The following is a 144,179-nucleotide window of genomic DNA, read 5'->3' on the forward strand; positions in this document are numbered from 1 at the left end:
GAAAAAAACCATGAATAAACAATATTCTGCTTTTATATGTATGTACAAATATCTCCAAATTTTTTGGTGACTTTTTGAATTTTATTTTTTCGGTTGTTTATCAGGAAGAAGCTAGGCCCTACAAATTTATTGTATAACTTTTATAAAATAAAGTATTGCGTGATTTGTAATTTTTATTTCCTGTATATATACTGAAATAATGGTTTTTATTTCAGACAAATAATACTCTGCCTTACAATTAAATTAGGGATACTGGTACCGGAGTATGAAGTTCAATTCAAAGACAAGCTTATTACAGATTTAAGTTTATCAAATTGTAAGCAAAAGTGTTCTTGTTTGAAAGGACTAAAATTATATATTTCCAAAACAGAGGTGACTCTTTATGTATCTCTTTATAAATATTCCAATTCGACGTGATACACAGATTTTAACTTGATTTTGTTGACCAATACATATTATTAAATTAACATCAGAAAATCCATAGCGTTTCGCGTAAATATGTAGCCAAAAACCATGAAGTAAAATAATTCGTTGGTATTTTAAAATTCAAATTTAAGTTCCAAATTCACAGTACTTTAACAAAGAGTTCAAATCATATATTATGCGGATAACGCATTCCGCAACAACATAGAAGAAGTCCAACTTTCTTATATTATTTTCCCGAAAACTTAGCTCACTATTCATTTCACCCTTTGCAATCGCAACAAATTTTTGAAACGTGACTCCTTAAGCACATGTGACAATATTTGATAAGGAAACCTTTTCGCTACCTTGAAGAAAAATGAACATGAAAGATCTCACGATCATAAAATTATACATCATGTTAACATATCAACAAAGAAGTCATTCTATCTTCAAAACATGCAATTGAAAACCTATCTGAAATATTATATAATCTCAAAGTACGGGAATATTTTATAGATATGACATCTCTACATTTATTAGACCTAGGAATTAATGAACTAGGTCAATTTTCGGATGGACAATTATTATATTATTATTACGCCCGACTATACTTTCTTACTTGTTTTTAGTTTAGTTAGGGTCGTTTGCATTTTAGGTAACGTTATACATTTGTAATTATGAAATTATTTGTAATTATTTATATTAATTTAAAGGGTAAATGTTTTATTATTTTATTTTTGTTTTCAAGTATTTAATTGTTTTGTTTGTACGGCAGGATTGAAGTAGAATTTACGTTTATGTAAATGAATGAATGATTTATTGTTTTTGCTACACTCGAAAACATAATTATAGTAGAAAATTTACTGTAAATAAGCATTCTACTCCCAAATGTTGACATGGATGTAAAAGTTTCCCATGTAAACTTTTATGGTTCTATGGTGTTATATATGTATTACCAGTTATACTAATTTTAGTATTTAATTTATATGAGAGGTGCTACGCCCACTATTATTAGTCCACTTATTCTTCAACCACATGTTAATTTTGATACTTAAAATACATGTATTGCAATTTAACCCATTTTTTTCCAAATGTTTATCGTGCAAAATTTTAGACTCATATATCTAATGGTTTCCCAGATATAAAAATTTTTGTATTCAATTCATATGGGAGGTGCCAATGTCCCTATTGGTTCTCCATCAATTTGTTAACCAAATTCTTACATCAATGTCAAAGTCGTTCCTACAACATTTGATGATTATAGGTCCAATAGTTCTCAGATGTAAATATTTTTGTATTTAATTCATGTAGAAAGGTACGATTGCTAGTCCGGTCATTTTTCAACAAATTGTTCACATGGATTATTATGTTTTCCGACCTAAATTTTAGGATTTTAGCTCTAATAGTTTCCCATGTATACATTTTTTGAATTTTGCATTTACTTTTATATGGGAGGGATCACGTCCCCATAATCCGCCAATTCATTAGACAAATGTTTACATAGATATCGAAGTTGTTCGTAATAAATTTGAATATTATAGCTCCAATAGTTTCCCCTATATTCGAATTTTTATATTTAATATGGGAGATACCACTTCTACTCCACTCATATTTGTCATAATTATCCAAATTGATACAAAAGTGGGCCCGACAAAAGTTTAGGACTCTAGCTATTATATCTTCTCACATATGCTAAATTTTAAAATATCGTACAAAATATGGGAACTGTAGCGGTTATAGTTTACATTTGGTATTGGCTAGCAATATTAAGCATGGGATGTGACACAACCACTACTGCAAGTTCGCCCATTTTATTCTCAAATGTTCATTTAGGTGTCAAAGTTGTCTGTGCAAAATTTGAGGACTCTACTTGTACCAGTTTGCGAGATATACTACTTTTAATATTTATTTAGTAAGTCGGCGTGGTATCCATTTATAAGACAAATATATTAAAAAAAGTAAGGAAATATAATCGGGCGTGGCCGACCATATGGTACCCTACACCCGTTATGAATATTAAATGTGATTTATTTTTCGTAATGAAGCATTTATTTTCAATATTACCTTGTTTCCTTGATACATTTTAGCAATTTATGGGCGAAAAACTGAAAGAGGCTTTATATGAGGTCTAGGGGCAAATGTGGACCGATCCCGATAAAATGTTGTGAATACATTTATATAATATTTATTTGTACTGAATTTCATAGCGATATTAGTGTTTATACGTGACTTTTGGACATTCAAGTCATTTTCTGAAGGGGACTTTGTATGAGAGCTAGGGTGATATGAGGCCCGATCTTTATGAAATTTGGCAAGGCTTGTATAGACTTAGTTGTGCCACTTTTTATTGATTTACAGGTATATTTAACAAATTATGACCTCAAAGGCCTTTTTCAGGGGGTTCTGTTGTATGGGGACTAGGTGAAATAATGGGCCGATTTTAACCATTTTCATGGGTTTCGTCCTTTGGCCAAAAAAATCGTACGTACCAAATTTCATCCAATTACCTTGAAAATTGCGACTTGTATCACTAAAGTGGTGTAGGGTATAAAATCATAAAGCATTTGTAATTTCTCATTATCAATTTTTATGCCCTACACCACTTTAGTGGGGAGGGTATATTGGGATTGTGCTGATGCTTGTAACGCACAATAATATTGGTCCTATACCCACCTTAAAGTATTCCAATCGGCTTAGAATCATTTTCTGAGTCGATTTAGCTATGTCCGTCCGTCTGTCCGTCCGTCCGTCCATGTAAACCTTGTAATCAAACTACAGGTCGCAATTTTGAAGATAATTCAATGAAATTTGGATATGATCTTCTATTATCCCATGCAGCCTATTGAAAATGGTTACGATCGGTCCATTATTTCACCTAGCCCCCATACAACTGAACCCCTGAATAGGGCTTGTAAACCTTGTAATCAAACTACAGATCGCAATTTTGAAGATAACTCAATGAAATTTGGCACACGATCTTCTATGGTACCAGAAACGAAGTCTATTGAAAATGTTTAACATCGGTCCATTATCTCACCTAGCCCCCATACAACTGAACCCCCGAATAGGGCTTGTAAACCTTGTAATCAAACTAGAGGTCGCAATTTTGAAGATAGTTCAATGAAATTTGGCACACGATCTTCTATGGTACCGGAGACGAAGCCTATTGAAAATGGTTAACATCGGTCCATTATTTCACCTAGCCCCCATGCAACTGAACCGGACTAATAGGGCTTTTAAGTTCATAATTATGTTTAACTAGCTGGCCCGACAGACATTGTCCTGTCCAAATTAGAGAAAATGTTTATGTTCGATTTGTGATTTTAGATAAATCGAAAAAAGTGAGCGTAAAAGTGGGCGTGGTCAATTATTCTTTCAGTAAAACTTTAAATTTGATTACTACGAACATGTTTTAAAAAATTTAGCCAAATCGGTGCAGCCGTTTTCCGATTTTAGATAAATCGAAAAAAGTGGGCGTGGTAAATTTTTCTTTCAGTAAAAACTTAAATTAGATTACTACGACCATTTAAATAAAAAATTTAGCCAAATCGGTGCAGCCGTTTTCCGATTTTAGATAAATCGAATAAAGTGTGCGTAAAAGTGGGCGTTGTCAATTTTTCTTTCCGTAAAAACCTAAGTTGGACTATGACGAACATTTCAGTAAAAAAATTGTCCAAATCGGTCTAGCCGTTCTCAACTGATGCAATTACCAAAGAACGACAATTGATTTTTATTTATATAGATAGAAGAAGAAGATAAGAATAAGAAGATAAGAATAAGAAGAATAAATTATATACCAAAACAAATGGCAACTATAATGCAATAAAAAGATATATAAACGACTGCTATAACATGAAAACTATAAAGGATATTTGCAACCATATCGGAGCCTTAAATTACCGCATTTATAAACCTGTACCAATAAATATACCGATCTATCCAATTTTTGTAAAAATTAATTATGCCACAAATTATACACCAAAACAAAGTGCAACTGTAATGCTTTGAAATGATGCATAAACGATTGTCCTGGCATGAAAACTGTCAAAGTTATTTGCAACCATATCGGAACCTCAAATCACAGCGTTTTTAAACATAAAACAACAATTCTACCGATCCATGAAATTTACAATTTTTTAGAAGAACACATTTTGCCACAAATGATATACCAAGTTAAAGTACAATCGCAATGCATTAAAATGATGCATAAATGATTGTCATAGCATGAAAACTGTCAAAGTTATTCGCAACCATATCGGAACCTCAAATTACCGTCTTTTTAAACCTGGGAAAATAATTCTACCGATCTATCCAATTGTCCATGTACCAAAACAAATAGCAATTTTAATGCTTTAAAATGGTGCATAAATGACTGTCCTAGCATAAAAAACTGCCAAAGTTAATTGCAACCATATCGGAACCTCAGATTACAGCGTTTATTAAACATAGAACAATAATTCTACCGATCTATCAAATTGACCAATTTGTAAAAAACACACATTATGCAACAAATTATATACCATATTAAAGTGCAATCATAATGCTTTAAAATGATGCATAAATTACTGTCATAGCATGAAAACTGTCAATGTTATTTGCAACCATATCGGAACCTCAAACTACCGCGTTTTTAAAGCTGTGAAAATAATTCTATCGATCTATCCAATTGGCCATTTTCTAAAAATATATTATGGAATAAATTATATACCAAAGCAAATGGCAACTATAATGCAATAAAAAGATATATAAACGACTGTTATAACATGAAAACTATAAAAGTTATTTGCAACCATATCGGAGCCTTAAATTACCGCATTTTTGAACCTGTACCAATAAATATACTCTATCCAATTTTTGTAAAAATTCATTATGCCACAAATTATACACCAAAATAAAGTGCAACTGTAATGCTTTAAAAAAAGTGGGCGTGGTCAATTATTCTTTCAGTAAAACTTTAAATTTGATTACTACGAACATGTTTTCCGATTTTAGATAAATCGAAAAAAGTGTGCGTAAAAGTGGGCGTTGTCAATTTTTCTTTCCGTAAAAACCTAAGTTGGACTATGACGAACATTTCAGTAAAAAAATTGTCCAAATCGGTCTAGCCGTTCTCAACTGATGCAATTACCAACGAACGACAATTGATTTTTATTTATATAGATATATTCGTATCTCGACAAAAAGCTGCAAAACCAAGTTCTATACTAGCCTTGATGACCCTCATGAATTTTTTAATTATAGGCTCTCATTTGACCATAGCCCCTATTCAAAGCCCCCTTCAAAATTCGATTAAATGTCCACAATTTTATTCAACAATAAATGACTTAAGTATATCTGAGGCAAGGCACAATTCAACTTAAATGATTTATTATGAAAACTAAAAAACATTTTATTTGTAACAGGTGTAGGGTATTATATGGTCGGCCTCGCCCGACTATAATTTCTTACTTGTTATTTCTCAATTTCAATTTGTATATTCTTAACATAAAGTTGGAATTCTGAATTGCAACTTGTTTTTTCACGACATTAATTTCCATTGCAGCATAAATAACTTTCATATAAATCTAAATCCTTCCACCAAATTGTATGAGGATCGGCCAATATTTAACCCTTTCCCCCATGCTTAACCCTATCAAGCATCTTGTAGAAAATCAGTTTTTGTTTCAATAGTTTCAATAGTTAACAGATTTTTAAAAACAAAACTGCGTTTTACTCATGAGAGACATAATTTTCTACTACGTTTATAAATCTTGGACAACGGTGCAAAACTAAAATCAAAAATATGATTACTGCTGAAAGTCATACATATCTCTCCAGGTTACATAAACATCATATATGTCATTATAAAGGCCTCTGCTTCTGCTAAATCCGTAGAGAAACTTAAAATCGGTTGAAATTCAACTAAGTTACTGACTTATAAGTATGAAAAAACAGTTTTTTATCCGTAACTCAAGATTTTGGAGGTGTTTGTTAAATTTCAAAAAAATACTCTTGTTCAACTCGGATCCACCTTTCAGAAAAATAGTATCACTTCACAGGTATTTAAATTTTCACTTATTTTGTCTCACTGTGTTATCTTAGACGAAATTGTTAATAACTAGCGAATTTTAAACCAAATTTTGATTAAAGTATAGATTACGATTCCGTCATAACAAAAACTGAAAACTGTTTATTTTTACCCATGTTAACCTTTATTTTAAAAATAAATTAATAATATTTTAACAACTTTTAATTCAGATAATAAAAAAACAAAATTTCCCATTAGACTTGAATAAAGTGACTTGAATAAAAACCGATTGTCGATCAAATATGTATGTTTTGGTGAAACTTAATACGGTTACAATGGCAGTCAATATTTATATGACTTTGGTTACGGTTATGTATACTACATCAAATTCGAAGAAATACTCCCAGTCCACTATCGGTCCTGTTGCGCGTCCCTTTTCATGAAAAATGTTGGTTGGTAAAAACAAAAAATGGGCGAATGTATTATCTTCCGATGTTCAGAAACTCAGTGTCCTAGACGTATTTCCTAAGAATTTTCCAGTTAGTGTTCGTGAGGGATGTTGTACCCGAAATAATATCACTCCCAATATATTTGGATCTAAATTTTACACGACCCTGACAATGGCAAAGAAAGCGCTCCAGAGTTTTATTGTCCTCTCTACATACTCCACATTCATTTGAATCGTTATGTCCAATTTTGTATAGCTGTGTCCATATTCCTGTGTGTACACTCAGAATACATACCATCATACTAACCTCAGACTTGATAAGGCTTCTCGTCCTGCTCTCGTTAGGGTCACCTCATAGGATCTTTGTGGTTCTACCCACCATCTCGTTATGCCAAAAGGGCTTATGGAATTCTTTTACACAGAGGGGAAAATAAATATACACGCCTGGTACCAAATTAACACCAAAATTTTCAATAACATCCATTGTCAAGTATATACATATATACAACAACAACATGTAATGTAGAACAAGCAATTTTGTGAACATTGCAACAATTCGTTGTCGCAATCTAAACTTTATGCACATCCGATGTCTAAAAGTGAACGAACGTGGTAGGCTCAAAATGCGTTGCCAATAGTGAGCTTACCACGTTTGTTAACATTTAGACAACGGATGTACATAAAGTTTGGATTGTGACAACGAATTGTTGCAATGATGAAAAAGTTGCGTGGTCTACATTACATGTTGTTGTTGTATGTATGTATATACAAACTTGAAAATGGATGTTATTGAAAAATTTGGTGTTAATTTGGTACCAGGCGTGTATATTTATCCCTCTGTGTACGCATATTTTTAATTCAGTTGTGTCGAATGATCTTGTGTTCGTCAGGTTAACTACCTCAAGTAGCCTTCCCTTTATAGCTAGTAAATTTGGTATTTCGTTGCCGACTACTCCAGAGTGGCCTTAACTCTGGAAGAGTATTCGATTAAAGCTGTCTTACAATCCAATACAGTCCTAGATTTAACTTTAACATCTGATTTCGCCCTAATTGCCTTCTGGCTGTCGGTAAATAAGTTAAGCCTTGGGTGAGCCATATTTATTATAATCCAATTTACGCATTCCGTTATTGCTCGGACTTCTGCCTGGAAACTAGTGTTGTGATTCCTATGGGTATTTGCTCTAATATTCCGCTTGATCATGACATTCTATCAGGGATCTGTGCGTCAAAGTTCCCGACATATTCTATATATCCTTCCAGTATACATTCATGATGTGTCCTATAACTTTTTTTGTCAGCTCGCCTAAAGTTATCAGCCGTTCAGCTGTTAGTATATTTTTTAATGGGAGGAGCAACGTTTCCAGGGACTTGATTGACATGGTACTTATGATGCACTTGTACCCAAGAAGCATTTACGCTGAACACCCAGCTGTAGTTTAATATTATACTTTTTGTCCAAAGAAGTGCAATTATTGATGCATACGTTAGAATTCGTCTAATTAAACTATTATAAAACCAATGTGTCATAGTAGCTAGGACTAATGCCCCATTTCATACCTATATGCCTTGTTGATTCTCTATGCGGTGCCTATTTTTTTAATTTCCGGTCAAGGATAACAACTAAGTACTTAACAGTGTCGGTCACCGGTATCTTTTTTTTCCTAGGAAACAGGGTTCAATATACTTAGAAATTTTTTTGTAAGAAGGCACACGCCAGTGTATACAATTAGCTATTGAAGGATTCACCTATATAGTAGACAACGATTTACCGATCGTCCTTTTACATAAGCATGTTATTTATATTTGAAGCCTTTACCTGGTATACTGCTATACTTTTAACTAAGCTATCGACTATCCGTTCCATGATTTTAAGTAGTGAAGGCCATGTCAGGCAGATTCCTCGGATCAGAGTAATTAGTAAAAATTTTGTAAATAAAAAAACTACATCTTTTGTAATTTTATATAGTTTTTTGTTTTTTATTAAAGATTTTGTTTGTTGTTGTATGTATATACTATAATATATGTATATATAATTTAATTAACTACATTTAAGTTTTTTTTTGTATTTCGTTTTTTAATAATTAAATTAGATTAAATTAAAAAAATAATTTTTCAATGTTTATTCTAACATTTTTTTTTCTCTTGATGTTTGTTTCTCTTTTTGTTGTTGTTGTTAATAACAGTATAAAGTATACATTTTATTAATTAAAGTTTAAATAAATGAAAAAATTATTATAAAAAATTATTTAAAAAAAACTAAACTAATTAGTTTTTCGCAGTTTTTATTTTAAATTTATTTTGTTTACATTTACATTACATTATTTACATTTAAGTAACGCGGTTTTGTTGTTTTTGTTTATTTCTGTGTTTGCTTTTTGTTAATTTTTCTCTATTTGTTTTAAGATTTGGACTTTTATGATTTTTTTTTTCTCTTACTTATTTGATAATTCAACTTAATAACTAAATTCTTTTATAGCTTAACTAATTGATTTTTTTTTTCGTTTTTATTTTTTTGTTTTTTTTTTTACTTATAATATAATTTTGTTTATTTTTAACTTAAATATAGATTTTTTTATTTTGTTTTAATCAAATAACTTATTACTAGTTTTGTTGTATTTGTTTTAAATTTAGTTTTTAGCTTATTTAGTGTTTTTAACAATTTTTGTGGGAGATTTCTTGTTGTTGTTTCATTTATTTATTTTTTGTTGTTGTTTTATCAAGTATAGTTTTAATTTAATTTAATTCGTTGAACAAGTGCTAATGGAAGTTTAAGAGTTAAAGTTAAATGAAAAAAAAAACATAATAGATTAACATAAATGGTAAACAAAATATACAGATTAGGATTTTTAAAAGCTTTTTAATTAAAAATTATTTGAAATAATTTTAGTTCCTTTTTTTGCACAAATTTTAAAGCAATTTTGTATAATAAAGTAAATACAACATATCAGTTGCTTTATACTGGGAGATTCTACAATTTGGAAGCATTTTGAATGAACAGTTAAGAAAAATCAACCTCGTAGACCAATTCACCTGCGTGTACATTCTTTGAGTTAATAAAGTATTAAAAAAAATTCGTTTGAAACCAAAATATACAAATTTCAACATTAAACTTAACAAACCGGAAATGGAACAGGAAGCTGCTTGACATTAACTAATAACAAAAACAAATGCAAAATAATATTTTCTATTTAAAAATATAAAAACTTATTAAAGAGACACAAAATATAATAATAAAACAACATACAAACGACTTGACAAAATAAATATTTAAAATACAGAACTAAATAAATAAATACAAATGCTAAGAAATTTCAGAAATTATGTTTTGTTTTACTATTAAGTACTTAAATGAAAATTGAGCAAATATTAACAGTGGTGTAATGACTTAAGTAATTAACTAACAATCCATTTTTTATTTGATTCCAGCAGTTAAAACTATTGTTTTTAATTAAAAAACTTAATTGCAGTTAAGCACTTTTGCATATCAACCACTAGCAATTTCCTTGCATATGTATTTAATTATGTTCCTTTAGGCAAATTTATAATAATAATGTTAAAAAAGAAAAAAATATTTAATTAAACTAAACCATAACGGCACCTTATTTCAATTTGTAAAATATTTGAAAAATAAACATATAATTTAATTAATATTAATAATAAAAAAATTTAACTGGGCAATATGATTTTAAACAAAAAAGCAAATAAAAAAACCTTAAAGTAAATAAAACGGTTTTCTATTATTTTTGCTCTAATGTTTTCATATATTTGTTGTGTAAATTAATTTAATTGTGGACACAAAAAAATTCAACTTAATAATATTATAAAACTATAATTAACAAAAAAATATTAATTATTAATTTAATAAAAAAAATATTAAGTAAATGTATGTATATTTATAAAAAAATGGCAACTTTCAAAAAATTAAAAAAAAGTAAATTTATTACAAAAATAAAATTTTTTCATAATTCGTTGATAATTTTTCGTTACGAACTTATACAATAATTTTATGTAAAATATAAAGACAATGTATAAAGAAATGGACAGACTTATAACGAAAAAAAAAAAATGCAGAGAAATTTTTAACATGAAGTTGCATGAATGAGAGTTATCTATTACAAATGCACAAATGCATTATTCTGTGGGTAATTTTAGTTTTAAGTATATTATTAATTTAAAATTTGTTTTATTAACAAATTTCTTTTAAAATATAATTTAAACATGTTCTTTTTTTTTAATTTTTGAGAGGGAATAGGGGAAGTGGTAGGATTTAAGTAAGGACATTTAAATTTGATAATTTTTTTTTTCACTTACAATTCACTTTAGCTAAATTCATAACAATTAAGTGCACAATGTTTTTTTTTTCATCCTTTTTTTAAATATTTATATAAAAAAATTAAAAAAAACAATGATGATTTCATTTAAAACTATTTTCAATTATCATCAAAGTGCCTTTAAGTAGTTGGGTTTTCATTTTTTGTAAAACAAAACAAAAAAAAAACATTTACAATATTTTTCATTTTTGAAAAAAATTATATCAAAACTTAATAGTAAGTGAATGTATGTATGGTATGAATTAATGAATGAACGAATGATTTAATGTTTAATTGTTTTATAAATGTTTGTTGGGTGTATGGGGTGATAAGTGTATTATAAAATGAGTGATGTTTGTATGAATTTATACAATAATTTCACGTATAACACGACGATTCCGTGAATTTGGTGTTGATGAGTATTCACCCTCGAAACTATCATCGTAACTAAGAGACATGTGCTGTTGTGGTGATATAACTTCATCTTGATCCATATGTTCCATATTGTATGGATTTGGCAGGCCACTTACGTCATGATATGGTGAATCTAAAATGAAATAGAAGTTGAAAAAATACAAATTAATTAAGAAAATATTTATCTTTAATAATTATGATTTAAATTAAATAAAAAACAAAAAAAAAAAACTTAAAATTTATCACTCACAAACAATGAAATTTAAGATATGTCTTGTTGATTCAAAGACAGTCTTAACCAGTTATTGCACTAAGCTTTTAAATTCATGTTTAGTGAGGAAACAAAGGGGATAAATAATTACTTTTGAATAACCTTTTTGAGGCAAAAACTTACTACTGAGGTAAATATATGATTCTTTTTTTGGCATTTCTTACAAACACCTACAAATCATAAAACAAATTTCTCTAGGGAACAACACAAAAGAATAAAACATAAACAACAAACTGAAAAATATATATATTTTTATATCAATCTTTCATTTAAAGGGTTTATAGCTCATTTTTTTTTGTAAATGTTTTCGTTATATTAGCACTACTTACATTAGCAGCGCTCCGTTAGAGCGTAACATCCTGTATTATATCCGCTATAGAATATGTAAGCATTTCAAGATAAATTATAATAGAATTTTTTTTAACGAAATAAGAAATAAAAACAAATGGAAGAAGAAGAAGAGAAGAATAAAATATTATAAGCAAACGAATTACACAAAAAATATTTCTTGGTTTTCTTACAATTTTTGAAATAAATTCTTTAAAGCAAAAGTTTAATTTTGCTTTAAATACTTAAAATGTTACTGTAAAAGCTTTAATTAAATTCAATTCTAAAATAGGTGAATGAGTGTAATTTTATGTTGTATTTTGGCTATTTAAATGTGAAACAAAAATACATTTAAACAAACGGAAATAAAAGCTTTGAAAAATCTTACAAAAACGGAAACAAGTGATGTGTTGGCAATGCTACACTTTCTATTAATATGTAGTGGTGTGTGTTTGTGTCTATGCATATGTGTGAGAGAGAGAGAGGTGTTTTTGGTATATAACAGGGTTGGAAATTTACTTTTGTACTTGATTTTTTAGTTTTAAAGTATGTACTTGTTATTTTAATTAATTTTCAAAGCTGAAATTGTTCATGGTTTCTTTTACCAATTTTCAACATCAACTTGTAACTGAAAAACTGTTTTTCCATCCTTGGTGCACATGTCTAGATGGTTTGTTATGAAAACGGAAATGCAACGGATTGTCGCACTTGCAGTCAAACGAAATGAAAATCCCTGTCCACGTTTTGTTTAAATACAATACACATATACAACGTACATATGTATATTCCTTTAATATGTATTACAAAACAACCAAATGTTTAACAGAGTTAATTACAATGGATACGATAACTACTTTCGACAATGAGTTTACATACACACTAATAAACAAATTGTCGTATTATTGTTGTCTTGTTCAGGCCTTTAATACACACAGATTTTATATGAAATTAAAAAATCTAAAATATATATCGCTTTTACTTTTCGTGGGGTTCCTGCCGATCATGGCGCTTTATGAATAACAAAAACTAGAGTTAACTTCCAAAAACTAGATTTGTTTTGTTGACTATCGCTTGCGGCTTCAATTGTAATCAAGTTGTTACTATTACAAAAGCTGTTTGTTGCATTTTTTTTGTATTGGTTTTATGTACATGTCAATTACCTAAGGGGTGGTCCAAATACAGATTTTATTAAAAACTTAGTGTTCGACTATTCGTATATCTCTTGAAATCTATTTTATAAAGGTAATAGTTGTTATCAAAGTAATTATTATTTTCTATCATCTAAAGAATTCAGAATAAAGACCATTGTATGTACTCCGTCTGTTTTATCAGATATTGGACGTTTCTAGGAACAGAAATATGAAAATATATTATATAATCCGATCCGTTGTTTAAGATTTGATCAGGGATCTTTAAAAGTGTAACAATGTTAAAAAAATATATATATATATATATATATATATATATATATATATATATATATATATATATATATATATATATATATATATATATATATATATCAATTTTGTTCAGATGGGTCTTATTTTGATTGTTAGTGTCTAAACTTACTGCTGTATAATTTTAGTCAAAACGGGAACCTGTACCAGAAATCGATTCGAAAGTGTAAAATGGGTTAAAAAATATAATTTTGTTAAAATTTCTTCAGTAATAATGGCAATAATTTGTTTTAAATATGGAAAAATCTTATCTTCTAGAGAAAATTGCCTTTCATCAATATAACTACAAGATGTTTATATAAAATGTTCCAATTTAATGTGGTGACAAAAGGGTTAAATGTCTGTACGTATGGGTAAATATTTTGTAATATTCACAAACAAATATTTTCATATTTCTGTTATAGCTGTTACAGTTGATGTTGTTAGTACCGTCAATATTACTTTTAACGAAAATTGACTTTGCTGGTCTACAACAACAGCTACAAATAGGAAAGAAAAAGTTTTAAGCAAAATTTTTATACTACTAAGCACCTGTTACCAGGATCTTCAATGACAACATTCACCTGAATACTTGATATTCATATACATACAACAAAAAAATATGTTTGTTTGGTATTTGGTGTCGGTGTGGGTGTCGATGTGTACATGTGTACGTGTACTGCTGCAATACAAATATTTAAAGCTATAGGCGTCAACACACTCACATGTGTTGAATTTTGCTTCTTGTTTTTGTACTCTTCAATATTGGATTTTTTAATTTTTCACTTTTTTTGTTGTTTTGTTTTCCCATTTCATATTCATTTCCGGCGGTAAAAAATAAAGAGTCACAGTCACAGATACCTAGTATACATCCACAGAGACTCATTGAAGTGGACATTTTAGGATACATGTTTTTATTTTAAAGCAACTTATTTCAAAATATTTTCAGACTGCATTTTAATTAAGGCTTCAAAAATCTTTTGTACTTTAAGGATACTATTTGATTTAAGAGTTGAAAAAATGTAAATACAATTGTCCTTTTTAAGATTTCTGTTGTCTTTATATAAATTTATTATAAAAATTAATTCTTTTTCATTTTAAATCAAATAATTTTAAAATATTTTCAGGCTGCATTCTAATTAAGGTTTCAAAAATCTTTTGACCTGTGTATGTATCCTTTGCTTTAAGAGTTGCAAATATGTAAAAAATTGTTTTCAGTCCTTGTTTTAATTTTTGTTGTCTATATATCCACTTATTTTAAAATGGTTATTACTGTCATCAAGCTGTCCGAAAACCTATCCATATTCATAATGTTAATTTGAAAGAGTAAATTTAAATGTTGATAATAAATATTAAATGAGATATGTATAAAAAATGTATTAAATGTAAGAATTTAGAATTCAGATATCTAGCACACTTATATTCGCTAAATACTTCTCTGGTGACTTCATTTATTTTCGTCTAACATTTCTATATTTTCCTAAGAAGTTTTTAGTAACAATTTCTAAATGTTTGGTTATTAATATTGCCTCTAAGTTCTTGTATTTGGATTTGTGTTGCTGAACTTATTGACTAATTTATATCATTTGAAAAAGGAAAATGTTCTTTTAAAGTTCGTTCTTTGCATGTTTACAACACATTTTCATTTATAAATTATTTAAAAGGTAGACTAAAACTAAATATACATACATATGGGCAATTTCATACGATTGTATGTGACATTCGCACGCCTTCAGAGTGGTATAGATTTTGTAAAATTAGGAGTACTTGGAAAACAATTTTGTCATTCTGTTCCATTTAAAGAATACTATATTTGCAAAAGGAATCATCCCATTCGGAACCTTGTTTTCCAAAATATGGATTAAAATATGACGATATCATACGTGACAAAAAACGGAAGTGTTTTTAAAGTACATGTAAATATTTACAAAAATCTGCGAATTCTGTAGGTGTATCATTTTTGCTTTAATTTCTTACACTATGGGACATATTTTTCATTAGTAATCCATAATTTTTAAATAAAAAAATAAATTAATATAATTTTATAATAAACATATTTAAATATCGTACGCGACACATCGTATGTGACAGATTTTTCTCCTGATTTTTTTTTTAGGTTATAAAATATATATTTTGGAAATATATGCATACACACACTTCAACAAATCAAAAGAAGTAGGAAAGTGCAGTCGGACATGGCCGACTTATGTACTGTTTAAGCAATTTATAGATAAAAATAAAAAACTGGAGTTATATGGTGACTAGGGTCAAATATGGACCGATCCTCATAAAATTCTAGGGTGTGATTTTAATTCATATAAAACTTATTTGTGCCAAATTTCATCATAATACTAGTCATTAGAGGTGAGTTACGGACGTTTAAGTGTTTTTCTGAAATTAAACTTTGAATGGAACTAGGGTCAAATGAGGTCCAATCGTTATGAAAATCGGCATAAAGGTTTAGGCTTATAAACATTTTAGATCTGCCGATTTTTGAAGGGATAGTATTATAATTAACAGAATTATGAGCTAAAAAGTGATATTTTCGGTTCCGTTTGTATGGCGGCGAGGTGTAAAAATAGACCGATTTCAAAAAAAGTCTTCGTCTTTGGTGCTACAAAAGGTCATATACCAAATTTTGTTGAACTATCTTCAAAAATGCAGAAGTTATAAGGGTTTTATTTTTTCAGTCGTGGTTTACCTTTTCATGGAATTGCCTATATGTATTATATACATATATATGTATAAAATATTCCCAAAAACATACATACAATCATTAAAGTTCAGACCAATATCGTTTAAATATTAAGTTTTCCCAATATCCTATTGATTTTCATCATGTACATATGTATGAATTAGCATGAGTATATTAAACATACCTGCAGTACCGTGCGACTATAACGAATTAGTGAATTTACCCTACACTTAGGATTAACTTTGAATACAAAATTAGCTATGAGCCAAGTGATTGTCCCTACACATGGTCATTGACTCTGCTATATATTACTTTTGGTGTGTAAAATATCTACTATGTAAATTTCAATAAAGAAAGAAGTTATAAAAGAGTGCTTTCTTGATAACTTGAGCACATTTAATCACCAATAATGTATAAAATAAACAATAGAATACTTTCTGCAGCTCAAAGAGTGATAAAATACTATCTAAAACTGCTGGCATGCGTTTACCTACTAGTATGAAAGAGAATTGAAATTGATGCTTTACAATTCATGAATATTTTACATAACATACATATACAATTTCATACAACATCCATACAAGCACTTAAAAAAACTCTTATACATCCTGGTAATGTTCTAAACCACAATCGTCTAGTCATCAGTTTTAGTGTCTGCCTATATGTCTGCTATTGAAAATTACGACAAAACAACTAAAACAAAAAGAAACCATTCCCCATTCATTTACTTTATGTGTTTTAAAAATATACATATTTACAAACTAACATTCACTATCATTTCTCTTTACATATTGCATGTACATAATTTACTCATTCTACATCCATTGACGCATAAATACTTTTTTTTCTCTCTCTTTTGTAAAGAGTATCATCAATATCCTTTTAGTAGCCATACATCTTCCATTTATCAAATAAATGTAACATTCTGGGTATAAATTTTAGACATTAAAACACATATCGAACACGAGTTTGAAAGTTAAGTAGGGCTTGTTCGACCATATAGAACTCTTCACCACATATGAGTTACATATGTATATGTAAAATCATTGACCCAAAAGGAGTAAATTTTTTCTAATTACCTGCAATATTGCGACACAAAGTTTGCATGGATACACAAAAAGCTAGTTAGTCATCGCTTCAGAAACTGATACTAAAAAGCCTTTATAGGACTATTAATTTTAGTTGTTCGTAGTCTGAAAGCCTGATACTCTTTAAAACAATAGTGTAGGGTATTGAAATTTCTAAACACAACAGTAAAATCTTTTATAATATAAAAACCTTTCGAAAGAAATTTAGTCCTTGCAACTAATAATAAATGATCATGTATAGATAGATGTTACTGTGTCCATTACATTGTGCAAAAAATCTATGGTCAAGTTTCTAAAAAAGGATATTTTTTGGAATTATGTTTATCGAAACTGACCCAAGCAATTATAGGTAGATATACTGTCATTACTCAACACATTTTGTGTAAATTATTATGCTCACATTTATGAGTGACTGTGCGTATATAAATATATTATGAAAACGATAGGATTTATCAACATTATCAATAGATGTTTATACCCAGCAGTTTTATAAGGAGACAATGTGTCTCTTCCGAATTCCGAATACTGAATTTTTTACAAATATCTAAATACTTGCTCGTAATGTGCCTTAGAAAGTAGTTATTTAAACCATCATAAGTAATCTATAGCAGGGTCAGTTGCCCATTTGTAATCGATGTGGACTGTATATTGATATTTGACTAAATCTCACGATAAGCTTATTTCTAAACATATTTAATAGGTAAAGTCATTAGATCAGGGTTTATACAATCTCGATCTGCAGGGTTTATACAATTTTTATATAATATGTATGTATGTACTATATATGTATGTAAGTTGGTAATTGCAGTATTTTTTATTATTTTTAAAACATAATATAAATTCTATAGAAAATTATAAAATGTTATACAGTTTTATTTTATTGCATAAATTGCTTACACAAACAAAACAAAAATAAAATAATAATATTGAAAAAAAATAAGTTTCTAATTTAAATGAAATGTTAAAAATATTATTGATTATTTATTAATAAAATTACTATTCCGAAAAATGATAATTCATTATGGTAATCGAAAATTGTTGAAAAACCAATGATAAAGTTACAGCACCCAACATTTATGGTCCTGGTTATAAAATTAAATTTAAAAACTCAATGGGTATAAATATTTTTGTTGCAACTAAAACTGTTTTCTCTGCATGAAAGATGAACGGAAAACAGTGTGGGAAACAAAAAATATGTATGTATATGTACGTTCAGATTTACACCTGTTTAAAAAGCATAATGAAAATCTCAAGTTTGATAGTTGTCAATAAAGTGATAAATAAAAAAACATTTACACACTGTTTTACATTGTACGTGGAAAAAAATGGAAGCCACAAACCTACAATGTATACAAGTACTTAAATTCATATATCATACACAAAATTACATGTAATACAATGTATTTTTGAATTAATTTATTTTTTTATTGTACTTTTTTTTTTGATAAATCATTAAAAAAATCATTTATGTTAAATAAACGCACAGATACATGCATATGTATGTATAAATATATGTATGTACATATACAAGCTTCAGTGCTTCATTGTATTTCATTACACACACATACTCAATGGAAATTGACAATTTCCGTATCCGTCATTTGATTGCAAATATACAACAGAGCCTAGTAAAAAGAAACAACAATATTATTCCCACCGACACATACACACATTCATGTACATACATATGTACATTAGGGTATAACTTTTAATATTTTTGCCAATATCAAAATAGCCCTAGCATTTCCGAGTAGACCTAGAAAAACAATCAACTTTATATTTTCTGACCGATTTAAGAGACTTTATTTTGGACGTAAAATTTTTGATTCGAAACACGCGAAAAAGTGTGTTTTCGTAATTAATACAGTATTGTCTACAGTATGGTGATAGGGCCAAAATGTGGTTATCACCCTAATGTACATATAATATGTAAATTGACACATCTTTACATATACACGATCGTCATCATCATACAGTTTGTTGAACATTTACACTACCATACAAATGTATGTATGTACGTCCTTAAAATGAGAGTAGAAAAGAGAGTTTGTAATTCATTCTTTACTACTGAAATTGTTACATCCATCATTCAGCTGCAACAGCAATGGTTTATTTATGCTGTTCATGTTGCTACTATTGTAATTTTTGTGCTGCTGTGTTTTTTGTGCTATTAACCTGATGGCATGTGTTTTCAATTAGCAGCATGTGTAAAATTTATTTATTTTTCATTTACTACCCACTACTATTACAAAAATACATACATATATTGTTCATAAATATGTATGTGTTTATATACCAACTTGTAAAAATATCAATATAATAAAGCTACAGTAACATTGAATTTTATTAAATTTTAAAACAGAAAAATACTTTAAAAATTACTTAAAATGTTTATTTTTAAAGTTATTATTTTAAATTGTTTAAGTTTTACATAATACATAATTCTTATAAAAAAATTTATTTTAATAACAATTACATTTGTATAAAGTATAAATGAAAATCTTTCAAGTTGAATTGTATTTTAATTAGAAATATTTAATCTCTTCATAAAAGATAATAAATATAAATTGAACAAGAATTTCATATTCTTATTTTCAATTAGGATTAAAAAATATTGAATTTTTAAACAAATTTGTACATTTTTGTAGCGACTTGGTTTTATTATGTAACATTTTTAATGTAACGAGCTTTAATTTAAAAATGGTCCAGAGTCTGTGGTGGAAATCGCACCCACAACACCTAGACTAATTGTCTAGCTCGCTAGTTACTTAAAAAATGTGATTGTTTTAGAGACAATTTGTATAAGATAAAAAAGGCTTTTTATTTCAATTGAAAGTGTGTGTATTTACGAATGACAATTGCCACTTCATAGATTACAGAGTCTGTGGGAATCGCAACCTCTAGACTGATAGACTAGCTCACTAGTAACTACAAAAAATTATCCGTCATAAAGCTAGTCTAAAGAAGTCAATGTATGGTAAAGAACATTTTTGCTCAAGTTTATTAAGTGTCCACTCTCTAGATTACTTGAGGAGTGTAAAGTAATGACCATCTCTACTCTCGCTTAAAAAGAGGACACACTTAAATAACGACTGTTTTCTCTCTCGTTAACATTCATGACGAAAGACGAATTGGAGCCAAATAGGTGATTAGACGTTAGTGAAATGTACTGTCTTTTTCGAATGCATAAAATCGTAAGTTATTGAAAAAACAAGTAGAATTTATAGTCGGGCATGGCCGACCATGTGATACCCTACATCAGTAATTATGTTACAAATGTTTAGTATTTTTTTAAAATAATAAAGCATTTAATTTAATTTTTACCTTAATTCAGAAAATTTTTAACAATTTTTAACAAGGAAAAATATTTTTAAAATAAGGGTTATATGGGGGCAAGGACCTATCTTTATAAATGGTAGAGGGATTTACGTCTAGATTACAGTTATTTATGGCGAATATTATCGTGATATTAGTGTTTATAAGTGAATTTAGACCATCAAGTCATTACGAAAAACAGCAGTATCATTAAGTTTTGCCGATTTTTGGAGTGATACAAGAACATTTAACATATTTATGAGCTCTAAAGCCCTATTCGGGGAGTACGTTTGTATGGAGGCTATGCGAAATAATGGACCGATTTTAACCATTTTCAATATACCTTGCTCAAAAAAAGTATGTGTTTCTTCAAATTATCTTGAAAATTGCGACCTGTAGCGTGCGCACAAGATATACATGGACACACAGACAGACGGGCAGAAAGACGGACATAGCTAAATAACGCAGAAAGTGATTCTGAGCCGTATATACTAGTTCAGGTGGGTGTAGGACCAATATCTTTGGGTATTACAATCGTCATATAGTGGTGTAGGGTATAATTATTATTTAGTTTTATAAAAGTAGGCTATTATATAGTTTAGCCTGACCGACTATATTTTCTAATTTATTTTTTCTGATGTTTTGTCTCTCTCTCAACTACATATTAATAAATGAATGTAGTATGTATGTGTATATCCATGGCGTCGTTATCTTTTGTATACTTTATGATTCTCTAGCCACATGATTTGGCTTTTATGTATTAGGGTGTCCCATATTATACTAATATATATACTAAATATGAGAAAAATAAAACATATTTTTGTTAAAAAAGAGGGTCAATTCCCTACCTGCGATTTAAAATCTTGAAGGGGCATATGAACTCAAAAATAAACCAAAAAAATTCTGAAATTGAAAAATAAATTTGTGAACCAAAATAATTTTAAAATTATTTTTCACGTAATCAGCTCAAAATAGGTAAAATTGGAGAATTTTTCAGGACAGGATTAGGATTTTCAATCGCTGTAAAGAACTGAGGACCGTTACAAAAACGTATTTTTTATTAGCCTCGTGTTCTATACATTAAGGAGCATCGATTAAGAGGTATTGTTATATGAGATTCTTTAAAAGGCTGTTCCTCGGGAAACTCTAATGTACATACATATATTGTAGTTAAGTTTTTTTTTTGGTTTGGTGTGGTTTTATTTCATTTCAAAGTTATAGTGTTTTTCTATGAAATAAACAGAAGAAATATTTGAAATATAAATATCACTAGGTATAAGCTGTATTTTCCGAAACTTTTAACAGTAAAATAAACAAATTTAAGTTGGTTTTTATAAAAAATGTTTGTATAAATACATTCTTTACTAACTGTATTTGGAAAAGTTTATGAAAATTAAAATAAATATTATTTTTCTAACGCCTTTATAAATAAAACAAGTAAGTATAGAGGAGCTTGGACGATTATACGATACCTTACACCAGTTGTTATAAGTACTCGAGATATTTGTATAAATACTACAAAATTCAACATGAGCTCCAAGGCCTTATTCATATGATCCGTTGAATTATTTTCAATACGCTACCATAACTTGTTGAATTATCTTAAAAAAAGATTACAGGACGGACATTATAAATCGAAAATGATTTTAAATCGTTTGATGCCGGGATAAACTTTTGGCCAGTTACAAACATCAGCAACCATAATATCCTGCTCACAATAGTGGTGTAGGGTATATACAACATAAACTCTTGGGGACTTAAAAATGTTGGTTGACCGCTTGTATTTTTATAAATTTAAATTTTTATTCTGATTGGAGAAAACTAACAATTAAAACTGATTTGCATTTCTAATTGTTCAATGTATAAAAAAATATTTGGGTTTTTATGTTTAAATTACAGTTGTTTTGTTTAAAAATATTTTTGAAACATTTTTTAAAACCAAAAATAATTTAACTTACAGAAACTATGATCATTTTAAATTTCAATTATAACTTTAAAACTTTCTTCTGGAAAATATACAAAACGATATATAAACACTTTGCCTTATTGCTATATTAATAAAAAACATACGTATATATTGTAATTTTTTATATTTTATCTAGATAACTCTATAAAATTGCATTAAAAAAAGGTAAAAATAATTACCATAAATTAAGTTTAAAAAGATACTTTTAGCGTAACAAAAAATCTAAAATGAATTGAAGTCATAAAAAATCCTAAAAATGAAATGCCAACATAAATTACATTTCAAAAGCTTGGTTGTTTAAAAAATAAAGGGTTATTTGGTAACTGTTTTTAGCAAATAAACTGTCTACAAAAAAAAAAACGTGTGCATAACTTTAGGCGTCCAAATTGATAACACCTAAAGAAAAAAATTTTAAAAAACACACACATGTTTTTTAATGGCAAAAAATCAAATGCATGCCGATTTTTACAGCTTAATAAACTGGAATGTTTAAAAAATTGTAAAGCTGCCCTTTATTATTAATAAATCGGCTTAAAAGGTCTTTAAATTTAAAAAAATTGAAAATATAAGATTTACAAAATTAATTAAACTTATTATGCAGTTTAAATAACTGCAACCAAAAAATCTCAACACATGTTTGTGTATAAATAATTATGAGAAAATACTTATAAAAATATTTGTTATATAAATCCTTGCCATTTAATTAAATACAAATTAAATTCTAAAGGATTATATAGGTGTTTGTTAAATGGCAGACGCATCCGGTTTTGTTTACGAAAAGTATCTGTTAAGCCGGAAATGAAATTTTTGTTTACATGTTAATATGTATGTACTTGGGTATTTGTAATATGAACAATTTGCAATGTAGCTTGTTGACCAATGTTTGTATGTATATGTATATGGGCTTTGTCAACAACAGTTTACTCGTTTTACTTGTACAATATCAAATATAGTACTTTATTAATGTCTTTATTTTAAGTATTTTAAATTCATAACTAAACACATACAGACAATATACAAATTATTTTAACATTATAAACACCACTCTGGCAAAAATACAAGCATACCCTGTAGTTTGGGGTGGCTGTCTCGAAGTTTGTAGAAGGAAATGAATTAATAAACCTTTACATATTACTTTTTTCTTCGATTACAAATAGACAACTGACTCTGCAATAAATCACTTCTGGTGCGTTTAATACTAAGTTTCTTAATGACTTCATGCTACTTGGGGACACAAAAGTGACAACTGATTTTCCTTTAAACAGGACATTTGAGCAAAAATATTATTTAAACCAGCTGGACAAAGTAACCCAGCAAAAAATAATTGATGTCATACTTTACAAACTTCATCTTAATCACATCTTAAAATGCGATTACATATTTTTCACTTTTATAAACCAAATATTTCCTTACAAATGAAACCCCAGTTAAAAGTGAGGAAAGAGATGTGGAAAAGTCATTACAAATAACATATTTGAAGTACATCAAGATTTGGTGAAAGAGTAGTGAAATTTACATAAGCGTGTCATTAAGAGAATGTGTTTTATTTTTGACATCCAAATTTCGGATTTTTACTGCTTCTAAAAATAAGATTAGATGTAGTTCAAAGTTGCCAAAAATGAACAACATCCCTCCAATGACACGCAAATGTAAAATTCATAGGTTTTACACCCGAATTTGAAGCACTTCGGGTTACTAGTTGTGATGAAAATTCTACATCTTTTTCCACACTTTTTTTGCTGGGAATATATTATTTTGTTGTGTTTGTGCATGTATGGGTATGCATAGTGTTTGCATATTTCCTACATCTTGTTTATGAATAAAATACAAAATGGAGTAAATATGTGTTGTTGGTATTAAAACTACAAATATTTGTTTAAATGTTGAATTAAAAATAAGACAACAAAGAAACCAAAAAAGAAACACGAAAGCCAAAAATATAATAAATAAAATGTGTATAGATGTACTATGTAAGTATGTAGGTATTTGTATGAGTTTGTGTGTGATAGTGGTATAGGAGTTAAAAGAGTTAAAATATGCAAGTTATTTTGTAAAATACGCTGTGTTAACAATACAAAAGAACAGTATGTATTTTACTTGCTAAAATGTAAAAATCTGCAAAAATACTCATATACACACAAAAAATAGAGATATAAAACCACACTCACACACACATTTAAATACTTGAGAAAAACTGTATTTTATTATCCTTATTGTTATTTTTGTTTTTGTTACTACAGTTGTCTGAGTTGTGTGTTATTTTTTGGTTTGAAAAGGGTACAAAATACAGACAAAATTCATGGACTAAAAGGATTTTGTTCTCTATGTTAAAAATATCCACTTAAAAAAAGATTTATGCATTTTTATTTGTTTCTTTTTATTTTTGTGAGTTTTGTTTTATACAAAAAGACCCCAACAACGAGAAATAACAAAAACTAAATAAATAAATGAAAATATTTATACAAAAATAAAACTTGACTTTAATTCTAAAAAGAAATACTTTTATGAAAGAATATGGGTTACAATTTTTGATAAATTTATTTTTGCATTTTCCTTTGTTGGGTTACTATTTCTTTTTTTTTTCTAATTAAAGCCCATATTGTATCAAAAGGCAGATTAAATCTAAGCCAGTAAAAAAAGTTTGTTTAATTACAATGAAAATATAGGTATTGTAAATTTTTGTTTAAAAAAAAAATAAATATTTCTGTTTTCTTTTTGTAAGCTTTATCAAGGTTTTCTTAATTATTTTTTTAGTTGTTGTGAGGTATGGTATAATACACGTACATTACATTGGCATCTAAAGGACAAACTAAACAATAAATGAAAAGTTTAAACTCTATCAGAACTCCCACAAAACTCTTAATAAATTATGGAAGATATGGAAATACATATTACATTTAGTTCAATTTGCTCCAACATTTTCACATTTTTATCAATTCTATTTTTGATTGATTAAAACTAAGACTATTTCAAATATTGTGCTTTTATTGTTTTAATAATTAAATATTTAATTCAAATTTTTCTGTAGATCTTTTAAAATATACATATTTCAATAAAAAAATGTCTTAAATTTTCTTTAGTTTTAAACATATACAAATATACTTTTGCAAACTATTGTTCTTACTGATGCATTTTTTGTTCTTTTTTTAGGAAAATGCTTTTTTTTAAGATAAAATTTACATAAATAGATTTTAAAATCATTTAAAAAAAACTAACACTTCTACTACTAATAGGATGTATTTATGTATGTAAATGTGTCTGCCCTAAAAATACACACTAGGGCACTTCTTATAAAACTGACTTAAATAAATTCTTCAAAACTATATATTTGTATTAAAAGTAAAGCCTAAAAGTATGCTAAATATTAACGGCAAATGCAGTAGTGAGTTTTACAAATCCATAAAGCTTTTTGTATAAGAGTTTTATACTAAATATATGTATAAGTACTACTCTAATGCTCGCAAATACACATACAAACATGTTTCAATATTTATGCAACACATAACTACATACTAATGTATGTATGTCCATAAATGTTGCACATATAATTTGGCATATATGTATTTGTAATACTATTACAAGAGATTTACTACTTTATGGATTCCAGCACATTTTTCATATTATTTTATTTTTTTTCTACAGATTCCTAAGAAAATGTATATATTTTATATACAGCAACACATTTTATGTAAAATAATATATTAAGCAAAGAAAACAAAAATCCAAAAGTAGCTGAGTATAACCCTCGAAATGTACTTGTATAAGCAAACGAGTATGTGTTTTTTTAATATAGAAAAAAAATTCAAATACTATATAGAAGACTAGTAGCTACTTAATACCCAATAGAGTTGTTGCATTCTTTTCTATATTCCGTTTTCTCTATCAACGCCCCCAATATTGACATTTCAATGTATAGCTGGTTTCCTTTAGTAAAAGGTCTATTTGAATTTTGAGAAGAAAAAAGTTGTAGAATAAAAAAATTTATAGAATTGATTTGCTATTGAGTTTTCTTATTCCTTTTACCCTTTCACTTAAGCACAGTGGTGATAAACCAATAAAATGATGTAAAATTTGTTTAAATTTCTATGACAATTATTTTTGTTTTTAACTGGCTCTGAATACGGTGTTGAGCTGGGCTCAACCGAGAGGCCTCCATGTTAACCCAGCAAAAGTTAAGTACGTTGCTAGTTATTCCACCCATTGACACATATTTAAGATATGAGGCGACGCTTACAGCCGAACGGCTCTTTACTTTAGGCGATCTAGCCCCAATCACCAGACGTGCCTGATCGTATACCAGATACAGAATATGTCGGAAACTTTGAAACGCTGATCCCAGATAGAATGTCTTGGTCAAGCGGAACATTAGAGAAAATACCAGTAGGAATCCGTTGTTACACGGATGGCTCTAAATTGGGGGACAAAGTGAGGCTGGGGTTCTATATAGAAGACCCAGAAACAGAAATATACCACTGTTTACCAAATCCTAACACAAGCTTCCAGGCAGAAGTACGAGCAATAACGGAATGCGTAAATTGGATTAGAATTAATATGGCGCCCACAGCGCTTACATCATATGGGTACCAGGCCACTCGGGAGTAGTCGGCAACGAAAGGGCGAATGTAATAGATTTAAAGGGAAGGGAGCTCGAGGCAGTTAACCTGACAAACGCAAAACAATTCGACGCAACAAAAGCTGAACTAAAAATATGGATGAGAGAATCCCATAAGGCTTCTTGGAATAATGAAACAGTGGGTAGAACCACAAAAATCCTATGGGGTGACACTGACGAGAGCAAGACGGAAAATGTCGTCAAAATGAGCAAATTTGAAGTTAGTATGATGGTACGTGAGAGGACACACAAGATTACGAGCACATCTATGCAAAATTGGACGTGTGGATTCAGACGAATGTAGGGCATGTGGAGAGGACAGTGAAACTCTGGAGCACTTTCTTTGCATTCATCGAAGTAAGATCCAAGTATCTTGGAAGTGATGTCACTCCCGAAAAAACATTCCTGACTAACCCTGATTGGAAGATTCTTAAGAATTATGTTCAGGAAACTGATTTTCTGAACACTGAAAAAAAATTCATTCAGTGAACTGTTTTTTTTTTTATGATAAGGAGCGCACAACAGACCCGATAGAGTACTAGGTGTATTTCTACGTATTTAATGTAGTATACATCCTCCTATCATTCTAACCTACAATTAGTACTATTTATTTGATTGTTTTTATGGCAACTTTTATTGATTATTAATCTTAATCAGAAATCCTTTGAAAATTTTCATATTTCAAAATATTCCTAACCACAGTGCCACTTGACCATACTTAAGTATATTTTTTCGACAACCACCTTCATAACATATAAAAAATAAACACAAAAAAACATACGCAGAGTAGATAGATAAAATAACATTAGTTGAAAACATTAGAAATACTTAGAATTTTTACAACACTAACAATATTTCCGTTGAAGAGTAAAAATATGCTAAAAAGTGTTAAATGGGGATTAAGTTATACCACTCGCATACACACACACACAAAGCACTTAAAGTTACACATATCCCTGAAGTTTGGGACGTACATACATACATACATATGTATGTGTGACCTTCAATATACAAATAGAATAATAAAGTATAGATTAACTTCCTGCTAGACTACCTAGGATATATAAAATAACTAATTGATCTTCTACGCATTACCAAGAATACAAACGTACCAAATAAGCCAAAAATATAACAACCAAATGTTTAGCTATTGGAAAAATTCTTTAGAAAAGGATACTTTATAACTCCTTACAAAACTGCTGGAATGTTATTTTGTCAAATAGTACGTGTGTGTTCATGGTAGAGATTTGTTAGTTTTCTTTTTATTTCATTCAAGCATTTTCAAACATTTTTTTATGATTATTTTCTCTAAGCATAATTTATGCCTTGTTTGCATATGTGGCTTAAATATGCATATAGATGGATGTGTTGTTAAAATAATAAAACGTAAAAATTTATTCAAATTTACTTTGTTTTTCTAGTTTTGGTTTTTGGCCATGAACTCGACTCGGTGGCACGTTAGAATGTTGTATCACTGGGAAATTGTTTATTTATTTTTTTGCAATTTTAATTAATTCAATATTTGATTAATTATTAAAGATTTATTTAAAAGCAAACGATTATATGGAATTTATTACTACCATATTTAAAAGGTAAAATATTTTGGTTGAATTTAACCGGCCAGCAGACATGAATTTATTATTTATAGATAAACTTATTCAACAGAATAATTTAATTCATATGAACAAAACTAACAGCAAAGAGATTTTATGAACAAATTTTTCAATTTTAAAAAATCTTAATTAATGATGCATAACACAACTAATTAAAATTATATTTAACCACAATTAATCAAAACATTTATAAAATACAAACTTTAATTAAAGTTTAAGTTTTATCGAAATTTTCAATTTGTAAAAAAAAATCCCCATAAAAACTTAATATGTGTGTAAACTTATACCCTGTATAACCCCAACTACTTGAAATTAGCTTTTAGCTTCTAAATTAGTTGCCATCCTTTGACCACAGTCATCCTATTATGTTCTCATCAATTTATCATATATCACATCAGATTTTAAGTAAAATAACTTTACAAATTATACACTGAACTCAAACTATCTTTCCTATTTCTTTCCATCTGCCCATGTCATAATAAATGATTGATTAAAATAAACTTTCTGACATTTTATGACAAATAGATAAACCCTATGTTTTGGATATTAACAGAACATACAAACACTGTTGAGAAAAGTTGAAACTAATCTACAATCAAAAAGGAAATCTATTCACAAAAATATTGAAAAGTTAATTGTGAAAACAAGACAAAAAATAATAAAGACAAGAAATGATTAATTAAAACTAAAAGTCACTAAACGAGAAAAATATAAAAAAGATTTTTTAGATTTTTTGCACAATAATATGCCTAAAAGTATGCTAATAAAATATAATAATAAAATTGCTAAAAATATGTTAAGAAAAAAGTAATAGGCACTCATTCTGGAAAAATTATACAAGACCTAGATTTTAAAAAATTTGTTTGATTTTTATGAGCAGATGCTTTCAGTCTCTGATAAATATGACAGGCGGTCACTTTTAGACCGACTTAATTTCATTCCTGTTTCTTACTTGTTTAGCCTTCGTTTAATTTTTTGAAGTTTTGCAAGATATATTGAGAGCTTTCCGGTTAGACATTTTTGTAGAGAATGCGATGTCCTGACTACCGTAAATTCGAGGAAATATACTCTGGTCACTCTGTTATATTTTTTTATTCAAAAGATAAAGTGTATAAATACATTTAAAACACCCCCCTCATCTAGTCATAATTTTGGTAACTTTTCTTTGCAATAAAAATAATTTTCTGATTATGGTTATTAAAACCATAAAAATATTGTTAATCAAGCTTTACTTACACTCATACAAAAAGGAGAAAGTGATTCTGTGTGTCAGAAGTTCAATGTGTTATAATATTGGTGTAGTAGATTTCAAATGTATCATTGACTTGTACAAGTCTAAAAACCACAAGGACAATCAGCAATTGTAATACAAGGATAATCAGGATAAACACAAATTGTAGTCGGTTGCTATTACTGTCACCATTGTTGCTGTTGCTCATAATGTTGTTGTTGGCTACATAGACACAACAACCACATTATTATCCATTTTATTCATATATGTTTGTATGTAAATGTGAATACATACACAGAGACATACATTTTTAATTCATACATATACGCAAAGTAGTAAAAAAAAAGTCTAATAAATTTTTATCTAATATTTCACACCGGAGAACAAATATAACTGAACATGGATATAATTGTTACTTAATATGATCATATTATGATCCCTCTAATTATATATTTAGTTGTTGCAACCTTCAGAAAATATAAACTTTTTAATGCCATGATTATTATACATGATAATCATACAAATTTTGATTGAGACAAATATATAATCGTTTGTGGCAGTCATTTGATTGATAGATTTAACATCATATACTTACGACAAGTATGGAATTGATTACAGTGACCATAATATTGTTAAATTTCGTGTTATCCAGTTTGCAGAATAATTACTATAGTCATATTTAACAATATTTTTTCTCCATGTGCGTGTATTGTTACCACTTACTTGCTCGTACTACAATGGGCTGCCAATGACGCTTCATACAATTATTATCACTACTTTAGCTGTTGAAAGGCTAAAGGCTATACGTATGTATGTATGTATGTGCACTCTAATATCTTGTCTTTTTAGTTAAGGTCTTTTTTTGATAATAGGCATTATTACTTTTTCTTCTCCTTATGCTTGTTATTAAGGGCTTTAGGTGATTTATTTAAAAGCACTTGAGTTGAAACGTATTAAAACACATTTATACATACAAATGTACATTTATTAACAGCTATTTACCAGCAGTTAGTTGTTGTTGTTGTAAGTAAGTGGTAGCAAGGGCAACAGCAACCGAATCATCATCATCATCATTGTCCGTATTAAATGTCAATTTAATTTATCTAATGCTGACTTTGTAAAATTCTTATAAAATACCATGTTAATAATGTTGTCCTGGGTTCTTTAACGCAAAAAAGGACAAGAGACGTAAGAAATACTACCAACGAGAAACAGCACAATAAATTTACGTAAAGCATTATATCTGCATCATCCTAAACAACACAGCAATGGCAACAAAAAGTTGCTATTGGTTACCAAATACTTTTACTGTGCTACAAACTACCTACTTATTATGTCAATATGAATTTATAGACGTACTTTGTTATTATTATATAAATGACTAACTAATATTATGTATATTATATAGAAACAATTATCTAATATTTAATTATTTGTTATTTAATTTGAAACTTACCTAAATGTTGGTCAACACGTTTTTTGGGCTTTTGCACTGATGCATAGGGATCACTGCAGTAATCTTGTCTAGATGGATTTTGGCTATTGCGTAAATTATGATATTCATCACCGTGTTGGCTGGGTGTTGCTGTCAGCTGTGGATAGGGTGCATAATCGTCGACGCCACCATAACCACCATGTGTCAATGGATCATAGCCATAGGTGGGCTGTTGTTCAACATAATTGTTGTGCGATACTGGCATCATATTCTGTTGATTACCTGCGGCGCCTGACATTTTCACCTGCCACAAAGAGTCCTGTGAATTGACACTGCCACCATTGTTCGAGTTCGAATAGTTGTTTTCGATATAACCCATATTTACCCCTGTAGAAAAAAATATATGTAACAAAATAAATTAATTTTGGTTATTATTTATTTTGTTTTTATTGAAAAAATAAATGTTGAAATAATTTTTACAATATTGTTGTAACAAATTAGTTCATTTTTCGAATTAACATTATTATTTAAATTTATTTATTCAAACGTTAATAATTTGTTCACTGATTTAACTTTTTTCGTTGTTTTCAGTTTTTTTTTTGCTAAAAAGCAAATTTCTATAATTTTTAGTTTGAAATAATTAAAATAAAAAGTAAAAACTTTTTCTTTTTGCCTTTTGTCTTCCAAAGCAAACGAAAGTTTTCTACAATTATCACAAATACTTTTGAATTAATAAGAGAGTTTAACAAGGATTAAGTAAAAAGGAAGCGCATTTATAGATTTTTCTTAAGTTTTAATTTAAAAAAAAACAGTCATAAAGTACAAAACGTGCCAGTTTGCAAAATAAAATTTAATTTGTACTATTCAGCAGAACGTGGAAAAAGTCATATAAAAACTATAAAAAAGTTAAAGAAATGAATATAAAATCTGAAGGGATATAGTCATTGTTATTTAACTTTACTTAAATGCAGTAATGGGTACAAAGTTAACATACGTATGTATATTTTCTAAAAATTTAGTTACAACATAAGAGCTAATTCCAGAGTTAATTCTAAAGATTACTTATATTAGATTGAAGGAGCACAAAACACTGCGCCCTATGTGTGGATCTTTTGTGCAGCCCATTGGTTCACCATACATGTTTTAGTTCACGCACGAAGGTAACTCGTTTAGTGGTGAGAGGTTGAAGTTGTCTTTTTTGGTTAGCAAGGCAGCACCCAAGATCTTAGCTCTGCGAGACCCTAATGTTGGGCAGTTACATAAGATATGTTGTGAGGTTTTGTCTTGTAGGCCACAGAATCTGCATAGAAGAGTTGCCTAGAATGAATTTATGGCATCTGAGACCACAATGTCCAATAAGTAATCCCGTTAGTACTCTAACATCGCTTTTATTGAGCTCCAGTAGCTTTTGGGATTTTCCCTTTGACAGTGTAATGAAACGTTTTGTCTGTCTGAGCCCTGGTATTGTTTTCCAATGGAGAATAAATTCAGATTTCACTCAAGAGTCACATTTAGTTTTGGCATATCCTCGGAGAATGCTCGGCTCAGGGCCGATTAGTTGGTGATGAGTGCCCCTATTTGCTAGGCAGTCTGCTCTTTCATTGCCAGAGTGACTTGAGTGATGCTTGGCTATCCGACATTATAAAAATTCATAATCCCTTGGTTCATCTTCTAACGCACTCCCTAGCACAAATAAAGATGGCGTATGTATATTTCTGCTTAAAAGATTGAAGGATATTGTCCAAGGGGGATGCCATTTTGGAAATTGGGCCCATAAATGCCCGTTCCTGTTTCGCCTTTTATTTGTTTGGACCCATCTGTGAACCAAACTTGATCAGCTTTTTCTTGCCACCAAGATTGATCTGTCCATATGTCCCTATTCGGTGTACTAATGATCTATCGAAAACCATAGTTGGTGACCCACAGTCGGGAATTCTAATGTATGTATGTGCAACCAAGTCCCCAGTTTTCAAGTAGGCAATACCTGGTAGGCGATCTGCAAGTTTCTTCCTTGATAAGGATGTGGCATATGTGGGACAAGTTTACTTGGTATGGCTTTGTTTTTAAAAATTTCCCTAATTGCTTTTGGCCCATTTTGACCAGGTCTGTATAAAGTAGTCTTTGTTACACCCTGCAAGTTGTATACATTGAGTGTAGGAATAGTTTCCATTTATTTCAAAAGTAATTGATAATAAATTGTCATATTAATTTGTTTTATGTCAGTTTTTGCAATTATTTTAATAACTACTTAATTAAAATTTATTTTTGCAATAAAAAAAACTAGTAAAGGTGAGAGACAGTATAATTTATAATTATTTGCGAAAATAATTTTTTTATGTTCATAAATATACTGACACGAGATAAAACGTGGGTGTTATTTAAATGTACATAGTTTTTGTTACAGTTTTATAAGCAAGGTATCATTCCAGCATAAATTGAGAGACTTCAAATGTTTGCAACATTTTTTATTACAAAAAACTGCTATAGCAATCTCCAAATGAATTTGGTTTAATATGTATGTATAATGAACAGCAGAATATATAAAACATATATGTACAATAAAAGTGGAGTTTGCTAACTTCTTAACATTTCCTAAAAGATATTTGTATAAGTCTATATCTCATATCTCTCTTGATAAGAAGATTTTAATTTTCTTAACCCAAAAAATTCTTTATGGCGTCACCTAAAAGTAGGCAATACCAAACAAACGCATAATTTTATTGCATTCAACAATCATAAAAAAACGTTGTTTTCCAATTAGTTAAGTAGATTTTTTTATTTATATTTTAAACTACTAAAAAACTTTTATTTTAGTAATAAACTTATTTTAATATTTTCTTCCTGTTATTTGTTTTTCTCTCTTTATTTTTAACATTTTATTGTTGTATTTTTAATATTTTGCCGGTAATCATTTTATTATTTGCCTTAACAAATATAAAAAAATTAAAGAAAAATATAAACAATGTTATATTGTGGTTACGGCTTTTGTTTTTTTATAATTTTACATTTGTAGCAAAAAAAAAAAAAAAACAAAGAATATATAAAATGTCATAAGGTTTTGTTGATGTACTTTACTATGACTACTTGCCACTTGCCATCTACCCATTTCATATGCATGATTGCTGGTTGGTAGGTACTTTGTGAATGCCACTCTATTATGGCTCAGACATCAGACTGCTACTACTACTACTACTATTTTGTACTACTGGAGCTGTCACAATAACTGCTACCCTGGAGTTCGTAATGCCTGTTCTAAACTATTGAAATTTCTATCATTAAGGATTACGTACAATATTAGCAATTTGATTAATTATTTAAACATTTACAAATAATTCATTATGTATTAGATTACTTGTGGTTGGGCAAATAAGCAAGAAACAGTACCAAAATGGCTAAAGTTACTACTCTTTAGATTTACATATGTATAGGCACACTTAAGTAATGACTGCTTCACTCAGAGACGCTAAAGTGGCAATTAAATTCTTCTCTCCATTACTACAATTACATAGATGATAAATAGAATACATTGACATCTTACAAAACTGCGGGGCAGTACTACTTGCAACATTACTTGGAAATATAGTAAAGTTGGTATGTATGTGCATTTTTTGCCTTTCATATTAATATTACAGCTGTATGTGTGTATGTAAAAGTGTTTTTGTATTTAGCTGTTGGCATTGTAATTTAATTAAAAAAGGTTTTTTTTTGCATACACATTTTTAACCAAAAAATATGTACATATGTATAATAAAGTTGTAGTATTACATGTAAAAATGTACATAAACATTTACACCAGGTCTTTAAAGTCAACAATCATTTGCCAAGTGAATGGCGAAAAAGAGTGGTTTTACCATGATTTTAAGAAATTTCATTAAACATGTTAAAAATCTCAATTTAAATTACATAAAGTAATATTTTCTTTTAGAAATACTCGAAAACAATTTCTCTAAGATGCTATTCTTTAGATACTCTGTGGTAAAAATTCTGACAAAAAGTTAAGTAGAAGTATAAAATAAAAAAATTAAATAAATGTTTTTTTACGCTTTTCAAGAGTGAAAATAAAAATGGTTCATAACCGTTTATTATGCTAAACAGGTAGTATAAAAGCATATACACATTTTTTGTTGTTATTCTTACGATTTTTTATTTTCTTTAAAGACAATTTCATTTCATTCTTAACAAGAGTTTTTTTTTCTGTTTCGTTGTAAAAATGTTTTCATAATTTATTACGAAGAAAATAAAATTCAAAAGTAACAAAAATAAAATCATAAAAAATATACTTCAAAAGGTGTTTATAACAAGTTGTATGGATGTTTACTAATCTAAATGTTTTTTATACCCTACACCACTTTAATGGAGAGGGTACATTGGGTTTGTGCTGATGTTTGTAACGCACAATAATATTGGTCTTATACCCATCTTAAAGTATACAAGTCGGCTTAGAATCATTTTCTAAGTCGATTTAGCTATGTCCGTCCGTCTTATAATAAAACTGCAGGTCGCATTTTTGAAGATAATTCATTGAAATTTGGTACATGATCTTCTATTGTCTCAGTGACGAATGATCGGTTCATTATTTGACCTAGCCCCCATACAACTGAACATCAGGTAGGGGCTTGTAAACCTTGTAATCAAACTACAGGTCGCAATTTTGAAGATAATCCAATGAAATTTTGCACATGATCTTCTTTTGTACTAGAGACTCCTATTGAAAATGGGTAACATCGGTCCAACATTTGACCTAGCCCCCATACAACTGTACACCCCAACCCCCCCCCCCCCCTATACGGCTTTTAAGTTCATAATTATGTTCAATATACTCGTATCTCGACAAAAAGCTGTAAAACCAAGTTCTATACTAGCCTTTCTGACCCTGGCGGATTTTTTAATAATAGGGCCTCATTTGACCCTAGCCCCTACACAAAGTCACCTTCGAAATATGATTTAAATGTACACAATTTTATTCAACAAAAAATGGGTAAAGTATATCTGAGGTACAATTCAACTTAAATACTATATTACGAACAGTAAATCACATTTTATTTTTATAACTGGTGTAGGGTATTATATGGTGTTACAGTGCGTTGTATGGACCCAGAGGTATATGATGGAATTATTTCCAAATAGTAAAACAAAATCATGCTTTGTAAAAAACAAGAACGATTCTTTCCAAATTAATGCCGAAACCTGAAGCAGCATTGATGGCATCAAAGCTTATAGCAGAGACCTGTTGTAACCAAAAACAGTTCCTAGATCCAAAAAAAAAAAAAAAAAAACAACGTACCTTCTATTTAATGGTTTTTGAACGTCTTGAAAGTAATGGGTTCAATTGTAGTCTTTAAAACTGAAGGGTATTCATGAATGTATGTACATATAAGCAAAAATACATAAATTTATTAGAGTATTAGTTAAATTTTACATGGCGTGTTGACATTCACAATTATTTGTAACACCTTGTAAAAGCATGAAAATGCAGCCTAAACAATTTTATTTACTTATTCAAATTTTAAAGATTGGAATACTTTGACACTGGATATAAAAATGCAATACTGAAAATTTGAGTCAAAGAGGATTTCAGTAAAAATCTAAAAATCTATCTAATTGAAATTCTTAATAAACATGATATATGTGCATATGTATGTATGTATGTATGTATGTATGTATGTATGTATGTATGTATGTATGTATGTATGTATGTATGTATGTATGTATGTATGTATGTATGTATGTATGTATGTATGTATGTATGTATGTATGTATGTATGTATGTATGTATGTATGTATGTATGTATGTATGTATGTATGTATGTATGTATGTATGTATGTATGTATGTATGTATGTATGTATGTATGTATGTATGTATGTATGTATGTATGTATGTATGTATGTATGTATGTATGTATGTATGTATGTATGTATGTATTTGAGAGTAATGATATGAATTAGATGACATATTTGCATCAATAAAGATAAATTCTTAAATTTTCATAAAAAGTAGACTTAGCACATTTTACCGCTAAGCTTACAATATACTATGTAGGTATGTAGATGTTTTAATAACTTCAGTGTTTATTTTCTTTATGAAATATTTTGTTATTACCACAAAAAAATAAAAAACATGTTGGTGTTTTTATGTTTATGTGTATTTTTGTAATTGTATAAGTATTGCTGTAGGTGAGCGTGTGTGGTAAATTAACATTGCAGGTTTTATATTTCTATAAAATATTCATAAAAATTGCGACAAACTGTGCATGTAATAAAATGATTTTTTATATGATGTTTTTTTTTTCTTTGAAAGAGAAAAAATTGTACAAAATAAATAAACCTGAAATCAACATTATTGTTATTAAGATTGTACCTTGGTTTTTGTGGATTGCAAAAGCAAAGAAACGAAATGATATAATAATGAAATAAACACACCAGGAGTATGACTTGTAAGTGAGTTGTAATCACTTTATTACGTTTAACACAGGAACTTAGGGAAATATTAGATGTTTTCTCAAGGCTAAATTTAAAGTATTCAAAAAGGTAGTTACATTTGTTTAACATATGTATTTCCTAATCTTTTTGACAATAATTAACGTAAAAATGTCAAAAAGGTTAATTTCATTTTTAAATCTTTCTTTTTGAACTGTAATTTTAAACCATAACCTATTGAAATTTGTATTAATAGTAGTTTCTATTATTTTTTAAGTTCAGCAAATTGGCAAATTAGCGTATAAATGTAATTTGATATAAAACAAAATTTATAACATTAATTTTGAATAAAAATATTAAAATTTCGTTTCAATATTTTGCAATTTTCTCTTTGTTGTCAACAACAATAAACAAATTACACAAAATTTTTCAATTTCTTTTTTTTCCAATTTCTTTACTTGTTTTCATTGTCTTTAAAGTTAAAAATGAAAAATAAAGAAACAAGAAACTATCAAATATGTATAGTCAAATGAATTTATTACCCTAATTGTCCAATGCCATTTGGTCATAAATTAATTTTGACCACAATCAAAAAGCTAAATGAAAAACACTACAATAAAAACGACCAGAAAAAAAACTAAAGAACAATTTCTTAAACAGACTAAAGAACTACAAAAAATTGTATGCGTTCAACAAATGCAAGTAAAAAATTGAATAAATAAAATAAAGTTTCAAAAAAGTTACAAAACATTAAACAGAAAATGGTAAATAACGCCTTCAGTAACAATATAAAAAAATCTAAAGAAATAAATACAAACTTTGCACAAAAAAAACCTGAAAAATAGACAATAATGAATTGACAAATTTTATAACTGCAACAACTACTAATACTAGAATTTCTACTACTACTATTACTGCTACTAAATCAAGCAGCTACTAACAACCAGTATGTATAGTCTGTCGACTTGATTTCTCAAACAAATCAAATCTACAATAAACGTAAAAAACAAAAAAAAACTTTAATTCAGCGATTTAACAAGGAGTAACACAACGAATGAATGACAAATATACAACAAAAAAAATGTCCTTGCAACCAAATAAATACAATATAACAATAAAAAATAAAAAAAACTAACAAAAAGATACCGAATCTACGTACAATGAAAATATCATGAACAAGAACAGCAACAAATCAGAAAAAAAGACTGTTAAAAACGCCGCCATATTGTAAACGGAAGTTGGATAACAAAACGGAAAAGAGTCATACATATAAAAGAAGGACGATTTTAGAGTTTATGTTGTACAGTTTCGTTTTGTTGTTTACAGCTATAATTGTTGCTGTGGTTTTTATATTGTTGTTGGGTGGTTCTTTCATATGCCAACTCTATGTGACAAAAAGTGTTAAGTGCAGATTTTATTCGGAAAATAAACGTGCTAAAGTAAATAAAATATTATTTTAAAACAATTTTATTAATTATGGAATTTAAATGAAATTTCCGAAGGAAGCTATAAATATCTCAGTACAATCAGTTTACAGCCAAGATAGTTTCGAGGGGCTTTAAATGCGGTGGATTCAGAGTTAAAGTTACAGCGATGTTGGTGATGGGATACAAATTAATTTCAAATACACTAAACCTATTTTTCTTAAATTTGTATAGTTTAAGTGACTTGTTCCTTTTTCACACAGGGTTCATATGAATGGTTTAAAAACTACATTCCAGTTGTATGTGTTATTAAGTCATTTAAGGCTTTTTAGAAAAATTCCAAAGAAAAACATACAAAAAATTAGTTGTCTTATAAAATATTCTTAAATTTTGTTTATAAAAAACTTAGATTTTTCTTGCACTTCGTACAAAATGAACAACAACAACAGCAACAACCAAAAAAGATAAACTTCGTTAAAAACCATTATAATCAGCTAAAACAAACAATATGACTTAACAACATGATGATGGTGCCACCAGCAACATTGACAGGAACACAAACAACATACAACAGCAACACCTCACAATTACATCACCACCAACAGCAGTAACAACAACAACACCAATATTCTAACTACAACATTTTGGAAAGTGAACAATACACACAAAACACTTATGGTGGCTGTACAACACGTAGCAGAAACCAAACCCAAACCAAACTAAACCATTTTTACAGCAAAAACAACAAAACATCCTTGTTGTACTTACTTCAATGTATTATCTATCTGAAAAGCCTGGTTAGGATATGTTTGGTTGTATGTATGTATGTAGGTGTTTATATGTATGTATGAATACATTTCAAGTGCTAAACAAGCAAACCACTACAGAATTGCAATCTCGTTGTAAAAAAAAAAAAAAAAAATACGAAGAAAACTTTAAATAGTTTTTCGTCTTAAAAAACAAATTTTAAAAATACACACTGAGTTTGAGAATAGTTTGAACTTTAAAAGAAATAAAGTTTTTAAATGAAACTGAAACTTGAAAGAAATGAAAATGAAATATTGTACTTAATACCCTTAAAAATTGTTTATACACGTACAAAATTTCAACCTTTCTTTAGACATTTTCCACTTAACTCGTTTATACATATTTTTATTTTCTTCTCCAATTTTGGTTGGCTGACTACAAACTTAAGGGAAATATTGCTTTTATTTCAAAACCACAGACGTTCCAAGAGTTAAAGTGCTGGTTTTAGAAATAAATTAAAAATAATAACTAAAAGAAAATAAAATCTAAACTGTATAAGTCAGTTTAATACAAAATTAAGTGTGGTCTTCTAGTTAATACTTTAACTAAATTGTATATATACTACAGTGCAATAATGTTTCCTTCTGTTAAAGTACTTTTTGCAGAGAGTTGTTAACTATAATAATTATTATTGAAAGTTTAATTTCATTGTATAATTGAACAATTTGCTTTTAAATAAATATGTAAAAAATTTGTAATCGAAAATTCTTAAATCTAAAATCTAAATTTAAATTTTCCTTATTTTGAGAGCTACAACTATAAGTACAAATTTCTTTCAGCAAACTAAAGAAAAAGAAAACTGAAAAAAACTGCTGGTTAAGGTAAATGCTTGTCATCTAATTAAAAGTATTAAGAAAAGTAGTCAAGTTTTAGAAAACCAAAAAACAAAAACTCAAAAGTATATAAAACATTGAGTATTTCGTGCTTTACTTCTAAGCAAAAGTCAAACATGTTGAAATTTGCTGAAGTATCTGTTTTCCCCACTTAACGGTATTACTATAGCAATTACTTAAAGACAACTGCAAGTTGCAACTAACACACATACACACTTATACACTTCACCTCTATTTACCTTTAAAACATTAGCAAATAAAGAAAATTACCAAAAATTGTAAGAGAATTTGTAAGGCCACCAAAGGTCTACAATGTTTGCTAGGGAATTGTGTAAAAGTTTTCTACTATCTCTTAGCAATTTAACAATTTACATAATGCCTGTCATGATGAAAGCTGATAATCCTTCTGGCTTATAATTGTTATCAAATGTACATTTACTAATTGCAATCAAATTAATGTCATTTCAATAATAAATATGTATAAGTAATATAATTTCCAAAAATTTAATTTCTTATTGTTTCGCAAGTACAACATTGACAATAACATTTTATACATATTTAGTTGATAACCAGTATAGAATTTAATTTACATATGTTTTAATTGTTTTCATTGTTTAAGGTAAAATTACAATTTCTTTTAAACTCTATTCACTTATTGTGACCATATTCTTATTGTTGCTATAAACTTTTGTTGGGTAAATATTTATTTTCAGCATAGAAACTAATCTTTTGGAATTAATTTGTTATTGTTGAAATGTACTTATAAAATGTATTTATTAAAGACATCAACAATGTGATCATGTATTGTATATATTTTCAATAAATTATTTAAAACTCATTAATACTTATTGTTTGTTGTTAAAGACAACAAATATAATAATTGTTAACACAATTGAAAATAATAAACAAACATTTGTATGGTAAATAAATCCGAAAGGAAATATTTTCAAAGGCCCTCTCAAGGAGGCCTATTTAGACCATCTAGTAGATTAAATACTTCATTTCTAGATACATTTCTAATTTCCGCTAAAAACTAGTCAGAGAGCTTATTTAACTTTTGCCTATGCCAGTTCTAAACTCATTTAACTCTTTCACTTATACGGCACATCGGTGTCCCAAGATTTTTTTGAGCGTAATTTTGATTTCACAGCTACAGTAAATGGTAATTTCCAAAGAAACTACATCAGGCGAGGATCCAGCTCAAACGGTTTGAAATTTCCCTTTTTTCCCCAGTGGATCCGCGCCTGCACTACATGCTAAAAAGAATAATATCCTGCGATAACCTTCGGAAACACTAATTCCATTTTTCATCAAAAATGATTAATATACGTCAAAATAATGTGTGGTGAAGTCATATCCATAAAAAGTCCAGGAAGGGTTAATGCTTCTCACTCAAACTCCCACTGTTTATCTGTCGCCTAATGATAATGTAAAATGTTTGTTCATGTCAGAGTAAAACTAAGGAAGAATAAAATGTTATCTTTATAATCAGATAAAGATTGATTCTAGTTATCTCTATTCACTAAGGCCTTTTGAACGGCAACCTTATAACCATTTTCTACTGGGAAAGTATTTCCATCGACATACATACTTTTAAAAATAGTTTAATATGTATTTCATACTAAATATTAAGAAATAAAACTTTAAAATTGCTTAAGCTTATGTTTCAAATTTAAATAAAAGTAAATTTAATTAAAAAATTAATTCTTAATTGTGGCACCCATCTATGGTTGTATGATAATGTTTTCAGCAGAAGATTTTAAACCACAACTTTCATATAAAAACAATTCTTTGGTTATTGTAAAAAAAAAAAATAACAAAAACATAAACTTTGGAAAATGTTTGTAAAACTTTAAAAAATATAATTCAAAACCCCATAAAGATAAAAAAACCATGGAAACTAATAAACTCAGAAAAGGTACTTTTAAGCGTTTGTTTAAATGTATAAGAGTAAGAGAACAAATAAATGTCCCATGTAAAACAACTAGCATATTGTTATAGCATAAGCTTAGGCTTAATAGCTAATACAAAAAAAACAGAAAAAACTTTCACACACATACTCAATGGCTTAATTGTTGGAAAATGAACCAAGAAACACTTCTACTCTCCAGATACTAAAAACGATTTAACCAAAAAGTTGTCTATTAAATGAAGTTATAATCAAGTGTTCTGGCCACAAAAGTCATTAAACAGTTTGTTTTACTTAAACTTTATTTTCATGTGGCAAGTTGTACAATATCAAAAATCACACTTTAATGTTTTTCTTACTTCATCATATGACACAATAAAATAAAATACAAAATAAAATGAAATGAAATGAAAAGGAAAGAAAAGATAATAATGAATGAATAAAATGACACAAATTTCCTCGGGGACTTTAAAGTCTTTAAGACAGGAAGACAAAACAAAGATGTATAGTAAGAACCGTATAGAACTATATTAAATACAACAACAACAACGATAACAACATACATAAATGTACTAAAGAAGTTGTGTTTGTGTATTTTAAGTTTTACTATTTGATGTTTTCATGTTGTGTATGTTTGTTGTTCCTGTAATGCTTCAAGGAAACACCCACATTTTCTCTTAAGAAATATGTATAACATTCCAGCTCAAGTATTCATCTCAACATACGGATATATACTACTTATGACAGGGATATAAAAGAATTAAAGTTATAAAAATTTAGTACAGGAAACTGCATTAATAATATTATATCCTCCGAAAGATATGCGTTGTTTTAAGAATCTCTTAAAATAAATGTCTAAAATAAAATAAATATTTAGTAGTCCAGACGTTCTGAAATATTAATAAATTTCAAAACTCCAATACAATAGCCTTTCCAGAAAGTGTAGGGTATTGCAAGATCAGACTTAACCTATAATTAAATTTTTTACAAGATTTAAATACGGAATTACTAGTCATTGCATTACAACTTCTTAAGGGAATATCCCATGAATGTTAACATATAACACAAATAGCAAAGATATTTTATCTTCTTTTTTTAATATTTATTCCATTTTGCTAACTATTTATAGGAAACATATAGAAAGCTTAAATTTTTTATATAAAAAATAAAAAGTTCTAGCTAAAAATCCACAAAATAATAAAAGATAAAGAGAAAAAATAACAAACTCTGTTAACTTTGTTATATTACAACACGCCTTGAGGATTTTTCTTGTTTACTGGTGTCATTTCGGAAAGTAGTTGCAACTTCATAAAAAAGAGAACCAACAACAAACTAAAAACATGTTTTAAAAGATAATAAAAGATAATTTAAAAATGGAATTTACAAAAATTAGCTCTTTTTCAAAATTTAAACAATCTTTGTTTAGATTTTTAAACAAATTTAATTTTGTCATTTTTTGGTCATTTACAAAATCATGTAAATCCAAATGCAACACTGTCTTTTGACAGTTAACAAAACTAAAATAAAATCTCTGTCTTATCGAATACAAACATTAACAATTGTGTTTAGTTAAACCAATATTTCGTTTTGTTAAAATAGAGTTGCTATTTGCTATTGTGGTTTTGTTGCAGTTTTTGCATAAATTTGCTTTGCGCGGATTTTGTGGCTGACTTAACAACTGGTCAATGTGGTTGTCCTATTCCTCGAAAACTAATTTATTCTATAAAATGCTGCTGTTTACTTTCAATGCAGCAGATAATGTTGTCAGACTTGTGTGTATTCGCAGAGATACAATAAATAGATGAATGAGTGTTCGAAATGACAAATATTTAGTTTGAATGAATTTGTAAGTTTGCAGAAGAGCTAAATCAAATTAAGCGAAAAAAGAAACATTTATAATGATAAATTAAATCCAATAGATTTATTTTCTTTATAGATTGTTATAGATGATAATAAATTGTCATTGTAATGAGAATTTTATTTGCTATAGCATACTTTTAGGGTATACTTTAAATCCAGCTGCAACTTTCAAAATCTTGCAAATTTAATAAATTTACAGTAGGATTTTGATATTTGTATACGATTATAAGACAAGCATGGATGACAATTTAAAAATTACAGTGTGACTAGTGTGCTAATATTTATACCCTACACCATTTTAGTGGGAAGGGTACATTGGGTTTGTGTTGATGTTTGTGACGCACAAAATTTTCTTCTCCTATACCCAACTTAAATTATACCAATCGGCTCAGAATCATTTTTTGACTCGATTTAGCTGCGTCCATCCATGTAAACCTAAACTATTGGTCGCAATTTTCAAGATAATTTGAAGAAATTTGTCACGTTTTTTTTCTTTCGACACAGGGACAAAGGGACAAAAATGGTTAAAATCGGTTTATTATTTATTGCACCTAGCTCCCATACAACCGTAGCCCCAAATAGGGCTTTTGATCCCATAATTATGTTAAATGTTCTAGTATCTCTACAAAAATCATAAAGACTTTGTTTTATATAAGTCTAAACTATATTGCCGATTTTCGTAATGATAGGACCTCATTTAACCCTAGGCCCCATACATAGTTCCCTTAAGAAAATAACTTGGAGATGAATAATTCACTTATAAACACTAGTATTACGACGAAATTCTGCGTAATTAACCTTAATGGTAACATAAATCTCTCTATGAAAATTTTTAAGAATAGGCCCATATTTACTCTTGTCCCCATATGTCTTCTCTATTTCAGAATTAAGGTAAAAACTACTTAAATACTTTATTGTTAAAAATAATCCCAATTTTTAACACACACACTGGTTTAGGGTATCATATGGTCGGTCATGACCGACTATATATTCTCACCGGTTTTATAATCTATTATTTGTGTAGCTAATTTGCGAATTCGTCTACAAAATTTGAGATTATTTTTCGCTTACACTTGAGCATTTTGAAGTCATTGTAACCATTTTTTGTTGATTTTCTTTCGTTTGCAGCACTAATGTGATTGTTGCTTTTGTTAATTGGCTTAATGTATTTGTTGGGTGAATGTTTTACATTTCCCTTCGTGATGCAACCTTAAAAAAGCACAACATTCATTCACTCACTCACCCACATTTACATGTTGCACATGTTGTATGAATTTTATGTACTTTAAAAAAATGTACACCCTGCAATTCTGGCTGGGTATTCTTAACAGATTAGTTTACCCAACATTAAATGTTAATATGGCTTTCATGCCCTAATAATTAAAAAAAAATTGTACGAATTTTGATGAAATGGACAATTGACGCTATAATAAGTTATTTCTGGAAGACTAAGGGACACTGATATGTTCTTCCTCTTTGTACTACAAAAAGTACAAAACTCAAGTCAGCCAACCATTAAATAGTTTGTAAAACTTCTGGGCAGTTGTTTGCTCCATTTTTTGATGTTGTTGTAGTTTGTTTATGAATGAAATGAACTCATGTTGAAAACAACATGCATGACGTTAATCATTTTATGTTGTTTATATGTGACTACTGTTCACCACACACTTCAGTTTTCAAATGTCTGCTGGTGTAATATAAAATAGGGATTCTAGCTAAGATTGCATTGCTAAAGATTTTGCAAAAGCTGTTAACAGAAAATTAATTTTGCAAATGTGGTTATAATATGTAAACCTATGTACATATGTCTGAATGTTAGAGTAAGTAAAAATGTGTTTATGGAAACCCTAAAACTGTGCTCCACATATTTAACATGCCCTAATAATTAATGTTGTGTTAAGAAGGTTAACAATTTGAACTTAAAATCCATACATGAATTAGTTTCAAATTAGAATTAAGTCAAATACTTAAAGAAGACGTTGAAAACAAGGGAAAATAAATATATTTACAAAAAAACTTTTAAACTTCAGATACTGAAAACAGCAAATGCAATTACAATTATGCAATTAAATATCCATAAGAAGAAATAAAATAAGCATGTTTTTAACAGCATTAAAGTTATTATTATTTTTTGTTATTTAAGTTTTAAAATTGTCAAAGAAACTAAAATATTGACAATGAAAGCTTGCCGCAAAAATTTCTATTTTAAGCTAATGATGTTTAAAATTATGTGAACAAATCGATGTACACAAATCGAATTTAATATTTGTATAAAATTAGTCCTTTTCACAAAATCTCTCAATAAGCACGCCATAATTCATGGAAAATTATTATAAATATTTTTCCTTTTTAAGTATGTATGTATGTATTCCCAATTGGTTAAGGATTACTTTATTTCATGTTTTTAGTACTTTTTTACTTTAATTCATAAGTGGCCAATATAACTTCCTCGAAATTATCATTAACCGTAACAAACATTTCAGTTTATTTTTAATTACTGACCAAAAACCAATAATAATTATTAATGTTATACGACCAGCAAAAAAAAAAAAAACGCTTGGATAATATAGAAAGAAAATTAGATTTGTTTATTGGCAATTATAATTGTATTTATATTTATAATTATAATCAACATTATTATCAACAACACAACCGCAGACAAATACGTACAAATACAATTTAAGCCCCGGAGAATTGGTTGAAATTGAGATTATTTTTTTACCCTACATTGTAGGGGTATTAAGGCTTAGTTGGAAAGTGTTTTGTAACACTTTCCAAAAGAATAGAATTGTCGGGAAATTTGTTAAAAACATCTCACTTGATTGATAAGCAAATAATTATTTTCTGTTTTCCAGCAAGAGATCTATTCTGTTGCCACTCTCCCACCCTCAAAAGAGAGTTTTGCAGTAGGCCATCCATTCTGATAACACGCTCTTTTCGATATCTGTGTTCGAAACCTAAACTATTAAGTATAGTTATAAGAATTATGATATATTCCCGATATATTGCCTATATCTTAGTAAGATTTTCGTATCTTGACTAATAAATCCACTAATATTTTCAGATATGGCAAGAAATTATAATATTAGTTTTTTTTTGGGGGGGATTTTGTGGACTAAAATAATAATGCATAAAATTTTAAGTAAAAGAGAAATGTGAAGAAATAAAAAAAGTTATAATACATTATGACCTCCTATGACAGATTACAAGAAGGAAACGTACGAATTCAGGCAATATAAAACAGGAACAACAAGAATAAATAATAAAAAGCTATTGCGTCCACAAAAAAATGCTGTATATCAGATCCATAAACAATAGCAACAATTAATAATGAATCGTTCTGGTGTTTTTGTTTTCCTTCTTTTTTCGTTTTGTTGTTGAACATTGTTGTAAATGCGTAAAACCACAAAATCTACCCAATCATTTACTAAGGTGCCAATGGTTTCGAAAGTCTGTTTGCGTAAAGGGCAGATGAAGAAGGAGTATTTGCTTTAAGTATTACGCTACAGAGTTTGTTTGTATTGTAATCATCAGTTGTATACCTGAGACAGCTTAATTTTTACGTGTGTGTACTTGGTAGTGCGTGCGTGAATGACTGAATAAATGAGTGAGTAGATGTGGCATAAAGCTTTTATTTTAAATATGGTCGTCTGGTTGGCGGGTAAGGTGGGCAAGACCGATGGTATCCAAATGACATAAAGCGAGAACGAAGGACATTGAATGAATGATTTTGTACGATTTGTTGTTTTCGCTTACACCTTGATTCTTAACAATTAAAAGCCAAACTGCTGTTTCAGCATAAAATTTAAACAACAACATGGACATGCAATAATTTCACCAAAGGACCAAATTAAAACAAAACAAAAAAGTGCAGAAAAGAAGAAAAAAAAAACGAACAATACAAACAAAAAGTGGCAACATCACCACTGTAATATTAAAGGTATTACACGGATACTGTGATAAATGATTTCCATTGACTGACCATTAAAAATGTTAAGCACACTCGGAGAAATGCATTCACCAATAAACAAGTAATTCCAAAAAAAAAAAAATAAAAAACTAATTTTTCTGATAAATTTCAAGTTTTTTCAACTTGTTTTTAGTTTAGTATAATCCTTTGATTGATCAATATATTTATACCAAATAATAATTTTTGTACGTTTAATTTTTTTGAGTGTAAATATTTGAAATATTACCAAATTGTAACAAATATTTCGCAACATTTATTTATTTGTTGTTTTTTTATTCTCACTTTACCACAAAATGAAAAATCACCCGCAACCGTAAACAAAAATTGAAAAAAAAATATTTCACTAATTTTTTGTTGTTGTTTTGCAAAGAACCGCAAGTTGAAAAAATAATAAATTTTTATAATAAATAAACGAACAACAATTGTGAAAAATTACTTAAATACATATATATGTATGTATGTGCGTATGTGGTACTTACATTCATTGCCAGGTATCGTATGTCCGGGTATACCGATACCACCACCAACCACACCTGTGCTGGGATGATAACTGTAACCATTTTGTGTGGCATACAAGGCACTCTTTTGCTCCTCCATACTCAATGCCAAATCCATAGAGTGTTCAAGAGCCTTGTTGTCCAAACCACTTGCTGGGTAGTAAGGTGGTGGCGCTTGACTCTGTTGAGCAGCAACAATGGACGGCCGGACAGAATCCATTTCGTAATCCTTGGCAGCAGCACTCTTTTTCGATTGATTGCGTTTGCAACGACAGAACATCAACAGTAAGCCAACAAATAAGGCAAAAACTATGCATGAAACAATGATGGCGATTAAGGTGGGGGTGGCCAAGGCGGATGCTTCGGCAATATAAGAGCGACCAACTGAAACAGACACAAGCACAGAGAGTAGAAATAGTAAATTAAAGTAAATAAATAAAACATTTTAAATTAGTTTTTTCTCCTTAACCTATAAAATCTAAGTAAGGAGTAAAACTTACTTTCAGCATCGGTGTAATCACCACAGTGTTCATGATTGGAACGCAGACATAATTTGACGCGTACGGTAGGACTGTTCTCATCTTCCAAAGCCAAAGAATTCATGCCATCATCATCATCGTCGTTAACGGAATGTCCCAAAGCTCTGCCAGCTGTGCTGCGACGAGGAGCAATCAAACGATCCAGTACGGTTTCTTTAAAGGTGGGACCATTACCGGACAATTGCAAATTTACTTGATCTATAACTTCCCAAGCCGCCATGGGTGTATCACTATTTACCATTGACTCCACCACAGCAATTAATGATAAACAGGTGGCACCAACATTTATGCCCAAGGTACGGGAATTGGGATCATATGTCACATGTAGAGGAGGTGGTATTTTGCTTACTTTTGTGGTGGTCGAAATATCATTAGAGTAAGGTGAGTTGCCCTTGGTGTTCAAAGCATTCACTTTAAAGGCATAACTTTGATGTTGATCTAAAGGCGTCACTTTGCAAGGATTATCACGGTGGCAATCGAATTCCATCCATTCTGTATTACTGGTAGCTAGAGTAGCACAATCCGGTATTAGCTGTTCCTCTCTGGGCATGGGAACTCTTCTATAGCTGACAAAGAATTTAGTGTTGCTAATGCCACCATCGAAACCTGGATCCCAAGCTAGAGTAACATAATTTGATCCTACATCTGTGGCACGTGTATTGGTGGGCTTTTCTGGCGCACCCTTCTGCTGCAGACGTATGGGTGCTCTGATAGTATTCAATGAGTTGACAACACGACAAGTATATTCACCATAATCAGCGTGAGTCAATGAATTAATGCGTAAAACGGAGGTATATATATCATTGTTATCGGTAGTGGTACTGATTTCATAGTGACCATCCGAAGACATGGTTAAAGGTGAAGGGTTATTACCAAACTGCCATTGGAACTCTGGTTTGGGATAGGCCTGTACTTTACAAACCACTTCAGCGGTTTCGCGTATATCGAAAGCCACTTTGTTGTATTGATGCAAAACAATTGGTTCATGTTCAATGCGCAATTGCATGCTCGAGTTGGCTGAGTTTACTTCGTTCTCATATAAACAAGTGTAAAGACCTCTGTCGCTGGGCACCAATTGATTGCTGTTGGGTCTGGCTTTACCGCGGAATTTCAACATGCTCTGAACAGTTACCATGCCGTTGGGACCTTGATCGGGATTTGTTACCACTTCATACAAATTTAATTCGGGTAGAATCTCCACGCCATCTTTTAACCATCTCACGGTGGGTGCTGGCTTACCTTTAGCACTACATGTTACTGCATAATCGGTATCAGCAACACGACGGGTCATATGTTGTTGCAGTTTGGCTAAAAACTGAGGAGGTTGATGAATTTCCAAGACTATGGTGGCCATTTTACCAATACCCAATTCGTTAACAGCATGGCAATGATATTTGCCCTCGTTGCCCAAATGTGCCTTGGGTATGGAATACTGGGGACCTTGAGCCAAGATTTTCTGTGTGGCCGAAAATTCACCTTCCATATCACGGAACCAACGATATTGGGGAACGGGCCAGCCGGGAGGATTTGCCGAACATGTCAAGGTGACACCATTTCCAACATGCACAATCGGCTTATTGGGTGTAATATAAGCTTGACCGGGACGATGGCGTACCAACAAGGCTACAGTAGAATTTCCAATGCGTTCACTTCTCTCTTGACCATGTGAATGTATAATATTTACGGCTCTGCAAATGTAATTTCCAGCGTTTTCAGCTCTCACCGAAGATAACGTTAAAACATCGCCGGAATAACGGAATTCAGGAGAACCTTCCTTAAGCCATTCCACTGTTATGGGTGCTGGATTAGAGGTGACATTGCAACGTATATTAACTGTATCGCCTTCTTCCGCTTCACGTGTTTTCGACTCAATGACCACAGTGGGTGGATACAGTATGTCCAATATCAGTTCCTGCTCTCCCGTTTTACCCAAATTGTTGTCGGCCGAGCATGTATATTTGCCAGCATCTTGTATGCTTACACGATGTATTGTGTGAGTAAGACTGGAGCTAATGAACCGACCATTGCGTGTCCAACGCACATTAGGTACTTTAGGTTTAGCATCAACATTACACTCCAATTTGGCAGTACGATCACGTTCCACACGCAGTGGATTCTCTGGACCAACTTCAACGCGTGGATAATCTGAAAATAAGTACAAAGAAAGGAAATCAAATAACATAAACAAACAATAGAAAATGAATTCATGCTTAACAGCAGGATTATTAAGATTGTAGGATGGAGTGTGGACAAAAATACAAAAATTAATAAACATAAAACTGTTTGGCATGTGCCAAATTGATAAAGAAAAACGACAATAGATTATGACCGACCCCATCTACCTTACATTCTTATTCTTTACTACACTAAAAGGTAAGTTTATCAAAAATGTTGTATTAATTGAATACTCCTCCATATTTCCTGGTTACTCTGTTAAATAACTTAAGGTTGCCATGGAATGCATACATACACTTACATTATTACAAATAATAATTGGCTCAATAGATGAAGAATTATTAATAATAATCTTAATGTTTCCATTTACTTTGAACCTCGAAACAAACTCCTCTTTCATCATACCTATTGCAAAATGATTGCTAGAATTTTCTTTTGTGAACTTATTAAAATTCAGACACGCACGCACATTGCTTTCTTGTAATCTAAGCTTAATTACCAAAAAATGTTTGGAAACAGAAAGCAGCACAAAAAGAAAAACCAAATCTCAGCGAAATCAGCTACTTAGGAACATTAAACGAGATGATAAACCAGCAAAAATAGGAAAATTAATACAATTGCGATAGCGTCGTACACACGCATAAATCAAATAAAAGTGGAATTCTTCTTGTTTTTTCGCTTGTTATTATTGTCAGGGCGACAAAAACACACATACATAGTTATAGTTGCCCGCGTTCAAGTAGTTCATAATCAATAGATTATGTTGCAAGTTGGCAAATATTTCCGTGATGATACAGCATACTCATACAAACGTACCTTAATTAATGTCACGGTATAGAGAAAAAAAAAAACATAAACGAAAATTGAACCTATGGTCGGCATAAGACCCAAACTTCATAAACTCATGTTCAACTAGAATTTAAGAACAAGTAGAAGTCGTTAAGTTGTTTCTTTTTTTTCAAATTTCCTTTATTTTTGAAATTTATGGAAAGAGTAATTAAAGCATTTTCCTTTATTGCTGCTGGTCGCTATTGCCAATTGCCAACAAACCGGCAACTTGCTCTATAAAAACCACCATAGTTTAATAAATTTTGTCAACAATAGACAAGTCCATCGTTCTTCGTTCTTCTCTATCTTCATGTTTTCATTCAAATTGCATACTCAGCGCACCATGTGACCGGTTTCAAATTACTACTTATTTACAATACAGAGTCTGTACGTACGTATGTCCGTCCATCACACCATCCTTTGGACAGTGTGTACTGCACCTGGTGTAGCTTATGTAGAAACCACTCACATTCCAATTACAAATACGTATAGTCACATTTTACCCTAATTCCACTATCTATCTAACTATCTATTTGTCGCTGGAGTCTGAGTGTTTTTGTACGTTTCCGCCTTGGTCGCTATGGGATTGCAATGAATATAATGGAATGGACTAGAATAGAATAGAACTGAAATAATGTGGCAAGGAATGAAAGCAAACACAACTGGAAGACGAAAAAAAGCAAATGAAGCACATTTCTTAATGACACTAATAAAGTCACTAACCAAGAGAAATTATTCAAGTGTTTGTGTGTGTGTGTGTGTTTTATTATTATTTGCATGTGTTTGCCATACGCAATTCACCTTTTCAATTACTGTGAAAGGCACAATTTTTAAGTGAGCAATTCGAGTTACCATATGAGTTTACTCTTCCAGAAATGTGTACCAAATAATTTAATTTAATGAAAAGAAAACCAGCAAATGCAATGATCCGTATTTAAATATCCAAAATCGGTTCAAGTACGTTTATGTTACAAAATAAAAGATGTGTTTATCCTTTCCTAGGATATCGGCCTGTGACTCTAGGAACTAGTCATAACATTTGTTTTCGCTTAAAATTTTATGCTAAGTTGGTCACCTTTTTATATTTTCACATCAAATTAACATAAACTTTTTAAGTAATCAAAAAACTAAAATTCATATAAATACACATTTAGTTCTATTCTCTAGCCTTAAAAAATTATACATAAATTGCAAAAGAAGCAAAAATAATATTTATTTACAAGCGAATATTGTAAAATTACACAAACTCTAAGTAAACGTAATTTTCTGTCCCTTTTTTTACAAAAAGCTTAATAAATCATAGAATTTAATTATCAACCTCTCACATTTATTTAGGGGTTCTTTTACGTTTTTCGGATAATAGGCAAACAAAACAAGTTTTATGGAATTCCGCACCTATTATCAGGCCAAATATATATAAACGAAATGATACTTTTAGCCTGTAAATCTAGCAAACGTTTACAGTAGAGGAAGAGTGTAAGTAATAAAAATTTAAATTTTTGCGTGTGTATATGACATGATTTTTTTTTTTTGGGTTTATATTTTCCTTTTTCGCATGTATGTTTATTTTTTAGTTCGGTCTAGGATTTATAATGGGTCTGTCGTTAAAATGTCGATTTTATGAGTTTCGTCTTTTTTGCTATTTATTTAACAATTTTTGTTGTAATTTTAGCGGCAACAGTGGCACTTGTTTTTTACGTTTATTAAAGCGGATTTTATGTGGAAAATTGTTGTTGTTGCTGCTGCTGCTTGTATTTACTACTTCATGATAAATAAACATTAATGACATGAAATGGTTTTTTGAAATGTGTGTCGAACATTAAATATATTAATAACCCCTTGAGTCAAGTGTGAGAAAAATCTGTATTAACAAGGATATTATATCATAATATAGTAAGTTTTTCAAATTTCATTTCCAAAACAAGTTCTTAACCGATTTTAATATAAAAATTAATGCAAATGTAAAAAAATTGTATTAAAGTATTGAAGGATAGGTTTAATACACAAATAAATACATCGCAGAAAAAACTTACATTGAAAAGTGGTTAAAATCAGAGTAAGGAGAGCGTTCAAATTGATTTCTCTCTAAAAAGATATTAATTCGAGCGAAATAAATTATTTACTTTATTGTGAATATATCTTTTTTCTCCTGAGTTTAAATATAAATCTCACGAGAAATTTATAGAGCGGAAAATACATTTCTCTTATGAAACGAGTACAAATGAATTTATCGGGAGTTTTATAATATTGTATATAAAGTCAAAAACATATTTCTACACACATGCACATTTTTTTCATAAATTTTTTGTTTTTTACACCGCCATAAAACCGGTTTTGCCGTGAGTGAGTTTTACTCAAATTCTATTCATTTTGATAACTCTCGTGAGATGAATTAAAAAATCAAAATACATAGATATCTCTCATGAAGTGAACATAAAAAATTAAAAGTTGAAATAAAAATACTTCTCGCGAGTTTAAAAATAATTCTCGTGAAAATAATCTGTATAACAAGAGAAATAAATAAGATAATATTCACGAGTGCAAAAATTACTTACTCTGGTTAAAATGCTAAAATTTACTTACACAATAGCATTTTAGTTCATTATTTTAACAAGGGTTTGACATGGGATATAAGTACTTATAACGCTTGCTTACTGATACGAAGTTAAGTAGGTAGTATTGTTTCTGAGATATTATTTGTATGTCATTACTAAACTCCTTCTAAGTAATGCAAACGGTACGAAAAGTAAGTTGTTGAATAAGTACAAGTCATTATCAGGATTTTGGTGGCATAGTATTAGATATGAGTTATCAAATATCCGGTTCTTAAAAGATTAACCATTTCCTGGAATCCTATATTATTTAAGTACTTTAAAGACCCTTTTATACTCCAAAAAAATGCTATTTTGTTAGTTATTTAGTAGTCAATCATTAAATTTTGTATACTACGCGTTGTAGTGCTGATAAATATGCTGATACTTAATGTTCGTAACTTGTCGACGAAAAAAATAAAACAATGTTTTATTTAATAATTGGTTTAGTTTCTATACTTTCCTAATTGTGTTGAAACAAGAACATACAATTTGAAATTTAAACAGCTACATTGAATGTGTATAGAACAGCATGTAATTATTTAACATTTTCCTATAAATTGTTTAATAGAATTTACATTTTATGCTCGCGTAATAAATAAGTATTGTTTTAGATGTTGTACAACATTTTCTATGGTGATTTCTTTTTTTTTTTTTTGGTTACAAGTAAAAATTTATAAGCGTGTTTTGCATTAAAAATGTTATAATTTTTCTATTGTTGAAAATAGCTGGCCATTGGACGACAACGACAGAAATTGTTGTTGTTTTAAAAATGAAGTGGTGGGTATAAAATTACTGGTAATTGAATTAGTTTGAGAAGTTTTTTTTTTCGCAATCATTGTGAAAAATGAGACACATAAACCCATATGCATGCAGATAGACAAACGTACAGGCTTGGTCCATATGAAAAACATATTTAAACTTGTATAAATATTTTAACAATATTCATAGGTTGTTGTCCAATTTTGGTTTGTACGAGTTTGGCCTAACAATGAATTTATTTATATTTTGTTCGTTGTCCGTTATTCTAGTTAAATTTTCAAATATCTATGTCTATGTATTGATAATGTCTGTATGTGTGTTAAAGTGGCTGAATGTTTGTTTGTATTGCAGTGGTGGGCAATATCATATTTATACATAGATTGGAAGTAACAGTATTTGGTCTTAAGAGAATTTTATTTTATAAAAAACAAAATTTCCATACAAAAATTTGGTTTATAAACCGTTTATAAAATAAAAATTTGTTTATAAAAAAGGCCTTAAAAGGTTATTATTTTTGTTAAATACTAAACAGAAAACGATTTGGTTCACATTGCTACAATTTCAGTGGTTAGTGTTCTAGTTTGTCAGACCGGCAGTCGTGGGTTCGATCACCATTGGAGACACTGGCACTGGAGGCCTAAGTGTATTTCTTCGAACTAACTAACTACATGAACTTGTTAATAGAATTTTTTTAAAAAATTCCCATTGCTGCTGCTGTTACATTGACTATGTTTGCGTTTGTATGGCTACGTCTTCAAAACAAGGATAAAATACAAACATGTACAAATTTTCTGTGGTGTTCTAGTTAGAATTGTGTTGTTATTGTTAGTTTTTTTCCCCATTTGCCAATCAATTTTAAATTAAAGCAGATTCTGTAGTTTTTATTCTCTCTATATTTTTTTCTTCAATGTTTTTTATTTAATCATTATTTTTTGTACATGCTATAAATATAGAAATCGAACTAAATACATAAAAATTCAACAAAATCGCGTTATATTTAAATATTGTTTATACTATGCCGCCTGCATGGGAATATTGAAAAAAAATATATATGTATGTATAGCAAAAACATACATTTTTATACTATTGTTATATACACACACACATACCGATATTTATATCCTGCAGTACGACGAACTAGTTCGGCAACGGCGATATCAACAGCCACTAAGAACTACCACTAGTGAAGTTTCAACCCACTAGCAATGTTATTAACTGTTGAATTTAACATGGGGATGTCATTGCGAGTGGCCGATTGACAACATGTTTCCGTTAATATCATTAGTTCAAATTCTCCAACAAAAAAGAAAAAAAAAATAATTCTGAACTTGGGTTGAACTTGGTGTCTATTGATTTGTAGTTAGAAGCTCGCACCACTGAGCTACTGATCTCTTGTTCATACAAAGATCGAATTGTTGTTGTGAATAGCATGTAATTTTTGACTATTGATTACAACGGTGAAATGTAGTGAACGTTTAACCATACTATGGACTACTTCATTCACCAGTTAGTGCGATAATGTAACTAGTTAAAAGTGCAAATTGACACTTTTCGTACTATAGGGTACATACACTTGTCCTACTTATACATATGTGTTTTTTAATATAAAGGTGACCAGGAGGAACGATTCTCGTTAACATAAGTTTAGGCTATTAATTTTTTTAAACCAGATTTAAGCTGTCCTTGACAGAAGAGATTTAGTTTGACCGTATTTTATTTCACACAAATACAACATGAAGAAGAAAATAGGAATAATTTATTTTCTGTCTGTATACATTTCAGTTACTTCCCTATGAAATTTAGAAGATTATACACGTTTAATCTACGCTTTACAGGATATTGTGTACGTTTAAGTTTCCGCTGAATGACAGTTGCAAGATCGTGCACTTTAAAAATTGCTTAAAGTCCTTCTCTTGATGGACCCATTCACTAGAAGCAATACTCTCGCCGGAAGATCATAATAATGTAATTTCAGCAATATATTGAGTAAGAAATTTGATCACATGGAAGATACTTTTGAGTGTCTTTCGATATTGAAAATGTTTGCGCTTATAGATTTTTTAGGTATTATTTATTATTTGTTAGATTCTAATCTTAAACTGATCAAATTTTCAAATTGCAATTTTTGCAAAATATTAAATTATTGAAATTAAAAATTATGGTCATCTTAGTAGAGAAGTCAAAAAAACAATTATTTGTTGGCCTTTGAATTTTATACTATTACAACATAACAATACTGAACTAACCTTCCGTTTTCATAATGACAATTGTACCCACTTGAACTGAACTTTGACTCAATATCATATATTGTAGTTATTTGGTAGAGTTTAGTTTAAAAGTATGTATTAATCAATTGGTACCTAGAAGCAAATTTACAACAAACTCAATAGTTAAAGTTAGTTAAAATTAACCAAAACAATGTTATAGCTGGAAAGTTTTGTTCTTTTAGGCCTTCTATGACAGACCAAAGAGATCATCCAAAACGGAAGATTTTAATAAAATTTTAAGTTCGAGAATAGTCACCAAAACCAACTGGGTCATACTACAAACTAATACACACATAAACTGCTATACAAAAATGTATATTAACACACATATATAAATGAAAAAAAAAAAATATTTATATATACAAGGAAAATATTCAATTTATTTCTAATCTTGCTATAAAAAGTTGTAGGATTAAAAATCCATTAAAAATCCTGGTGCGTATACAAAATCAAGTACAAACAAACAACTGAAAAAAAAAACGTATTTCAGAAAGAAGTATTTTTTATTTCCAATTTTTTTCTGTTTGTTTGTTTTCCATTGATTTTTGTTTTATTTTTACAAGAAAAAATAACTGAACAAAATTCATAAAAATAAACTCTCAGCGAACATTTCTAAAGCATAAAAAATATATATACATTTTGGCATTGATTCCTTCTTTCTGCCAAATACTGATGATGATTATGATGTTGCTACTGATGACTAAAACATTCATTTATACATACATACATACATACATACATACTTCATTTCCAATACCAAGGGGGAAAATTTGATTTTGGCACTGGCTTTTTATGCTTAGAGTACTTTTCAGCTTATTCCCACTCTGATATTTTATATATGATCATAATGATTTTTTTTCTTTTTTTTCTTACTTTTTTCTTGTTATTGCTGCTCCTTAAAAATGGCATTAAATTTAGTGAAAATAGAAACGAAAGAAAAGTATTTCATTCCCATTCAATTTACTTCTTAACACTTGTTACGAAAAGTACTATTTGTTCAGAGGTCAACATACAAATCAACTTAAATGGAATATTTGAAACAGTAGCTGGTTGTTTGGACTAGTAGGGGTTTGGCTTTTATACTTCCTTAATTCTATTACTTGTATTATATTTTGTTAAACATTAATTTCATTTTACAATTTTACAAATTTATTTTTTAAGAAAACAACAGCTTCAGAAAGAAAGCAAAAAAAAAAAATAAATATTGTATTAAGTAAATATTTGTTTAAATTGTATTATGATTGTCATGTTTTAACATGCAACCCGGGGGCATTTAGAGGAAAACAGAAAACACACGCACTGTAATGTAAAAAAAAAATGTAGGAAAATTATATTTAATTTCCGTTTTAAGACTACAAGAAAATAAGAAAATTATTCTTTTCATGCCTTTACAAATTATTCCAATCAACACGATTTTTTTTTTTTTGTATTTTTGCTGCTGTTGTCGTTTTTTTCGGTTTCTTTCAGAGTCTATTCAATAATATGAAATAACAACTCCCTCCCTCCCTGTCGTGTCATTTAAGCTGTGAAATACGTTTTTTTTTTTAATTTACCTCTATGCTCACATTTTTAAATACACAAGGAATCTTAACGGAAATACTGGTATTAGTATAAGAAATATGTGGATGGTTTTTCTACGTCTTTCTGTTTAAGTTCTGCTAATGATGTTTGTCAAAAGTCAGCGGGTGTTAACGTGTCTAATAGAGTAGAGTAGTGGTAGTAGTAGTGCCAACAAATAAATGCTAGTGAGTGTACGTACGCGCCTTTTTATTGCGCTTCAAACAAACATACGAACAAAGCTTAACATTTCATTCCTGTAGTTTTCGCGATGGGTGCAAAAATTCAGCAAACATTAATTTATTTAATAAGAAATTGCAAAGGTTTGACTTTTATTTTCTAGCTTTTCATGTTGAATTCATACTCAGACTCATTTAAGGCCAAATATAAAGAACTTGATTGAATGAACTGGTTTGAAGAGAAAAAATAAACTAGAAATAACAAAAGTTCTTGTTTTGTGTGTTATGATGTAATAAAAAATAGAACATTTATTTTAATTATATTTTTGTGGTTTAAGTCAAAGCGTTTGGAAAAAATTAAACTAAAAACCAATTATTTTTTGTGATTTTTTTAATTTTTCCAATTTCCCCATGAACATATGTATGAAGAGATTTGTCTAATATGTTTTGTTTAGAAATTTTAAGACTTTTGGCTTGGGAATTGTTTAGATATCCTTATGACCACTTGTCTAAGGCTGCTTTGTATTTATTCAATGAAAATACTTTTAACAAATAATAAATATTGCACTCTTATACACAGAGGAAAAAACCGGTAGAAAAGTACCGAAATTGATGCAATCCGTTGTCAAAACTGAGTTTACCACGTTTTTTAACATTTTGACAACGGCTGTTTATAAAATTTTAATAACACCCAGTTATCATTTTGATAACAACCTTTGTAATTTTGACAGCGCATCGTTGTCATTACAACAACGCATTTGTTGTCATTTCGGCAATGCATCGTTGTGATTTCGACAACGAATTGTTGTCAATTCGACAACGCATCTTTCTATTTGACAACATATCATTGTGACTTTGGTAACACATATTATTTTTATGTTGATTTAATAACTTCGTATATTTTTTATACTTTTGTTGTTGATTTGACATACTTTGACAACGGATGTTATTGAAAAATTATAAACACTTTGGTGTCAATTTGGTACCAGGCGTGTATAATTTTAGAACGTATTTTTTCCCTCTGTTTAAGGTATTCTTGGTTTATACATATATATGTATTTACAGCAAAACTAGATAACTAATCAAAAAATCAATTACAAATGACCCTTAGGTAATATTAACAAAGTTCGTATGTTTAATATACATATTCCTACTTTTTTGTTAAACATATTCAAAATTTTTTACTCCTCATATTTGATTTTACAAGTTACCAATTTTGCAATTCACAATATTATCATAAAAAAACTTTACATTTTGTTTATTGGGCTGTGGATTTTATACTGAAAAAAATTTCTTTGTATACAACAAAAACCGACCTAATTGTAGCAGAAGATTGAACCAAAAAATGGGAAAAAAATTATAATATACTACACACACATATTCATACATTATGGACCCACATTGGAGATAGAATTAAATCTAACCACAACACGTAAACATGATAAATGAAATGAAAACATTATTTTGAAGTTTTTTTATATGTTGCAAAACCAAAAAAGAGATGGTAGTTTTTATTATTTACTATCACAGCTATTGCTACTGTTACTACTCCTTTTATTTAGGTTTTTTCTTCTTGCAATATTGTGGAGAGAAAATTAAAATATTTATGCTGAAAACAGGAAAAAAAAACATTTTTTTACATTCTCCAAACATATTGAAACATGTTGTGTACAGATTATTGTGGTAATATCAATACAGAGCAGCAAAAAAAACAATTAAATTTATGTCTTCCTGTCGAGTTGGAAATTTATTGTACCCTACTTTTGTAATAATAAGTATAAACGAAAGTGTTTGAATTTTAAACTGATTCGATTTTTTTTTTTCATTCAAGTAGGTCGAGGCAAGTTTGTCGCCAATAAACTTGAATGTTGAAATTAATTAATTTTAAAGTTTAAAAAAAGTTTTATAATGTGTTTTAATAAAATATGTAATAAAGTTTTAAAAAAAGTTCTTAAATTTTACTTAAAATTAAGCAAGACAATATTTTTTTATATGTTGCCTTAACATATGCAATAAAATATTGCGAGATTTTTTTAAACTTATGCTGCAGACGCTGCATTTCAAAATATTGCCTAAAAGTATGCAAACAATCAAAGATAAATGTAAAATATGTATATAGAACTAAGGTGTAGGGTATTTATAGTTCGTTTAGTCTACATTTCACCCCTGCTACTATGCAATTTGTATTTCTCCTATAAACATAAGCCCATGAGTTGCTCTTTCTTTCTAGGCAATTTCAATGTTTTTAGTTTTTCTTTATAATTTTTTAATTTACTTTTACTGTGGCTATAAAAAGAACTAAACAATAGATACATAAATTTCTTTCTATGAAAGTCGTAATAAACAAAATTATTGTGAGACTTTAAATTTGCCTAAGGCTCATAAAAAAAAAAGAAAATATGCGAGATGAAAATGTAAAAAAAAAGAAAAACTGAAATGAATAAAAATTCCTGATAACAAAATCAACACTACAAATACAAACACACACACATAAAACACGAGCAAATTATTTGAAAAACAAATTCGCTTAAGAGGATTCAATGGAATCTAGACAGACGTGGGTAATACGTGATGCAGAAAGGAATACAAAAATCGAAAAGATACAACAGTCAACAAGAGTAGAATAATGATACATCTTGAGGGCAAAGTTAAAGTTAATTTTGTTCATATAAAAAACTAACCTCTACAACCTCAAAACATTTGAAATACAAAATAAACACACGTATATTTTACACATACTTTAATATCAAAATTCTACACATACGTACTTACATTTTAACACAAATACAAATGTATATTGAGTATGTGTTTGTAGTTGTAGTAAAACAACCATAATTAATGTCATTTATATAAAATTTCACTGGTATATGGTTACAATCATCATTATCCTCATAATCTTCATCATCTTTCAAGATGTTTAAACACGTATGGAGTGTATCTATCAGCAATGGCCATTATTTCTAATATTAGGTACTCGTGCAAAGACAAAATACTAGTTTTAAAACAATTGCTATTTCGCACTTGTTACAGTCAAGTTTAGAATATGCAGCCAATAATAACACTCTTAAATAAGATGGTGTAGTTGCCCATCACTGACGAAATTCATATGTTGGAGTGTAATTGTGAGAGTGTTTACATAAAGTACCATGTACTTGATATATTGTTTATTGCGAAATGCGTGTAAGAATGTGTGTAATTTTGTGCTCGTATGCGTATAATTTGATTTCTTATTTAAACTAAAACCCACCATCATCATCATAAACAACATCATCTATTTTATACTGCAGAGATAAACTTATTGCTCTTGTTCCTCACAATGTTATTTGTACTTTTGCTGTCGTTGTCAATGATAATAATTAAGATCCACAACAGAAGATGATAGTGAGATGCCATTTATAATTAAGTGTATTTCCTATCCATCTGTCTAGTTTCCATCTAAATGTATCATATTTTGCAATGAAAATCTTTAAATTGATTATTCAAACTACAACTGCAAATATATTTGCAGTAATAAGAACCTTAAAATATTGCATTGAAAAAACATGAATATTAAAGAAAGCCTTGCGAGTTATTGAAAAATATATTGCTAATTTTAAAATGCTTAAGGAGATATCATTGGATCTGATATCTCTATATAAATATTCCGAATTATACTAGTAAACTAAAGCAAGTGACTGACTTGCAACATGCATATCAGCTAAAAATTTGTATACTCTTTAATCTTCTGAATTTAATTTAAAATGTATCTTTTTCTACATACTTCTCACTTCTCTTGCCTTCTTCTATTTAAACATTAAAACTGTTGTTGCCACATTGGGCTAATGTCATTGACTCTGGTGTTACAACTTTAACAAACAAACCAATGTTGAAAAGAAAAATTGTATCTTTTAAAGAGAACTTAAAAATTAAGATGTGTATCTTTAACTTCTTTTATTTTTTTTATTGCATGCTGATGTTTTAATAATAAAACATTTTTCCAAGAAAAAAATCAACAACAACAAGAAAAGAAACATATAAATATGTTGCTACTAGTTTTTATTGTGTTGCTACATCAAGTTTAAATGTTGTTGGTTGGTTACAGTCTAATGTTTGTTATTATTGTTGTTGTTCTTCGAAGTGGTACTAGTAGCAAGTACAACAGCAAAAAAGCAGTTTAACAACATCATCATAATTTCTTGTCTGTATCTTCATAATTCATTAGAAGAAGTGTATATAGTAATTTGTTGTTTTTGTTAGAACATCATCATATGGCCTGTCCGCCTGTCTTGGATACGGTCACTATTTCATGGTAACTTACAAGAGTAAGGAAATATGTACATAAAGACGGACTTGTAGAACTACCGACAACATATATTAACTGCGTGCAAAACTGCAAATATATTTTGTTCTTTTTAAGTTACAGGAATTACATACATACATACATACATATAAATACATTTGTTGGTAAGTACTAGAATATTCATGTAAATATACTTGTAGTTCCACATTCAGGGACTGACAACATTTAATTGTAAAAAACAAAGATTTCTACCTTTAAAGATTTCTATAGTTTAACATTTTATTCTTAAGCCTTTTATATTTCGCCAATCGAGAGAACTTTGAAGTGACGATATACATATACATATGAAGGTCGTAGACTCATTGCTCAATACATTTCCCGATGTTTTGTTGTCGTTAGAATTTTAAGCAAATCGTAATATGTGTTGAATATTACGATGCTCTATCCTTAAAGCTCCTGCAAACGTTTAAGAACTTCTGAGTTTTATCAACTTCAAAAAACACTGACATTCACGCATTCATAGTAAAAGTTAACACACAGATGCGAATAAACAACATTTATTTAGTTAAAATGTTGTTGTGTAGCCAACAATAAACTTGTACATCTGGTTTTCAATATATATTTTCTTTCATTCGTATGTTTTGCTCTTTTCATCTTGAAATCTTGGTCTTGTAGAGTCGTAGGAGATAAAGGCCAGGAAAAGAGAATAGAACACGAAAAAGTTAATGTTGTTTTAAATAAAAACATTTGTTGTATATATGTATGTGTGTGTAAGAGTTTTAGCTTCTTCTTGCAACTTTTTTGCTTTTTTTCTGTACAATTTATTTATGTGGTAGTAATAGTTTTTATCATGCTTCAACAATAACAACAACAACAACTTCTTCATTTAATATTAAACATTATGTTTCGGTGCCCTACACCATAGTGTTGCATCCTGTTAATGGTTTAAGTAAGTTTATTACAAGGTTTCTTTATGTTTAAGAATTATTAAAACTGATGAAGATTGGTCCATTTCTGGCGGACTTTGAACTCGTTAAAATCATGTCAAAATTTTCATAAATAATAATATTACAAGATTTTTATGAAAATCTGTTCAAATTGTCCCATGTGTCCTAGGTCTAATTACGAAAAGGTACTTACATATGTCAATATAGAGTATCATATATTCGGACTTGACTTATTACACCTACTTTTGTGTTAATGTCTGTATATTATCACATAGATGTAACATTTTACACAGACATACATATATGTATATGTATATAAAAACTTATTTATGCATTTCCTTTATTTTTGCAATAATTTTTCACTGTCCTGTATAAATGTGTATATTTCACCGCCTACACGCACAGTGTAACGCTCAACATTTTTACTATTACAAAATGTGTGTTTTTCTTTGATTTGTCTGTTTGTAAGTCTAGCCAACTATACTTATAAGAAAAATTTATCTATTTTTCATGGTCTCTACATTGCTGTTTAGTAAATAACAATGTTCTACTTGTATTCTAAATTGTAAAAATTATAAATGTTTTTGTAATTTATTAAAAAAAAAAACGAACAAGAAATAAAGATTGTTTACAGAATGAACTTACACACAATACATTTTCCATTTTTATAGAATTTCATAATGATTTTCGGAAAATAGAGATTAATTTCTAAAGATTTATTTATTTAGATATTTCTTCTTTCTCCTTTTAAGAATAACTATCTACTTATTTTTCTAATGAGCAAATTATTATAAAGATGTTGAAATGTTTGTATTTGATATTAGGGTTTAAGTAAGCAAATTTAAAGGATTTTCTTAAATATATTAAATCTTTATTCAAGTTATAAGAAGGTTTAGAATTGGGTTAAAACTTGTGATATGATTGTTGTAATAAAAACTGTTTGAGTATCTGTAGAAATCAAAAATGATCCTACTAAGTAGTTGCGCTTAGTTGTGGGTTAAAGCAATTCTATGTTAGACTACCCAAATACCTGATGAATCCATTGCCATAGCGACTTTCTTTGTATATCGTTTGAGCAGAAAAAATGTATAAAGTAATTAAAATTCTTATATAACTGTACCACCAAACGCATTTTATTGCCAAATTCATAAACATTAATTTGATTTAATTTAACTAATTTAATGCCTGAACTATTTACTAATAAATTTTATGACTATTTATTTCATAAGTTTGTTTTGTTTTTTTCTTCTTGTTTTGTTAATAGATTGAAGTTTTAATTGGCGAAATAAACATATAAAAATAGTTTTCTAACATTCATTTGTTAATAGAAAATACTACGAAATGAAATAAACATAAAAAAGAAACTTTTATTACTAAAAATTTCATATTAATTGCTACAAAAGGAGAAAAGAGGAGGCGGAGAAAAAAACTTTATTAGCATCCTGTGCTTGATAAAATGTAAAAAAGTGAACATAAAGATATTTAGTTAAGTTAAAAAATATTTAATTTTAATATATATTTCCCGTTACAGTTGTTTTTCAGAAATTAAATTAGAACAAAAAAAGGGAAATAGTTTGTTTGAAAATGAACAATTTTTATATTAATTTCAAAAAAACTTTTTGCGCAGGTGTTGGGTATAGAGATATTGTGTTGGTCATACAACAGCATCCATTAAAAATATAAATATATTTTGTTGCTAAATTATACAATGTAAAGAAGAACGGACAGTTGTAAAGCAACAGAATTGAACAAATAAACATGTGTTGCATACTTTGCTGCAAATGCTTCCACTACTGCTATACTATCAACAGAGTTTACATACATTACATACATATGTACATATGTATGTATGTAGTTTGTGAATATTTCAACAACATAATAGAAATATCTAGATTTTGTATTTATTTATTTATTCTTTTTATTCTTTTGTCTATTTACATATGTACATTCGCTTAAATACATATACATATTTGAATTTATGCAAAAATATGCAATGCATAAGTTGTATTTTCTAAATATAACTTATGAGTTTATTTTTCGAGCAAAAAAAAAAAAAAAAAAAACAATAAAATGAAATGAAATGTTATTTTTATAAACAGTAGAGTAAAAACTTTCAATAGTTTATGATAAGAAGACTTGTGTCTCTTGTTAGTATCCTTTCAAATATGTACATACGAATGCATGTGTTTTCTCCATGGAAGCCCTTCAAACATTTAGAAGACAAAACGATTGCGCATCACCCCTGACGCCACGTCAGAAACACTTCTGGACGATTGTCAGACGAGAACGCACATTTTACAAAAACAAAATACATTGATTTCGAATTTTCGTCTTCTAGAAATATACTTTTAAGTTGCTTCCGGATGATAGTTAGAAGAGTGCATCCATTTTGCTTAAACAAAAAACCATGACTGTTGAATTTTTTCATCTGGAAGTATACGTTTTAGTGACTTCTGAATGAGAGTTGGGTGAGTACACGCATTTTACAATAACAAAATACATTGTTTCCTAATTTGTATCTTCTTGATTTGTATGTTTATGTCACTTCTGGAAGACAGTTTGAAGAGTGTTCACATTAATGTTATATTTTATTCATCTTGAAGTGTGGATTGTAGCCACTTCTGTACGATTGTCAGACGAGAGCACACATTCTACAAAAACAAAATACATTGATTTATAGTTTTCGCCGTCTGGAAGAATACTTTTAGGTTACTTCCGGATGAGAGTAAGAAGTGTACAAAAACAAAAAAAATATAAATACTCCATTTTTAGCGTGAACGCGAAAAAAATAAATAATGCAGAAATTTTGCTAAGTTCAGTGATGTTTTGTGTTTTGTCCAGTCATGTTCAGTTTTAATTATTCATTGTAAAACTTAAATGAGTTATTGAATAATATTCATTATATTCATTGAAAAATTGTGTAATTAATATATTCTGAATCTTAAGTAATAAAAAACAATATGACAGTGTTGTGTTAAAAGTCAACTGCTAATAAACATTTAAGAAGGTTTTGTTAATTGGTGAAGTTTATTAAATATATACCAAAAAGTAATTATCTTCAAGGATTATATAAATAAAATTAAAAAGTAAGTTGTCATATTTTACATTAAAATACTATTTTAGAAATAAGTTAACAACTCTAAACGGCTTCCATTTCCATAATTTTTAAACGAAGTCTAATATGTTTAATTAAAAATGATTTTATATTAAATTTCGTCTCTCTCTTAATTGGTTTAGGAGTTATAAGCATTTAAAGACTTTCTCAAGTTGTACCTTTCGGATTTCATTTGATGAATATTGCATTTTAACCTATTTAGATTTATTTGAGTTAAATCTTAACTTTCAGCATTTTCTAAACTATTTGCGCGTTTAGGTCCTGTTTCTAGATTACGTATGATCACTTTGTGCTAAAATTTTATTATACCCTCCACCACCATCAGTGGTGATAGAGGGTATATATAACTTTGTCATTCCGTGTGTAACACCAAGAAATATTCATCTGAGACCCAACAAAGTATATATATTTTGGGTCCTTATGAAATTCTGAGTCGATTTAGCTATGTCCGTCTGTCCGTCCGTCCGTCCGTCCGTCTGTCTGTCTGTCTGTCTGTGTAAAACACGCTCACGTTAAAACGAAGCAATATAATTTAACCAAATTCACCCAAAACATTCATTATTATCCGGTACAGTTTGGTATTGAAAATGAGCAAAATCGGTTCACATCGGGAAAGGTTATGAATCAAAATTTAAAACAACCTCGAAAAAAATAAGCATTTTTTACACATTCTGATGTAATTTTCTTGAAAACTATGCAAGATAATTCCATGAAAATCACCATACATTCGTTTCTACACAAGATCTTGATCCTTGCTGAAAATTGCTAGAATCGGTCCACAATTTCATATACCTCCCATACAAAAGTACATATTCCCGGAAAATGGGTTTTTTGCTAATAACTACCGTCACAATGAAGATATCTTCACAAAATTTTACAGATTAAAATGTTTTGTCAATAGAATTCATTCGGAGAAAAATTTTCTGGATCGGTTCATAATTGGACATAGCTCCCATAAAAGGTCCCCTCCCGAAAATCACTTAAATGCGCATAACTCATTACTAAATTAAGATATCCATATAAAATTTGGTATAAGTATTGCCCATATGCATAGAAATATTACAGTGAAAATTTTTTCCGATCGGTCCAAAATTGGTCATAGCTCCCATACAAGGTCCCCTCCCGAAAATCACTTAAACGCGCATAACTCATTACTAAATTAAGATATCCATATAAAATTTGGTACAAGTATTACTCATATGCATAAAAATATTACTGTGGAAGTTTTTTCCGATTGGTTCATAATTGGTCATAGCTCCCATACAAGGTCCACTCCCGAAAATCACTTAAACGCGTATAACTCATTATTAAATGAAGATATCCATATAAAATTTGGTATAAGTATTGCCCGTATGTATAAAAATATTACTGTGAAAGTTTTTTCCGATTGGTCCATAATTGGTCATAGCTCCCATACAAGGTCCCCTCCCGAAAATCACTTAAATGCGCATAACTCATTACTAAATTAAGATATCCATATAAACTTTGGTACAAGTATTGCCCGTATGCCTAGAAATATTGCTGTGAAAGTTTTCTCCGATCGGTCCAAAATTGGTCATAGCTCCCATACAAGGTCCCCTCCCGAAAATCACTTAAACGCGCATAACTCATTACTAAATAAAGATATAAATATAAAATTTGGTACAAGTATTACTCATATGCATAGAAATATTACTGTGAAAGTTTTTTCCGATCGGTCCTTAATTGGTCATAGCTCCCATACAAGGTACCCTCCCGAAAATCACTTAAATGCGCATAACTCATTACTAAATTAAGATATCCACATAAAATTTGGTACAAGTATAGCTCACATATACAGAAATATTACTACGAAAGTTTTTTGCGATCGGACCATAACTGGTCATAGCTCCCATACAAAGTCCCCTCCCGAAAATCACTTAAACGCACATAACTCATTACTAAATTAAGATATCCATATAAAGTTTGGCAGAAGTATTGCTTATATACAGAGAAATATTACTGGGAAATTGTCACAGCTGCTACAGAAAAACACTTAAAGGCACATAACTCATTACCAAATAGTGATATAAATAAATACTATTTTTATACATAAATACGATTTTTGACACATAAATGTTAAATTTTTTAAAATTTTGTCTTTATATACATAATTGGTCATAGCTCCCATACAAGGTCCTTTTACGAAAATCTCTTAAACGCACATTACTCATTGATACAAAATTTGGCACAAATATTAGTTTTGTATACAAAAGTTCTATTTCAAGATTTTTTCGCGATCGATTCATAACATGGGTGCGGTCGGTCCCATACAAGGTTCCCTTCAGAAAATCACTTAAACACACATTACTTATTACTAAATTACGATATAGATACAAAATTTGACTGAAATATAGCTTTTATGTACAGAAATTTAGCTTACAGATTTTTTTACGATCGGTCTATATTTGGTCATATCTCACATAGTAGGTCCTGCCCCTAAAAGCGCTTTAGCCGTGTTTAACTAGTTGCATTATCAATTTGTGTAGAACAAAATTATATATATGTATTTTGAAAATCCTTAAATCTTTCACACACACATGGATACATACAAATTACTAAATATTGCTAAGCGCTATAAAAATATAAAAGAAAATGGCGTTTGTAATGTTCAATAAATCTTGGAATCGTAATAGATTTAAGTTGTTTAAATCTTGGTATTTTTCTATTTAAGACATGAGAAAACTTATTTCTACAAATATTTGATCAATTAGAAAAGTATTAATATAAAAGTAGCTGGTGGAGGGTATTTAAGATTCGGCTCAGCCGAATATAGCACTCTAACTTGTTTGTATTTCATTTTCGTAACAAAAAATATATATAATATATAATACATTAAAATTTTACTTAAGTATTTAATCGCTTGCTGGAATCATTATATTCAAATTAATACTACTATTTTATACATACATAAATTATTTTTTGACTTGGGTCACTTGACACGAAATTGCCCATATAAGATATTTAATATTACAATCAAATATTTTTAAAACCACCTTTTTTAAATACAATTTTATTAATTTTCATATAGCTTTGTATTTAATTATTCTAATTATAGGCCTTTACTAATATTCTTAAGTTTTTGAAAGTATATAACTCCTTAATTAGAAGAGAGCAAACAAAAACAAGTAAGAAATTATAGTCGGGCGAGGCCGACCATATAATACCCTACACCTTTGGCAAAAAAATCACACAATGTGATTTAGTTGCCATAATAAAGCATTTAAATTGATTTGTACCTTGCCTTAGATATACATACTTAAGCCGTTTATTGTTGAATAAAATTGTGGACATTTAAGTGAAATTTTGATGGCGGCTTTTCATAGGGGCTAGGGTCATATAGAACCTATTATTCTGGAATTCGTGAGGGTCATCAAGTCTTGTATACAACTTGGTTTTTGCAGCTTTTTGTCGAGATATGAGTATATTAAACATAATTATGAACTTAAAAGCCCTATTCGGCGGGTTCAGTTGTATGGGGGCTAGGTGAAATAATGGACCGATGTAAACCATTTTCAACAGGCTTCATCTACGGTACCATAAACTATCATGTGCCAAATTTTATTGAATTATCTCCAAAATTGCGATCTGTAGTTTGATTACAAGGTTTAAAAGCCCTATTCGGGGGTTTAGTTGTATGGGTGCTAGGTGAAATAATGGACCGATGTTAAACATTTTCAATAGGCTTCGTCTACGATACCATAAAAGATCATGTGCCAAATGTCATTGAATTATCTCCAAAATTGCGACCTGTAGTTTGATTACAAGGATTACAAGCCCTATTGGGAGTTCAGTTGTATGGGGGCTAGGTGAAATAATGGACCGATCTTAACCAAGTTATTTAAAAATTGTTCATGAAAGGTAATGATTCAAAACAATAAAATGTATTGATTCAAAACAATAAATAAATAAGTAATTAATTTTTAATTATATTATTTTTTTTAGAAAGCAGTAGCTAATATTGTACCTCCTATTAAAATACTTCTAACCGAATTAAAATATAAAAAAGGGATCTGATAAGTTATATATGTCTTATTTCATCACGCGGTTCCATTAAAAATATCGATTATTTGCAGAAAATGTAAAAAATGGATCTGAACGTTTAAATTTCGGTGGGAAATGTATTGATCATAAGACAATCCTATTTGCTTCCTAAAGTATAACAGGTAATTTCAATAATTACAAAAGTATGTATATTCAATATTAATTATAACATTATTTTTGTTTATTTCGTTGAAGGATTAATGTGTTCCAAAATATAACTCTTACAATTTGATGGATTGATCATAAAATCTATGAAGAACTACAAAAATATTTTAGAGTCCAACGTTTTACAATTTTTGGAAGTATACCAGTCAACAGTTGGAATATTAATACAGATTTCCTGAAAATTATCTTATTATAAGGTAATAATTCTAAATTTTTGATATATTTGTACATTATACCCACTCAGTCTGTATGGAAAGCAAAAACGTGTTTTTGTTACCCCTCTCAAAATTTACATTGCTTTGTTTTATGATGATTCCCAAAATATTTTAAGTCTAGCGATGACCGTTCGTGAGCTGGACCAAATAAAAAAAGGTATTTTGGAATTATTTTTTTAAATTTTTGTTTGTTTTGAAACAAAATATCCAATACGGGGTATCGTTTAAAAGGTATTTTAAAGCAGCGTCCAATGATTGTTAGGTTTTGTCATATTCCAAAATATTTAAAATTGTTAGGTTTTTCACTAAGAAAAATAAAATGTATGCACAATTTTGCAAATTAGACTTGGCTTTAAAAAACCCTTCAAATGATACCACATACTGTATATATTGTTTAAGAAATGCCGTATAATTAAAAAAAAAAAAATAACTAAAAAGGGACTTTTTTGTAACCGGTTCAGCTCACGAACGGCCATCGATAGACTAGAAATATTTTGGGAACCATTATAAAACATTTTTTTTGAAGCTGGGTAAAATATTGAGTTTTTTCTTTAAAACTGTCCAGCTCATGAATGGACAACACTTAACCGAAAATATTTTGGGTAACATCATATTACATAACAGCGAATATTTTGACGTGGGTAACTCAAGCACCATTTTTTGTGAGTCGGTCTAATGTACATATGTATATTACCTTTTTTAGATTAGTTGTTAAATCTATTATTTTTTCTACTATTTTAATTTCAATTATTTCAATAAAAACTATAAAATTTCATTTTATTTAGATTTATTTTTATAGATTTTATTTTGGTGAGTATACAAAAAGAAGAAGAGAAAACTCATCTTCTAGAAGACGAGAATACTCACCTTCTAGAAGAAGAGAATACTCATCTTCTAGAAGAAGAGAATACTCTTCTTCTAGAAGAAGAGAAAACTCATCCTCTAGAAGATAAGATAGGAACTCTTCTAGATGATACTAAGTAGTCACTTCAAAAAGTGACTTCCTAGTTACATCTAGAAGAGTCTTTGGCAATACTTTACTTCCAAGAGTCATCTAGAAGTTTCTTCTGCGGGTCTTCTAGAAGTATCTTCCACGTTACTTTTAGACGTTCCCCAGCTCGGCATCAGTTCTTCCCGACTGGTGACAAGAATTCTTATACTTCCGCAACATCGCTGGCGAGCTTTTAGCACGTTTGGAAGTTTCATACGGGTAACTTCCGCAATAGAAAATGTTTGTAGGGAGTGTATGCATAGGAGTAAGTGCGTGTGTGATTGTATTGGTGTATGCACTCCAACTTTCCATAAATGTTTAAGCATACTTATAGATATGGAGTATCAAATACTAAATGTAAAAAGAGTTTAAATACAAACATATAGAAAGTACATTTAATACTACTACAACTGCTGTTGCTGCTGATGTAACTCCTATTTCTACAAATGCAACAACTTCTATAACCCAGCAAACATAATTTCAGAATTATAGTCTGCCATAGCTTTTTTAAATTTGGAAAATATCATTATCCTGCTGTAGAAACATTAAAACTTATTTTCAAATGATATTATTTTCTTCAAAGTTTGTTGGGTTGATTTTAACTGAGGTACGAGTACTTGTGTTAGCGGCAGTAGGTAACAAGTAACTACAGCTCATAGTACTTGCAATAATAGCTTCTAGATGATGGCAACAATTTTCATTTTTATTTTGTTTATATTTATCATTGTTTATTTGGCACGTGCTGCAAATCTAAACATGTATTGATGTGAATCTGTGTATTACTTATACAAATACATATAAACATATGCAAACATACATATACACTTGCATGTACGGATGTTAAAAACACTACTATTATTTTGTTTGTCTGTATAGAAAGTACTCGTAACTACCACTTGTATTTATTGTAATACACCTTACAAAACAATACAAAAAAGGATTCCATTGCATTTGGAAAAAAAAACTGAAGAGAAATAAAAAGAAAAAAATAAACGAATTCTGAAGAAGACTAAAAATTAAATACTACATGTGTAACTGCAATAACTACCACTATTTCTACAGCTACTTGTATATAAGTTTAGATTACACGTATGTTTTCGTTTACGTACAAATATTTCCGTTTCCGTTTTTGCTGCAAGTAACTGTATATGGTTTTAATTTTTCCAGCTAGGACATACAGCAAACACCACATTGCATTTTTAAATAAGTTCCTGTTTATATTAGAAATACCTTAATTTATCTCAAAATACGTTTTTTTTTAAGTTCAAAAAAGATATTTTCAAAAAAAAAATATTATAAATTCTTAAATTAAGCAAGTATTGTTTTCTTAAAGTAAACCATACACTTAAAAAGGGAATTAGTTTTAAATAGTTCAAATGACCCTTGTCTTCGACTTACTAAACCAAAAAGAATAATATAAAAAATGAAAACTCGCTGCTATGACCCAATTTTATTAAGTGGCATTTAAATTTCTGTATTTACTAGTACAATATTTTCGCACATTTTGTTTTAAACTTTAGCTTTAAATATTTGAGAATGAAAATCTGTACAACAAAGCCAAAGTACTTGTAAGTAAAACAGGATTACAATTTTATTTTTTACATTACAGTTTGTAGTTTTACTTTTATTTAAATCCCCAAAAGAAGAACGAAAACTGTTCAACTAATCATCTCTAGAACTTGTTAAATATAAGAGTGCAATTTTTGGACAAAAACACTTCAATAAGTTGGTAAAGTTTAAGTAAACTTTTCAACTTTAACATATTGAGCGGAAAATTTATATTTTTTTTAATTTTGCTTTATTTTAAATAAATTTTAAAAATTTCACAAATAGTTTTTAAAAACAAATAAAATATTAATATCAATTTCAACTATATTTGATTTTTTGGCTTAAAGCCAATTACTTAGTTTTGTGATGGAGTAATTTGAAATAAATCCATATCTAAATACACAAACGTTTCGAAAACACTCAATTTGAAAAGACCATTTAAAGGCATTATTAGTCATAACAATCGTAAACCATAATCATCAATATCAATACACTCCAGCATGGTCTCTATATTATTTTGTCCAGAATCAAAACTGTTCAATTAATTTTCAATTTCATTTAAACAAAAATCAATTGTATTCAAATTAGAAATATGGAAAGAGTAACTAGTATATGTATGTTTGTTTAACTTTAAATGACTTCATTCAAGTATCATTATGTAAAAAAAGACCTAAAATAGTTATATGCACATACATATCAACAATTTTACCAGAACCTCTGCCACTTGTCCTCCTTCAATTCATTCAGAAATGTGCTACACACTCCTTTACTAAAATTGTTATCAGAAAAATATTTGAAAAGAAACAAGTAAAAGTGTTATATTCGGCTATGCCGAATTTTATATACCCACCATCAAAACGTATGTAATATATTTTAAGTGAATTTCGAAAAGTGGTCCTATATGATACGAATCGATCGTTTTGTTATTTATTACCACAATTTACTCATTTATTTTAAATTTTAATTTGACAGAGAGATTTTAATTCCGATAAAACTTGTTTATATCCAATTTCGTCGCTGTACCGGCATTTTGAAGCGAGTTATGAGCGTTAAAGTCATTTTCTGAAGGGGACTTTATATGGGGGGTAGGGTCAATTATTGAACGCTCCTCATAAAATTTGACAGACTGATTTTAATTCTAATAAAACTTGTTTATGTCCAATTTCGTCGCTGTACTGGTATTTTGAAGCGAGTTAGGAGCGTTAAAGTTATTTTTTCAAGGGGACCTTATATGAGGGGTATGGTCAATCAAAACATTTGACAGAGAGATTTCAGTTCCGATAAAACTTGTTTGTGTCGAATTTCGTTGCTGTAGTGGCATTTTGATCGAGTTATAAGCGTTATAGTCATTTTCTGAAGGGGACCTTATATGGGGGCTGGGTGAAATCGTTGACCGATATTGCCCACAATACCAAACAAACTGCATGAACTAAAAGTATTTGTGCAAAATTTCAACTCTCTAGCTCACCCCGTTTGGACTCTATCGTGTTTTCAACAGACAGACAGACTGACGGACATGGCTAGATCGTTTTAGAATCTTATAAGGACCCAGAGTATATATACTTTTATGGTTCTTAGAACAAAATTTCGATGTGTTACAAACGGAATGACAAAAAACAATATACCCCCATCTTTTTTGATGGTGGGTATAAAAACAATCATGTTGCAAAATAAACCCATTTAAGTTTATTGGATAATTTTAGAGCAAAAACTATAAATATGCATTTGAATATGTGTAATTACCCAACAAACTTAGAAATTTTAATTTTCAAATAGTTTTAAGTTTATTAGAAGTCATGAACAGAAATTATGCTAAGGGTAATAACTACTTGGACAAATGCTTTGCCTCATTCTTTATCTTATAATTTCAAATTTAATTTTGATTATTAATGTTTGTTGGGTTAATTAAACATACAATTACATTATCAACATACGCAATTCTATACTACGAGTAGTATTCATTAAGTATTTCAATATGTATGGAGATATGCAAACATGTTTGTAGTTTTCGGTATTCCTTTTGTATTTTTAATAAATTTTGGAGTGTCCCGATGAGCAGTTTTTTTGGGAGTAAGCTAAATTGATTAGAGATATCTAAATAAAAAATTTTATTGGTATTAATAAGAATATTCTGTCCCAAAAGCGTTTTTATAAAAAGTCTTTAAAATCTCTTTATGTTGGGAAATATAGATGATTTTAATTTATTTCAAAGGACTTATAACATTTTTTAAACAGGACCACTATATCAAGTTTGTAAGAGAACGTTTGTTGCTGCCACTACCCCACTGTGCCAATAAAATCGTTTGAATACTTTTAGAAGTCGAGCAAAATTGTACACAATAACAACTTTGGCCTTTTTAATTAAAAACTAATTGAATGTTATTTAACTAAAATTCACAGCTAAAAAAGAGATTTGTCTGTTTACTTTGAAACACATTTGATATTAATGACAAACGAATATGATTATCGAGTAACTATGACTACAATTCTGGCGAAATTACATACCAAATACAGTCTAACAAATAACAAAGTTATGGGTGGGGGGAAACTTTAAACAGTAATGACAACAACATTCACTTAAGGCAACTGTAATGAGTTATTTAAACAAAATTGCAGCAAAACATTAACATTTAATTACAATGAAATGATTCAAATTAAACAAATGTAATTCCAATATATCTGAAATGATTTTAATGTAATAAACTTTGAAAAATGAAATGATAGTATAAAACACATATCAAATATTTTAGATTTCTGTAACATTTAATATAAATGAAAATGTAATGATTTATTGTCAGCATAAAGCCAAACATGCCAATGTATTAACACCAACTGATGACCAATCAGCCTCAAATGTAATACAAATAAACGGAAATAGGAAGAAAAAATCCAACAACAGCAACAATAAACCATGTGGGAATTACACTTTAATATGTGTATATGTACATTTACGTAATTTGAGTTTAAAAAAAAAAACATAAACTAAATAAATTCAATCAAAAAGTGTCAGCAAACCAAATATCCCATGAACAAAGTTTGAAAAATTAAATTATTTTTCAGTGACCTTTAATTTTAAAGTGACTAATGAGTTTATCACTTATCATATTGTCACTGGTTTCAGCTAAAATATTTCCAATTGGTATTTCAGTAGCCTTTATTGGCTTGTGTTTATAAAAATTACAAATTTTGGTTGGTAAAATGTTAGTTTGTGCAGGATTTAGTGGTGAAGTAAAATGTAAATGAAACTAAAATATATGTTATGACAAAAACAGAAATAAGTGAAGAATTATAGTATCGTATGATACCCTATGTCTTTACGAATATATAGCAATAAATTTACGTTCGTTAGAGTGATTTATCCGAGTGATACTCCTGACAAACTACAGAAGGGGATTTTTTTCTTAATAAATATTTATAGCGCTAAACTGTTTTTAGTTGGAACTACTTTATTGATGGTATCATGGATAAATGTTAACAAAAATCACTAAGCTTTGTCCTTGTCCGCTATCATAATATAGGGTATAAAAAGGACTCTATTAACAACGTTATTTGCCACAAAGTAAATATGACTGTAATTTTTGAACTCTTTAATCAACTAACAAACCAATTAAGTGACACAATTTCAAAAACGAACGAATCAAGGTTCAATAAATGAATAATAAAAGATTAATTTTGATCTCTATAAAACAAAAACAAAGTTTACTTTTAGGCTCCAGAAACGAAAATGAAAATTATACAAATTTTAAATCATGAAAGAAAGAGATATTACTCCCTATAGATATAAAATCCAAGTCTACTTTAAGGCTGCCATCAAAAATTAATTAAAGTCTACTTAAAATTCGTTTTGCTGTCATTTTAACTGAAAATTATAAAACAAAAGGAATTTATTTTAATCTATTCACTGAACTAATCACCATATTCATTTGTTTAATGAACCGTTTTATAGTCCAAAAAAAAAAACACACACACACATACAGACAAAAAATAATTCAAAAATCTATTGAGCAAATATTAGATTGCTGTCATTTCGAAAAATTAAAAGCCAACCATTTGTGTGAGCTCTTTTGTTTTAATACATAATAAAAATAAAAATTCAAACATTTCCATTTAAATTTTTATCGACGTTGATTTTCTACCCCGCTAACAACAAAAACTTTATTATGTTGGTTGCAACAAATTTCCACGCTGTGTTAGGGTTTTTTCCAATTGAATATTTTGTATTTTTTTTTTCGTCTTCAACAAATTGAATTGTAATGAAACATGTCAAACAGCAACATCCACAACATACTACAACAATAATACTTTTTTTACATTTTTTCTTTTAATATTTATGTTGTAATAAAATATTAGCAATGCAAATTGCAATAATGTAATAATATTGTTTATCATCATCATCATCGTCATCATTGGGAAAAACATTTAATTAACTTGTTATGACATTTGCAATTGACATGTTTGTTCATATTTATTTCGTTATGTATGTATGAATGTGTCTATGTTTATGTACGTATAAGGACTAAAAAATTTTAAAATCCTTCTATGTATGAACTTATAGGGAATGTATGTATGTGACTAAAAGGAAATGAACGAGATCAAAAACAAAATAGAAAGAAAAGTTTTAGAGAAAAACAAACATGACAAATCTTTAATAACCACAATTTTGAATTGATTTTGACAGCTTATGACATGTCACATAAAATAATTTTTCATCTATAAACTCTAACAAACGCGTTCACGCACACAAACATACATATAAACATGTGTACTGTACAGATACAGTGATAACAACAACTGTTGCCAATTTCTAAAGACATTAGTGGTCGGTTACTCTAGTCACCCCAGGACCAATTGATTCATTTTGATAACAAATACATACACAACTAGAATGTCAATGAAATTTTTAAATAAGAAAATATTACTTTCACGTTTTCTCTGTTTTGCCGACCTCAGATCTAAAGCAATTTTGTATGTATAAAATTTAGCCAGATATGTACAATATAATATTTATTATTTTGTTATATAAATTCGTTGAAAGTATCAATTTAATTATAAAATATTGTTGTCATATGTTTATGGATGATTTCATTTCAGGGCTTGAAGTGCGCAAGGTTTTGCAGTCTTTACAGGAAACACCGAAATTGATTCAAAATGATTTATAGACAAAATATGAGCAAAAATAAACATACATTAAGCAAATGTTCCTAAGAAGAAACTGATTTTTTTAATAAGAACGTTAATTTGTTCCTGTTTTTAATGAAAGATTTTAATATCAACATTATTTATTAAAGTTTACCAATTTCAAACTTAATCGTAGTAGCTTTATATAACTAAATCTACTAGTAAAGTTATCTAACCCAGTGAAATTTATCTTAATTAATTTCATATAATGTTTACTACTAAAACATAATGCATGGAAAAAAGTCCTTAACCACTGACAGGGCAAAAAAAATCTCATCGTTATATTATACCACCTTTACTATATGTTATGCTTATAGTAAAGAAAAATAGTTTAACCCCTCAAAGTATGCCCCATGAACTCATTAGTCTTAAATAAAGCAGACAAGAAATCCTAGATAAAAGTGTCATTCATTGTAATACTGTGGCCAAACATAAAAATAAAAACAAGCAGTAAAAGTCATATAATGAATATGTTGGAGAAAGAAAAAATTCGCAAATAAGAGAGAAATACCAAACAATAAAACTCATCTCTTTGATTGAAGTTAAACAGGGTATTAACGATTGTAACGTCTGTAAAAGCATCCATCAGGCTAAGACCACACAATATTACCACTTGTTAAAAGTGAACTTTATAAGACTTGTTACACAACAACTGGCACACTATTATAGCCAAACAACCCTCCTTTAAATATAGTTTTTCCTTGATATATTTTTTTGATAAATCAACAACAACAAACTTAACTATAATCTTAACATATGAGGCCTTTTTACACTTACAAAGCAAAAAAGTTTTACCAAACTAATGACGGCTAAAAAAAAAAAAGAAAAGTAACAAAAATATGTATGTATATGTAGACATTTTTGCTCTTTTTAGGAAATGTATGTATTCTTTTTGTTGTCTTTTGAATTTTTTTCTTAAACATGCCATCATAGACAACATTTAAGATGTTATCCATTCATTCATCCATCCATCTATCTGTCTATCTATCTGTAAGCATCTCTATCTGTACACATACTCACTCTTTTGTTTATGTTTGCCAGCCTGCATTACTTTGTTTGTGTGTTTATGTATGAGTGTTAGTGTCTGACAGAAGGAAGGTACTCCTCAGGGGACACATCTGTTTTAAGGATGAAGCCTAGAAACAATGCGATTTATTGTTAAAACAGTCAGATGTACAAGTCGGTAAAAATGTTGCCAAATGACAAAAAAAACCACACACACACAAAGGAAAGAATTATGGTCATGAAACATGTAAATTTTCTTAGTAAATTATCAAAGGAAATAAACAACTTAAGGCTGCGATCAAAGTGACTTGTTCCGGTATGATTTATTTATACAAAATTGGAAGAAGAAAAATTGGTTTACAAAATATGGGTTTAAAGTTATTGAGCTTTTCAGCAGAGGTTAATGTAATTTAAAATTTGCTTAGAAACTTATAGCCGATTTTGCGTGTGTATTAAACATAAAAACTAATGCATAAGAATATACATATATTGGTGAAATCTAAATTAAATAAGTAAAATTTGTCAAATTTCATTTAAATAAAACTAAAATTAGAAACAGGTCATTATCATTAATATGCAAGTATGTCAGATTTCTGTTTAACATTAAACTGGCATACCTTCCTCGAGCAGCAGTAACAAATTTTAATGTTGGCAAGTGTAAAGATGTAATAAAATGAAACAAAAAGAACAAAAGAAATATTTAAGGCTTTTGGTTTTCAGTCTTATTTGTGGTATGTTTTTATTAGAAACATTTTCATACTTTGTACAATTTTTTGTTTTCTTATTTCTTCTATTTAAAATCTTTTATATCTCCTTTTTCTGTCTAACCATCTCTTATAGTGTTTATATACGTTTTTTTCTATTTTCTAACACTACTTAACAAAGTAAATGTATGTAAACGTAGGAGTGAAAATGTAATTTTCATGTTTGTTTAAGTCTAAAGGCCCAACTATAATGTGCATAAGCTTGCTTAAGGTAATGTAACAATCGAACGAAAAGTCTCTCAAATGTTGAAGAAAATCCGAGGAAACTTTTAGGTGGCTATAATGTACTTACGTGTATTCAAAACAATTTAGCTCCATTTACACATTTATGTGACACACGTAATAAATAAAATACATATTTCAAAATATTTTATTGAAATAAATTAATTTTCTTTTAGCTTTCCATTTTTTTCTTTATTTTCTTTGTGTATAATAAACAAACAATTGATTCCGTACGTAATGTGCTGTCAGTATCGCTCTTTGCTTAAGCAAATAAAATTTGACGAAACTTGACGAAACTCTCTTAAGTACATTATAGTTTGTCATATACATTTTATATGTGTTCGCACAGTTGCTTAAGCTGACTTCAGTTTGTTTAAGCATATTATAGTTAGGCCTTAAGGTTAAAACCAGAAAAAGGTTTTTTCCGTTTCCTCTCAAACGCACATACATTTATACATAAGTATGTGTTAGGAAATAGAGAAAAATGTTGTGTATCAGTAAGCCCAACAAACACAAAGTCAACGATTTGAATTAAAGATGATATTTTCATTTGATGTTATACTCAAAGGTTGAGAAACCTAAAAAAATAAGGTTTTTGTGCCACATTTCGCACAATATATGACATTAACTTGAAAACCCTTATAAATTATAAACACATTAATTTATTTATATTTTTAAGTAATTTTCAAAGTTATACATGAATTTGTTCAAATTTGAGAAATTGGAAATAAATTCCTTTGTTGTGTAACACTCAGAAATCCTTTCAAAAATCGTTCTCCAACCTTTGTGTATGCTGGGAGTATTTATCTAAGTATGGATATGCGGCTAAATATAGTAGCTGATCAGTTAACATTATCATCAGTATCATTATCATTATCTACAATTTAATATATTTTTAGGAATGTGTATGAGTATTTATGCATGTAGGAGTAAGATGTTTGGTAAATGTTTGCGGCTGTTTGTTTTTCTTTTATTTTTCCTTTAATTTTGTTTTTTCAAGTTTTTTTCTTGCAACTTTTATTAGGAAATATTCTAAGAAGCCGGAATTACTTAAAACAACATTCCACCGTTAGAATTGTAAAGTACATAGACATATAACGAAACATAAGTATTAAGCTCACATGAGTACGTATGTAGGTATGTATATGTGTTGGTACTTGTGTTGAGCATGTCAAGCGTTTTAAATGTAATTCCATTTTATATGCCGCAGTTGATGCCTTTAAGATGTTTTTCTAAATGTGTATGTTTATATATTTAAGATGTATGGTTAAGCTTTTTGAATCCTTAATATTGCTATGAAAATAGACTTTTAGCAGTCACACACATACAAAGACATACAGACAAACTAACGCTAAGGCAGTGATCGTTTGGAGAAGTGAAAAGATTTTTTAAAGTACGAATTTTGTGGATATTTGTGTTGTGTATATGTAAATAGCTGATTGCCTTTGGCTCCTGTTGATTACAGCTGCCGACCATTGCTTTATCGTTATAAATTTAGCTGAGAATTTGTTTGTTTTTTGCAAGTACGAGTAAAAACATTAGTTTGTCTGTTGCGTTTATGTTTGTTTTCATTAGAATGCTTAATTTATCGGTATGTGTACATATGTATATATGTGTATATGTACATATGTGTCTGTAAGTGTATGTATTATTACAAGTCTATGACTTGTTTTCTTGGTTAAGATTTTCATGTTGCTTTCATGGTTCACAAACAAAAAGACACGAAATCACACTTTTAATTTCATATCTTGTAGATACAATCAAATTCAAACACACTTAAATTTGTATCATCCCAGTAGTTTTAAAAGGAGTCAAGTTTTCTAGACCATGTTTTCTTCAAAGCCTTGTAAAGTTCAATCTTAATTGAAGAGAAACTTGCAGCAAAGTTATTCAAGCTATCTTACACGTAACACATTTGTAATTAAAATAAAGGACATGTATGTGTTCCTCCTCGAGCTGCAGGGTTTATAGCTATAAATATATGTATGTGTAAACTTATTTCATTTATTAAACTTCTTTTTGTTTGTATTAGTTTGGATTTTTTTTTCTATATCGAAATCTTCATTTTTCTTTACTATTTCTTTTCTTATTTAACCTAAAAATCATGTTGGTTTTCTTCTTATGGAATTTTTATTTTAGACAATTTTCTTTTTACCACAAATACTCTAAAATAGACATGCATAAACATGTATATACAAGTACGTGGCCTACAAGGTCGTTTGCATCAATTGAATTTTGGCAAAATATTTTCTATTTAACATACAATTTTTGTATAAAATGAATACATTTGTTTGTATGTTTCATGTATTCTGTTGTTGTCTTTTATGAAAATTATGTGAGGTTATCTTTTGTGAATTTTAATAATAAAAGAAAATGTTATTTAAGCCAAAAAGTCAAAATAGAGGCAAAAAGGATTTAAAGTTGCTAAAAAAAAACACATTCTCATCTAGAATAACTTTTGACATAAACTTCTTATGTTAATAAATTTAAATTATACTTTTAAATTTAAATTTTTGCTTAAAGCGTGAAAAGTGTTGAGTTTTTAAGAAAAGTTTCCATGTTTAATTAAGTTTATTGAAGGTAAACTAAAATGTCAAGCTAAATGTTTATAGAAATTATATAAAACTTTTTGAGGAAATCAAAAACAACATTTTTTATTTAAAGCAACTAAAAGTTTGTTTATAGATAATAAAACTTAATTAACAATAAAAATAATTTAAATTAACTTTAGCATACTTTAAGGAAAAGCATAGTTTTACCGAAAATTACAAGAAATAAAATACTTTAATTTGGGAAAATTAAAACGAGGTATAGCAGAATTGCAAAGAAACAAAAAAAGTTTAATTTAGAATAATCCAAAAATTACAGTGCTCCTAGTGGCGTAGGCGCCATTATTAACATAATAAAATGCATACTTTTAGGCTGAAAATATAATGAAAAGTGCTAGAAATTTAAACACATCATTAAAGCATAAATGTTATATTTTTTTCTTTTTGTATGAATTCTGTTCTTTATTTTAGTTTATGAAAACATGTGGAGAATTAAAATATTTTAAAAATATTATTTTTATAATTTTGCAGAAATTTTCTTTTAAATAAAAGATTTTTGTATAATTTCTCAAACAATAAAACAAAGTTCCAACAAGTTTCATAGAAATCAGATGAATTGATTATTTTTCTATTTAAATACCTTCATACGTAAATGTTTGTTTTTAAATAAATATTCACATAAATTAAGTTAAATAAAATAAATTTTAGATTTTTTTTTTTTTTGTATAAAATTGCATATAATATTTTTTGGTTTTTATGCAAAATCGAAAAATTTACAGAATAACAAACTAAAACTACGAGTATTATCTCACTGTGTATTGTTGAAAAGAAATATTTTTAAATTTAATTTTATACAATCCATTTCAAACTTTATGTGCAATTCTGCAAAAAAAAGTAAATAAACAAACTAAATCTTTAGAAGAAAACAACTGAAAAAATTAAAAATTAAAAAAAAAAAACTTTTCCAAACAAACACCTTCACATCACATGTACTGGTTGGTATCTAACTGTATGAATATTCAAATCGGCCTGATGTCCTTGGGCACAAACACACATACTACATACAGTTGAAATGTAAATTTGTTACGGTGTATTTGTATAGGAAGTGAATGAGTTTGTTTGTATGTTGTTGGTAAATAAGTAAATGCAAGAGTTAAAGATAGTTTGTTTATTTTGTGGATAACAATTTGTCCAAAGGATTGTGGCTTCACACCTTTTATGTGTGAACTTCTTCTTCATCTTCTCTCTAGTTTGGCACACATTCTCTCACCTACAAACATTTTGTGTACAATGTTTTAGTTGGCAGAGGAAGGTGTTAGTGGAGGGTGTGGGTTGTAGGGGGATTTTTATTTTACTATTTGTTTTTTATGGGGTTTTCATGTAACCTAAATCCTTTTTTAAGTATTTTGTTATCAAAGCTGTTTGCCATTAAAAACAAAAAAATTACAAATAAAAAATATACATATATAGAAATTTCAAAAAAGCAGCAACAACAAACATAAGAGCTAAAAAAATAAAATGGAAAATACATATGTGAGCTTAAAAAAATGTGTATGTGAACACAAACAGGAAACGGAAATGGTGAGAAAGAGAGAGAGAGGACTTGGAAATAAAATAAAATTTTCAAACCAGAAAAAAACAAAAAATTAAAAAGATAAATGGAAAGGTTAAAAGAGGAAACAAACAAACGGTAACTGGCAAAACTAGTGTCGGTGTGACTGTGAGTGTCATAATGTATCTGTGTGAGATTATATTTTGCACATACAACATACATATAAACGACAAAAAACTGAAACAAATAATAATAAAAAACTTTATAATCAATTCATGTGTAAATAAAGTTATTTAATTGATGGCTAACAAGAAAATTGTATTATATACAACAAATACAATATTTGCATAAATAAATCGAAGAGTGAGAGAGAAGGGATAGCGGTCACATTAGGTATGGAAATGACCACTATAGCAGGATCTTAAAAGGTTAATCAAATATTCACATAAATGACCCCAACTTTATGTTATGTCCATTAAGTTTACTCTTACCATTTTCTTCCTCTGAAGATTTGGTAAAACATTTTTTTCAGCCCAATATTTGTGGCTGTTCGTTGTGACCGTGTGCAATGAAATGGACAGACAGACGGACACAATTTGTGAAGTGTTTGTAAACATGACAATCGCCATGTTTATAATCGCAAAACATGTTATTCCAATCATGTGCATGTGTGTATGTGTGTAAATTGATGTGTGTATGTATGTACGTGTATATGTTTGCGTTTTAATGCATTTGTTAATAATATTCATTCATGTTAATGTTATTTTGTAATTGAAACCTGTCATTTTCATGTGTATCAATTACTTTTGGGGTATTTAATTGTATGTCGTCTGTTTGCATTATCTAAAAGTTAATGTTTGTATTTGACAAATCTCTGGGCTAAAATTCGCATGTTCATATTCAATTACAAAAACATATTCATGCATAGAGAAAAAGAGTCACATAGAGACATATACACATACATGTATTATGCAGTATGTTTACATAATGAAGTGTATTTGTATGTGTGTAGTTTTGCATATTTAAAATTATTATGAACATACATGTATGTGTATTTTTCTTTAATCAATATTAAATTTTCTCATAATTATATTTTAATTGAAAATTAATATGTACATATTCATAAAAGGGTGAGAACAATAAAATGTGGACAATAAATAAAAACTATTTAGAACAAGTTTTAAATATCTTAATGATGTTTGGCATATTTGTTAACTGATAAAGAAATTAAGCTTTACTCAAACAGTAATTAATTGATGCTAATTCTGAAACGCTCCATGTCAGGGCACTCTCCACTATGCTATGATTTAGATGAACATAATAAGTTTAAATTCATATTTTTTTCTCTGTGTGCAACCTGTATTGTATTTAAAAACATAAAATTTTTTATATTTTATTACCTAAAGTAAACACAATTTATTGACCCTCATGATTTAATGTTGTTTTAGACATGGACTAGTTATTTATATTTAGATAATTAAATTTTAGATAAATGTTGCCACTTAATTACAAATGGCAAATATTTTCTTCATACTTTGTATATAAAACAAACACACACATACACACAACCTTAAATAATATTTATCTATTTGGTATTTTTTGTTATAATCACAAACTTCTACGTACAACAACGACAAAAAAATTGCCAACAAAATTAATCAAGTCTAAAGATACTAAAGAGAAGAAAATTTGAAATTTGTTTAAGTCATTAAAACTCCTGACATAACCGTAAAAAGAAATGTCGTAAAAATGAAAAAAAGGAAGTTGCAAAGTTTATGTTTAGGTTGCCTTAAATGTGTCACAAATGTTTATGACAATCGAAAATATTAAAATTTTCAATTAACCCTTAAATTAACAAAAAACATTAAAGTTGCTTTTATACCTTCATTTATGCCAAACGGAGCAAATTTCTATTAGAGCAGTGTGGGGCTGGCTATAAGAACCTTTTATACGTTTAACCATTATACCCATTTACTGGGCTGCTAATGCCGGCTATAATTTATGGCTGTTATGTCAGTTTTTTTAATAATCCTTGAATGCCTTGTGTATGCTAGTCTAACCCGGATTTAGTAACTTTAGCTGCTATTTAATGTTATAAATAGTTTGTGAACTTTTGTTAAATTTCATATTTTTCTTTTCAGAATTTGTTTTATAACCAACTCTAAAGTCATTATGTTTTGTTAAATGTTTTAAATGTTTGTGTAGTTGTTAGACAAATTAAACCTTACCTTCCACCCTAGCTACCTTAAATCCCGTGCTATTTTATGTGTTTTTGTCAATTTTGATTTTTATCAACAAATTACTTATTTGCGATTATTAAACATATGCCGTTGCCGTTTGTCTATCTCATCAGGTGGGTGTTTTTACTGCCAGCCAGCCTATAAATATATGTATGTATGTATGTATGTGTGATTCCCCTGTTTTTGTACAAATATTTTGTCATGTCAGTAGTAGTAGTAGTATCATAATAAAGGCAGACAAACCATTATTGTTGGTATTTTTATTTGCAAATAGGGGGGGAAATAAAAGAAAAATCCATAATTTATTAGCAGTTTTGTAAGATTTTCAAAATCACCCTATTTTTGTGTCAATACAATCGGTATTGTCTGAGATTTGTGTTTTTAACGGAGGGTGTGTGTGTTTTGGTTTTTGTAAACCATAGGGATTTATTTATAATAATTTTTGTCTACTTAACATGATTAACGAAAATTAGTGAAATAAAATATGTATATGAACCCTTGACAATCGTAAGCAGGGACGATTTTGTTTACCCTTAGGAATTGTTTAAATTGGTTTTGATTTCGTATCGGTACTTTATAGGTTTTGTAACGCTTTAAAAGGTTTTGAATTGTCTCTTAAGGGGTTAAAAATCAGATTATTGAAAATAAACTGTAATTAGTATAACAAATCAAATATTAACGTTTGCTGTTTTAAGCATATTATGTGTGAAAAGTTATAGGAGAGATAATATTTACATGCTGTCAAAAATTAGCTAACATTGATCATACTTAGCACCCATATAGGGCCTTGTTGCAAATAGGACTTAATAGCTAACTTTTATAAGTTTTAATTCTTTATTGCAAAGGTTTATATGATTTAGACTTAAAATCTATGAGTGGTACACAATTATATGTATGTCCCAGGGAATAAACTGTTGTATTAAAATAATGATATTATTGAACATTTGCAGTTTTGCAAGTAAACTTTGATAACTTTGTTTCTCAAATTTTTCAAGGACAGCCCTATTTCAAAGAACCCATTATGGGAAATTACAAATCTTTTGAATTATTAAAATTTTAATTGAATTCAAATATGTATTAGTGTTTTGTATGAGATGTATGTAACAATAGAACTAATGAAAAGTAGAATTTCTAAACAAAAGAGTACTTTAAATGTTTTTTCATTAAATAATTTATAAAAGACACACAAATATGTTTATCAAAAGGTAACAAATATACATATATATATATACACCCACCAAATAAAGAAATTTTAAATAAATAACAATCATTATCAACAATTAAAGTGAACAAAAAGGCAAATAAAAATTCAAACACAATTTGTTGGCAAGATTTTGATCATGGTAACAATTTCGTTGGCATGTTCGCATAAGAGAAGCAATTTAATTTTATGTAAAATGTCTTATTTAAGCCCTCATATAATACATGTTAAGTACAAAATTTTAGAAGTTTCCAAAGACAGCCACATACTATTTGCCAACAGAAAACGAGAGAAAGAGTAAAAAAATCCACATAAAAAAAGGCACAGGATATTTATAGCTTTGGTCTTTTGCGTTTTTGTTGCTGGTGTTATAAATATGTATGTATGTATAAGAGTGTGTTGTCTTACTATAGTACACTGCATATAATTTAAATTAATGCACAAACACATTTAAAATAATGAAAACACCTTAAACACCAAAGAATAAATAAACATTAAAAAAAGGATTCCACACTCACACACATACAACCTCAACATTGGTTGACCATTAAGATAAGGGTTTTTCTGTTGCAAAATATAAACTTAATACATTGTAGTTGTAACAACATTCAGTATTTAGTTCTTTTAATGTTTGAACTTAAAGTGTTAAATATTTAATGAATCAATAAACATGCTGCCAAAAATGAACTATCAGGATGAGATGAGTGCTAAAATCAACATGCTGGTGGTGGTAAAGGACATGTTGATAATGTTTATTTTGTTTTACAGTCCTCTCAAAAAATATAAGAAAATATCAGAAGTACTTTTTAATTAAATTTTAAGCACATTGTATTAAATTTTTAAATTATACATTCGTAGAAAAAAATATGTTAAGTTATAAAGAACTGTTCAATTACAATTTGGAAGAAATGTATTTTGGATTGCAAAAAACTTCAAGAGCATTTTATTCATCATAGACGGATAACTGTCCAAAACTTTTCAATAGATTTACTTTCTACTTGAAGAAAATACATGGAATAAAACAAGAGGCTCATGAAAAAATTCAGAACAAAATCGATAAATTATCGACTAGGATACTTTCGATGATTGCAAAGAATATAAAGAGTTCTTGAATCTTGAAATTGAATAATTTTTAGCTGTACATTAAACAGAGATACCAAAGAAACGGTTATAAACTTTTGGCTATATCTGGTTACAACAACTAAACATATGATTACAGTAACCATTTCAACTGTTAAATTCTCTTGTAATCATGTTAAAATGATTACTGTAAACATTTCTGTGCGTGTATTTTCTTAATATTTGTAAATCATTTGTTTTCTGTTAAATGTAAAGTTTCGTTTTAATTGTTGTTTACTACAACACGACTAAAATTTGTATTAAATTAATAAAGGATTTATGGAAAATTCATGTTAAAAATCTAAAGCACAACAAAAACTGCGTGCCAACACGCAAATATGGTGGAGATTAATTTTTAAATATCTTGGGGATTTAAAATATAAACAGAAAAAGCAAAACAAAAAATCCACTGACATTTAAAAGGGTTATAAAAATACTACTCGCTGGAAAATGAAAATAAAAAACGCAACTTTAAATGCGTAATTAATTTAAAATCAGCAGACGTTGATATGACGCCTAATTATGCCATTATACTAACACAAATACAATTACTCACACTAAAACACAGAAGAGTAAGTGTATCTGTGTGTGTGTGTGTGAAAAGAAACATGCAATCAAATCAACAACAACGACAGTAACTTTAACTTTAGATGCGATTAACCACAAGAATTACTAATTTTCCACCTGACCACATACAAAGTGACCGACCAACAACCATCCATCCATTTCATCCCACATTGTGTTGAAATTTTTCTCTTCTTTATTAGTTGTTTTTTTTTTTGTAGTATAAAACATTTATAAAATCACGCGACCTGAGTGCTGCAAGTTCTATGGTTAAAAACACCTCTCAACCTTACAGCTACAAGTTAAGTGTAAATTGGATTTGAGACAACAACAGCAAAAAAGTAGCTACAAGAACGTAGGAACAAACCAGCAACTCTTGCATTATTACTCGTACTTGTTTGTAATTTAATTTTTGTTTTTGTATATTTAATACTTGCTACCATAAAATACAAAGTTATTATAATATAACACAAGGTAAATCAGTTGATCATGACAACAACAGCAATAAAGTTGACATGCAACATGGGAAAATATATTAAAGCCAACAACCAACTAATTGATGCTTTAATTAGTGCTCCTCCTACCCAATAATGTAATAAACTGTAGTTTATAAAATCTTATTTAAATATGGAAATTGCAAAAGTTTAAAATACAAACTGACCTGTAATTTCCGCAGAAATTAGAAACGGAATCGATTTAACTATATCTTTCTATGGATATTTGTTATGAAATTAGTTAAATCTGTCCATAATTTATACATCAAACGAAAGCTATGAAATAGCTTTATAAATAGAAAATACTATCAAATTTGTATTACAACTCTTGTCTAAAATAATTTGTTATTTCTTAAACTAGTTAATATTAGAGATTTGATTAGCAAATATACTCGGGAATTTAGTATTGAAATTGGTTTTGTAAATTACCGAGATATGATCCAAAACCATTATAATACAATCCGTATAATTGCCTTTTATTTGTAAACTGACTGTTTCATTAATATCATAAATACCTAATCATAGATGGAAAACTCCATTCAAGGAAACCTATAAATAAAACATTTATTTCGAATTAAATTTTACTGTGTTGAAAACAAAACAACCATATACAGTTTAAATGGCTAGCGGGCATTGGTCATTTTCACTCCAAAGGTGTTTTAATTCTCTAATAAACCATTAACATTAAATCAACGCCAAAGACACCAACACTACCTACCACTCACCAACTTTCCACAAACAAAAGTGGAATAAAGGAAAATACTAAATGTAATATTAATGGCAAAATTATAGGGTAAAGACTCTATATATTAAATATGAAAAGAGAATGAAAAAAATATTTATCATGCAAACGAAAATTACAATTGTTCATTTACAGGTCTAACCCTCTTTTTACTTTTTTTATGAATACTTTTGGAAAATACATAATTTAAATAATTTCGTGGACTTTATTTTTGACCATTTGAACATGAACATCATGGACAATTGTGTGTGAAATTATTGTCACCTTTTGTATTTAAATATACTTTCGGTATAAATGGTAAAACTTGTGAAGAGGGTGTAACTTATTAAATGATATCAGTTTAGAAATGGTCACTTGTCTAATATGGGTTAAGTGTAGCAATTATGCATTACAATAACATAATTTAAGGTTATAAATAATAATATGTTAAGAAAACAGTTTTATATACTTTAATTCTATTAATTATTAACGACATTGGAAATAATAAGATTAACAAAAAAAAATCAAGTAAGAATTTTAAGTCGGGCATGACCGATCATATGATCATATACCGGTGATTATGTTACAAATGTTACAAAATTTAGTGGGGAGAGTATATTGGGTTTGTGCTGATGTTTGTAACGTACAATAATATTAGTCCTATACCCACTTTAAAGTATACCAATCGGCTTAGAATCATTTTCTGAATCGATTTAGCTATGTCCATCCTTGTAATCAAACGCAATTTTGAAGATAATTCAATGAAATTTGGCACATGATCTTCTATGGTACCGGAGACTAAGCCTATTGAAAATGGTTAACATCGGACCATTTTCTCACCTAGCCCCATTCAACGGAACCAAAAGCCCTATTCGGGTTTACAAGGTTTACATGAACACACAGACGGACAGACTGACATAGCTAAATTGACTCAGAAAGTGATTCTTAGCCGACTAGTATACTTTAGGACCTATATTTTTGGGTGTTACAAACATCAGCACAAACGCATAATACCCTCCCCATAGGGTATAACAATATGTAAAATATAACATCACATAGTAAATATTTAATAAAAATATATTTACCAAAAAGCAACAAGTGGTTTAATAATACAAAATTTATTTTATATACAACTAGTTAAAACCACTTGCAAATAGTACACTTTTATTCTCTCTTATTACGTTTACAATTTCTGTGAAATCTTCAAAAAAAAAACGCCAGTCAATAAATGTATTAAATTAAAACCAATGTTATTTCCGTTTCCTGTCAACTCAATTTAAATACAATTTGTAAACATGTTTATTTATATTCTCATATTTGACGTTATCTGGCGAAAATTATGAGGTTAACAATTAAAAAGAGAAAGAGAGAGAGAAACAAAAAATTGTGTCTGAAAATGAACAACAATTAAAGAATTAATCGTTTTCTGAAAAACAACCCAAAAAAATAGTAGATTTGTTTGACATTTTGATATTCGACCACAGCAACGTTAAATAATATAAAGAAATATATACATGAAGCCGCTGTTATTGGAAAGATAAATACAATTAGCAACCAAAATAAATGGTCAAGGAAAGGAAAATAAAAATGGCGTATAGAGGGACAGAGAAAGAGAGAGAGCGGGTAAAAAAAAAAATAGTGCACTAGTGCTTTGTAAATATTTTTATTTAATACCTTCAACAATACAGTAGAACAACAAAAACAACACTACTTCATAATCCTATTTGGCTTTTAGTTTGCAATTTTATTCCGGGCATACAATTTTTGCTTGTTTGCTTTTGTTGTTATTTGCAAATTGTTACATGCATGTCCTGTTTTAACAAGTTAAATATTTTACTTTTTTCCATTTGCCTCTGATGGGCTTAAACAGACAAAATATACATATGTATAGCCGTGTGTATGTATGCAATTTCAAAAAAAAAAAAAAAAAAAAAAACAAAGTGAAAAAAAACAAGTTTACTTACAATTAACATTTAACGTGGCTGTGGTTTCCAAGCGCTGTCCCTCATTCATGGCACGATTCCAAACAACACATTTATATTTGGCACCATCATCCTCGCGACGAGGTACAATGGATAGTGTTGCATTGGTGGGTTGATCCTTTGAGCCTCCTTTAAGTACAACAGCTTGCAGTAAAGCATTGTTGCCCTCGCGATACCAGCTGCAGCAGCAATGCACGTTGCCAAACCGGAAATCAAGTTAAAGAAACACAAGTGCAAAACGAGAAAAAGAAAATGAATTGTTGTTTAAAAATATTTTGGATTATAAATGTGAGGAATATAAAAGTTAAAACAAAGTAGGAAAATAAAGAGATTTGCTGCCTTTGCTTGTGCTATAAAACTCTTTATTTGGAAGACTGATGAACACACATACATCTTATTGTACAACAAAACAACCGTCATCATTGTCGTCGTCGTCATCATTATTATCATCATCAATGATTGACTGAACGGTGGCAAATTGCTGTATAGTAAAATTTGCATTTGTTTTTGTTTGGGCTTCATTGAGTGGCTTGTTTTTGTTTACAATTTATACTCTTTTTGTTTAAACCCCTTGATCATGATATCGTAGCCTTTGTAACGGTTAAAATGCTGGCATAATGGTTAGGGTTTTATTACCCCTTTACCACCATCATAAAATGTATTTTGTTTTCCTTTCAGCAAAATGATGCAATAAGGCTGCATGTATAATTGTTGGCTCACTAAATGTTTCATTCAAAGTGTTTAAATCCCCTAGAATTTATGGTTGTATATGTAGGTTTCTGTATTTTTTGGCTAACTTCCGTTTTACATAATTTTAAATTGCTGTTGCAAAGTTGTTTTTTCTTAAAGCTCCCTTTTAATGAAATCTAATTATTTATTACATAAAGTGAAACTTAATTCTTGTTATAGTTTTTAATTTAAAATTAAACAACAAAGGTTTCACCTTAAAACGAAATTCGCTATGGTGTTTATTAATCAATGACAATTAACACCAGAACCAGGATTTAAAATTTTATATGAATTCCTCAAAATGATAAGGAATTTATTTGTTACTAATGTTAATTTAACATTTTATTAAAAATTGTTAGAAAAGTGAAAATATATTAAAAAATTGCTTGAGTGTCAGTTTTTTAATAAAACATGAATGCCATTAAAAAGGCGCCTCCAAGTATGCAAACAATATTGAATAGAAATATTTTTCGTATATAGCGGAAGAGAGTGCGTGATAAAATTGTTTACTAGAAAATTCTTAAAATTAATGTTATTAATGTTAACAGCTGCTTAATATTTTTATGAAACTGGAGAGAAAGCTATTCTTTTAAGAAAAAATATTAACTTAATATAAAGTAACGCCTCAAAGTATGCCAACAAAACACAGTAAAACAGCATATTTCCCTTATGTTGCGGGAAAATGTTCAATTTTAATTCTCTTTTTATATATTTAATGCAAAATAAAGTTTTAAATTTTATTTAAAAAAACACACATACTTTTCAGTGCGAACCATAAGAGAATTAAGAGTGAAATTTATTATGCAAGTTAATTTTGTTCTGTACTTCTGCTGCTGCTGTTGAGGTTTTCATTTTCAGTACGAGACTTTTTACTTTAGTTATTTCTTCTCTCGTTGGTTCGTTCGTTCATTCATTTATTTCTATAGTACTTCAAGTATTATTTTCACTTTAATGGTAAAATTACAAATAACACGTGTTTAAGTTTCCAAGAAAAATCATTTTATAAGTAGAAAACACAAAAGAGAAGCAGAAATTGTTGAAAAAATAAAATCTATAAAAAATACATGAAAATGTCATAAAGTGAAACCAAACAAAAGTGACAAAATAAGTTTTACTTATTATTTTAAGGTATAAAACTACAGCTGTAAAACATTTTACTGTTGAATTAAGTAATTTTGCTTTTGTTACGCATTTTGTACGCATTGAATTGACCACGACTTAATATTGCCACTCATGAATGTGAGCCATTAATACACTGAAAAAAACTGTTACTTGAAAAAATTTACATAAGTATAAGAAAACTGTTTTACAATGTGTCATTTATTATAAATAAAATTTCTTTAAATAATACGAAAATAGCTCCACATTTTTTTTCAGTGTGTTAACAAACACAATAACAAATCGTTTTTGTCTGCAATACACTTAAATATAATTTAATCTGAAAAAGAATAAGACCAGCAAAGGAAGCAAACAACAGAGAGAGAGAGAAAGAGAAGGGGAAGAAAAAAATCAAAGGATATTGCTTACCTTATCATGGGATCGGGTGAGCCACCAATACTACTGCAAGTCAATTCCATAGCTTTATCCTCGGTAGCAATGGCAATATTGCCAGGTGATATGACGGGCGGATGTGGTGGTGTAAGTACAGTTAAATTATAAAATTCCTGATGCACATCGGCTCCAGTGCCTTTGGCCTTAACACGGCACTCAAAGCGACCATTGTCACGATTGTATGAAGCATTTTTAATTTGCAAATCGTAAATGCCACTCTTAGGACGAAAATCAAGCCTGCAAATAAAGCAAATGAAAAATTGTTAAAAAAATGTACAAAAATGCAAATGTAAGTTTTTAGTAGTTAAATGCTAAATGAAAACAAAATTGTTCAATAATATCACAGTTGAAATCAAAGTGATTTTAAAACGTAATGGAAAAAGTATGACCCCAATAAAACACTAACTACACAAAAAAAAAAAATATTGCTTAAATAATTGAAAATGTTTAACATGAGTAAGAAAGTAATAAAAAAAATGTGAAAAACATTTTTTTATGCAAAAATCAAATGGAAAAACTCCTTACGAACGAACTTGAACTGAAATATAAGATTAATTGATGTTGCAAGTAAAATATAAGAATGGATAAAATGAACAAGTAGTAAAAAAGGGAATGTTAAAAGAAAACATAAAGCAAGGATGAAGAGGATTCTTTAAGTAAAGCAAATCACTTGAAATTGAATTCAATTTAATTAACATGTTACCGGCAACTGCTCAGTAGCAGTAGTAGCAACAGCAAAAAACGTAACAGATTAAAACCAATTTAGCCAACAAACATTAAGAAACATTGAAAGGTTTGTTAAAAATTTAAAGCAATTTTTTACATTAATTGTTAGTTGTAGAGGACTTTATGTAACCTTTATATTTTAAAGATAAATTTCTATTTACTTTTACCCACAACAAATGGTTTCCTACTTTTTTCTATAATTTTTTTTGTCTGTATTGTAAACTGAACTAAAATGTTCATCATTTTTATGGGTTTTGGACTGCTGCTGCTGTTGTTTGTTGCCCAAAATCAAGATAAATGTTCGAGAATATTTAAATTTATGATCTTCCGCTAGAAAGTTTATTGAAAAACAACCTGTTTATTTTCACATTTTTCTTTTAATGTTATTTTTGGTTATTTATATTTTACAGATATTTTCTTTGGTTGACCTGACCTGTGGCTGTCTGTGTTATTTTGAACCAAATTGTAATAAATAATTGACAAATTATCAATATTATTAAAGTACTATTGGTAATATTGTATATATAAATAGATACTTATTTACGCTTTTTAAGTATAATATTTCTTCTTTAGATTATTTATATTTTTGTTCTTTTTTTTTAAATTTATTCTCTCTCTATGGCGATAATCTTCAAATAATAACAGTAAAGGTAAAGAAAAGTTTTTAAAATTACTTAAAGTTTATCGTTTGATATACAACCTTGTGGAAAATTTTTATGGTTAAAAGTATAAATGATGGCCAAATCAAAATATCTACGGTTTTATTGGCACTAAAGCACAATTAACCACCTACTAGATGTGACTTATAATGGAGGGGGAATTAGAATAGGTAATGCCAAGATAATTGATAGATTATTGTACATGTCCCTGTTAATAAAGAGGGAAGTTAATTTGAAAAAAGAAAAAAACAATACATCGATAACTTTAAGAACTGCTTAGACAATACATCCTTACTAAATTACGACTAGAGAAAGAAAACATAAACAAAATAAAAAAAATAAAAACACATTAATGCATATAAATAACAAGTGTCCTTGAAAATTTTTATGTTTATACTATATACTATAATATATATATTTCCCAGCTATTTGCTTTCTATTCCCTTATATTTTATATATCCACTTACATACATACATATGTATATATGAATGTATGTATATAAGTGTATATTCTTCAAAGTACATGTATATGGGTGAATGAATTATATACTTTATTTTCTCTCCTCTTAAGTTTCAACAGGCAGCATAGAAATTACCAAAGTGACCTCTCAAAGGTAGACTCAACGACATTGTTAATGATGAAAATCTTTTTTTGATTCTAGATTTTTTTACATCTATGACAGACACATCAGTGACAAGTGCTGGCTTTGAAAATTTCAACACTGAAGTCATTCAACTAAAAGTTAACTAGATTTTATTTTCAATTCACCAGATAATTTTATGTTAAATTGAGGACAAACATTTTTTATTATTATAAAAACAAATTAAAAAACATACTTAATCTACATAAGTATAAATATATAAAAAGAATATAGAAAGAAGCATGAAAATAAAATGACAAGTGTCTGTTCTGCTTCATTTAATTAATAAATAAGAAAATGTCTACAATAACAATGACCATGTTAAAAGAAACAAAAATCTAAAAGAATTTTCTTAAAATTGTACTTAAAAAAATCCCTAAAGAAAATAAAGTCTTAAGTAATTTTTCAAAAACGTTTATTTTAAAATTTTACTCTCGGCTTTGAAGCCTAACGGTGATTGTATGATTGTGTGTGTATATATTTGCCCTTGGCAAACTGTGTGTGTGTTTGCTTTTTGATTAAACAAATATTGATATTTTATTGCATATTTAAAGGGTGTTTGTGCAATGTGTATTATTTCATGCATAAATTACAATATTTATTTAAAATATAATTGTTTATTACCTCTTATTGTTTAAATATTATTTTGTTTTTTTTTTTTATTTATGGTTTTATAGGAAATATACAAATTTAATCAAATGTTATATATTAAAAGAAATGTTCTTAGTAGACTTTTAAGTATAGTACAAATATAAGTACATAGTGTTTCAGTTTGTAAGAAAGATTTGGTGTATGTATGCATATAAACCTCTGAAATACACCTATACCTCATCGGGCTTGTTGTGCGCTGCTTTACAAAAAATGCCAAAATATGCTGTTTAATGTTATATAAGCATATTTTTATAGATAGTTTTAAAGTAGCTGCTTGTAGAGTGTATTTAAAATAATTGTTTTTTGTTTACGTATATTTTTAAAAGCAATTAGTTTTAAAACTAAAATTCCAATTTATAATGAAAATAAGAAAATATAAAATTTTAACACATGTTTGAGTATTTATTTAAACAAAATACACACTTTTATTTATTTGTTTAGTTATTGTTAAAAAAATATATAAAAAGTGCAAAGGTTGTGGCAAAAGGTTTCATATAAAAATCAAGTTAAAATTATTATACTACAAAACTTTTTTTAAACAATTTTAAGTTTTAAAAAAGAATGCAAAAATTATCTTTCTTTTAAAAGAAATTTATATCAAATATTGCAGAAACTTCCTGTTTTTTAAACGACGTTTACTTATATAGTGACCTACGTAGCTATTAGTTTTTTGTTTATATAAACTATTAGGATTTTATTATCATAAAAAACAACAAAATAATAAATATGCATTTAATTAAGAATAATTTGGCATTTTTTTCCCCAACAAAAAAAGGAAGTAATTTTTTCATTTTTTGTTATGAAATTCCCAAGAATAGTTATTTTTACGACAAGTATTGTTCATAAATAAAAATATATAAAATATTTTATATACATATTTCAAATGAAAATTGTATGCAGCAATTCACCAATTCAAGAATAATTAAATTTTTTTATTCATTAAATATTTTTCAAAAGGTTTTATTTTTTTATTTAGTAATAACTGTTGAAAGATTTGAAGAATGTGTCTTAACTTATATTTGCAGGAAAATTCTTAGAAATGTTTAATAAATTTCATTCATAAACTGTTTGTTACATATTTAGTTGAAATTTTACTTAAAAAAAACTAATAGAATGATTTATAGATTTTTGTCATTAGTTGATAAACACAAATTCATTAGTTTTGAATTAGTAAATAATAAATAAACATAGAATATTATGATATATAAATATATTCATATACATACATACAGTATTAAAAGTCATTTTAATATAACTAAAAGTTAAATAAATTTTTCTTTTAAATAAATAAGTCAAAAGTATAAGGTTAGTACTTCATTATTAGTAATCAGAGTAAGGAGAGCGTTCAAATTGATTTCTCTCTAGAGTGATATTAATTCGAGCGAAATAAATTATTTAAATTATTTATATTTTTCTTTTTTGCCCTCTAAACATTTTGTATTTTTTTTTTTTAACTAAAAATACATTTTAACTGAAATCATTTTTCCTGTTTTCCAATTTTCTTCTATATTTTCCACTAAATACAATAAAGTCTACACATTTTCTATTACAACTTGTGTTGTATTCAGACATTTTCGCTGCAGCTGGGTTACGAGTATGTATTTTCAATCTAATAGAATAGTTCCTTTTTTTAGTTTTACATTCTATTGTTAGTGCTGCACAGTGGTATAGGAAAAAAAAAAGAGGGAAATAATTCGGTAACTTCTAAACGGTTAATCCGATTTTAATGAAATTTGGTATGCACAAAGAGGAGGTGTTGTCGAGTTTAGGTTTTGAATTTGGACCTTATAGGCCAACCAGGGGCCCGGCGGGGGGTCCTCAAATTAGGACACCTCGGCTATGTTAAATTTTTAAAACGATCCTATTTCTTCATTTGAGTTCCGATTTAAAAAAAATTTCGTATATAGAATCTCCTCATCGAGCACTATAAAAAATGTCGTCGTAGCAGTAAATTATCTCTTATAGTTTAGGAGATATTCGCATTTGAATATTAAAATTTTAAAATTTTTACCGTCCTTACTTTAGTTTTTTTGATAATAGCAGGTCCAAATATTTCCGATTTTCGCCATTTTTTTTTATTTGCTTAACAACAAGTTTATATACCAAGCAGTGAAAGAATTATGTAAAAATCATGACTGAGTCCAAAGTTATAGGCATTTAAATTTAAAAAATTAAAAAAAGGCGATTTTTTGTCATTTTTTTGGGAAAAAAGTATCTTTTTCTTTTTAAGTTATCTAAAAAGTTTCTAAGAAGATGTATATAGAATTTATACTTTTTGGAAAGCTGACTTTACATAAAATACGATAAATGAAACAAAACCTAAAAATTTTTGATACCGAGGGGACCAGGTCCATCCAAAAAAACCCTATTTTTTATGGAAAATTAAATTTTGAGCAAAAATTCTCAAATCGCATAGTCGATATCAAATTATAGTGACCTGTTTTATATGACCCAATAAGTTCTTAATCATTTTGTAACGGGTTTCGATAACCCCGCCCCTGGTATGGATATAATAGGCAAAAAACCAAAAAATCCCATTTTTGGGATTTTTTAAAACTTTTTTGGGAATTCCGGGATTTCTAATAAGAAAATTCGAAATTTTTATTTAATTTTGGATTTTGAGTAAAAAAATCTACCTAACTGTAAAATTTCATCAAAAAATATTCATAAATAAAATTTTTATTGCAATTTGAAAAATTTGTATCTTCGCAAAAACTGAATAAAAAACATTTTTTAATTTTTTTTAAAAAAAGTATTCCGCGAATTTAATCCATAAGGTTAACTCTTAAATTTGTTACATATATGGATGAAAATAATAGTGCTAGGCAAATTTTCTAAAAGATGTTGAGTTTTCCCTAATTAATTTGTCACTTAAAAAACATTAGGTAGGCATGTTATATATCAATGGAAAGGTAATTTTGTCTATTTTTCAAAACTGTATATAATTTTTGAAAATTAAAAAATTCGCGGAATACTTTTTTTAAAAAAAATTAAAAAATGTTTTTTATTCAGTTTTTGCGAAGATACAAATTTTTCAAATTGCAATAAAAATTTTATTTATGAATATTTTTTGATGAAATTTTACAGTTAGGTAGATTTTTTTTACTCAAAATCCAAAATTAAATAAAAATTTCGAATTTTCTTATTAGAAATCCCGGAATTCCCAAAAAAGTTTTAAAAAATCCCAAAAATGGGATTTTTTGGTTTTTTGCCTATTATATCCATACCAGGGGCGGGGTTATCGAAACCCGTTACAAAATGATTAAGAACTTATTGGGTCATATAAAACAGGTCACTATAATTTGATATCGACTATGCGATTTGAGAATTTTTGCTCAAAATTTAATTTTCCATAAAAAATAGGGTTTTTTTGGATGGACCTGGTCCCCTCGGTATCAAAAATTTTTAGGTTTTGTTTCATTTATCGTATTTTATGTAAAGTCAGCTTTCCAAAAAGTATAAATTCTATATACATCTTCTTAGAAACTTTTTAGATAACTTAAAAAGAAAAAGATACTTTTTTCCCAAAAAAATGACAAAAAATCGCCTTTTTTTAATTTTTTAAATTTAAATGCCTATAACTTTGGACTCAGTCATGATTTTTACATAATTCTTTCACTGCTTGGTATATAAACTTGTTGTTAAGCAAATAAAAAAAAATGGCGAAAATCGGAAATATTTGGACCTGCTATTATCAAAAAAACTAAAGTAAGGATGGTAAAAATTTTAAAATTTTAATATTCAAGTGCGAATATCTCCTAAACTATAAGAGATAATTTACTGCTACGACGACATTTTTTATAGTGCTCGATGAGGAGATTCTATATACGAAATTTTTTTTAAATCGGAACTCAAATGAAGAAATAGGATCGTTTTAAAAATTTAACATAGCCGAGGTGTCCTAATTTGAGGACCCCCCGCCGGGCCCCTGGTTGGCCTATAAGGTCCAAATTCAAAACCTAAACTCGACAACACCTCCTCTTTGTGCATACCAAATTTCATTAAAATCGGATTAACCGTTTAGAAGTTACCGAATTATTTCCCTCTTTTTTTTTTCCTATACCACTGTGTGCTGGTCATGTCATCATAGTTTTGTAGCAAGTATGTGGATTTTATGATTTTTGTTATAACAGAGCAGAGATTGTGTTTCTCTTGTAAAAATTTACCTGTTTGAGATACTAAAAACAACATGTTCGCAGTTTGTTTAAACTATAAAAAATAACTTTTTCCTCAATAAGGAAAAACAATAGGAGAGACCAAAAACAACAGTTTCATTTAAAAGGGAAGTATAGCTGGATTTAATATTCCATTATTGTTTGTTTCTAAAAGAATATGGGAAAGTACTTTTCCAAACTTTAATATTTGTTGGGTACATCTCCCTAGGACCCTACTAGTATAAGTTCGTTTGTATCAGTAGTGCATAAATGTTTTTCTTATGAGTGGATAACACAGTTATATGTACATATATATATATATATACATATATACATATGTATGTATATATACACATACATGAACTTTTACTTATACAAACAATATTTTTTTGTACAAGCTTTCATAGCCCTGCAATTAAGTGTGACTATATCTAACTAAAGCTATTGCTAATATTAAGGACACTTCTTGGTTCCAGTAATTGCTTCTCTTCAACACCAAATGCACAAATTACTCATCTATTGATTACGACTGACCTCCGGTAGGTTAGTGGTTAGTGTTCTAGTCTGGTAGATCGGAGATGGTGGGTTCGATTCCAACCTGAGGCACTGGTTAAGGAGCGCAAAACAGGTCCGATAGAGGCCTAGGTGTATTTCTTCGGATTTGATGTATATACATATGTACATCCTCCTTTCAAACTAAATAACTAACTATTGATTACGTCTAATGGATTTTCGAACTAAGTAGGAACTAACTACTACTACGGACACTAAAGGGATACTAAAGTTTTACTCTATGCATTACTTGGGGACACTGAAGTGACAAGTAACATACTCTCAGCATTATAATGGCTAAAAGTGGGCTAAAAATTTATAAATTCAAGTTAATACAATGTATGTTAACAAGATACATTGACTTCTAGCAAAACTGTGTGACCAGAAATACTTTATTGGCAAGTGTGTTGGTATATTGATGTATTTTTATGAAAAAATTCTCATGAAATGGATGTATGCTTGTATGTAACCAAAGGTAAGTGTGTTTGTATAAGCTTGTTAAAATACTTGTCCTTCTTTTTTACTCATTTATGCTTCACTTTTTGATATTCATATACATATGTACATACATCTGTGTGTGTGTGTTTGGGCATAAGTATGGGAGAGTATTTACGATTATATATATACTTTTTTTCTCATTCAATTCTTTTTATATTTTTTTTGTATATTTTTTGTTTCTGAGCCACTTTCCTTTTTTATGCTGTTGTATTTAATTTTTTACCCTCTCTTCCTTTCTCTCTATTTCTTAACAAAAGAAACTTATATATAAGCTTCAATTCATGTACCAAGGATATTCTGGAAAATTTATATATATAATAAAAAATACATATAAAAAACTTAAAAAAATGGCAAGAACAAAAAGATTGCACTAAACTTAAGTGAATTGCAGCCTCAATGTATGCTTTAAAATTGTTCATGTATAGTTGAATGTATGTGTGAATTTGTGTGTGTTCTTCTCTTTAACAGAAACTCACTTATGGACAATAAGAAACGTTTAGGGTATTGTTTGTGGCTGACATGAGATGAGCCATGAATGAGTAGTGAATGTAGAACAAAGAGTATATGTGGAAAAAATGAGATATGAAAAAAAATACAACAAACAAAATTAAAGGTTATTCAAGTAAAGATGGCTTTGTTTTTTCCCTCTTATTCTGCTTTGTGTTTTACCGTGTGTTTTGCTGTAGTCTTTTCTTTTAATTCGTTTTCCTTTTAACGTATAATACATAAGTGCTTAACAACTTAATTATATTTCAAAAAACACAAAACAACAAACTCATACTAAATATACTTAGCATTCAACATTTTATTGTCTACTTTAAGGAGAGCAATATGTGTTAAAAAATAATAATAATAATAATAAAAAAGTATTTTGAAAGGAAATTTTTTTGTTAAGAAAATACAAATTGTTAAAAAATTGCTAAAATTCTTTAGAAATTTCATTCAAATAACATGACAAGTAAATTTTAGAACACAAGGAAGACAATTTTTTAGCAATTTAGATAGCATACTTCTAGGTATAAATAATATACCATAATTTATTTTACAAATAATTGGAATAAGTTAAAGTTTATGAAATTATTCCTATTAAAAAATTACATTTAAATACAGTTTAAACTTAACTAGAATCAAATTTTCTCTTAAAATTGTTTACAAAAATAAAACATACTTTTAGGCTTAATAATGTTTAAAATGCATATTTTTACTAAGAAAATTATTCATTAGACATTAAATATTAAATTAAATCTAATTTTTAAACAATTCTTTAACTCTATATAAACTCTGTCGTTTCTGTGTTCATTTTAGTTAAGCATTTTTGCAATCCCCGTTTTTTTTTCTTATATTCTTCCTCTTCTTTATATCAATATTGCACTTAAACCGTTTTATTTACTCATAAAACTTCTTAACACTCAATACAAAAGAATTGCAATTTATGTCAGAGTCGTTGTATTAGATTGTGTGTTCATAGGAGAACCATTTTCAGCTTGTCTTACAGTATCAGAGCCAACACTGTGCTAGGGTGTTGATGGTTGTACTCCAACAAGAAATATGTATATAAAAAACGAACTTCCAGTCTGTATTCACTAGAGTCTACAGTACCAGACTTTGTTAAGGGAAAAATGCTCATTTAGTAACGTTTATCATAATATACACTTGGCTGTTTGCTATGCAACGGCAAGTGTAATAGCAATAGCCATTGCAACAGCAAACGATTTTAGTATAAAGCAAAATGCTACTACAACGATTCCTGTTTATAAGCTGCATTTGCTGTTAGTATTTAGTTTTTTGCTTTTTTCTTCTTATTTCCCCAGTTTAGTTTAATACACAAAAGATCCCTAAAGGACTTCAGTTATATGTGTGTGTGAGTGTTTATGTTACTGTGTTTTACAGAGATTAGCTTTTTTCCTGTAGCTGTTGTTTTGTTGCATTACAAATGTATGAGTTGCTGTTTTAGCTGCTCTGTCCGTTTCGGTTGTTTACAGTGGTTTTCTTGTAAATATTATTATTATTTTTGTTTTTATTAGTCTAGTGTTGTATTTGCTATTTTGTTTTTTTTTTACTACATATATATGAATGTATTTTTATTTTGCTTTTGAGATTTTTTAAGTATTATTTAGCTACAATTGGGGATATACATGCATAAATAAATGAAAACCGGACTCTCACTCTGTCTCTTACGGATTATAGCAGTTATGTGAAGAAAAAAACTGAATAACAAAGCAAATAATAACAGCTGTGTTTGTTGAAAGGACACACATTAAATTTGAAATTATAAAGAAAATAAAATAAATGCAGTTTCATTTAAACGAGTTAAATATTAAGTAAATTATATGATTTAGTTAGTTACTCCTAAAGTTATACACTGGAAAATGAAAATTAAATTTAAATTGTTTTAAGTCCCCTAAAAGTGGGCGGTTAATTTTCCCATTTTTTTTCAAACTAAAAATATGTGTAAACTTATATCAACCACAACTATTTATGTGATAAAGTCGATTTAGTTTTAATTTTCTTAATATTTGTTGTGTTTATAAAAATTATGGTTTTAGATTATTTACTACCTTAATTACTTTGAAATATTTTCCCTTTAGAGAAATGTGAAATGAAATAAACCAGTAGCTAGTAAAAGTATGCTGAAACCACAAGTAGTATTATTAAAAATATTTATGGTTTTTAGAATATTTATGCAGACAACAAACGACAAATTGAAAATAAAAGAAAATATATGATATTTATTAAGTTTTAAAACAGAAACGTAAAATGTTAAACTCATTTTGCCAAGAAAAATTGTAAATAAAATACCAAGATACATGAAAAAAAAACTAAAAGAAAATAAAAACAAATAAATAAAGAATTCCTAAATGCAGTTGTAGCATATAAATGAAATATTAATGCGGTATGGTAAGTATGCAAGAGACAAGGCAACTACTTATAGCCAAATGAGCCATCCAGCCAGCGAGCCAAACAAATAAACAAACAAACACAGACACACAAACAACCAAACAACCAAGTCAACTCAAAAACTATCCAGGCATTTAACCTGCCAACCAAACCAACAACATCAGCCATTTAAGCCACACACACCAGCCAGCCAGCCAACCAGCCAACCAACCAGTCATCCAGTCATTTACCAAATAACCAACAAAGTTTGCGTAAAGTTAATGACTTTAAAAGACATTCTTGCTGTAGTTGTAGTAATTGTGGTTAAATTGTTTTACAACTTAATTTTAATTAAGAATTTTATTTTTCTTGTTTTCTAATATTATCATGATATTTTTTAGATTTTCTGCTTTCTACCCACAGAAAATTATATATGAAAAAGAAAACTAAAACCTGTAATGAGCAAAAAACTGCTTGATCATAGCATTTTATTTGATTTCATCTGCTACCATATAAATTTTTCTAATTTTTAAACATGATTTAACAAAAAAATGTGCAAAAAATATATTTAATACTTATTTAAAAATTCATCAAGTAATGAAAAGGTTGGCAATATTTTTTCCTTGTTATCACTTTAGTTTCATAATCGCAGCATAATTTATCATCAATTATTTATTATCAAATTTTGCTCAAATGACATTAAAGAAAATTAAAATTGAAAAAGAAAAAAACTAAGACATTTTCTAATGATAACATGACATTATTTAGAGTTTGAGGGGGAAAATCTGGCATTTGAACATGATATTGGAATTTCTATTTTTTTATTTAGTTTGTGAAAAAATTATGTTTTTATTACTAAGGCTGGAAAGTTAATTATATGTTTAAGTAAATGAGATTTTTTATTAGTTTATTTTTATGACATTGTCATAAAATATTTTATTATTAATGTGTCTCCTATAAAATGAATGGCATATTTTTAGGCGATTTTAATCATCTGTTTAGCATCAATAGCATTTAAATGTAGTTTATGTGGACAGCGGTGATTTCTCAATAAAATCAAACCTACTCTATTATAATATTTATGTGTTTTTAAATAACTTAAGCTAAATTTTGGAGGAGTTGTTAAATCTGGCTACCAGATTTGTTCGTAAGTACAAAGGGAATAAGTCATTAAAAATTTTATTACATTCACCGTTAGTTTCCTGTACTAATGTATTTTTTATTTAGTTATTATACCCTACACCACCATAGTGGGGAGGCTATTATGCGTTTGTGCTGATGATATAAAATCCTTAACCCATTTACGCACAAAACTAAACCGCTGGACTTTTTACGGATATGACTTCACCACACGATTTATTTTGACGTGTATTGATAATTTTTGATGAAAAATGGAAAAAGTGTTTTCTAAAATATCGCAGGACGTTATCCTTTTTAGCATGTAGTGATATCAAACGATAAAAACTTACTTATTTTTCTTTGAAAATAACCATTCACTATAGGTGTGAACTCAAAATTAGGCTCTAAATCGAGAAAAATTAAAAAAAAATCTTGGGATACAAGTGTCCCTTATATGTGAAAGAGTTAAAGTATACCAATCGGCTCAGAATCACTTACTGCGTCGATTTAGCTATGTCCGTCCCTACGTCCGTCCATCTGTCTGTCTGTCTGTCTGAAATTTGGCACATACTCTTCTTTTGACCCAAGGACTAAAATGGTTAAAATTGGTCCACATTTTCGCATAGCCCCATACAACAGTATCCCCGAATAGGGTTTTTGAGCTCATAAATATGCTAAATGTACTCGTATCACTCCAAAAATCTCCATTTGACCCTATCCCCCATCACTTAAACACTAATATCACTGGTGTAGGGTATCATATGGTCGGCCATGCAGGCACAGTAAATTCTTACTTGTGTTTTATATACATACATACTTATGTATGTAAATTGTACAGAAAGTTTATTTCAGATTAACATTGAATATTCACATTTATTATGTCATTCCTAAAAGTATGCTACAAAAACTTCTTTAGCGTACCCGTTTTATAAATTTAAAGCAGATATAAATTTTAAACAATTATAAATTAATGATAATCCAAATAAAAATATAAAATAAAAAAAAAAGAAAGCACGACTAGAACATTTCTTTTTCAAATACATTCTATCTTACACCGTTAATACTTTTCACTTTGATTTAGTTTACTTCTTTTATAACACAACAAAAAAAAGAAAAATTCAACAAAGATAAAATAAAAATAATTACAAAAATTTAACACAAAGAACAATAAAAATAAATATTTATTTATTTCAAAACTTACCGATAACCTGAATTTAATTGCACATCACCGATGGCAACATTTTCAAATTGTACCGGATTCGCCGTCCATCTTGCCCAGTAAAATGAGAAATCCTCAGCATCGTATTGCTCTGTGAAACGACATTTTAATGTGAGATCTGTATTTTCTCGTGTATCTAGAGATTCATCTGCCAGTGTTAACGAAAGAACAGTTAAAGCTAAAAAAAGGAAGAAGAGAAAAAACACATTATTAAGTAATTTCTCAAATCGAATTGATTTTTCTTTTTGCCTCATTTTGGTAAAACAAGATTTATTAGACAAGGTTAACAGCAACAACAAATACATTAACAATAGCAACATATTTCAAAGATTAGATTAGATAGAATGATTTGGTCCCAAATGGAAAATGTTTTGTATTCCTTAATGATAACGATGATGGGTGTGATGCTGTCGATGATGATGATGATGGTAACATTTTGTTAACAGTTTTTAATTTCAATTTAATATATTCTAATGATTATAAAGGGATAGAGAGAAGTAGTGGTCTTTATAGGGACTTAATCCTTAATCAAAAAAAAAAAAAAAAATACAATAAACAAAAACGGAATAAGATTTAAATATCATACAAAGATATCCACACATATGCATTAGTTAAAGTAACCCAACAATCAATGCTTTAAAACGTACATACATATGTATGTATATAGTAATGGAAACTTTTGTTAGGAATCTCAATATATGATCGCAGTGATCAGCTTTGAAATAGGTTCTCTAAATTACTCAATTCGAGAACAGATTGAAAATTGCTTGGCTAACAACCTTTGAAAACTTAAACATTATTTTTTCGTGTTTTAACACTAATTACAGCATGCATTACCTAGTAATGAGTGTTCGTATTGCATTAAGCATTTAATATTTTTATTTGGTGAAAGCTTAAGCCATTGTAATCGAAGATCTATGTGAAGATTCTATTTCTATATTTTACTTTAAAAAGTAAAATATAATTTTTCTCAAAATCTCAACTAATTACATCATGCATTATCTAGTAAACAATGTTAAATTTCCCATTAAAAAGTTATTATTAAACAGAGCAAACATAGTGTTTTGAAATCACTTTTCCTCATTTTTTATGCTTCTATTTGGAGCTATTCTTGTTAAAAGATTATCTATCAATATAACAGATTACGATGCTTGTAATATGTCTTAATTTATCATGTTGAATTATTTGGTAGTAAACAGCTTATATAGAGATTTAAACTGTTTACCAATGTTTAACCTTGTAAATAAATTCTAATAGTATTTTTGATTTAAGACCAAAAGCTTTTCAAAAAAAAGTGTCCTTCAAATGTTGCCTAAAGAAAAAGGATTTAAAACCATGTTCCATATTTCCCCCGAAAAAAACAAACTGTTCATGTAGCTGATGGAAAAAATGTCTACAAGTGTGTTTACGCATATGAAATTTCCAAAAATAAGGGAACAATTTTCTTTTGATATTTGTGTCTTTATACGAAATATTTCATTTTGCTTCTTTGAAGATGGAGTGATGGGTAGCTTGCGCTCTAACACTCCATGAAAATGGCAATTTCGCAATTCATCAAACATGGTACAACAAAATAAAATACAAAACATAAAAATATATTAAATTAGAATATGCACAAACAAGCCAAAGAGAAAATGTTAAAATAGGGGAGGGGGTAAAGGTTTGCAGACAAAATAAATCCTTTATTCCGAACATTCCTTCAAAAAGGGATTCCTACTTGTCCCTTTTTTAAAACCCAAAAGGTTGTAAGAAAATTTAAACGAATGAATGAACTAAGAGGAAATTATTTAGTCAGCTTGCAAAAATTCTTGACCGTAAAAATTTTGCTACACATTATGAATTCCAATCACCTGTTCTGGTTCTGTTCTTAGTTCTACCTTCTGCCACTGCTGTTGATTTTTAAAACAAAATATTCTTTACATTCTAAGGCAGAATTTTTAAAGAGATATTTATAAAAAGAAAAAAACCTTTTTATTTTATGATTTAACCGGAAAAATCAAATCAAAATAAGGCAAGTTATATAAAAAAAACAGAAGAAAAAATATAATATTGGAAATGAAGCTGGCAAAGGATAAAACAACTTCCCACACAATAATAGTTAAGGATATTTTATTGCTTCTTTATGATAAAGTAAGTTATTGACTTAATTTTTTTTCTTCTCTCTCTCTCTCTTTACCCTTAGATTTTCTGATTATTATTATCATGTGATCCATTATTGAGAATGGTCAATTTGGGTGTGATTTTAAATACATTTTCCCTTTAAGCATTTCCTGTTTTCGAGCTATTTATATGGTTGTAAATTTTCTCAACCTCTATGGTAAAAGAAAAAGGGGTTTAAATAAAATTCCAAGATAATTTCAAACTTAATATTGTTGGCGATGTCTGACAAATTATTTCAATTTTTGGGAGTTACAACCACAATATGTTTAGGGTCATTTAATTTTAGTGGTAATAACTTTAAGTGCTCGGTGGGGAAAAGGTATAAAGGAAAATATAGCTTTCTTAAGTTTAAGAGGAAAAACCATAAATAATAATAAAAATTAACTAAATTGTTTAATGTTTGTATCAGTAGTTTGGTTATGTATTGGTTATTGATGAAAAATTTAATTTACTTTGTATTTTAAATGTAATGTACAATTTGGATCCATTCCGATTAAGCACTGGTGGCTTTGAATTCCTTCTGTTTGATTGAATTACTATTCAATTTCTTTGAATGACCAAATATGTTTTCTTTAAGTTTTAATTATTAAATTCTGAAATAATTTAACTGCAAAAAAACTGTAGCCAATGTTTACCATATTCCTCAAGTACATATCATCCATTAAAAACAACATATTTCCGTTAATGTGACATTAAGCAATGATTATTGCATTTAATGGGAGAAAGTGTGTTTGGGATGTGTAAGCTACTAGGCTTTTACTCTCTCACAGACACATAATGCACATGTGTATTCATTATCCTTACAAATGCATACAAAGTTGTATTAATTATCATGCTTAAATATCACAGTACATACTTTTACTTAATCGTATTAAATTAATACTGTCAATTATTTGTTCTGTTCAAATGTTCATTTCTTTGTCTCTACATTCAAGGATGTCATTATTTTACAGATGTTGAAAATAGCAGCAAACACTATCATACAGAAACATAAACACACACACTCGCATGTAAACAGAAAAATGGACATTAATTATTTATTGTTGCAAAATTTTTAAAGAGGGAAAAAATGTTAAAGGCTTAACACATTTAAATCGGATAATGTTTGCAAATGGAGGTAAATTTTTTACAGAAAACAAAAAAAACTCTTTCCAAAAGTTCAATAAAGATTATTAGGGAGGTGGGTGATAGGTAACTGAAGATAAATTTAATTTTCTGTTTAAAAAAAACTGCTACTGATTTTAATATTAAAAATAAAATACATTAAAGTACATAAAGTATATTAATTTATTAAATGAATCGGCAAGTGTTCCAATAAGCCGAAATAATTACTTTTAACATTAAGGGACTACAACTTGTGATTAAATTTTTGGACAAAAAATTCACAAAACATCCTTCTCAGAGGTTGCAACTCTTGATATCTATACTGATGGATTCAAGTCCTATGCGGGAGTGAGTGGCGGTTTCTTCATTGCCTATACGACATCCAGAGTGGTTCGCGAATATCGGATGATACTTGACGACATGGCGAACCATTCGTGCCTGGAACTGCTCTAGGTACCGGGTAATTCTAAAGTACCTGTAAATTAAAAAGTGGACAAACTAGCAAAAACTGGTTTCCGCTTTTATATAGGGGACACTGACACATTAAATGGTGTCCCACTTCCATGCTGTAAGTCCCTCATTCAACATGAAATTTACGGGTCTGATCGGACCAGTGCCGCTATTCTGTAACTTTTTAATTTTAACTACCTATATCGTAAAGTAACGACAAATATTGGTTGCATTAACGAATTTGCAATTCACTAACTTTTTAACGACCTTCGAATATTTTAACGACAAAGATCGGAAAAATATGGAAAAGTCAAAAGTTTTGTATTGAAATATTTTTAAAATATAAAATTATTAACGTGAACTTTTTATTTGTCGTTACATTGCCGATACTTTTCGTTAACTAATAATTATGTTTAACGAAAAAAATCGGTGAAATAAAATTCAGAATGCCACATAACGACAATTATTGTTAACTTACGAATTTTTACTATTTAACGACAAACTTTTGTCGTTAAAAAGTTACTGAATTGCAGTACAGATGTCATCACTAATCTACTGCTCGACAACAAGAATGATCTGGCCTCTCTAGAATGAGTTTGAAGGGGGTTTCCAAGACGAGACTACGTATATTAGTAGCCATCCTGACAATTTCCTGATCAATTTCTACTTCCATTAATTCTTTTTCATTCATTCTTTTCCTTGTAAATCTTCACCGAGGTGCAATTTTATTTTCGCCAAATGTTTGATAGGTGTGAACGTAGCTTTTATGATGATGTGATCGTGACCCTACACTCCATAAATTTATAAGCCCCCATCGTCGGATATGCCTATTTTTAAAAATATCATATCAATTTTCGTTCATCATAAATTGTCTGAAACTTAATGTCAACTACGACATTTCTGTTAAACTTCATTATTTTTTTAATCCTTTACAAGCAAACCTACTAGACCAATACTAATTGAAACTGGAAATATTCAATTGAAACAATAAAATGAATGCAACGATTTCATTTAAAATTTTTGCATTTACTTCTAACAAAAAGTAGAAAAATCTTATTTTCCACATGATGTCACAATCTGCATTTCATCTGTAACTGTCTGTGTCGTTTAAACTACATAATTTTGTTTGTGTCTTATAAATTTATAGAAAAAAACAAAAAAAAAAACTAAAATCTTACCCAAAACTATAATATAGAAAAATAAATATTATTTTGCGATTTTTTCTCACTTTATTATAATCAAAAAAAGTAAAGAAAAAAAGAATATAGAGAAATATGTTTTAAAGTAGTAGTGGTGGCAGGGAGCAGCGTTGTCATGATTTTTGTTTTAATATACGCCAGCTTCTTATCTTATGCCTTGATAGTGTTGTACAAATATAATTTTCCAATTTGGAAAAAGTTTTCCTATTAAATCCTTTACTGTCATTCGCATCATAAAGAAGCAAGCAGCGTTATAAAACGAGTAGACAATGTATATATGTGTGTGTTGTGCCTGCAACATAATGTGATAGTATATGTATATATAGTCACAAGCCAGTTTTAACCAAAATCAAAAAATAAAGAAAAAATTTTAAAAATAAGAATAAAAAAAGTAAAATCTGCTGTTTCATGCAACTGTGCAACTACACATTTCATACTTTTACATTAAGTAGTGTGTAGCTGATAGTGAATGAGTGAGTGAGTGAGTCTTTTCTCTGTTTCTGGCTGTGTGATTGTATATTTGCTACAGTTTACTACACTTTCAGTCAAGTCAATGTAGTAAATGTAGTTGTAGCAGTTAAATAGAGTGGCTGGTTACGATCGCAAAATAAAAATGCAGAAATTGCAACAGCGCAAGCAGAAAAAAAACCTTTTTATATATGTATGTATAAAACTTGTATGCCACGCGTTAAACACTGCCACATACACACTCTTTGGCAACATCATGTACAAGCATTCAAACATAACTGCACTTTTTTTTGCGTTTTGCTCCGGTTTTTACCGCTCTCCCCAGCCTCACGCTTTAACTTCATTCTCTTATCCCCAAGATGTAGAATGGAAATTTATAAAAATCTTTAAATCTTTTGACGCGACAAAGTTGCAACATAAATTTTATTTTAGCACAGCAGAAGAAAAAAAAAATAAAGAAACAGCAGCCTTTATTCATAGAAGGCAACTACATTTATATCAAGATTGACTTGATTACTGGCGGCGAGGACGAGGAGGTTGCAGAGGATGTTGTTGTTGCTTGCATTGACAATAAGAAATGGCAATTTCATTTGGTGTTGTATGACTTATAAAATTTTATATTTTAGTTGTTGCTGTTTAATTTTTTCTTTCTTGTCTACTTGCAACTTGTATCTCTATAAGGCTAAAAGAATTGCTAACAAAACAACAACGACAACAAGAAAAAAGTATATAAAGAAAAGCTACTAAACTGGTCTTAATTTTCTTCCGCTTTAGATGGAGTTTCAACTTTAGTTTTTTGTTTTCCTTCTTATTTTTGTTTAACAATCTTTTCTACATAATTTTTAATGCCAGCAAATATATATATTTTTTTTAACTGATGTTGATTTTTCAAGATTTGATTTTAATATTAAAGTAATATATTTTGTGTGTTGCAGCAGCAAAAAAGAAAAAAAAATTAAATGTTAACATAAGTTAACATTTATTAAAGCAAATTTTAATATATAATTACTTGGGAAACAATTTACTATTAGCTTTTAGTGTAATTTGCTATTTATTAAGCTTGATTGAATTACTGTTATGTTAAAAGCTTTAAAAACTTTTAATACTTTTTTAATGCATTACTTCGTAAGGAGTGCTAACTAAACTATACTGCGTATAAATTTAAATAATTTTATATTATATATTACAAAACCTTGATCCCTATTCATATTTAAACTTTTATAAAAATAATTTCCATACCTTCTTTAACTTTATTTCAAGTTTGTTTAAACGTTACGAATTGAAAATATTTCCAACATTTAGTGTGGGTGCAAAAGTTGCCTTAGTTTTTTTTAATGTTTTCAAATGTGCTAAACTGTCGACGCATGTGTTTGAAATTAAATTCAGTTTTATGAAGGCTGCTTTATTATTTATAAATAATTGTTGCAATTATTTATAAACAATTTGCAAGCAAACATGCAAATGTTTTGTAAAATATACTTGTAACTTTTTTTTTTTAAATGTTACCTCCAAAGAGTTGTACACGTTGGGAAAAATGCAATTGCAACATGCAACATATAATTAGTACAATGTTTCTTTGATGAAAACGGTTGTTTGTATGCAATTGAAAGTTTTCAACAAGTTTTCAAACGGATTTTGTAAGTACATAATGTTATTTTTAGTAATTTAGGGTTGAATTAAATAAAATGTATAATAGTTTTAACTTCTCTAAGAGGTCTTAGGAACCCTGGAACCAGCCATGTGACCAGTTCTTTGTCAGTTATCTTTCTTTGTGTTCCAAGAAAAACTTAGTCTTTTATTAGATTCTTTTAAAGCATATCGAATATCTTTCTACTAAAAGGGGATAAAAGAAAACTACGTAGGATGATTATAAAGTATGATAAAATTGTTAGCTTCCCCAGCTAGATTGAAGACGTATAATTTAATACATACATACACAGTTTGCATAATTTTCTTATATATGCATATACTTATTTGGTGCTGGTTAGGTTCTTAAGACTCACGACGAACATGAATGATGGTGGAATAAAAGTTTTAAGTCTGATTTCATTTTTTTTGTTTTTGTTTGTTTTTGCTTTTAATGTATGAAATACATGTGAAAATGAACGCAATTATTACGTGAGAATTTTAATAAAATTTAAAACAATCGCATTGTCATTAATTTGTTAAAAAACTTTAAACTTTGTGAAAACATTTCACATTGTCGAGAGTGCATGTGTATGTTGCAAGTACATACTTGGAAGTGAGTTTAGTAAAACTTTATAATAAACTACTTTACACAATGTATTTGTGAATATACGTATGAGCCTATGAATATTTGTTTGTATTTTAACCCTGTAGTTTTGAAAGCTTCTAATTATATGATTGCTCCTGGTTTTATATATATTTTAGGGACAAAAGTTATTTTAGTGTCCCCAAGAAATGTAAAGAAATGTCAATCGTCACTTTAGTGTATCTAAATAATCTAGTGCGGGCAACTTAAACCCTGTTTCTGTACTGCACTTCCAGCAAAAACTTTGTAATAACTTACAGTTGTAACCACTTACCCGTTAACATACTTTTCAATGACTACTGCATATCGTCCTGATTACATAGAAGTAGTTAAATAATCTCTATTTAATAATGTTTTATATAAATACTTTCTATTTCATTAGTCATCTTCTTAAAAGCTAGAGAAGTTGTAAGCAATTTTGGAAAGTACTTGCTTCCAATGACATCAACGTGTTAAAATAATGACTTAAAATGCTATTTTGGAAATTCTAGCATTTTAACACCTTACTTGGTAATGAAAGTTCTTGTTGGGTAATTATAAAGAGAGAATTGTCCCTTTAGTCTCTTAGTAATCCAGTGGGAAGTCAATTGATACTGACCCTAAATGATATACATTTGTGTACTATTTTTTTATCGTTAGTGCGGGACGGTTTCCTCGAACTGCAAGGAAGTACAACTTGTATTTGAACTCTATTCTCAAGTTGTTTTTGACATAGAAACAAAAATACAATGTTGGATTAAGTAAAATTTTCAATACACTCTGCTTTTACTCTCAAGTGTTGTGTATGTATGTATGTATATGTTTGTGTGTGTCTATTTAATAAATGTACTTGTAAAATATAAGGGTATTCTTGTAAAATATTTGAACATATATATATGTATGTACTATGTATGTATGAGCAATTGGTGTGACTGTGTGTGTATGTTTGGTGGCAAATAACATGGCGTCGTTTAAGTCAAGGGAATTGTTGTTAATTGCACGTTCTGCATAACACTTTTTGTTTTCAAAGCCCACTCTCTCTCATCCCATTCTCTGCTGCTGGCTGGTTTGTTAGTTGTTACTGTTGCTGGTTTACTGACGGCAGCTGCAGCCAGTACCACTACTAATATTGCTGTTGTTGCTACAAGCTGCCTGCCTGCCTCTATGATTGTTTTGATTGTTCATTCTTTGGAAGGTTTACTTGTTCTTTTAGTGAGTACTGCTGCATGCATATAGTTGCTACTTTTTTTCTTTTGTTTTTTGTTGCAAATTGGCACAAGGGAACTTAATATGTACTCTAGTTGTTTGTGGCTGTTCTCTACTTCGTTTGTTTCTGTTCTTGCATTTTCATAAGCTTCATAATTGGATTTCAGACTTAATTACCAACCAACAATGAATTCAGAAAGCAACACAAAAAATCGCAACAACAGAAATGGAAAATATGTAATTTTCTCAATTTTTATTTAAAAAATTTATTTAAACCTTTTCTTGTTTTGGTTTTATTTTAGTTAAATGTTATTGATGAGTTCTTTTGAAATTAACTTAAAAAACATTTAAATTCATTTATGTTGTAAACAAAATAGTATATATAACATGTTTGTTGTATGTTGTGTAAAGCGTAAATCATCAATATGTTGTTGACACTAGCAGTATGTTTTGCTGTTGTTGCCATAGTTTGTTACCAATTACTTAAGGCGATTTTAGATTTTGTTCTTTCGTACAATAGCATTTAAACAGTGGCTAACAAAAGTATAGATTTGTATTCAATTGGGGACATAAACAAAAGGGCAATGTGAATCTTTATAAATGAGTATGAAATAGAAATGAATCACTACAAATGATTAGAAATTGTTACAGCATTTGTGCAACACATGTATTTTGTTAGCATCCACTAATATATAAATTATTGTGACTACATATTTTGTTAAAAAAAAGTACGCAGCACGTATGCTATGAAAAAAGTATTTTTTATTAATATGCACTCTATGTGGGTCAATCAAAGAGAAAACCAATTAAATTTGACAAAACATTTGGAACGTATTTTTTTGGTTAAAATTTGTCAAAATAATTCAACATGACCAAAAATTCTTTTTATAAATTTATGATAAACTGGGACTGGTTCTTGGAAAGTTTTTTTTTTTTTTAATCAAAAATATAAAGTGTTGAAGCTTTATATTCACTATATTTTATTTGAAATATTTTTAATTTCGCAAAAAAATATCCTGCAGTGTCAATATATATGAAATAAAAGTCCATTAAGATGTTATAGAAAAAAAAACATAACGCGTTATTTTTAACTTTTTCTTTGTTGAAATAAAATCGATTTTTTTCTTCTACAGAGAATGTTGTTACAAAAATTGTTTAAATTGTTTCTTGATATGTGTGTATATTTTATTATAAATATTTTTATAAGAATAACATAATGTTTTAAAATCAAAAAAATTATTTACTGTAAAGACTCTAACAGATCAGTGAGAATACTGCGAAGAAACGTTTAAGTTAACATTACTGCTTAAATTCAATGCAAAATAAAAGACATGGTATACTTTTAGGGGTCGTTAATACTTAAACTCCTGCATATTTATTTCAGTATTAACCATATCACTAGCTGGGGACTTCCCTCTACATAACTTGAGGTCACTATAATTATAACATACCTGTATAATAACCTAAAAATATCTAAATTCTAGTCAACCAATTGGGTTGAAATTTGCAAAATAGGAATAACTCGTTGTGCCACTGCTGGTATATTTATTTCTAAAGCGCCTTTATGTATTTGTATTTTATTTTTTCAATATTGGCTTATTTATTACAAAGTATATGACTTAATGTACATGTTTATATTTATCTAATATCTGTTCTTTATACAGAAAAACAACTCTCAAGTATTTGCAAGTGAAAACATGCACTCCTTGCAAAGAAATCTATACATATACATATGTATGTAAATTTTTTCGCAACATCACTTTCATGTTTGAAGGATTTTCTATAAAACTTGATATTTCAATAAAGTGTTGCCATTTTTTACATCTTTCTCTTCTTCTCTATCCTATTGCTTATATGCATAAATAGCACAAATAAGTTTTTTCCAGATTTTAACTTTCAAAAACATTTATGATACTTTGAAAATTTGTTAAAAAAAACAGAAACACTTTTTTCTTTTAATACATTACAAAATGCACTCAGAGAAAAAGATATGACTGGATTTGGTTTTAGCAATCATTTTAACTTAATTTAATAATAAAGTGACCTCTATGACTAACATGGTATAAATGTCGCAAACTTAATGTGTTTAACAACTAGTGATAATGATTACAGTTACTATAATATTGGTGAATTTGCTGTTACAATCATATTTATATCCTACACCAACTTTAGTGGGTAGGGTATATGATCTTTGTAACGCTCAATAATATTGGTCATATACCTTAAAGTATACCAATCAGCTTAGAATCATTTTCTGAGTCGATTTAGCTATGTCCGTCCGTCCATGTAACCTTGTAATCAAAGATAATTCAATGAAATTTGGCACATGATCTTTTATGGTGTAGGAGACGAAGCCTATTGAAAATGGTTAACATTATTTCACCTAGCCCCCATACAACTGAACCCGACGAATAGGGCTTTTAAGTTCATAATTATGTTTAATATACTCGAATCTCGACTAAAAACTGCAAAACTAAGTTCTATACTAGCCTTGATGACTCTCATGAATTTTATTATTATAGGGTCTCATTTGACCATAGCCCCTATACAAAGCCCCCTTCAAAATTTGACTTAAATGTCCACAATTTTATTCAAGTATATGGCTTAAGTATATCTGACGCAAGCTACAATTCAACTTAAATGAAAACTAAATCACATTTTATTTTTGTAACAGGTGTAGGGTATTATATGTTTACTTGTTTTTATCTGTGTATATATGAGTGTAGATGTATTTATTATTATATTACTTAATTTAAGAACTTTACTAAACAAAAACTGACATTGATGTTTTAAAGGAAATTATGGGTTCAACAAAAAAAAAAAAAACAAATTTTAAAAAATTGCTTCATCTTGATTTACTATTTCGTTCTATTTTGATCTCGTGTACTTAATGCATTTTTCTCCTTCAAATATTTTTGTCATTTAATTACAATAATAGTAGAAAATACTGATGTTTAAATAAACTTTCACAACAATAAAACAAAAATTTAGAACAAGTACTTTTCTTAAAAAAAAAATCTTATTGTTATGCAGAAAAAAAGGTTGGTGGCATATTTAAGTAGAATTTTTATTTTATAGCGGTAGATTTTTACTATTATTTTTCCATTTGTTTTTGCAATGCGTAAATGTACAACATTTTACATATGAAATGTTAGTTTTATTCTTAACATACTTTTCTATGCCACTAAAACATGGAGACATACATACATAGATGCCTAGTAACTCATACACTTAAACTGAACGGATATATGCGAAAAGATATACATATCTATATACAAACTTACATCTAAGAGTTTATGGATATTAGAGAAACCCAGGAAACATTTATAGACATTTCTATAAGTTATTTTCGGAATAGTTTTTTATCTAAGTATCGTTTGATCTGCTTGAAATTTGAAAGATTTGTTTCTTTTGCTTATAATTTATTTGTCCATTACAACACAATTGCAAATTATATTCTAACCGAATTCATCGAGCAAGGTGACTATGACCATACGCCCGTTGTAGTGTAGCAGACCAGATTCTCTGGTGGGAATCGAACCCACAACCGCCAGACTGACAGGCTAGCACACTACCAAGTAGCCTACCGGGGCACCCTTACAAAATTTAATTGTGTTCAATTTTGAATATATTTAAGATTTATATCCAATTTCGGAAGATAATGGAAAAAAGAAAAAAAAATTTATATTAGAAACACGACCTGGAGGGAGGATAGGGAAACGGACATCATTTAAACGAGACGATTGATATACTTAAAGGGATCTATGTTATTCTACGTTAAACCCCCTTTATATTTTTCGCTGCTTTTAATCCAAAAATTTCCAAAGAACCTTAACCTTTTTCATTCACTGGGTTACAGTCGACACACACAGTTGTGGAAAGCGAAAAGATGTGTATGTAAGTATTTACTTGCACTCTTGGTGCTGTGGCAGTAGCAGCAACAGTAGCTGTAGCATCATCATCATCAGTTGTAGTGTTACAAACATTTCAAGGATGCGATTCTTGAAGAATGGAAATAAAACAAAAAAATAACTAGAACACTCCACTCTGCCAGCAGTAGCAAAAAAGAACTACACTAAACGGGTCATAAAACACTTGTTGATTTATTCAAATAAATCTACGAATGGAATAAAATCATTTTGCACCCCACAAAAACGGTGTAAATAAAAATTTAAGCGAGAAGAAAAACATGAAAATAAAATGAAACGAAAGCAAAACTTTAAATCTGTACTTGAAGGAAACAAAACTAAAAGTTTCATAGTTTTTTTTTTTCTTTTGCATTTTATTTTTACTTTTTACGTTTTTGAGGAACTGAAAATGAAACAAGAAAACTTTGAAAACTCTAAAACTAGCTACTTTAAGTTTTTTTCTATTTTTGTTGTTGCAACAAATATTTTTTACACATCCCAAATGTACGAAACATACAACTAACTAAAATGTAACAAAATTCATATTTTTTTGTATTTTTAGCCTTGTTTTCGTTGAGATTTTGGGTGTTGTTGTTGTTTGTATCTCAAATCTATTTAGTATGTGTTGAAATGACACTTTATCATATAACTATATACATATATATGTATGTGTGTGTATATACAACAGCGGCATTAGTTGTAAGAAATTTCAATTTTTAGTTATAAACTTTATTTTTCTTTTATCAAGCATGCAACATCATAGAATATACAACAAAAGCAAAAATATCACACATACAAACATATTTGGATTTTCTTCAAGACAATATCCTTGACTCCTTAAAAAACTCACATATGTATACGAACAAACATATGTATGTATGTTGCCAGAACATATACACACACATACTTACAGACTGATAAAATTACTTATGAATCATATGTGTTGAAAGACAAAAAAAAAAAAAGAAATAGAGAAAGTGGGAGTTTTGTACTTATCATTTGTTGAAAAATATAAAACTGGAGTAAAGCAAAAACTTTTTCACGACTTCCTTAAGATTTTTCAACATTTGCTACTTTTAATACTTCTCCATGTTGTTGTGCTTTTTTTTGTTCTTGTTGCACCAGTTATGAACAATATTTCGTAATATTTTTGGGGAATATTCATGCCACTTACCTGTAATGAAAAGAAAAGAGAACAAAATCAGTAAATTACTTCTACTATTTTACACAAATTGTATTTTTTTAGCAATTAAAAAGTTGTACGTAGTAGTTTTATTTTTTCATATGCGATTTGTATCAAAGAAATTATGCAATTATTTGGATAGGAAATTATTTAAGGGAAGAAAAACTAAAATTAATGATATTTTTAAGAGATAATGTAGTTTAGTAATTATTCGGCTATATAAATAAAAAATTTTTATTATACTCTAGCGTTATTGTTGGGGAAGGTATTATGAGTTTGTGTTAATGTTTGTAACGAATAAAAACGATTGGTCCTACATCTGCATAATCGATTCAGCTTATATTTCTGAGACGATTTTAAGTACCCAGCAATAAAAGAACTTCCAAGAAAGCGAAAAAGAAGTAGAATTTACTCCATGGAAGTACTGACCTGAAGAAGTGATGATTTTAACACAGGCTTGTCATAAGAGGGATGTCCATTTTATTTGATTCCAAATTCACTACTTCTGAAGTCATTCTCAAGAAGTAAGTTTTATGCCCAAAAAAATATCTTCAGCATTGAAAAAATTTAATTATTTTCACTTCTTCGGAAGTCATTAAACATCACTTCCACAGAAGATAAGAAAATGCACTAATTGCTACTTCTGAAGTGGTGATAAATGTTATTCTTTTGGAAGTACTTTGCTTTATTTTTGCTGGCTATTAATTAGGGATGCCAATCCCGAAATCCCGATCCCGAAAATCCCGGGATTTTTCGGGATTGGCAAATCCCGAATCCCGGGATTTGCAAAATAAATCCCGGGATTTTTTCGGGATTAGGATTTGTTTCAAAAAACTGTTTTTATTTTCTTTTTTTGAGCCATAATTTTCATTAATTTGAAAATTACGATCTTATTTTATTTTTGACTCATGCAAAACAAAATTCCGCAGAGCTAATTTTATACATATTTGAACCTTTTATTTTTTAAAGTGGTATGAGTCCATACACATAGCACATATAAATTTATTTATTCACTTCGTTTTTATACCTTACACCACTTTAGTGGGGAGGGTATATTGGGTTTGTGCTGATGTTTGTTACACACAATAATATTGGTCCTATACCTTAAAGTATACCAATCGGCTCAGAATCATTTTCTGAGTCGATTTAGCTATGTCCTTCCGTCCGTCCGTGTAAACCTTGTAATCAAACTACAGCAATTTTGAAGATAATTCAATGAAATTTTGCATGATCTTCTATTGTACTAGAGACGGATCCTATTAAAAATGGATAACATCGGTCCAATATTTGACCTAGCCCCCATACAACTGAACCCCCCAAATAGGGTTTTTAAGTTCATAATTATGTTCAATATACTCGTCACTCGACAAAAAGCTGCAAAACCAAGTTCTATACTAGCCTTCATGACCCTGATGTATTTTTTGATGATGCGGCCTCATTTGACCCTAGCCCCTATGCAAAGCCCCCTTCGAAATATGACTTAAATGTACACAATTTTATTCAACAAAAAATAGCTAAATTATATCTGAGGCAAGGTACAATTTATAACTGGTGTAGGGTATTATATGGTAGGCTTCGCCCAACTATAACTTTTTACTTGTTAGCACATTGCAATGTTGGTCGTAGACCGACCCAAAAAGTATACACATTCTGTGTCTGTAAGCTGAAAACACGAGTTAGAAGACTCATTCTATTTGGGCTGCAAATTTGGACCAAAATTGACACAAAAAAACCTAATTGGACCTCCTCTGAAAATCACATTGATGCTGATATTAATATCAATACATTACAATATTTTGATGGTGTGTATTTAATTTCGGCACAGTCGAATACAAACTTTATTTTTCAATACTAGAGGATTTTACATTTCTAACTTTCTACAAATCTGAATGATACCGGTAAAGGTAAATTACCTTGTTCTGAATGCACCTAAAATTTTAAATTAATACTACGAATATAATAATATGTTCCAAAACTAATATGTATTTTGAGTAAAATTCCAAATATTTTTCAAAGAATAGGTTCTAAATTGATGTTCGAATAATTGAATTGGTATCTGTTATAATTATTAGTTCACATGGAACAGTAGGAGGTTTTAAAAAGTGCTTATGTCTAATTTCGGAACTTGATATTTATTTTTATTTAGGAAGTAAGTATGTATTTAAAAAGTTTCAGAAATTATGCAATTCTGAAAGTTTTTATTTAAAAATTGGAATTAATTGGATTGTTTTAATTTAAATATATCTTCTGTCTGTTAAATTTCCACAAAATTAAACAATTTTCTTTACAAATATGATGATTTAAAGATTTTCATATATAAAATAATTAAATTCATGTAATCCCGAAATCCCGTAAAATCCCGAAATACCGAAAAATCCCGGGATCCCGAAAAATCCCGGGATCCCGAAATATCCCGGGATTGCAATTTTCAAAATCCCGAATCCCGGGATTTGTAAAAGCCAGTCCCGTTTGGCATCCCTACTATTAATAACTTTATTATAGCAGGAATACTCGTGTTGATAATGATGGAAATCGATCCTATATTTCTGTGGACGTTTGATAATACTACTTATCACGACATATGACAATTTGCCCAGATTTTGGTGATTTTTTTTGGTGAATATAACAACATAAAGGCGGACATTTCTGTCTAGTCGGGGGAAGTCTATGCCTTCTAGACTCAATAGATCTGTCGCTGATGAAGAGTATCCTAATAAAATTCTTACCGGTTTATATTGTACCGAATTGTAGCTGCCTATTTTTGTTGCTATTTTTGTAAGAGCTTTTTATAAAGTTTTATATATTGGCTTTATTTAACATCACTATTTTTGTGTTGAGTTTTTATTTTTGGTTCAAAGCCAAAACAACTTCCCATTATAAACTTTATCAATATGGTCGTAAAGTTTGCATCAACTAGGCGAAAGGGAAAATTTTTGATTTTTCGATTTCTACAAGTCAACAGCCATTTTCAATAGAACTTTCGAAAGGGGTGCAAAAGCTGGTAAATATTTACAAAAACATGAGTGGAAAACACATAAAAAGTTATATTACAATACTTTGGCAATAAGGGGGTTCATACACAGAGGGAAAAAGAAATATACATGCTTGCTACCAAATTGACACCAAACTGTTTATAACTGTTCAATATAGTGAGCTTATCACATTTGTTAACATTTAAACAACGGATGTGTATAAAATTTAGATTTCGACAACGAATTGTTGCAATGTTGACAACGTTTCGTTGTCAATATTACATAGTGTTGTCGTACGTATGTATATTATTTGATAACGGATGTTATTGAAAAATTATAAACTCTTTGGTGTCAATTTGGTACCAGGCGTGTATATTTCCTTTTCCCTCTGTGTAGGGGTTCTGATTTCTCTAACAAAAATTATGTGTTTTAAACTAACTTTAAAAAACATTTAGAATTGTTTTGTATAATCTACAAATTCTCAACCTTTTTTGCATAACATCCTCCCTACTGTTGCTATCTAAACAAACTTTTAAGTTTCAATGAATTTTAATTTTTATACTATTTATTTACTAAATTTCTTTTAAACATACTTTTTATGTATTTTTCTTGTTTTGTAATTAAATCTGCCAGTTTACATTAAATTAAATAATTAAGATGATAATCATGTACAGATACTGATACATGATGATCATGATACCAAAAAGTCTGTTTCAGACAAACATTTATTATGAAATTTGTTGTTTTTTATTCTGTTCAAAACTTTTATATAAAATAACAAAAACAACATATTATTTATGTTTATACAAGAGTATGGTTATATTTTGTATAAATGTATATAAGTGTTGGCATGTTTTTCTTTTAAAATTTAAAATTATTATTTTAAAACATGCAACGTGTTTGTTGTGTCATAAGAAAGGAATAAAAAATTATACAGTTTTAATTTTAAATATAACACAGGAAATGTAAAAAGTTTTTTTGGTAAGTTTATGTTTTTTTTTTAAGACAATTATAAATAATTTCATAATTATAGTAAATGTTATTAGGTTGGGGTTCAATAACCAGAGCATTTGATAGATTTTGAAAGAAAGCTTTAAGATTTGTTGCTTGAAGTGTATAAAAATTTAGATCTTACTTAAAATAGAACAAATGAGTTTAAACTCGCAATTTGAATCTAATGATATCTTGAGTAGCCTAAGGCTTGTAACAAAAGACATTTACAATATTTTAGCATTTTCTATTAGAAAAATGTATGAAATATATATTTAAATGTTTAAGCTTTACATTTATTTCTGAAAAGCTTTTAAAATATGTTTAAACTTTTAAACGCTCTTTAATGTAAAGAGAAGAAAAGGTTTTGCTTATTTAATAGATTGTAAACAACATATTTAAATTTATTATTTTATTAAACTAAACTTTTGTAAATATTTAAAGTTTTAAACTAAAAATTATTAACCTCCATTTAACAAAATTTCTTTGTGGTATTTTTAAAAGCTTTACATAAAACTTCCTTGGTTTCCCAAATTCTAAAAGCACTAATTCAAATTTTTATATTTTCAACTAAATTTACAATTGTGGTCCTTCAACCAACAATTTTTGTAAATATTAAAGTTGCCCCCCAAAAAATACACAAAATTTACTTTGGTTGGTTTTATAAGGCTTTCAAAAATCTTTTAATTGCAGTGTTAAGCTTTTTCCTAACTACTTATACAAATTTTCATTCCTAGTTATCTGCTTACCACACTTAAGATTTATATATATAAAAAAAATAAACTCTCAAGTTAATATTTCATCATCCTGTTGAAATTGTAAATCACTTTTGTGTGCTTTCACGTTTGTCTCTTTTCTTTCTAAGGGGAAGATTCTTAAATATAACAACCAGTAAAGGAACCATATTTCACATAAAGAATAGAAATAATTTGTCATAAAATGGGATTTATAATAAATTTCATAATGTCAGTATTAAAAAATGATAAAAAAGTAAATAATAAGGAAATATTAAAAATGTATATACATATGTATATATGTATATGTTTTATGTATGGGGTTTTTTAATTCCGGTATTGAGGTATTTTTTTGACAGGATTGGGGGGTAATGATTATATTAAGTTTTTTACTGGGTCAATTACAATTACGTGTAATGTGTAATTGAGGAATAACCAATTCCAAATTACTTGTAATTAAACTATTAACAATTACAATTACATGTGCTTATTGTAATGTTTCGGTAATTCCGGTATTGAGGTATCTCTTGAAAGGATTGGGGTAATGATTCTATTAAGTTTTTTACTGGATCAATTACAATTACTTGTAATGTGTAATTGAGGAATAATCAATTCCAAATTACTTGTAATTAAACTATCACTAATTACAATTGCAAGTGCGTATTGTAATGGGAAACATTTCAATTACAATTACATAATTCTAAAAATTAATGCAAAAATTATGATTACTTTAAAGTACGTAAATGTATACTTCAACCATGGATACAATTCAATTACAAAACATTTTATTTGGAGATACTTAAATTACAAGTAATTGTAATTGGTAAAACTTTAATTACACTTAGTTCAAAAGTAATTGTAATTGGAATCCCCAAGCCTATTTTTGGAAGCATTACTGGAAATATTAGGTACAGATTTAAATGAACACTGTTTTACAAATAGAAAATTTTATATATAGAAAATTTTCTATTAAAATTTTTTAAAAAATTTACAGAAATTTTTTGTATTTTTAATTTTTATCAATTTTGAATTATTGCCACTTGGAATTTAAAATATTTAGAAACCCCAGGAAATTTAACCCGAAAATTCTTGATATGAAAACCCTAGTTAAGTGGAATAAAGTAAATTTCTGCGAATAATAAACATAATAGTGTTAGAAATATATATAAAAAAATATTTTAAGAAGACTAGGATTAACAACAATTTTTAAATTTAATATTTGCTGCTTTTATTATTATTTTTTTGGTTTGTATTTTATTAAGAAAAATGACAACCAAATTGCTAACTGACATGGAAGAAATGGAATTGAATAAATATATAGTTTAAATTTCAAAGTATGTGTGTGGAAAAACATTGCTAATCTAGTTTGAGCAAAGATTATAAAGAAAAGCACAAACATACAAAAAAATGACTAGGTTTAAATGGGAACAGTTAACCCTTTCGCTACAAATTTAAACTTTAACGTGGTTGGTATAGACATCGATATTGACTGGTATTAATATTAAGGTTCTACGAGTACTGGTTTGTCTGATACTTATTTGATATTAATTTTTGATCCTGTAAGCTTATCCTGAAGAACCAATGACGTTTTTTTTTCAATATTTTTTATTTTTGCATTTAAAGATTTGAAACCATTTTTCTTACAATATAATAGTTTTTAAAATTTTATTTGGATAAATTCAATGACACTTTAAATAAAATTGGATATCAAAAATCTGACAAATTTTCAAATTGCTATCAATCGATCACGAATAGCGATAATTCAATGAAATAAGTTGTTAATATCACGAAATATATTCCAGAAACAAACTATTTTTTTTAATATGTATTCGTAAATATCGAACTTATAGGCGAAAATCTTGAATGTATACAAATCTCTACTATATAGTGAAATGGTTAAAATAAATTTAAACGCGAATCAAACACATTTCCATTAGTTTTCCTTAAATTATGAGGGAAACTATTTTTTAAACTGGTCAACTTATTATTTTTATCATTTTAAGTGATTTTCTTTTTATTTAGAGAAATAATCCAAAGATTGCTCTGCAATTTAACCTTAACCGAGTTTTTCCATATGAACGCAGTTCAACTAAACTTCAATTAGAAAACAAAACTATAATGTGAAACTTGCTTTTAGCAAATAATAAAATGACTGGCCATTTCCTTTTTTTAATTTTGTACTTTTTTTCCATTCAAGTATATTTTACTTATTTTTTCTTTATTTCCACATTTAATGCTTTTTTATGAACCAAATTTCAATTTTTTGTATTTTTTATTCTTTTCATTACTTGGTGGTCCATTTATTGTGGTTCATTTTTTTTGTGTGATAATTTTTTATTCTCTTTTTTTCTCTCAATCTCTTAGTTGTTGGTGTTCATTCGGTCACTTGGTTTATTTGGTTTTATATCCAGCATTGGGGGATTGCAACTTTTGCTACAATACAAGGACATTGTCAATTTTTGAACATACACACATGCACACAAACTCACACAAATACAAGCGATATAAAGTATATTCTTTGGTCCTTAAGTTTGATAAAATACCGAATAAAATTTATGTATATCCGGCATACAAGCATTGTCACCACAAATATTTGCTAAGAAATTCCCCAAAGATTGTGCCAACAATCAGAAGAAGAAAAAAAGCGCTAAAGAAGGAGAAGGAAGAAAGATAACACCAAAAAACCAAACATTACACCAATACTCGTATCGTATCTGTCTCTGGGCCCATGTGGACCAATGACAAAATTACTTAAGAGTGGCTGTGAAGGAAGATTAAAAAAAGAAAAATTTTAGTCACTAATGTCACTGAAGTAATACAACAAAATAAAAATTTAATTCAATAAATTAATTTCACTTTTTTTCATTTTTTGTAATTTTTCGTTGTTGTTTTTTTTACTTAAGTGTTGAAAGCAAATAAATTGAACTGAAGTGGAGAGGAGAGGAATGAATGAACAAAAACGCATTTGAAATAATGGATAATAGAATTACAAAGAAACGTATTTTTGCCACCATGATTGTGGTTTGGATAAATGTTAAATTGCTAATTGCTCATTGTATACTTAGTATATCTGCCAAATTTTTGGGGGTTTTTTGTACATTTTCCTTTTTACACTTTTTGAAAAGAATACGTTTAATTGCGAAAGAGATTTATGCTGTGCCTAATCAACATTTCAAAACTTGGACGGAATAATTAAACAGGAGAAAAGGTATTAGGAGTTGTAAAATACATATGTTCTTATATGGCTTTTATTAAAGGTTTATAGCTTTTATATATATAGAAAAATTTACAGCGATATAGTGTTGGAGTTGGTGTTGGATACTGGGCTACATCTGACGCTATCCCTACAAAAGCTGCACCTAAGAATTTAGTTACTCCAACTGGTACTGTAACTTTATTCAAAAATTGAACCCAATCTGCATGGACTGTCTAACATCAGTATTATGATATTATTCGATAAAAGTTTCATTGGAAACTAATGCTTCAACATCCATTGATTGCTACACCGATAACAACTATGATGTATCATATAATCTTCTTCACCAAGTCTACTTTCAAACTTCGTTTATTTTGAATTCATGCAAAAAATACTCTTAACTTAATTGAAGGGAGTAAAATTTATGCAAAAATAAATTCGTAGTGAACCCCCCAAAATAAAAATATATTCATTTTTTTCATAATAAAAAATTACAACTTTCTTTTTTGTATAGATTCTATGCAATTTCAAAGCTTTTTTTACAACAAATTTATTTTCAACTAAATATCATTTGTGTGTAACAAGCCATTTAACTAAATTGTTGTACTCGTTGTGCTATTAGTGTTCATTACCAACTACTACGATATTAGATGAAACTTGGTACGTCCTCTCAAAGAGAAATGCAGTTCGGAGTGATGCTGCAACGATCCACAATCGTAGTGGTTTGACTTTAAGCAGTGAGATCTAGCTGTACTAATCAGACAGCTGGAGAGTTATTATACTCGAACGCTAAGATTGGAAGGGACGTTTAATGAACATACAGTTTGAAAAACAGTCTTCACTGGTTTTCACACAGAAAAACTATTTTCTTTCTGTGTGTGTGTAAAAAACTGTATCTGTGTGCAAATAAAACAGCAAAACTCAAAATAAAGTACTTACATAAGTCAGGACTACTCAAAAGTAATGCAGACGATAAGTAGTAGTTATTGAAAAGTAAGTGGTTTTATTGGTACCCACAAGCCATTACCGAGTTTTTGCTGGGTAAATGTCAAATTACAAACACATTTCGGAATACATCGTCAAAAAGGTATTTCTAATTCAAACCCTGGGAAATCTGCTGGGTGTTACCAACTTACTCACACACTCACTTGTAACTACACTACAATTAGTGAATGAATATTTAGTCAACAAGTTTTCCTCTTTGGCAGTATTTTTTTATCAAAACTAAAATATAAATTTACAAAATTTAAAAAGGGGAAAAAATGTAATGAAATTATACATATTTTTTGTTAGTTTTTATCTGTGGATGTATGTGTGTGAATATGAAGTTGCATGAGGCAAAAGAAAAACAGGAATTGTAGTCAAAATAACGGCAAAATATCAAACAAGCAAAAGTTTTTTTTTTATTTTATTTCAACACTTTGTCTTTTTTTTTGGTTAAAAAAATAATAAAAAACGAAATAAACATAAATGGATTTTTGTTCCCTTTTGTTTACAAATAATTACAACAAAATATGTTTGTTTGTACTACATTGAGGAAAAACTCAACAGAAATTAATTTTTATTTTACAACATTAAACTGTAAATTAAAAAGGAAAAGCTAAAATACAAAAATTTCAGAACCAAAAACTGAACAACTAACAGCAACGCCCACCCATTATGTTGTGAAAAAAAAACACAAGAATAAAAAACATTTAAATTAATTAATGACTGAAAATGAAAATTTGTTAAACAAATGATGATGATGAAATTTATACACAAAGTTGGAATGGGAGTGAAAAACATACCAAAAAAATCTGTTTAAATTAAAAATCATTTATTGACAAGGGTTAACGAAAACAACAAATTTTTGACACACAAAACATTTAAAAGTAGTCTGTCTATGTTTAAATAGATTTCACAGTTCATATTATCTAAACAAAACAAAAAGGTATTTAGACTATTTTAAATAATTGTTTCAGGAAAAGTCTATTCACACTGATACTACTACTACTCCATGATCAAAACCCATAAAACCATAAGATACATAATTAAAACTAAATTTTCGACAACAACAACGACTTTACTACCAATAACCTTAAGAAATTATTTAATAGAATTTATGTGTATATGTGTGTGTTATCCTTAAACAAAATATTAATCGAATCTTGTTTTATAATGTTTAAAATGTCCTTGTTCTCCCATGAATACCACCATTATTTACATATTTATAGAATTTTTAGGTCCTAACATAATAAGTATATGTATAGCAGGATAGTGGTAGTGACAAAAAAGAAAACAACAAAATTGAAAAAGCATCCCAAAAAACCCGTAAAAATGTTATAAATAATCAGAAATAGAAGAAAAAGGAAAGTATTGGAAAACATACTGCCAACACTAGATGAAAAGATATTTAGATACCAGCAGTATAATGTTATTTCAATACCATCAAGTCCAACAAAATGTAGCTACAGCAGTAGCAATAACAACAATAACAAACCATAAAAATTGGGTTCGTTTTGGCAACTACAATAACAACAGTATGGAAACAATAATGTGAACAACAATAACACCAATTTACGCTCGAGGAAAATTATTAGCGAAATAGCTTTTATAAAAGAAACTAAAAAGTTAAAAATGGAAAAACCAAACTCACAATACCTTTCTCGAGTGACCAGATTTTAACTTGGATCAATGGGAGATCTTGGATTTTTATGGGACTTTTTTATCGAATTTTATTACAATATCAATATTTATAAAGATTATGAATATTTAAAAAAATAAATATAATTAAGGATCAAGAACTAATCCTTTATTTACGATTTTTTCTCAATGTCATTAGGTCCCAGAACGTGAATTTGTATTAAAATTCATCGATTTGGTTTTTAAGCAAAATCATTACTTCTCTAATTTTTCTGGGTTATATTGCTTGTTTCCTGTTTATATATTTTTTATTTAAATATTATTTTCTTCATGTGTGTGCATATCCTTAACATTGCTTATTCCTTGTAGTTTAGCAGAAATTGTAAAGAATATAAACTTTCTAAGCACACAGAGGGAAAAAAGACGTTTTAAAATTATGTCTTACGTTTTAAAATAATGTCTTACCAAAATGACAATGCTATGTTGTCAAACAGAACGTTGCGTTGTCGAAATGACAACGATTAGTTGTCGAAATCACAACGATGACTTGCCGAAATCACATCGATGACTTGCCGAAATGACACTAAGCGTAATCGAAATGACAACAATGCGTTGCTTCAATGACAACGATGCGTTGTCAAAATTACAACGGTGGTTGTTAAAATGATAACTGGCTGTTACTTAAATTTTACACATCCACATATAAATGTTAACAAACGTACTGAGCTCATTTTTGACAACGGATTGTATCAATTTCAGGACATTTCTACCGGTTTTTTCCCTCTAAGCAGTTTAATAACTATAAACAATTAATAGCTCGATTAAAGGAGTGCCACCTATGGCCATTTATTGAGTGAAACTTGCAATATGTAGACCTTGGATTTTTATTAAGTTAAACTGAAAATCTGGACTATAATTAGACTAAACATTTAAAACGTTACCCAATAGAAAAATTGATTTAAATTCAATCAATATTTCGAATTATCTTCAAACCCTTTTTTGATTCTTTTAGATGTCTGCTTTAACATATTCATACTTTGCTAAATACCAAAATATGTTGATGGTTCCTTTTCGTATTTATTTCTTTTTCCCCAACTTTTTTGGTTTAATTCCATTTCAGTTAAATATAAAATCGTTTTTTCCCAAATATTGTTGTCGCTTTCAGTTTCTGTGCAACATACAACAACAGCAACATGGAACAACAATTTTTAATGTGTCCCCAGAGCTTGTGGGGAGACATTGTCACCGAGTAAAGTAAAAGTGTTATTCTTTTTACTTTCTTTTTTTCCATCATTTGTTAGCCGGCCAAGGAGAAATTTTGGTTTAAAATTACTAGGGAACAACAACAATAACACAACAAACAAACTAACTAAAAACCATGTACGAGTATAAATTTCTATAAATGGGTCAGTGGACATCATAATATGAATGAATACAATAGAAGGATAAAATTTTTATGTTTATTTTTATTAAGAAATGTTATTAAAATTATTTTTCTTTTTTGCCTTTTTTTGTTGCTGTAATACGTGTATGTAGTAATATGTAAAGAGATTTAGGTCATAAATTAAAGTTTAAAGCTTTAGTAGAATATTAAAACAAGCACGTGTTTTACTAACATTTTTAATAAAATAATATTATAGACATGTTTTTAGTTTAGAATTTTACAAAATTTAATATTAAATTAGGTAACATATTTTCAAAGAAAATTAATTTTAAAATTTTAAATGTAAAGTGGTGCTTTAAAATTATGTTAATATTTTTTAGTGAATATATATTATAATAATATTTTCTTTAAACAGCAGGCACTTAAGTTATGCTTTACTAACTAATTAAACTAAAGCCCTAAAAGTATGCTTGTTATTTTTAATTGTGTAAACTTCATAATCAACTGTTATTATATTTATGCTTTCAAATGAAAGCAACACAAACAAATGCTTGTAATTAATTGAAATTCATACCTGTACCTTTTTTTCAGCATTGTTTTCAAAACAAAACATTAGCAGAAAAAAGTGACAATTATAATTTGTTTATTTTCTCCTTAGAATAAGAAAATAAAATTCATGCTTTAAGTTTCATGATGACTACAAAATTTCCGAGTGTTAAAAACTGCAATAATTTTTATTTTATTTTTATTTTCTAAACCACTATTATGTAATACTCTACAATTTGACCCTAAAGCTAAAAAGACCAACACTTGGTAAGATTCCAAGAAATTCTCAATAAGGCTGGCTGCCTGGCTGACGCAGACAAAAAAAAGCACAGCGAAAAATTATGTAGTATGATAGAAACAAAACAGCAGCAGCAGGAGGAGGAAAGGAAAAGAAGGAAATTATAAAGCAACTACGAACATGCAAAGTAAAAGTTACTAAATGATGGCCTGCCTCCTTGGTAGGAAAAAAGTGCTTACTTTCACTTTAATATCCCTGGCAATTAGACGAAATGTTCGTCAATGAAATAAAAAAAACCGAAAAAAACCACCCAAGCAGGAAAAGAAAAATTACTGAAAAAAATAACAACAAAAAAAGTGCAGAATAATAACAACAACCATTTAAGCTTAAATAAATTTTGCATAATTTTGAAATTTAAACGCGGCAAATGAAACAGAAATAACTTATAAAGGGATGAGCTAAAATTGGGGAGAGTAGGCTAACAGCAGCCTAAATTCAAGTGAAAACAAGTAGGAAAGTATAGTTGGACATGGCCGACTATATGATATCCTATACCATGAGTATATTTTAAAAATTATTCATTTTTCATAAAGAAACTTTTATGTTGAATTTTACCTTAATTCCGATGTATTTAAACAATTTATTGATGAAAAACTAAACTTCTAAAAGTGGCTTTATATGGCAGTTAGGGTCAAATATGGGCCGATCCTCAGCAAATTGGGAAGAGGGATGTAATTTTATATAAAGGTTAGGTTGATGTATACTACATCAAATCCGAAGAAATGCACCTAGGTCACTATCGGGCCTGTTGTGCGCGCCTTTATATAAAGTTTAAGTTATTTTTTAAAGGGGGGTTTGTATGGGGGCTAGGGTCAAACGACGGCCGATCATTATAAAAATTGGCATGGTCGTTTATGCCTACATAAAACTTTGTTGTGCCAAATTTTTGTGTAGTATATTCGACGTAGTTATGAGTTAAAACCCTAAATCGGAAGGTAAGGTTGTATGGGGCTAGGTGAAATAATGGACCGATTTCAACCATTTTCAATAGTCATCGTCGCTGTGGCAAAAAAACTCGTATGATCCAAATTTTATCGCAATATCTTGAAAATTGTGGCCTGTAGCTTGTGCACAAGGTTTACATGGATAGCCAGCCAGCCGGACAGACGGACGGACATGTCTTAATCGACTCAGAAAATGATTCTGTGTCGATCGGTATACTTTAAGGTGGGTGTAGGAGCAATATTTTTATGCGTTACAAACATCAGCACAAACGTATAATACCCTCCCTACTATAGTGGTGTAGGGTATAATAAAACCAATGAAATGACAAAGAAGGCTGTTTTTTACATTTGTATTTTAGTTCAAGCTCAACATGGTTTTAGAATTTGCTTTCCTTTTAGAGATTCTTTCTATATATTGTGTAAAATTTTTTATTTATTTTGTTTTTTTATCAATGTACACCAGAGTATTGAGGTTTTTCAGCTACTTTGCATTTCTTTTTTTTCCAAACATCAAAAGGAAATTCTCAATTTTTCTTCGTTTTAAAGAATGATAATGTTTTTGTAAAGACTACATACTGTCAAGTTGCATGTTTAGGACAGATTTAAACTGTAACATTTATATTATTTTGTGGTCTAACTAAATGTCTTATGATGTAACGAATTTGGTATATACCTTATATATTCTAAATAGTTTTAAATAGAAAGTGAAAGTATTGTCTATTACCGTTTATTTTCTAGGAAAGTTGTTTCAATAACCTTTCATTTGATATACATATATATTATTTATACAAAGAACTTTTTTCATAGTTAAAACGATTGTCTCTTGATCGAAGATCTGTGGGATATCATAAACTTTCTAATATGTAGTAGATATATAGAATCTATATTATAGATAGATCGTCTCCACTATCTCTAAAGACAAAAACTTTGAAATTGTGTAAATTACATATTATTTCTTTAAAAAGTCGTCTTTTACTAACTTTTATTAAGAGTCCGCTACATTTGTTTAGATTTTTGGTTGTTTTAAACAATTTTCAATGTCTTTCAGTGTCTATTTGTTGTACTTTTTGTTAAATCTTCTCCATTGAAGCATACACTACTGGTTTTTTCTCTCTACTTCAACTTTTTATAGCCTCCAGCAAAAATAAAAAAAACAAGAAAAGTACAAGTGAATGTAGAAAAACAGAAATAAGCTTGAGAAGTTTGTCCTTTTTTATTTGAAGTTTAGTAAACCACATACAACAAAATCCAAAGTATAAATAATAAACTTTACAATTTTCATATAAAATTTTCAAATTCTCTTACATGTCCCAGCCAAACGGCAGAGTAAATGAAAAAAAAGTCCATCAAGATGTTTTTTAGACGATTATATACAATTTTTTTTCGGGGGGAAATTCCATACCCTGCCAAATGAGAGCAAATAACGAAGAAAAAAAATATCAAACAAATTGGTTCACTTAGTTTTTTGTCGTTATATCATAAATTAAAGAGATGTTGAGTTGAAAAAATTGTAATTTTCTGTCTGTGAAACTGGAAAAAGAGGAACTGAAGTAAAAGCACATCTCATATCCTTTTTGTAAATAAAATGTTTACAATCATAAATCATTGTAAAATTTTTGTTGTTTGAATCCATAAATACGCCATAATATTAATAATAATAATGGTTTGAGTGAGTCCGAATACAAATACATCCAGTATGGCGAAAGTATAAATTAAAGTTTTTGTAATATTGCTTTTGCTGTTGTTGTTGTTTTTGTTTTAATAAAAATCAATTAAAATCAGATTTTTTGCATTTTTTATTGCAATTTATGATGGTAGTTATTGTAAAATTGTTCTTGCTCTTTTTCTCTTTGAGTCATATTCTGTTGTAATATTTTGGTGTTTTGAACAGCTGTGAATGTACTAGTTGTACAGGAAGAAGCTTACCTAGCATCATTTTTGATACATTATGTTCCTTCAATATGGGTAAGGTTGCCATAGGTCTTATTAGTTTTGAATCAAATAGTCTGAAAGCCGAATTGCATTGATCGAAATGATTATAGCATTGATATCGATTTAGTACATTTCAGCAAATTTCATGTTTATGACACGAAATTCTACCTAACCTAAAGGGAAGAAAGCTGATACATACACAGAGGGAATAAGAAATATAGACGCCAGGTACCAAATTGACACCAAAGAGTTTATAAGAAATCTAAATTTTATACACATCCGTTGTCTAAATGTTAACAAACGTGGTAATCTCACTATTAGCAACGGATTGTTTGTTAACATTACATAGTGTTGTCGTACGTATGTATGTATATACTTTGACAACGGATGTTATTGAAAAATTATAAACAGTTTGGTGTCAATTTGGTACCAGGCGTGTAAATTTCTTTTTCCATCTGCATACTGGAAACTAGCTCTAGGGATCTATTAACTAGGATTACCTTTTAAAGAAAGTAATATTTTCAAAGTAAAGTTAAATTAGAAAGTATGTTCTACATGCTTAAATAATTTTTTAGTTATGGAACAAAATGGAATATTTTTTTGAAATATTAAATTTTTGAAACGTACAAAATAATGTTATATAAATAAAACAATATTTTATTTTAGTATTTAAAATATTTGTTAGTGTCTAAATTCTAGTACTTTCATTAATATCAAATGTAAACTGCGAATTAAAAATTTCATATTTTAAGTCCTGCAACATCAATGCAAGATTAACGGTATTGTAATGTGTGTACGTATGTACATACCTATAGAAAGGTATGACCCAAATTCAATAAATAAAGCATCAGCAGCATCAGTTAAAATACTTTGGCAATCCTGCATGCATAATTGAATTTTCGTTTCATAATAAATAAATGTTGGTGGCTTGTAACAAAATAACAAAAAAACAACAACAGCAGCAAATGCTTTATGTTATAATATATTTTATTTCAATTTTTTTTCACCAATATGATGTAGTATATTTCAACATATTTTTTGGTTCATAAATTCTACAAAATTTATATAGACAGAGAAAAAAAGTATATGTATATAAATAATAAAATGTGATACAGAAACATATTCGTACATTTATAAATCAATAGGAAAAAAGGAACAATAACTCTGGTATTTAGTCGTATTTACAATGTGTGTATAGACGGCAACAGTAAAGGTTAGAACGCCGGGAAAATATTGAAATAAAATAATATTAAGCGTTGAACCATAAAAGCTCATTTAATATTTATTACTAAGAAATCCATCATTGTCAATATACACATATTAACACAAACATATACACACACACATGTATTATGTGAATTTCTTTTTTTTAAATATTTATTGTGTGTGTTAGTAAAATATTTAAAACTCTGCCCAGCAATTCGGTCGACAGTCCCGACTTACCTATTAACATACCACCCACTATGATTTTTTTTTCGGACTTTTCGACTTTTCGATTTTTTTTTCGACTTCTTGACTATTTTCGGACTTCTCTTTCGACTATTTTTTGACTTTCTTCGAGTGTTTTTCCGACTTATTTTAGAGTTTTTGATTTTTTTTTTCCCTTCTTTTTTTTTAATTTTTCGCTATTTTTGACTTTATTCTACTGTTTTCGAGTTTTCGACTTTTTCGACTTTTTCGACTTTCTTCGACTTTTTTTCGACTTACGACTTTTTTCGACTTTGCGACTTTTTTCGACTTGTCGACTCTTTTCGACTTTTATTTACAAAGTCGACTTTTCAAACTTTTTTCATAGACTATAGTCGAGTTATCGACTTTTTTGGAACAAAATAGTCGACTTCGACTTTTTTCTACAAAATGTCGATTGTTCGATTATTCGAAAGTCGATTTATAGAACCCTACACTAAAGTACCATTATCTTCATACTCGTTTACAAAGAGTATATCCGTGACTTTAGAGTCAACCAGGTGGTTAGACTTTAATGGAAATCACTGTATTTTTCGGATGCAGTGACTCTTTGTCGAACAGCTGGGTTATACATATGTACATATGTTTGTATGTGTTAGTAAAATATGTAAAAAAAGCTCTGGTAACAGCGAACAACTACAACAAATGTTTTATGTTTTGTTTTTAAACACCACAGGAAATATATAGATTAAAACACAATAAAAAATATAAATATTTAGGTAAAAAAAACTATCATTCCGATGACTACTGCAATTCCTTTCACTTAATCAAAAGTGCGTCCCAAATGGTCATTTAAAGGAGTGTTTCATATTCATTTGATATTCTCGTTTAAACAGTTTTTTGTAGGTATTATCAGACTGCCCGCATGTATAACTAACAACAATGTTTAAAGCTTTAATTATGAGCGAAAAGTTTTGCCAAACACACATACTAGTATGTATATGAAACCAAATGTGTGCGCGTAAGTGTCGGTGAAACCAGGTTAAAATCCTTTACTGAATGAATAGAGTAAAAATGTATGTGTGTGTGTAGAATCTACAGGCCCCAATTTGTGTTTATTTTACTTTTTTTCCCTTCTTTATTATTATTTTTTTTCGAAAATTTGTAGCAAAACATTTTAAACTCGTACAACATTCAGACAAAAAAAAATCATTACCTACAAATGATGCCTTGACTACCGCTAGCAGATGTTGCTGATGACGTCGACGGCGTTGATATTTCAGTGGTGATGGTGATAGCGCCAACAATGACGTTAGAGTTGATGAAAACAACGATGTTGAAAGTAGAAACTATAATGTCTAAACTAGTGACAACATTTTGTTTGGCAGTACTCGTAAGTAAAAGATGTTGGAGAAAAAAAAATTACGCAAATGGTGATGACGATGATGATGCTTCACTTCATATTATTTATCTCTCAGTCTATTTGAAAGTTTGTCAGTTTGAATGTCTGTCAGTCTGACTGTCAGTTTGTTTGTCTGTTATATGTCTGACTTGTTGTCCTTCTACTGAGAAGGCCATTAACATTTCCATTCGTTTATATACAAATATAGTTTGTTGAAAATAAATATGTATATGTTCATACATATGTATGTATAAAGTAAGGCATATGGTAGATTCAACTTTTGTATAAATGAACATACATTTGTAAGAATGTATGTCTGTATGTTTGTAAATAATCACTACATAAAAGTCAGACATTTGTAAGTGACATCCACAGCAATTTAATATAATTTGGATTTAAAATAAAATAAGAAAATCTTAAAACATTTTATACATTGAAGTTAAATTTTCTTCTCCGTTTTATTTTTCTTTAAATGTAGACTTATTTAAGGATTCATCCAACCGTTTCGAAATAAGTAAGTATTTTTAACGATTTACAGCAAACAGTTTTCTTTCACCTTCGGGAAAGAAATTATTAACACTTAATCTAAGCAGCATTGTTGATCAGGAATGGATAGAGGTGAAAGGTGATCGACTGTAACGTTTTCTTTTTCAGCAAAGAAATTATTAAATATTTATTATAGCTTATAGTTATACTAACTTAGAAATGTTAATCTTTTACCATCGGAATCAAATGCTACCTTTCCTTTAAAGCTTAATAATTTGAATTTGTAAACATGTTAATCCAATTACTAACCGCTACTGCGCAAATAGTAAAAAAATAGCAAAAAATTTATGAATAGTCCATATACATTAAATCTTTTTATTTTTTTAAAGCTCATTACTTAAGAAAAGTGTATTAAATATTTATATTTTAAAAATAACAAATATTTTGCTAAAAAAAATTCACACAGATACAATGTGGCCAATTCTCACACAAAATATTTTTGTTGAATTAATAGACGAAATGTTTAGATTTTAATTAGTAAACAACACAAATTTCTCACATAAATAAAAATAAACAAACCCAACATATGAATAAATTTTCTTATAACAAATTGTTGAAATAAAATTTAAATACACAAACATACATACATAATAATTATGTATTTAACACAATTAGCACGTTTTAAAAGCAAATCTTTTGTATTCACATAGTTTTGAAATATTTCTAAATGTAAGAATTTAAAAACAGAATTGCAAAAGTCGATTGGTTAAAGCTTGTCCACACTAATACAGAAACAGCCTAAAAGTAGACTTTAAAATTTCAAGTTTTGTATTGGAAAGAAATTCAATGTAAAAGC

General features: G+C 28.7%; 1 protein-coding gene across 1 annotated transcript; it reads right to left on the reverse strand.

Moving 5' to 3' along the window:
- Positions 1 to 10,719: 10,719 nt before the first annotated feature.
- Positions 10,720 to 110,669, reverse strand: LOC119602532 (titin). The gene is made up of 7 exons (XM_037954111.1): positions 110,464 to 110,669; positions 97,362 to 97,622; positions 95,088 to 95,284; positions 49,795 to 51,978; positions 49,277 to 49,678; positions 31,598 to 31,963; positions 10,720 to 11,717 (listed from the first exon to the last, which is right to left on the reverse strand). The coding sequence occupies exons 2-7, from the start codon at positions 97,409 to 97,411 to the stop codon at positions 11,536 to 11,538; spliced, it is 3,381 nt and encodes a 1,126-aa protein (XP_037810039.1). The 5' UTR covers positions 97,412 to 97,622; positions 110,464 to 110,669; the 3' UTR covers positions 10,720 to 11,535.
- Positions 110,670 to 144,179: the final 33,510 nt, after the last annotated feature.

The sequence above is a fragment of the Lucilia sericata genome, unplaced genomic scaffold (genome assembly GCF_015586225.1).
Source record: "Lucilia sericata isolate MDLA Ls3-8-SP2 unplaced genomic scaffold, ASM1558622v1 Contig000238F_arrow, whole genome shotgun sequence".
NCBI lineage: Eukaryota > Metazoa > Arthropoda > Insecta > Diptera > Calliphoridae > Lucilia > Lucilia sericata.

Bases quoted from the DNA above. Each gene is read 5' to 3' on its own strand.
- LOC119602532 (XM_037954111.1), bottom strand. From the start codon at position 97,411: ATGGAATTGACTTGCAGTAGTATTGGTGGCTCACCCGATCCCATGATA. The intron at 95,285-97,361 runs GTAAGCAATATC...TTGCTGCTGCAG, and splicing joins TCACCCGATCCCATGATAAG to CTGGTATCGCGAGGGCAACA. The intron at 51,979-95,087 runs GTAAGTAAACTT...ACTTATTTTCAG, and splicing joins AGCCACGTTAAATGTTAATT to ATTATCCACGCGTTGAAGTT.